The following is a 140,189-nucleotide window of genomic DNA, read 5'->3' as shown; positions in this document are numbered from 1 at the left end:
GTAAATGGATTAAATTTATATCACCAAACACGGCACTCCATCATCTAGCAACTTAACACTGCTATTCTGTTTATCATTTTCTTTATTATAATTTGAAAACGAGATTTAGTTCTTACAATTACTTAATAGAAGTTAACTATGATATGTATATACAGTATCATTAATTGCAGAATCTGTGACATCTCTGTCATTAAAAGAACAAATTAGTCTTTTTAATTTGGAGCAAAAAGAAAATATTAGTTTATATGTTACATAACAACGTTAAGTTTTAAAAGCCACCGAATTGCATATTCGCAGAGTAATTGCCATATCGCATATTAGCATCATCGGCGATGATTCATCGCATCACGTAAATGCAACCAATGTTTGTACTTTGTATGATGAAAATGCAGCTGGTTTTTCATTCTTGTTTCTTATGTTTATTTTGAATGTATCACGTCCAAACAAAAGGCAAATACAATCTATAACCATTCGTTATAAAACTGGTACAAATTGTTAGAATCTTAACCTATATCTACTTTTTAAAATCATTAACAAGTACAATAATTATTATGATTGATCCACGAGTTCACTTGAATCCACAAATGTACCATGAAACCCGTACGGTACTCTAGACGGTAGTTTAATCGTAGCTTCAAGCTTTAAATTAACGGCGTTAATAATCTGAAGTTCGGACGTCTCTTTCTCTTCGTCGTGGACGTGAGAGAATATGTAACCGTCATCTTCATTTTCTCCTCCCTTACCGTCAACGGTGCCACCGGGCAAGAAAAACGGTTCTCCTCCGTACTTCTCGCCGCCGTAAATGTACTTTTCGATTTCACCGGTGCAAAGATCAACCTTGGCGAAACCGCAAACTTTTGGCCAAGGATCAGCGATAGCCAGAAACGCGAACCGGGTTTTTCTACCTAACCGGTTTCGGTTAACCATACCGATTTCTAAATTCACATCGTCATCCAGCAACGCGCGTCGCGTGGCTTCACGCGTCCTGAGGTTTATCCTGATCTCAGTCAAGACGCTTCTCAAGCTCTCGTCTCTCTCGTTGAAGATAGAATCCGCCGGCGACATACACGACCCGATCACCACCACTTCCTCCGTCTCCGGCGATTCCCACGCGTTCCAGAGATGGAAACAGAATGTCTCCGGCGAATTCACCCAGATTACCTCGGAAGCCTCCGTCGCGTCTTTCGGCATTATCCCCAATCGCGAAACCTTTTCGCCGTCGAAAATCACCGGAGAGTTTCCGGCGATCATCTCCCCTAGCTTAAACACGACTTGCTGATCCGGAATCACCACGAAATTCTCCGTTATAGCGAAATCGTGAACCATCGTCGGAGTCTCGAGCGGGATCTCCAGCTCCGGTGATTTAACGCCGTCCGGCGAGAATCTGAAATATTTCAGGTAAGGCTTTTTAACGACGTCGTAGCTTAGCGCGTGGAGCTCCTTTGTAACCGGGTCGAGTTTCGGGTGGGCGATCATCGATGATTTTAACTGACCGTCGAAATCGTAACGCCCAACGGTTTGGAGGTCGCCGGTTTGAGTTATTTTTAATTGGTACGGTAAATCGTCTTCTGACATTGCTAAAAGCCGGTTATTGAAGTAAACCAAACCGGCGTTCGCTACCCCGACGCCGTTTTGATTGTTGACGAGGCCGCAAAGCCCACGTGCGTAAAAAAGCATCAGACGTGCGATTCCCGAGTGGCCGTGAAGCTCGCCGATTGCTTTCGGAAAAACCGGTCGACCCAATCGTTTTTCTTGAATTAATCTCTCGGTTTTAGTAAACCGGCATGCGTAGCTTGCTGAACCGTTGGTTATTTTAACTGCGTGAACCATTCCGTCTCCGTCGAACAAATGATGCCCAGCGATTGGCTCGAACATCGGATTTGCACCGTTACGGACATAAACTCCGTTAATGCAGTCAGGGATTGTTCCTTCAACGTCGAGACACTCTCGGACGGGAAATTCCGGCACCGGGAAATAATTCCCGGCGATTTGAATACGTGGATCAGCGGTTTTGGGAAGAGGAGTATCTTGCTCACGTGAGATCAACGCTCGCTCAGCCACATCGATCGCAATCGCCGCTGCTTTCTGGAAGATGTTTAGCCGGAGAGGATTATGCCGCGGTGGCGTCGCGGTGGTTCTGGGTGTGAATGAAGGCCGTTTCAAGGGTAATTCCGTTACGTCGATATGCACCGTGCATTTAATCTTCGGCTGTCTTTTGATGGGCCCAAAGCCTAAATCAGTATGGGCCTGAGGCCATGTTTGAGCACCACTCATCGACATTGTAAGCAGAGAAACCATCATGGTATTTTGAGACACTGACTGTATCTTGTTTCTGGTCTGAAGACTGAGAGCGAGAGGGAGAGAGAATAGAGAGAGGAGATGAATAGAAAGTTCGATGATAAGAAAAACCAAGAAAGAGAAACTATATATAGAGTTGGATAAGAGATAGAGACAGAGAGTAATACTAAATACTAAATAATTTGATGTATTTACAAGTACGTTTAGAAAATGATATTTTTTTTTTTGGTAGGACGTTTAGAAAATGATATAAACCAGCCTTGTATTACATGAAAACCCATAGAAAACATATTAATACTAAATAATTTTGATGCATTATGGTTAAAAGCGGGAAGTCATTAAGACAAATTTTCTTATTAGGAAACAAATCTTTTTGATATCATATTAAGAAAAGAATATTTTTTCTTCGAAAATTCATTGCATTGTGTCAGATTTCTTTATTTATTAAATAACATCAAAAGTAAATTAAAAATATTTAAAAATTTTAAAACAGTAAATTACATATCGAATATCAAATTTTGCTCGTGAAATAAAGTGTTGTTGTCCAAAAGAAATCAAGTAAGGTATTAAGAGATTTTTTCTATAAAACTTTTGATTGCTAAACATATTGCACATCTCTTACTAAATGATTTTTGTCTTATATATTTAATAATAATAAACCTTTAGATTGATTTAAAAATTTAGTTTAAATACTCTTAGTTTCCCGATATCCTTCACATATGCCAATAAATACATTAAATCAACTTGTTGATACAGTAAAAATATGTATTATATAAGAAATTATAACTAAATAATAAGCCACTATAAAATATAAATAGAACCAAAAAACCATTAAGGCATTTTTAACAATAGTGTTGTTATACATTAGTAGTAGGCCTGGGACGGATCGGGTATCCGAGCAATTTTAAGGTATCCGGATCCAGATCCTTATCCGGCGGATCCATAATTTTACTATCCTTATCCGGATCCAGGGTTCTCGGATATCCGGGTGTCGGATATCCTCCTAAAAATTGTAATATCCGGCGGATATCCGGATCCGGATTTGGATCCTTAAAATAAATAAAAAATAATATTAATATATATATATATATATATATAAAATATTAACAATAATTTAAAAATATATATATATAATGTCTTTAATTATTTCTATGTATAATATTACAAAATTTACATAAAATTTATATATATTATTATAAAAATGAAAATATATTAAATAAAATTAATTTTTATATATAGATATTACTATTTTTGAAATATTTATTAATAAAACTTACCGATCCGGATATCCGGACTTAAAAATTAAGATATCCGGATCCGGCTTTGACGGATCCAACATTTTACTATCCGGATCCGGATTCGGCCCCTCCGGATATCCGGATTTTCGGATCGAATCCGGATCTCGGATAAAAGTCTCAGACCTAATTAGTAGTAGTAATGAAAAAATAAATTTTGTTCATTAACGATTTTGGCGTCATTCAAAAACTTTAATACATCGATAAAATATAATTCAATCTGAATTTGAATTGATTTGATTTTTAATAAATTTTAGCTATTTTAGGTGAGTTTGAGAATTTGGTTTCTGTTAAACCATTTTAAAATCTTATCTTAAATTACGAGGTTTTAATTTTTATTTTAATAATCAAGAAAATTCCTTTTAAACACTACAAATGCTTAAAACCTCTAAAATCTAAAGTTTAAATTTTATTCAATAATAGTACATTTTATAATTTTTATTAAATAACAAAGTCAATAACATTAAATTTAAAAATATTTTTTAAACTCACGTTTGAATAATAATGAATTTATCATTTTAATGTAAATCACATCAAAATCCTAGTTGAATAGTTTCTTCCGATTTAACATATGTAACCAAATAATTTTCAAAACATCGAAGGAATTTAGTAGTTTCTGCTTGTATTGACGATTAAACAAATTTCAGTTTCGCACAATCCGATAATATGGTGCATGTACTAGTTTTTTTTTTCATATCCAGCCACCAAATCCCTTTTCAAAAAACCTATAATAATACTCACCCCTCTAGAAGAGGTTCCCATTCTACTCTCATCATTCTTTTGATCTTTTCTTATTCATGTAGATCAATTTTCTCACTAAGAAAAATGTATTTTTTTCAAAAAAAAAAAAAAATTTTGAAAAATACAGGGCATTTGCATTTCGGAAAAAATATTATTTTAGAATATGAGAAGATATAGTTTCAACAAACATTTCTTTTTTTTTTTGTCACGAGTTTCAACAAACATTTCAAGAATACGAAAAATTTGTTATAAATAAAACTGACTTATTTTTAATGAAACATAAATTAAATCTCTCGAGGAGTGAACTAGAAGAAAGTCCACTTATGCATGGAGTCATGGACGAAGATACCACGTGATTTATCACTAAAGCCACACGTGTAGTCATCAAAATAATTAAAACAGGTTATTTGATTTGGTTACATAAGGAGTAATAAACATAATTAAAAGTTTTGCATCGGACGTGTTTATTTATTGTTAGTTGGTTTCCAGTTAAAATTACATGAGCATCTATATTAATGTAATTATTATTTAGATATTTAATATTATTTGTATTCATCGTGTAAAAATAACTCATTTACCCCTTATTTAAAAGGTTATCTATTTTATACAAAATACAAAATTCGTATCATCCCATCCAAACCAGCAAAATATGTTACTATAAAACAGAGCAAGTTATAATTGATGTTTGGCACATTGATCCACCAAAATTCGGTAAAAGTATATACACAGATTATAAAACGGCTTACCCTGCTCTTTTGTTCTCTAGATAAAGCTTCTAAATTTTCTAGAAATTAAGTATATTAATAACAGTGTTCTAAAAATCGGAATAGGCCGCGCCTAGGCGCTCGCCTAGTTGGTAAATCAGGTATGAACGAAACGATCTTTTTTCAAACCAATTTATTAAAAAATGGTCTAAACATTCAAAAAAGTCTGCCTACGCACCCGCTGAAACGACAATTCTTTGTAAAGGGCCTAGCCACCGCCTAGCAATTTTTAGAACATTGATTAATAATGTCATCTGATTACAATCTTACAAGCGTATCTGCGAAAAAAGAGGTCAAGATTTGATGTTATAGTGTGTTCACATTCCATGCACACGAAGATGATGAGACTTACGGATTGTAGTTGTACCATCAAACCAGACGAGATGAAAACCCAATTTGGTAATTGATTTATGTGTAACCTAGGACCAAAACTTAGCATTAATTATATACCAGACACTGTAGGGGTTGATTGGCAATAGCTCTGGATACGTGGACAACCATTTTTATTTATAAAGCTAATTTATAAAGCAATCATACTTTAACTTTAAAAATAAATCTAGATCAGAAAAATTAGAAAAGGAAATATGGTAACTCTAGTTTTTATTTAGAGCTTTCAATGTTTTTTTTGAAAATATTTATACAACAAAACAAATTAAAGCCACATCTAAAATGATCACATACCAACCAATCACACTCGTAGTAGTACTGACACATCTTGATTTTATTTGAGTTAATGTCACTTTTCACTAGGCTGTTATATGTTTCAAAATTTAGGACTAGTTCTTTATATGTTTTGAATTTCATATCATATTATTTGGTTTTCTATCAAACTTTTATATATTTTCAGACATTTATTTATTTTATTAATTATTATTTTTCTACATTTATTTAGGTAGGTGGTATATTAGCTTATTAGAGATGCTAATTTGCAAAAGTTTGTCAAAACACACATTATAGCAAAAATATAAATAAATCTATTTTTTCTTGCAGTACTTAATCAATATATAGCGTGATATCATCTAAAACAAAAAGATGTTTCATCAACTAATATAACATGCTATTTAAACGAAAAAATACAGAACAGTTAATGGTCAAACTTATTTACGAATGCTGTTTTTGCAAATGACTAGCCAACATATATATATAGGAATTTTTAGCAAAAAATAAAACATATATATAGGACTTTCTAGTATATCATTACCATCAAACCAAAAATCTTATAAAAATATCGGTTTTCAAAAACATTTCACGATTTGAAAAAATATAGAAGCTCATCGTCGTTGTTATTTTTAATCAACATTGTCGTTTATTATTTCTCAAAAAAAAAAACTTTTCATTTATGCTAAATCAAACTTGCTCACTTTTATAGGTTAAAACTGATAAAACTGTATGTATAAAGTGATTTTCTAGACCTAAAAAAATTAAGAGTGATAGTCATTTTGAAATTATGCCTAAATCGGTTATTCTTGCGAGTTCTCATTTTTATGGTAATTTTAAAATTTATTTTTCTAACGTTTACTCTGATATTTTTCATCTGATGAGACGATCATGCATTCATATTTTTTTTTTTTTATATAAAAGGCTTTCACATTCATATTTGTTAATATACTATGTTCCTTTTCTTAAATAATTGAAAATATAGAACTAATCTACATTCATGAATGTCGTCTCTAAGTCTTAGTGAAAACCTTGCATTATGTCATAAAACTCTAGAGCATCATCAGATTTTGACTAGATAAATGCAACAAAAGTGAGTCAAAGTAGGCAGAAACAAGATAATTGCTAGCTAGTCGTACAAAGTTTATGAATGCTGCTAGCTAGATCCAATGTTGTTAATACGTGTCGTGAATCTTAAATAAACAAGTATTTTAAAAACGTTGAGGTGGTAAGTTATATAAATTAAATAATGAATTTGGTTAGGCCAAGAGAAAATAAGGTTTTTTTAACCTGTCAATTTTTAGACTTTATTATCTACCTATTGAGATAAAGATGAGTAGAAAGCATTTTGATTGGTAAGATCAAAAACAAATTGGAGAGTGGTTAATAATAGAATTAAGGCAGGTAAGATATAAGCAAATCCCATAATAAATACATGCTTGTTATGGTTTGACTATCCTAGGCTCCTAGCCATTATCAACCTTTGATCATGACCATGCTGTTACATCACTGGCAAACTCATTCACACTGGCGCAAATTCAAAGACCATTGCCCTAGAAAGTAAGTCCTTTTGATTGCTAATTATAAGTTTTCGATCTAGAAGATCAATATTGAAATATATAATTTCAGTGTGGACTAACAAATGACAATCGTTGAAATATATTTCCTCCGATTCAGTATCGTTTTAGCTTTTAAAATTTGTTTTTCGTTTTACATTTTCAAAACAAATATAAATATTTTTCCAGTTTTTATTTTTACTTTAAATTTACAAAATCATACAAAATAATGTAAACAGGGGTAATTTGTTTTTAGTCATATTTTTAATTTGTGTGAAAAAATTTTAAACGGCACTTATAATAAAAAAGAGAGAGTATAAGTTCGTTGATTAACAAGAGATAACCATTACAACCATTGAAATGGATAATACAATTTTAAAAAATATAACTTCTGATTATCTTTCCAACGTTTTGAACCAACGACTTTTGGTCACAGAAAATAAATTTGTTAGCCAACTTATTTTTTGAAAAATTAGTTTTAGTATTTTCTTAAGAAAACAGCATTGCATAATTTGCTTTTTTAGCATTGCATCGCATGATTTCTTTTTGCTTCTAAAATAGGAGTTTGTAAAATTTCACCTTAAGGGCCAATAATTTTTTCTATCCAAAGATAAAACTGTCTACCCTTTCAAATTCCACAAATGAAATACACTCTTTAGACGATTAAGAGTATAACATATATGTACAAAAACAAAACATCACATATATACAGTAGAATTTCTATAAATTAATATTCGATAAATTAATATATACTAAAAATTTCTATAAAATAATATAATTTTATAGTCCCAAATTGAATTTTTGGTTCAATTAGTATATCGTTAAATTAATATATCTATAAATTAATAAAAAAATTATAGTTTTGGTGTAATCCTAACATTATTAATTTATAGAGGTTTCACTGTATGTGTTAAAAAAAAAAAAAAAAAAGAAGGTTTCACTGTATTTAACAAAGACGAAAGGTACTTGAGAATTGATGATGGCTTGAAATATCCACCGACCTAGTCAAAAAAGAAAACTTTTCCATACTTGTAGGGGCCCTGAAAAATATAGTATAACTAAAGGATGACAACTGGGGATCCATATTCTTGATTTAGTTAGGTTGCATTTAGTCATTATAGTCATTTGTCATATTAAATTCATTAGTCTTTTTTTTTTTTTGTCACAAAAAATTCATTATTCTATCGCTTAAAATATACGCAGAGTTATCCCTACTCAAAATGACAATGTGAATTCCATTACTAACTTTTAAATGCTACAGTTGTTATTACACCAGATAAATGATTCAATTCTATATTTCTGTGGGTACACGTGCATCAGATTTATTTGTTTCTCTTATATTTAAGTGATTGATCCAATCATCAGGGATATGGATCCACGACGGACAATTCATTTTCAAACACATTTGCAAGTGAAGATCTTACGAACCATCTGCAAAAGATCACATCCTTTTTGATCAAATTGTTATTTGCAATTTTTAGTTTTGAACATTGCTTTTTCCAGTTATCATTATGTCAAATTGTCGTAAGAATAGTGGAGATCTTGTTGACTAAAGAACCGACTTGTGTGGTTGAAACACTACAAAAAAAAATAATATGTTAAAATAACTAAATCTGTAATAAAGTTTTAGGGAGAAAAGTTATTATTACAATTCCATGACAAAATGTCGTATGGTTGTAATAATATAGTAAGACACATTATACACGCATGCACGCATATATCTACACATTGGTAGGTATATCTGCATTTATATATGCGCACAAATATAAGATAATAATTAACGAATACCATGATACGACTGTCAAAACTAAGAACATCATTAACGTGTAGCTCTTTGAGAATTTTTTACCAATTTAATATTGACTTATATTTATTAGTTAACGTAATATTCATAAATAAAAGTAAATTAACTAAAAATTGTTTGTCAAAAAAAAAAATTAACTAAAAATTGACATATGTTGATTTAGTCTCTCAGAAAATAGGAGATTTTTTTCAAATCCGTTCTTAAATTCTCTCTTCTTTTTCCATATCTCTTTTTTATTTTATAATTTTTAATATTTTTAATTTTAAAATACTATGCCAGAAATTTGCACTGCAGAGTGTAGACGCTCTAACTGCCTATATATGGGGAGAAAGTGTCCGTGTGTTCCTAAATGAAAAATATATGGTACTTAAACATTCTTTTGTTCAAACAACTATGAAATTAAGCTATAACTAGATTTCGATCCGCGCAACCGCGCGGATTTTTGTTTTCATTTATTTTTATATAAATATTTTGTTTTCAATTCTAAATTGGTATTTATTATAATATATATGTGTCTATAAATTTTTAAAACATAATAAGTTTACTGTATATTTTTTCATTGAATAGATTGTTTCAAACTTTCACATGTATTTGTATCTTCTTCTATATATATATTTTCGGTTATTATTTCATTATTACAATCATAACTATATATATAAAGATTAATAAAATATTTTTTTATTGTCATATTCAAAGATATTGTAACATTTCACAAATTTAGAAAGTTTTAAAAAAATTAAACTTTTCGCTTCATAGATTTATATTATCGAGTAAATAATTAAATATTTAGTTTTTGTTTAATTTTTAAAATAAACTATATAATTTAAAATTTGTTTTCATTGGTTTAAGGTACTAAAGATTAATCATTGTTAGATAATATGATTTTTGTTATTTAAATTTTTTTTTCTATAATTTTAAAAGTTAACATCGACAAATATTTAAATATTTAGCATATAGAGGTATAGTATTACAACATTAAATATCTCCAAGATATTGACTTATATTTATTAGTTAACGTAATATTCATAAATAAAAGTAAATTAACTAAAAATTGTTTGTCAAAAAAAAAAATTAACTAAAAATTGACATATGTTGATTTAGTCTCTCAAAAAATAGGAGATTTTTTTCAAATCCGTTCTTAAATTCTCTCTTCTTTTTCCATATCTCTTTTTTATTTTATAATTTTTAATATTTTTAATTTTAAAATACTCTGCCAGAAATTTGCACTGCAGAGTGCAGACGCTCTAACTGCCTATATATGGGGAGAAAGTGTCCGTGTGTTCCTAAATGAAAAATATATGGTACTTAAACATTCTTTTGTTCAAACAACTATGAAATTAAGTTATAATTTATAAATGGCGTTTAAATAAAATATTTTTGTGGCAAAATAGATGATGTTCTCGTTGTCCTAGATAAAATTTAACGTATTTTAAACTTGTGACTAACTACAAAATAATACTCTTTCCGTTTCAGTTTAATTATCATTGTAGAGTAAATTTTTCGTTTCAAAATAAGTGTCGTTTTAAAATTTCAATGCAAAATTTATTAACAATATAGTTTATTTTTTTATTGGTTAAAGAATAGTTAGGTGTATTGAGCAGAAAATGGAGGAGGAAAGAGGCCCTGGCGAACCGTCATAATTAGTGAACAAGTGTAAGCTTCGCGGTAATGATGTTTTTATTTTGAAAATATGCAGAATTAAATTTTTTTTCTTAGTTTGTGTGCATAAATCTAAAATGACAATTAAAATGAAACAGAAAATTTTTTTTTTGATTGAACTGGTTTTTCAATGATAGTTTTATGTAACCAAAACAAATTGTATAAAGTTTTATATTATCTAATCATTGCGCAAAAACCTTAAGCGCCACTTATATTAAAAAGATGAAATATATAATAGCAAAGTTTGTCTAAACATATGTAAAAAACAAATTAAAGCACAAATGAGACAACCAATTTACGTAACGAAACTGAATACAATAAATCCAAAGAGATAAATCAATACTTCCTCCGTATTATTTTAAATGGTGTTCAAAGAAATATTTTTTTTTATAAAATAATTGATGTTCTCACTATTCTAGATATAATTTAATATCATTTAAATTTTGTGACCAGTTACAAAATAATATTTTTTATTGGTTGAACTAATTTCATTTAATGATATTTTTATGTAACCAATATAAATTGTATAAAAATTTGTATTTTCTTAATCTATGTGCAAAAACCTTAAATATCACTTGTATCGAAACAAAGAGGGTAGTATAGTGTATTTTGTGTGTGCATATAGTATACTGCATACATATGAACTTTAATTAATACCTTAAACTCAATGGATCCGCAAATCCAAGTTCAAATGAAGACTCTACGCTACTGCGCAAGTGTGATTTGTCGAGATATATCAAAAAGAACAAAAAAAGATATATATAATTCATATTGGCAACTGTATATTTTAGATTTTGACTAAATTGAAAACTTCTAAAATTTGACGCACTACTTTAATTCCAGACTATTCCAAACTTCAGTCGTAAACAAGTACGTAAATCCGAGATCCCCTGTTAATTGAGACACGTTACAATTTTTTTTTGTAGACACACGTCATCACTACAATGATTATTAGAATCTTCTGAAAATAGGTTGATCCATCTAATTATATAATAAATTTTTTATTAAACTAACTATAAATTAATTAGTAATTTTTTTATTATTTCTTTAAATAAAAAATAAAGAATTGCTTAATGTGGCTAAAATATATATGACAATTAATAATTTTGAATAATAAAAATTTGATAAAATTAGTATATCTTCTATCATATTTATTTAATTTTAAACTATTAAAATAAATTAAATAACCAGATTAACTATATAATAAAATTTTATATTTTTCTGTATATGCTATATTTTGAATTTTTAAAATGACTATAAATTACTAAAAGTGTTAAAATTCTCACATTCAAACTTTGTGATCCATAGTTTAAAATTTTTTTTAATGACAAGATACAAATGATTACAAAATTATATAAATAAAAAAGTCTAATTTAATTAATATTAAGATTAAAAGATATATATATATATATATATATATATATATATATATATATATATATTTTTAAATTAAACTATAAATCATATAAAATACATAAATATTTTAATTTTGAAATTTACTTTGAACAATTTATTTTGATAAAAACTTTGAACAAACATTGACAAACTTCATTTTAAAAAAAATATAAATTACTAAAACTATTAATTCCACAATAAAAATTTTGTTATCAGTAATTTAATTTTTTTGCTATAAAAGATACAAATGATAAAAAAACCATATGGGTAGAAATCATCATTTAATAGACATTAATATTTAAAATATAATATATATGTTAATATCATTTAAATTAATTATATATCCTATCAAATAGAAAAAATATTATTTGGATTAATAAAATTTATTTATATGTTCGCACCAATTCGATTATATATGTAATAGTTACTGAATTTTTAATTTATTCAATTTATATTTATTATTTCATAATATATAAAAAAATATAAAACCTAAAATAATTTATATATATAATGTTCATCCCGCGCAAGGCGCAGATCTTAACCTAGTAATTTTCTAAAGTAGTATCTATTGAGAAATTTCCTAAGATAGTCATTTTTAAGTTTTTGTCACAAAAATAGCCCTCAATGAAGAAAATGATCATAATAAGTTTTATTAAATGGTAAAAATATATTTTTACCTTAGGGTTAACTAATATAGACTTATGGTTTAGAGTTAAGGGGTGGGGTTTTGGGGATATGGTTTCAAATTTTTAAAAATAAAAAATAATTATTAAAATTTTCAAAATAAAAATGGACTATTTTGATCATTTTCTTTCTTGAGTACTATTTTTATGACAAAAACTTAAATATAGCTATCTGAAAGAATTGCCCATAAATAAATAATAGGCTCTTTTTTGGTATTTCTGAAAAATGGATGAGTTAGACTTTGTCGGAATGAAAGTCAAATGAAAATAACTTTTTTTTTTTATGAAAAAAATATAGAAAAAAAATATTGCACATACTCCTTTAATATTTTATAACTATATGGACCTATGCTCAGTCAAACACTAGTTTGTATATGTATAGAATTTGAAGAAAACATATAATTTGAAAAAGCATATATATAATTTGTATGCATGCATGTATATATTTTATGTTTTCCAATTTTTTCTCTTTAATTAAAATGTGATATCTAAATATTTATAAATGTTACGTTAAATATATTCGACATATATAATTTAAATAACATATACATCTAACAAATGAAAGTATACTAACTAATATTTTAAACGCACGTTGTTCTACGGTATTTAACTCGTCATATCGTTCTCATATTCTTTATTTTCTGATTTCAGTGAAAGCAAGGAAAGCCTATTTATGAAAAGAACAGGTACAATGAATTTGATAGGTTTTTGTGGTACATCTATAGAGTTTGAATATCTAAGTCGTGTTTCTTTCGTATCAACTAAATGCTTACTGAAAGAAGTTTCGCCAATGAATGAAAAATAATCAGATTATCTCTATTTTAAGTATGAAAATTAAAGTATGGTCGTCTTATAAGTGAATTATGACAATAAACATTCTATCTTAGAACTCAAAAGTTTGGCTAAAAACCACCATCATTGACTTAAAAACTAAAGTTCCAAATCGAGTATTAGATCATGGGATTTTGTGTGTGCCTTCACGCAAATAAATTAAGCTTTGTAGTTTGAGAGGTCTTACATTTTGAATTTATGTTATTAGATATACTTTTCTATGAGTGATTTGTTTAGTTTTTCAAAAAATAGATGTAATTTTTTTTTTTTTGAACTTTTGATATGTAGATTAATTTTTATTGCAATAAGTTAAAAAATGAATCACTGGCGATTTGTTAGTTATAAATTTATATTGCAAGAATTTTTTGGACGACATCTATTTGCAAGAATTTAATATCGCCAATGATTGTATTTTCATAGTCTTTTTAATGAATAGAAAACTATATAAAATGTTTCTATTACCATTCTTGTGCATTATTATATTATTACTCATCAGAAATTGAAATTTGAATTCAGTGAAAATTTAGGCTACGCAATTAACTCTTATGGAGTAGTGCAGTCTTACTTTTTATACCCTAGAACATATATTCACGTAAATTATGACACGAAGAGCATAAACCACTATAACACGAATTCCGGTTTTGTGAAGTATTTTTTTTTTTAAGTTGTGAATTTTGTAGTTATCAAAGGAAAAACTGGGAATTGAATAGGCCCATATTAGACCCATTAGAGTGTGCTACGTTTATTTATTTTCGACGGTTCATAAATTTCATCAGCGAGGCCTCTTTATATGACTAAACCAACCCAAAAAACGAAATGTAAACCGAACATACTTCGGCCAGTCCAATCAAGAACAACAAAATAAAAGAAAAAAAAAATGGCGGGAGAACAGAAGATCAGACTCTCAAAAAAAATTTAATCTTCTTCTTTTTGAGGATTGTGGAAGAAAATTTCCCATTGTGTAATTCGTTTAAATATATATACAGAGTAAATGTTAGAAAAAGTGGGTGAAGAATGCTTAGAAAGCAAGAAAATTGTATTACATATCTGAGTATTACTCTTGTCTCCGTACAGATAATCTCGATCGATCAAACTTTCTGTTTTCTTTTTTCAAATCAGCCGGTTTTATTGGGAATTTCAGCTGCAAGCAGGGGTGGACACACGTACAACACGTAGTTGTGGCAAGGTGTGTGCAGTGCAGGTAAATTGGACCAATCAGCTATTAACTTTCTCTCTCTCTCGGGCAAAGAAACAAACGTGTTTTGAGTTTTCCCCGGCGTCTAGCGGCGCATGCACGCGTGTCGACGCAGGAGGTTCTCGTCTCGGGTTAAGCTTCCTCATTTTGCTGCCTTCCGTCCGTCATGCTCCCCTTCGATATATGCGCAAGGATTTGGGCTAGGGTTTGGCTCTAGTGAGTGCTCGCTGCATAGGAGATGCGACTCCGGCGGTTTTTCAGCTTTCTCTGGGACTTTGGGGAGGCCGTGGAGGGCAATTGCAGTCGGCGTTTTGGGTTAAGGATTATATGTCTCATACAAAATGTATTTCTATATCCGTCCCGGGCTGCAAGAATCATAAAACAAAACCAAGATCATGCAAAGATTATGAAGTGAGAATATGGTGGATATGTGAAGTGAGCATAAAAAAGAAGCTACCTGTTGGAAGAGCTTAGTGATTAAACGAGTATGGCTTAAGACTTGAGCTCTGGTTATAGTCCATACTGATTCTGTCAAAAAAACGAAACTTCGATACCATGTGTATAAGATTCATAAAAGCCCAATAAATGTGCACGGTTCAGTCCGAAAGTGATAAACCCATAACTTTTTGGTATTTGGTGGGAGACCGGGAGGTGTGAAATTTATCTGTGGTACTTTTGCCTACTTTTATATTTTGTAAGATTTTTTGAAAGATTACTTAAAATACACTAAACCGGATATAATTTTTAAAAATACATTTAAACAAAAATATCTGAATTTAGGATTTAGTGATTATTGTTTAAGTTTTAGAATTCTGGAGATGAGATTGAATTTATAAACTTCTATTAATAATTTTTAAACATTTATAAATAATTTAAAATAATATTTTTTATCAAATAATTTAAAATAGTTTACAATTACAAAAATAGTATATAAAGTTAGAATTCTCCCAGACTTATTTGTGTTAGGTTGGAGGCAGGGCCGTGCCTCAGATATATTGGCCCTGAAGCAGAAATATTTTTTTTGCCCATTTCTTCTAAATAAACTGTAAAAATTCTATAAAAAAAAGTTATGGAACGTCGAACCCAGATACGTATAAATATTTTCACTGGTTCTCAAGCATATGCTTTATCAGCTTTTATTCAGGCACAGCCCTGGTGCTGGAGGTGTTAAGTTTGTATGTGGTACTTTTGCCTACTTTTATGTCATGGATTCGAATTTCAACCTATTGATGTGTATGCCTAAGCTGCAATTGTAGGCTACAAAAAAAAAACAAATAGCTTATTACTAATATATAGTAGTCGAAACTAATTGTTAATAAGTAGATTGACACATATTTATAAGATTTCGTATTATTTTTGAATTTTGATGTGGGATTCTTATCATGTTTTCTCCAAATGATTATTTTTTCTTTTTCATCTCAAACTATTCACTTTAAAATTGACAATAATCGAAATCAGATTATTAACCAGAAGTCAGAACTAACTAAATAAACTATAATAACATTAAATTTTGTAGGTTGACCAAAAAACATTAAATATTATAGATTTTTACTTAAAATCAAGAGTGAATTGGCTTAAAATCCAAAAAAATGGTGAAATTAACAAATTATCTATAATGTGACAAAGTTTGTGTCTATCAACGAAGACACCATGGTGTGGAATTTAGAGTATTGATTTAATTAGGGCAAAAGTTGTGTATATAGGATGCAATTTTTCTAAAATCAACTGCTTATAAATAGATTAATTAATTTATTAAGCCTAATCGCATTTTGAATATGAGATCTCAAATAAAAACTAATATATTATTAGAAAATATAATCTATTGATAATAAACAGTCAAGTTCTATAACATTATAGTATAGTACTTTGTGATAGTATCGTTGTTTTTTTTTTGAAAATTACGATAGTATCACTATTGTGTGTCACTATCCGGATGTAAGAACCGACATAAGTGTATGTTATTAACGCAAAACATAACTAGTGACATAGTTTTTTTAGAATGTTTAATTAGGAATTTAACAAGTTATCTTTTACCAAATTCTTTTTATAATGCAGAAACAAAATAATAACGCATGTCCCTGTTTTTTCTAGTAACTGGATATCAACGGACGAAGTCCAACCGATTAATTTTCTGGGAGCATGTTCTTCGGTACCAGGTAGTCGCAGTAGGAATTAAATGTTCATATTGAATGGCCAAACAAACAAATATATCAGAAATGGTAAGTTTCAAATCCAGTACGCTTAGTTCCAAATCCATAGTACACTCGATCACACTTGTGTGGAACCACATATATGTCCCTGTTACAAAAAAAAATAAAAGGAACACATGTTTTTTACCTGAAATGTGCAATGCTCTTAACACAAAAATACATCTTTTGTTAATCTGAAACAAATCCTTAATAATTCAGTTTCAAAAAAAAAAAAAAATCCTTAATAATAAGTTCAAACAGCATGACATAATAATGTTGCCGTTAATTTTCCGGTAATTGTTTGACTCTATGCGAGAACTATATTTTCGGTTTTATCATCTATGATTCGTTTTTTTCGTCCTGTAACTTGTTTTTAAAGGATCATTTTCTCTACATACTTTCTTTAAGAGAAATAAAAACTTTTTCTCTACATATACGTCTACTTGCTTGTGTTTTCCCTATGGCGGCAGAAAAAATGTACTTCTTTTATGTTTTTGGCGGAAAGAAAAATATTTCCTTTTTTTATGGATCTCCTTTTGTGATTCTTGATACGAATCGTAATATATATTATATGCGTATGCAAAAACGTGAATCCACACACACACCCTTACAATTCCCCTTTTACTTGTCATGCCATGTGCCAAAAAAGCGACTGATATGTTTTCTTTTAAAGAAATACTAAAATATCCCTTGGATGACAATAAAGATAAAGATGGTTCTAAGAAGTGACTAAGGAAACATAGACACAATCACAACCCTACATATACGAAGGCCAAACACGTATATAGGCTTTATGAAATTAAATTACAATGTACGGGAACGGAGATCAGTCTCGAATCTCGGCAGTCGGTACACTATTTTGGTAATCCTCATCGAGTTCTTCTCACCGAAAGGTCGAACCATCTTCTGTAGAAATATTTATTTTGCAATACCTCAACTATATAAACAAACAAACAATGCGTATTGTAAATAAGAGAGACAATAACAAGGGATATTTAAGAAGGAAAAAAAAACTATACATGACAAGACAAGACTATATTTCTTGTATGTTTCTTTGTCGGAATCTCGTTCTGTGTGCTCTCCGACGTTTTTCCGGCAACCTATTGCATTTTTCGATCCGAATTTGGGTAGATTTTAATATAATTAAGTTTAATTAGAAAAAGACAATTGGTACGGTCGAGATACGAGAGTTTGGAGTGAGTTTTGGGTTCCAAACTGAGTGGCTCGACCACCTAGACCTACCGACCACATTGTTTACAGACTACCCCAATTTTTTGTTCAGTCTTTTATTAGGAATGATACCAAAGAGTGGGATATACATCTTTTATGGGAATTCTTTCACCCAGATGATATCTCTTTGATACTTGGGCTAAAGCCTTGTCGCTCTCTTGTTCGAGATGAATATGTTTGGAACCACACAAAATCAGGAGTGTATTCAGTTAAAACCGGTTATGACCTACTTCGATCGACCAAGTTGAGTCTTACACAGGAAAGGATTCTAGAACTGAGTATCACGAGCCTACAGAGCCATGTGTGGAAGATAAAGGCCCCGAGTAAGATGAAACATTTCTTGTGGCAGGCTATCTCGGGTTGTGTGGCGACGGCAGAGAGGCTCACTTATAGACACCTGGGCACCGATAGGAGTTGTCCTAGATGTGTTGGCCCAGTGGAGTCGATTAATCATCTTCTTATTGAATGCCCCCCAGCCCTGTAGGTTTGGGCTTTATCGGACTATATGTCCCTTCCGGGTTACTTCCCGAGTACATCTATATACCAAAACATGAGCTTTCTGTTTTGGAAGAGAAAAGAGGTGGCTCCACTGAAACCACAATTCGATACATTCTCATGGATCTGTTGGTGCATTTGGAAGGCAAAGAACGACAAACTCTTTAATGGGAAAGTCGTATCCCCGATTGACACTCTCCAACACGCGTCTCTTGAGGCAGAATGTTGGAGGAAGGCTAACGAAAAGGAGGAAGCAAACGAGGATCATAACGACCCTTCTACTATAGAGGTCGAGACAGTGCCCCCTTGGATACCCTGAATCCCTACCTACCAAATTGATGCGTCATGGATCGATAATGGCAATGTTAGTGGCTTAGGGTGGATAATGACTTAGGGTGGAGTCTTAAGGACCAAATGAGTTCTGAATATTTCAGATTACGACCATGTAACAGGAGCCTCTCAGCTTTCCATGCTGAGATGGAAGGTTTACTTTGGGCAGCCTCATGTATGAGAGACATGTGAATAACATCGATACGATTCGAAACGGACTGCTCGGACCTAGTGAACATGACTACAAACCCGGTGGATTGGCTAACATTCGCGACAGAGATCGAGGTGTTCCAGAGATTACAGGAGGATTTCGAGGATGTGAGCCTGTCTCATATTCTTCGGAGCAGGAATGATCGGACAGACGCATTAGCAAAAGAAGCTAAGAGCAGAGGCTATATTTTTTTCCATAGAGATCAGATCCGGCCAGACGGAGGTACTCGTCGGAGAATCGGTTCGTCTGACCATCACTTGATCTAACGTGGATGGACAGTTGACAAAAAAAAAAATTAGAAAAAAGACAAGAGTACATTTGATGTTGAGTTAACACTTGAGCACCAATTTTTATTAAAGGAATAACAAACGTGTAATATGTCACGACGTAAGACAAGACAACTACATTTGAATTTCATAACTTTCCACTGTCTGACGTGTCTTATCCATTAATGTCGCTCCCAAGTGACATACTTTTTTTTTTGGACAACAGACATACTTTCTTATAAATGCTTAGAAATTCTCATTTTCTTTGTTATACCAGAAAAAGGTAGCGGAAAAGGAGAAACATACACATAGATTAAGGCCCTTTTTACGTATGCGCGTCATAAATGAAAAAAACACTTTCAATAGTATAATAAAAGTTAATTTATAATAGTAAAAAGAAAAAGGCACACGTAAAAGCTTTTAGCCATGCATGCACGATGTTCACTGGTTATCGAGAAAGCAGTTTCGGCGAAGGATAAGATCTTTACTTTCTCTCTTGCATTATACAGTTTTTTTTTTTTTTTGCATTACAAAGTTTTCTTTTCTTATGCATATATTTTGTCTCTTAATCCTTATCCATTATCCAAAAAAATTCAATTTTGTAGGCAACTTTATAGAAAAGGAAATTTCGTAATGCTTACACCATTTTGACTCGATTTTATTTGTTATAGGTTTTAAGTAAATGGCCCACAATATCTGTTTTATAATACGTCAAACTGATCTGATTTGTCTAACGTGTGAAGCCACTACAGAATGTAAATATTATGGCAATACACATGTTATAAATTATATAAAAGTTCATATATATGACGTCAAAAAAGAATGCGTGGACATATTAATTACAGACTCATATAATATTAGTCTCATTTTGTCAAAGACCGAATGTGAAATTTGGGAGCTTGAAATATTTTCTAAGAATTTTAATAATTTTTTTTTCACAATTTAGATATCTCTATCCCTTCTTTTTTTTTTGATCAAAGATATCTCTATCCCTATATATAAAAACTTCCAAAAATTTTAGGGGGCAAATCTACTATAGTTTCATTGGATTGTGTCCAAACCCGACCCTGCACTTTGTGCTTATGCATATATACACGTTTTTTTTGAACGAGAGTCGGGTTACACATCGTAACTGAAATATTAAAAATATGTCGGTCCAGTCTAACCTTGACCGGCCAGGCAGGTTTTGTGCTGGTGGTTTGGTCTGATCCGTTTCAAAAAAAAAAAAAAAACTGGTGACTTAGTTCGACTTTTTAACCATTGCTTGCCTATCAAGCACATAGTCCAAATTGCTAGTCATAAACGCGTACGAAAAAACATCACACCGCTGCTCCAGTCGTTCTTGACTATTTGTTAATTATAAACATATTCGTCTGTTCTCCAAATGTCAATTCAAAGAAAACAAAAATATATAAACTAACGTCTGTTATCATTAAATTTTATACTGTCGCAAAAAAAAAGTACATAATTTAACACAATATGTGTAGGCCTGTTGCGTCATTCAATCTATGGAATTGCCACAAAACGACGCGTAGTCCATCGGCCATCCTCAAGCGCAAAACTTAACTTTTAAACGTCGGAATAAAGGTTTAACCAACTGTAAACAGGCCAATCGGTATAGTTGACTAGTTTGACTCCTTTTCACAAACATCCAACGAGAAGGATTTTTTTTTTTTTTGACTAAGCGAGAAGGATTTTCTAAACCACACAAAAATCAATCGAGGTTGAGTAAATAATTGATGAACAAAATATTTATTGATGATCTTATTAATAATATGTTACGATACAATTATAAAGACTCAAAAAGTATTATCAGAGCTCTTCCAGGTGCTCTCAGTAAATAAGAGAATACATAAATATTTAGACTACAATTTTGATATGAAGAAATTTGAGTCTCTTTTGATAATAGAAAAAGTGCTTCTTTCTTATGTTTTTCTTTTTTTTTTAACGCTGATTTATTAAGATATTACAATTATTAAAAAGATTACGTAAACGATTCGACAACCGACAATACTACCTGCTTTATGAAAATCTACGCCTAACTGCATCACTTGAGTCGTCCTATGAAAATCCACGTCTGACAAAATTTATTTGCACCATGTTGAAGATTTCTCGTAAATCATTATTCAGTTGTTTGTATAATTGTTTAATAAATCGCTTTCTCCGAAAAAATTTGTTAAACCACAAAAAAATAAAATTGGGGGTGCTCTGGTAATACTTTTGAGTCTTTATAATTCTATCATAACATATTATTAGTAAGATAATCAATAAATATTTTGTTCATCAATTATTTACTCAACCTCGATTGATTGCTCTCAGTAAATAAGAGAATACATAAATATTTAGAGTACAATTTTGATATGAAGAAAGTTGGGTCTCTTTTGATAAAAGAAAAAGTGTGTCTTTCTTATGTTTTTTTTTAACGTTGATTTATTAAGATATTACAATTATTAGAAAGATTACGTAGACGATTCGACAACCGACAATACTACCTGCCTTATAAAGATCTACGCTTAAATGTGTCACATGAGTCGTTCTATGAAGATTCACGCATGACCGAGTTTATTTGCACCATGTTGAAAATCTCTTGTAAGTCATTTTTCGTAATCTGCATAATTGTTTAATAAATCGTTTTCTGCGAGAATTGAAACTTCGACATGTTGGTGTAGAAGCATTAATAAACTATCGGTGAAAAACACTTGACTCAAAGGGTTTCCACAGAAAAAAAAACAATCTTTCTTCTGTTTCACATTGGTCTTTTTTTGTAAATGATGAAGAGCAGATTATAATGGCAATGTGATCTTTAACCGTATTAAGTGTTCTTAAAATTATATTTAATGCTTTGATTTCTTCTCAGTTCTAGTTTGACTTCATCAGTTCGATGTTGACTATCTTTCTAATTTTGGATGATCTTTCAAATTTTTCGTAAATATATTCTTTCTGTCAGAGTATTATAACACTTGAATATCAGATTCTTACACTGAGTTTGAAGTGGATGAAACCCGCCTCTAAAAGTTCACACCTCCACCAACATATTAGTTACTACGTTGGTCGTATATGATTAATTTCGATATCAATCCAGAATTTGTTTATTGCCTTTGATATATGAATGGTGTTTAATCCTGATTTTTGTTTGGTTTTAGATTTTTTTTTTTGTTTTTCTAAGTTTGTAAGTATGCACATCCAAAGTCAAATTAAAACTTATAAATAATTTGGCTTGGATTAGATTTTGATTTAAATTTAATATAAAAACTACTTTCAGTTTTCATAAGAACTTAAATTTTAGATGATTTGTTTTTGGATCGCCTATATAATAAATGGTTTAGTTTTTATATATGTTATTTTGATTGGGCTCCCTTGAATCTATTTGGTTTGATTATTCTGAATTATATTTAATTATTTTTCAGATTTGAATTTTAACTTTGTAAGCAAATTTAAAATTAATAACCTTTCTAAAAAACATAAAATAAACTTCAAAGGAGAAACATTTCAGGTTCTTGGGATGTCAGGTTTTTGACCGGGAGCTCGTGGTCAAGTGATAAGGGGAAGGGTTTGGGATGTCACCACATTTTAGGTTCAATCCACCTGTCATGCGAAACTAAATCACATTTTCCTGGTCACCTACATGAATATGAGCTACTATTTTTCGGCTCATTTGAATACACAGGAAAGAGTTTATCCGTGGGCTGCACTTTCCACTCCGGAGATTAGGTCTGTGTCTTTAATAGACTCGGATTTAACCATTTTCAGTTATATAAAAAAAAACTTCAAAGGAGAAACAGGGGAGGAGGCTTCCTTCACTATAATTTATACCGTTGAATCGTTTGACACGTCAAGTCACATCGGATCTCTAATCAGCTTTTGTCTCAAGAGATTTTTTTAGCTCTAAGACCACACGCAACGCGGGATGTTAGCTATTTCTTAGCGTTAATCCTTAGGCAAATCAAGAAAAAATACTATTATTAAATTAGCTTAAGTTAAGAAAGAATCCTTAATTAAAGATTTTTCGGCTTTGGTCCTAGACGAGCTGGCAACATCTGATTCGTGCGGAGAAGTGTTGTGTTTCGTATGGGGAAAGTGAAACTTTCATTTACGCGTCTCGAGCTGAAAAAAAAAACTTCTCCATCTCTAAAAGCGAAAGCAAAGGCGATTCGGCGATCCGCTTCGTTGAAGGTAAATCCAGCCGTTTAAACTCATTATTTTTTCTTATGAAGTTGATGCATGTTGATTTCATCAGTTTTTAGGGATTCGATTGTGGGGTTTGAATAGATTTCAGGTTTAAAATCGAATTGGGGATTTAATTCGAATTTGGGTTTCCGTTTGGGTTTGATATTCTCTTCTTTTCGACAAGCTTCTTTGTTGTTTCGTCGCGATTAAGGGTTCGGGATTGAGTTGTAAATCGATTTAGGGTTTTCTAAATCGATTTAGGGTTTTCTAATTTGGGGTTTTTGATTCGATTATATTTTTTTGTTCTTGTAGGTTCTAAATGGAGGAAGAACTGCGAGATCTAAAGCACACAAAGCATACTATAACATGCTTCATTTCGTTTCAGATGCCCAACAGGGAATTCCCAAGCTGTGCCCCTGTGGATCTATCACGAAGGAGTTCGTCGACGAAGAGGATACATATGACTACCTCTCTGGGAAAAGATACTTCATCTGCAAAGACTACCAGGTTCGAAATGTTCTGTCTCTTTATACTCCATATTGATTTGTTGTTTGATAAATCATTTTATGTTTTGGCAGAATGACGGGCTGCATTTCAGGCAACCATGGGTTATGGGTGTGCAACAAGAGATTTAGAGGCTCAAACAACGGTTTCATGAGCAGGAGAAGCTTCTGCGAGAGTGCGAGGCGCTTAAGGTTAACGTTGATTGCTGTTTGTACAATCTTTCTAGCATATTGTTTGTTTTCTCTAATGTCTCTTCAGGCCCAGGTTAAGATGATGCTTCAGCGTGTGTCTGAACTTGAGAGAGTCCGCTGAGGTTAGTGTTTTGAACTCTTTAAATCTCTAGTTCAAAGGTCGAGCTCCAAGGGTAACGTATATGGTCAACGAACACCAGTATGATTTGGCGTACTACCTCACAGACGGTATATATCCAAAATGGTCAACATTTCTCCAATCTATCACACTCCCTCAAGGTTCTAGAGCAGAGTTATTTGCTAAAGTTCAAGAAGTAACCCGAAAAGATGTGGAGCGTGATTTTGGTGTATTGCAAGCTCGATTTGCGATAGTGAAAAACCCGGCTCTATCATTGGACAAGAAAAAAATAGGGAAGATTATGAGAGCATGTATCATACTGCACAATATGATAGTCGAAAATGAACGAGGTGGATACACTCTGTACGATACATCTGAATTTGAAGAAGGAGACTCGACCAGAAGTTCACATGTAGAGCATATTAACAACATGCCTTCACATTTCGGTAATAAGCTTGGCCTACGGAATCAGGTTCGAGATAGGCGTACACACGAAGAATTGAAAAATGATTTAATAAAAAATATTTGGAACAAGTTTGGTAATGATAAAGATGTATAATTATTGTATGTTTGCTTTTAATCATTGAATACATAAAAATTTTAAATTTAAATGTTTTACAAATTTAATATTTTTTAATTCTTAAAGACTCCATATTGGATAACATCGTTAGACATACATTTTAGAGTAAAGTCCTTAACTATTCAAAAAATATATATATATATATTATATTGTTAAGGACTCCAAAGGTGATATTGGACTAACACCATTGGAGTTGCTCTAAAGCATTTCTCACGCCCGCAAATCCTCCATCGTATTATAGTGCTCCATTCAACGCAATTAGTAATAAGAATCAGTTCAAAAATTTAAAATAATAAAATATAACACATTTCTGGCAGTATTTTTTTGGGGAAAAAGCAGGAACTGCTAATGGATGAGAATATAATTCATGTTTGAAATAGTCTAGAAAAGTTATATTTATATTTATATTTATTTTTTAAATAAGTAAATAAAATTTATTTAATGATATTTGTATTTTGTACTAATATTTTATAAACACTTTTTCAAAAATATTAGACTATATATCTAATAGATTTTTCCTTGAGTATATGTGCTCATGGGTTCATTATTATTAGCATTTAGCAGTGCTTTGATTGGTAGAAAAATACTACCGTAGAATTGGACAATGATATTTTTTAATAAGGAAAAAATATTTAATCATTTTCAAACAACAAAATTGGAAAAAACTTGGATTTTAATTTTTGTTTTAAAATAGACAATTACTTGAAAAAATAATTTTATATATTTTAAGAAATCTATTTATCAAAAAGTTTAATTGGATGAAAATTATTTTTTGGGAAGACAAAGACAAAAACTATTCCAAAACCGAGAAACAATCAACCTAAATCCAGAAAATTATATTTGTAGACGTGTATAATATATAAGACGATTTTACAAGACACATATGACTGGTTAAATTTTTTAGAGTTTACTTTAGTGGGAGTTGTAAGGGCAACCACAACCGTGTACCCCATAACAATCCTTAAAAAAAATGTGTTCTATTTTTTTAATTTTTTTTTTCCAGATTAAAAAAAAAAAAAACTAACCAATTGCGGACCGCCACGTATCAGTCGGACCGCCACGTATCAGTGGTACTCGCAAATAGTTAACAGACTCCACCATATGGAATCCTTACGGAAGAAATTTAACAGCTTGAACCTGCGCAAAAACCTAAAAAACGTGGACCTCATATGATTTTATAATAATTTTTTTTTAAAGATTCCAGCTACGTACCGTCATTGCATGTGTTCTAAGAGTAAAAAAACATCTATAATGATATTAAAAGTTAGCATGTTTAGATCAGTTTTGTTATTGTTTTGTGATATACTTAATTTTTAGCTTTTTCTCCCGGATTATCGTGGAATATACTTTTAGTATATATATAGAGAGAGCAAACGTTTGTTTTATTTCAGAATTCAGACTAACCAACTTAATTGAAAACTTTGCCATTTTCTATTACGTCCACTTACGTGTATTCCATTATTGTTCTCCTTTTTTCTTGATAATTTTAATAACACTGCTCACTTTTTAAACCAAAGCTGCAAACAATAGCACAACTTGTAGAATGCATGTAAACAATACACCCACATATGTGTTTCCATGCATGTGCAATTTTATCGTAGTTAAGTCTGCATAAATTTAAAAACAACATATTTTTCATAAAATATAAATATTTGAAACCTATAATATATAAAACTTTTAGTAAGAATCCCTCGTTCTGGTTTGAAGAAAGCCCTCGATTGATAAAAAGGCATAAATGAGAAAAACAATATAGGGAAGGCAAAGCTAAACAGCTGCAAAATTTAAAAACATAAACTTCAAAACTAAACCATATTTCCTCTTACGAAATAAAAAACGTGGAAAAAAAACAAACAAGCAAAGAAAAGTATTCTTCAACTTGGCTGGCTTCATGTGTAGTGTATTTATATTCCCTTAAACCCTTTCTTAAAACCCAAAAGCTTAACAATCTCTCTCTCCTCTCTTTCTTTCTCAACATGACATCAAGAACAGTCGCGAGACTTCCTAATCTCATTAATGTTTTTCTCCTGCTTTCTCTCGTTTTCTCAGGTGATTTGATTGTTTCATCGTTAAGTATACTTTCATATAGAGATATTTTATAATTCTCAAGTTATGCGGTATGTTGCCGCGTCAAAAATAGCAACGTCTAAGATTTTCAACGAAGTTATTCTTTTTATCAACCATTATTTTGTCATATTTAGTCTAAAAAAGGTTTTGCATGGCATAATTTTCTAAAAATTCTGATTCTTTGATTTGGAAATAAATGCAGGAAATATACTACAAAAAGCAACGTCTCTTGGTATCAATTACGGACAAGTTGGGAACAATTTGCCTTCACCGGATAAAGTTATTAACCTCTTGAGATCTCTAAGGATCACCAAAACAAGAATTTACGACACTAATCCTCAAATTCTTACTTCCTTCGCAAATTCAAACATAGAGATCATCGTCACCATCGAAAATCAAGTTTTAACGTTGTTACAAGATCCTCAACAAGCTCTCCAATGGGTGGATTCTCACATCAAACCCTATATTCCGGCCACAAGGATCACCGGAATCATGGTCGGAAACGAGCTTTTCACCGACGAAGACTCTAGTTTAATCGGGTATCTAATCTCGAATCAAATTTATTAATTTAATTAATAAGATCTTTACGTTGGTCATTTCACATATAATAAAGTTTGGTCAATCATAACAATATCATTCGAAAAAAATGTTTATCAAAACTCCACTGCGATTTTAATAATGTTCTAGGAACGTCTTAAAGGTAAGATTATACGATTTTCGGCCGCATCCAATATATATAAAAGCTAATTATCAAAAATAACTTAAAAAAAAAAACTTATATTCACACATTATCTTCACACTGTTTACAAAACAACTTAGATTCACACTTGAGTTTATATAATACAACAGGAGTTACTATTTATATGTTTTTAGAGAAGCAACAAAAATTGTATACTTACAAAACTATCTATATTGTTAGTTCAAAAAGACTATCTATATTGTTGATCTATTCAAGTAGGTGAAATAGTTTTAGTCCAATAATGCTAACTTTGCTTCTTCTCTTTTTCTTTTCTTTTTTTCCTTTTTGAAATAGATACATGATGCCGGCGATAATTAACATCCACAAAGCCTTGGTCCAACTAGGTTTAGATAGATACATTGAAGTCTCGTCTCCAAGCTCTCTTGCCGTCCTAGCCGAATCTTATCCTCCATCAGCCGGAAGTTTCAAGCCAGAGGTTTCCTCCGTGATGCAACAACTTCTACAGTTCCTGGAAGCCACGAGATCTCCCTTTTGGGTAAATGCTTACCCTTACTTTGCCTACAAAGACAACCCAAACAAAATCCCCATCGACTATGTTCTATTCAACCGAAACATCGGTATGACCGATCCCAACACAAGACTACATTACGACAACATGATGTATGCTCAAGTCGATGCGGTTGCTTTCGCTGCTGCGAAACTAGGGTACCGTAACATAGAAGTTAGGGTTGCGGAAACAGGGTGGCCTTCAAAAGGAGATGCTGGAGAGGTTGGAGCGTCTCCTACGAATGCTGCCACTTATAATAGGAATCTTATGATGAGACAATTCGCCGGAGAAGGTACTCCGGCGAGACGGAATTCAAGGTTAGATGTTTATATATTCGCCTTGTTCAATGAGGATATGAAACCGGGTCCTACTTCTGAGAAAAATTATGGAATATTTCGACCCGATGGATCATTGGCTTACAACTTGGGATTTTCTACGATGTCGACGACCACTGCGAATTCAGAATCTGTCACATATTCATCTTATGCCACTAAGGTACAATCACTATTCTATGGCTTTGAGGGAATTAAATTTGTAACTAGATTCTGACCCGTCCTTTTTAGGTCTAATGACATAAAACATAATAAATAATATTTTAAATAATGATAAAGATAAAAGAAATAGTTCTTGGATCCAACTTTTATCAATGGGTCAAAACAGATGTTTTAATAGAATAGATAATAATAAAAATATGTAATAATATGTTTTGTTATTCCTACAGGGAAAGATGACCTTGGAGTATTGGACAATTTTGATGTTGGCGATGATTCAAGTTGTAGTGTCGAGACTAATTTAGAGGGAAAGTTATCGAGACTATATAATGACGTGATTGGTTAGGATATTTTTCTAAACAATTTAATTATTGAAGTTCGATAAATACAAATTTCATATTCAATTCGATATTCCAATCAACTCGGTGGATAATTAAATTATATGTTTATCGTCGTCCTTATCATGTACATTGGACTTATGGATATCTCATATCGATAAACTAATATGTAAATAAATAAAAACAGTTTATTGTTCAAGAAAAAACTTATATTGGGGACAAAAGCTTTGTGTTACTTTGACCCTTAGCCACAGAATAGACAAACACTAGCGGTTTAGAATCAACCATATATTGTTCTTTAATTCAAGATATGTGACATAGCTAGTTAATTCATTTATATAGAATACAATCACAATTAAAAAGAAAATCAAAATAGAAGAAATAAGAAAACTATAAGTTTCTTAGTTCTATGCCTTTTGCATATTCGCATATGATCATTACTAAATCAAATATTAACACACTACATTTTGCATAGAAAACAACAGATACATCAGGTTTAGCTATAATACGTAGTACAGAGGAAACGCCCAACTGTTTTAATTATTCGTTTGATCCTTATTTATGCATCAAGCTTGTAGTATTCATACAATACAATAATAATACTTTTAGTTTTCTTTTCCAGTCTTATTTATAGATGTGTTAAAGAGGTAACACGAAATGCTTAACGGTGTTGGCTCCTTTCTCTACGACCTGGAGAAGCTGCACCATTTCCACCCCCTGAGCCACCACCTTCATTTGCTTGTCCGGTCCCACTACCATGGCCAGAGCCACCGCCTGTGGCTCCTCCTCCTCCTGAGACAAACCCAACCCCAGCTCCTGAACCAGAACCAAACCCAAACCCGGTCCCTTTTCCTCCATCAGGTGTTGAACCTGAACCTGAACCTGAACCATAGCCATAACCACCTTCTGGTGTTGATCCCCATCCCCAATCATATTCCCAATTAGGTCCATGAGCCGAACCACTTGCACCGCTAGACCCTCCGGTCGGACTATTCTGGCTGACCGCCGAATAAGCAGGGGTTCCAGACTCTCCTCCTCCATGAACAAATGAGATAGCCAATAGTAAAGATATAAGAGCCAATGTGAGAAAATCACCTTTCATTTTCCTCAAGATATATTTGTTTTAACTCTTTCTCTATGTTCTCACTCAGATTAAGACTTTATATAAGCACCCACTCACATAACACACTCACACGACACACGCATTAGACACGTATCACTATTACAACGTGATGAGAATCTAAAAATGAGATAAAATTATGTTTCCGTGACAAGAGTCTCTCTTTGGACATGTGAGAATCCAATTCTAGGGTGAGAACTAAGATGTCGGTAACTCGTGATATCTTTTCTAAGGCTTCTACAGTAAAGAGTCGCACTACTCATGATATGTGCGCTATTTTGATTATCATCCCACTAACTTGTTGGACATCGCTTTCTTTCGTTACTCGTTTTCGCATAATCCAAAAAATGTAACAAACTTCTATAACATTTAGCTTGTGTGATGTAGTGTAAGTCATGTGTAAAATGGTTCCGTGAGTTATGACTTATAATGCGTCTATTAATATACATGAAGTATTCGATTTATAGGAAGGAAACTGTATCAGTGTATGTCTCTTACTCTTACAAACGTATTTTGAAGTTTAAAAAAAAAATCAGAACGTATTATTTTGGCAACTATATATTTCTTAAGAGAAAACACTTGCCGTGAGTTGTTGAAATGGTAGCTCACACTCTAAAATATATGTTGCTCTCTCTAGACTCCAGAGATATATTTCCACTCACAGTCACAGAACCATAACTCAATAATGTTTGTTGGCAGTTGATATAATTCCTACCTCCCAAGACTTTTTCATGTATATCTTTGGAGTTTTCGTAATGATATCAATCTTTATACATGAATATTAGGGCACTATAACCGAGAGCTCTTGGTCTAGTGGTAATAGAACTCCATCTAGAGTGTCCGTCTTGGGTTCGAGTCGGCAACCGTCCCGTCTATAACCGTGTGTGCCCAGATGGAAAGTCTCGTGGGAATTAATCTGGGTTTACCGTCTAGAATTCTCCACGGATATCAAAAAAACAAAATATATTAGGGAACTATAGTCAGTCATTTTCTACATATTTTTTTCTCCTACAATAGAATTTTTCAAAGGACCTAGAGAACTAGAAGACATGCATTATCAGATTTAAATTAGGGTAGCCAGTAACATATATAACCAAACCTTTTTATTTCCTTGTCTCAAATTTAGTTTTTTTCTTCTTCTATAAATAGATATATATATAACAAATATATTACTAAGTGACATAAAACTGCTAATTTCAACAGTGTTTTATTTATGTGTGTTTACGATTCATTTGTGAGTTTTAACTGATTATATATAAATAAAAAAAATTAAAAATCTAATACATATGTTTTAGTATTTGTAAATATGTCAATTTTTATTGGCTTTAAATAATTAGTTTTCAATAATTGGATAAAATTTGACGATGTGGAGTGGGTTTTATCAGTGGCCAGAGAGAGTATTATGTCCGAAAGGAACCTCTCTCTTCATTTAATTAATATTCTCTTTGGGATTTAGGGTCTGACTGGTTTAAACGCAGCGGTTGCGATTGCGATTGCGGAAGTTTGCGGATACGGGTGGTTGCGGTTTCTAGCGGTTAGAAATTGGTGCGTTTGCGGAATGCTTATGACTGGTTCACTATCAAATGCAACAACGGTTAAATAATAAATTAACAATATTTACATTTTATATAATTATAAAAATATTAAAAATCATAATATTATAATAAATATAAAAACTATATTTAGAAAGTTATAGTTTTAAATTTTAAAAATTATAAAAAATATTTTTATTTTAAAATTTTATAATATTAATTAAAGTATAATAGATATATTTTAGTATGTTTATAATTTCAATTTAAAATGTTATTGAATAGTTTTATTTTTGTATTTATATTGTTTAAAAAAAAAGAAAAAAAATATTATCATTCCGCAACCGCAAACGCTAGCTAGAATCAGCTTTTGAATTTATGAGGTTTAAAACGGTTTGAAGCGGTTTGAGCGATTGTTACCAAACGCCGACAACCGCAAAAGCTGCGTTTGCGGGTGGTAGCGGGAAAACCAATCATACCCATGACATTTTCACAGAGAATTGCAGTTTGCAACAGAAAAAAAAAAAAAAAAAAAGGTGGTTCGAGCAAGCGAGCACACCCAATCACTGACACCGGGCCCCACACCTTCAGCCAATCGTAATTGTTCGTTACTTCCTTCTTCATCTTCGTCTTTCTTTCTCCAAGCCAAGAGAATGCGATGGGATCTATACCGTTGAGTCGGAGCTCATACCGATTCCAACATCCGAATCCGTTTCGATCTCTCGAATCGCTGCCTCTCCTCTCCGTCACTCGTCTTCGCGTCCGCCAATCTGGATCTCCCTCTTCCTTCAAGGTAGCCATACATTCATGATGATTGATTCGTTTGGTTTGTAAGAAGCTGGATTAAGTAGATTCAATCTCCGTAAGATCTGTTACTAATAGTTCGGATTCGATGCAGTTCAATGTAGCAAGGCATGGATGCAGCAGCAGCAGCAGCAGCAGCAGCATCATGGGGCATAATAGCTCTTTCTCAGTCAAGGCCTTTGATGACGTAATTTTTCTAAAAATGATTTAGCATTCTTCTGGTTTTTGTTGACTACAAATATCAAAAAAGTTACAACCTTTTCGTGTTCTGATCCTCCTCAGGATTCATTTGATTATGATTCCGGCGACATATTTGCTGCTGCTTATTCGATTTCTTCTAGTGAAGGCGAAGAGAGCGATGGTGAGTATGGCCTCAATGTGGTTACTGAAACTACCGCACAAAGGCTCGGCAAGTTCCCTAGGGGCCGCAAAAAACACAGGCACGTTTACCTTCTTCCTTTCACTTACTAGACATTGCCACTGATCCATTTGGAGTGGGGATTATAGATTCATTCCGCTATAACGTGTTTGTCCACCCCCCCCCCCCTAGAGATTCTTTGCAGCTATGAACCAAATATGTTCTCTTGTGAACTTTTATTTGTTTCACAGCTTTTCTTGTTTTCCACTTATACATTCGGAGTGAGGAACTAGAATGTGTGTGCGTCTTTGTAGGTGAAGTCTTACTATAAAGTGCTATCTTTCCTTGGGCTTCATAGCAGGTTGTTCTCTCTTGAAATTTCTTTTCTTTTGCAGGATCAGATACGGGATTAATTTGGGGCTTCTTGCCTTTTTGACGCTCCTGCTTTTATTTATGGACTCTTTTGCTTGGAAGATTGTTAGACTCCCTCTCCCTCCATATTTCTTGACCCTTCCCTTCTTCACGTCGGCGATTTTAGTCACCTTAGCAGGTTATGTTTGCGTTCCCATGCTAGACAGAATGAAAGTGCATGAGCCAATCAGGAGACTAGGGCTTGTTACTCATAGCCGTAGACAAACAATCCCCACAATGGGTGGTTTGTTCTTTGTTCCTATTGGTGTTGTTGTTGCAATAGCCATGACTAGATTCTCCTCCATCGAAGTCGCTGGAGCAGCGGCTGTTACTGTATTGTTTGCAGCGATTGGTCTAGTTGATGACTCTTTAAGCCTTGGCAGTGATAATAACAACGGGTTATCTGCAAAGATACAACTCCTTTTGGAGGTATTTTAACTGATTCTTATCTTCTTCTTTTTTTGCTTATAAACGTTTTCATCCTCTTGACTTGTTCCACCGGCGTGTAATCACAGGGAGCGGTCGGGACATGCTTTGCGTTTTGGTTGGAGAGGGCAAGCATATCATCTCCTTATGGCATGTATAGCATCTTATAACTAATCTGATCAACGCATATATGAGGGTAACTCGCGTATCCACTTTCATATGAACGTACAATGAGAATAAACAAACAATCCATATGATTTATATTTGGATTATACCAAAATTAGCATTTCATCGCTCTCAAAGACCGATAGATTGTGTTGTACGGTGCAACTTGTACCTATTGTTGATTATATAACCATCTTGATTATAACTTTTTTTCAGGAAAATGTTGGTCCCTTTGCCTTCACCATTACGTCTCATTTGCTTGGGAAAGCTTTACCTATTGTTGACATCGTTATACTTCGTTTCCATGGGGAACTTAGTCAAAGCAACCGACGGTCTCGATGGATTGGCTGGAGGTATTGCTGCCTTGGCTTTCGTTGCTATGGCAATTGTAGTTCTTCCTATTTGCTCCGGTTAGTCGCTAGTGTTTATTTACTTTCAAAAATGTTAAAAGACATTTCATTATAAGTGAAGATAGTGTGTGTTTGTTGCTCACTACTTTTAATCATTTGCGACCAGATCTTTCTATATTCGGAGCTTCGATGGCTGGAGCTTGCTTTGGGTTTCTACTTCACAATCGGTACAGAGCATCTGTGTCTATGGGAGGTACTGGATCATTGGCTATCGGTGGAGCTTTGGCTGCAATGGCTGCTTGCTCCGGAATGTTCTTGCCATTGTTCATATCCTCTGGTGTTTCTATCTTGGAAGCTGCTTCTGTCATTATTCAGGTAAGTAGTAGAATCAACCCATTATTAACGGCTGATGCTGCAAATATATATATGTGTGTTGTGTGGCAAGCAGGTAGCGTTTTACTCGGCGACTAAGCGTTTAAAGGGAAAAGGGCGTCGGGTTTTCAAAACAGTGCCGTTTCATCATCACCTAAGGCTAAGTGGCTTGAAGGAGCCAATGATAGTTACAATGGCATATGTTATATCGTCTTTGCTCTCTCTTTCAGCAGCTTACATAGGTCTTATCTCTGTATAACTCTCTCTTTTCTTGCCCTTCGGATCTCTTCACAGTTTTTGTTTTCTTAAATTCTTTAAGAGAGAAAAGGAGAAACGATAAAAGTTGATATAAAATGGACTGCCTACCAAAAAGTTTATTAGGTGCAAACATATATATATATATAGTCTGGTTAGTGTTTCATGCATTTGCAATCATTTCGAAGAACTTGAAGTCACCGCGAGACTCGAACGATAATGTGAATTAACTAAAAGTAGGTTTGCCTTTTGTTATCTCCGCAATTCTGATCTGACTGAGATTATTACCACTTTGAAATCTGCCAAATTCTAACTAACTTACAGCTTTTGGAACAGTCGGTCGACAGACGAAAACATGAAAATGAAACGAAAAAGATAATTTCCATTCATATGCTTATGTTTATATATAATTTATTCTGTTAAAAATGGATTTATATGATGTTCTGAGATCAATAATAGTGAAGACGTATGACAAAACTCTCAAAAGTGCTAATTTATTTCTTTCTTAAAATACATATACACTCTCCGTTCTGAAGTGCTAATTAATTAATGACGTTGCTCCACTTTTTGAAATATTATTCTGAAAAATGGAATTTAAACTTCAGTAGTGTGAACATTACATAGATAGATTAATGAACACTCTTATCCTACACATGAAAAAAGAACTCTCTCATTCTAATACGATTTGTGATAACTTACATACCAATAAATTTTGCAAAACAGCTTACAAATCTATGAGCATAATTTACATCATTGGAGCCAAGAAGAAGTGGATTATTTGGTTGCTTATGGGACCAAATTGAAAAGCTAAAACCATTATTGTATTCTCTTTGGTAACACATAAAGATAAAGTCCAAAATCTCACATGTAAGTGACTGAGTGCTGTGCGCGAGTCTATATTGGCATATATGTGTGTGTGCGCGCGCATATACTAAGTTATCAAGAAGAAAAGGGGATGTGATCATGATTCAATTACATGAAGATATGCAAATTGAAATCACCAAGCGATTACATATTACTTTCTTACTTCTTTTTATTTTATCTCTTTTGACTTGTTATATAATGACAATGATTATGTTGGATGGTATCTTGGATTTGGTGACTGAATTTATGAAATCAAAGAAAATTATTATTATGAATTTGGCCCATCCCCTCCATGAACAAATTGAATACCATTTCTTTAACTAGCTAAGCCTTCAAATCATTCCATTAAAGCTTCTTTTGCACCAGCAATCACATGCATATTATTCTTTATTTTTCTCTCTCCCTCATCATCACATATACACCGTTTCCTCAGTGGTACGCATTTGTATATATATCACGGGTCTTTCTTAAATTCTCAAGGAACTGACTTAGAGGGAGAGAGTTCAGGAGAGTTTTAGAGAGTGGATTTTGTTTTCTCAGTGTGGTGAGCTAGTAGTGTAATTAAGATCAGAATGAAAATCTCCACATCTCTAGGGACTGTTTTGGTTTCTGTTATCTTCTATCTATCCTCTGCGTCACCATTTGTCATCTGTTCATCTCTTGACGTCACCATTGATAACCATTCACCAAGGCATCTCAAGAACAACGGATCCCTGGTACAAGACAGTCTTTTTAAATATAACTTAACTGGTTCTTGTTTCCTCATTTATTCAAGCTTATATCTTATATGATTCTCAGTACATTTGGATATATATTTGTTAGCTAATAATATTTTTGAATGGATTTACTAGTAGTATTAACCGTTAACTGAACTATCATCTTTAATTTTGAATGACAGTTGAGTAATCAAATGATAACCAGCATAAAGCTTCATGGCATTCTCTTATGGGCTTCAATGGGATTTCTTATGCCAATGGGGATTCTCTTCATTAGAATGGCCAATAAAGCTAATGAAAATGGAAGAAATGTTAAAGTGTTCTTCTACCTTCATGTCATTTTCCAGGTAATTTAATTAGTATCCATCCCCTCATAAATATTTCTAATGATGGAAAGTGTATATTATTGTTAAGAGATTGTATCATTCTCCAATATAAGATATGTAAAAATATTTCAAATCTTTAGTTTGAACTCATGATGACATCTCACTTTAATCATTTTCTCCACTATAAATATAATATTAAATATACTATTTAAAGGGTAAAACTTTTAAATAAGGGAAATACTGTTTTTAAATTGAAGATCAATAAGCACTCATATTATTCTTACATTTACTCAATTTCAACAGCTAGATATATATGCACTGAAATTAATTTTAGATAGGTAGCTTAAGAAAGAAATGCATCTTGAAATTTCTATAGCTGATCATGATTTCTTGAATATTAAGGGAAATGAGCTAAGGACACACTATGATTACACTCTATGTTTCTTACACACATGATCAAATCCATCATCAATATATACATATATGCATACACACAAAATACAAGGATTTTACTTAAATGAGATTGCATAATTTGTTTTTCTCCTAAATTATTATGAGCAGATACTAGCAGTGGTTTTGGCAACAATAGGAGCTATAATGTCTTTAAGAACATTGGAGAACTCCTTTAACAACAACCATCAAAGATTTGGCCTGGCTCTTTATGTTGCCATGTGGCTCCAATTCTTGACCGGTATCTTCAGGCCCTCTAGGTACAGATACGTACCATAAGTATTCTCTTTTATATCGGTCTATATATCCATGCCTCCGAACTCACATTTCTCGCTAATTTATCGGCTGCATTGTAGAGGGAGCAAAAGGAGATTGAAATGGTTCTTATTGCATTGGATTCTTGGAACAACAGTGTCAATAATTGGGATAATAAACATATACACAGGCATAAGAGCTTACCATAAGAAGACATCATCAAGTAGAGACTCAAGTATTTGGACAATCTTGTTCACAGCTCAACTCTCTTGTCTTGTCCTCTTCTATCTAATTCAAGACAAATGGGAGCATTTTCAAAAGCAAAGAGTGGTTATTGATGAATTGGATCATCATCAAAATACTAACACGAGTGGAAGAAGTAATGACCAAACCATTCAAGTGGTAACAGGAAATGATCAAGAACAAAAGGTCATGGTTCCTCAGCCTTGTCGCAAGAGTAATGCACTTGTGAATCTGTTTAAACTGATTTGATTATAAGGATTTGATTTTTTTTTTTGGATCTGATACTCTGTATCATATTTTATTTTTTATATATTTTTATGATATATACTATTGGATTTGCTTCCATTTGTTTTTGTGTGTTTTGTAAGTATAGTCTTTGTTTTGTTTTGTTTTTAAGTATATACTTTTATTTGAATAGTTTTATCTATTTATAACATGATAAAAGAAAGAAATGAGGAAAAGTAGTTTAAAGTGAAAAATAAAAATATGGGATATATATATTCTCTTTCTTATAGAGGGGTCCAGATTTGGTGAATTGTTGAAAGATTTAGCACTAAGTTAATAAACTTAATAAAGAAAAAAAAAATTTACACAACTTTTTCTTGGGAGGTGACGTCAACATGCTCCACTTGGGAGTGGTCATGAGTCATGACGCGGTGTTAGATTTGGGCCTAAACAAGCGAAGATAGGCCCACTAGTGAACTAAAGGCCCAACGTCATTAACATAATTATAATTAGTTTACCGTCAAGCTCTGTATTGCACAGATTCATAGAGCGAAGAAGAAGATGGGAGGCGAAGAGGAGACGAAGAAGAGAGTGGTAGTTGAATCGCTGGGATGGATAACGGAATCTTCAATCATGCCGAAGAAGCATCGCGCCATCGAAGGCGTGGGTCCTTCCTCAATCATGGAGCTCAAGGCTCAGCTCTATAAGTCTCAGGAAGAAGCTAAGCTGACGAAGGATTTCACCGGATCCGATGCTCAGTACCACCGCGCGAAAGAAAGGATCGCCGCTAAAGACTCTTTCGCCGCGAAGAACTCCGGCGTCGAGGGTCGAGCTTTCAAGTAAGTCTCTGAATCTTCCTTTCTTCGATATCAATTCGGTGGAACGAGATGGTTTTTGGGTTAGGGTTTATTGATTTTGAGATTAGGGTTTGTTAATTGATTAAGATTGGACGTGGATTAAGCAAAAAAGTATGAAACTTGGACAGTTTGGAGAAGAATCTCTGATTTGGGAATTAGGGTTTGTTATGCAAATCGAATGAGATTGGACGAGAATCGAGCTTCCAAGCTTAATTAGATTTTATATGAAATGGAACGTAGATTAAGCAGAAAAGTATGAAACTTTCGCCTGACTTGGTTTTTGGATTCAATAGTTTGCTTTTGAATGTGGGAAGTGCAGGGACAAGCTGGAGCTTAAAGCGGTTAAAGACGGAGCAGTTAGCTACGCTGCGTTGGAGAAGAAGGCTCAGTTATATGAAAAGCTTGCAAGGGGAGAGCTTTCGGACGAAGAAGCCGAGGAGAAGTACTGTGTGGATTTCTTCAGGAAGGGGGTACAACGTGGAGATGATTTAGAGCCACCAAGGACTAGCAACAGTTCCGTTTCGGCACCACCTGAGGATTTAAAAGCAGATGGTGAGGATGATGGTTCGCTGTTTAGCACCAAGTTTGCTGGACTCGGACGTGCGGTTGAGACAGCTGATATAAGTCAACACGTGCGTATGGTCAGGTAAATTCCGTTGTTGTCTCTCCTTGTTCTCCATGCCTGAGAAGTAGTACAAAGAGAGAGAAGGAAGTGATAAGTCCTCTGCTTTTATAAAGCGAATCAATATATATCTCTCTCTCTCTCTGATCTGTAATGCGAAACTTGTTTGTGCAGAGAGGTTCATCAAGAAGTGAATCAAGCGAGAGAAAAGGCAACAGAGTTGAAGCAAAGGAGACAAGAGCAGGCAACAAATCGTCGGGAGAAACTCAAACAAGCCTATCTTCGAAAGCAGCTCGAGAAACTTAAAGCTCAACAACAACAACAACAACAACCACAGCAACAAGATTAGGGAAAAACTTGATTCTGTTGATGTTGTTTTTACTTCGCCAAGCTTTTATTGACTTTGAGGGAATATACCCAAGAAACTGCAGAATTTTTTGAATGACTTCAGTTTTAAGTTTGATTAGATGGATAGCGTTATATTGTATTTGTACGAGTATGTTATTTTGTAAAGAGAGTAAATTTTTTGTTTTCCAGTCATTGGTACAGAAGGATATGCCAGTCTCTGGTACAGAAGGATATGCTTATAAACATATGATAGAACCATTGTCTACAACATCCGTTCTAAAAGAAGTTCATACAATTCTTTTGCGATGAAGCTATGATAGATGCTATCAAATATGTACTACAACAGGTTGTTTAGTTATAAAATGCCAGCTACTGTTTGTAAGTGCATACTACGACCTCCAAGTCTGATTGTTCTGCTCGAAATATGATTTCATAGCTTTATAAAATTAATCACATTTCATTTAACAACGACAGTTTGGCCGAGTTAAGGCGCGGCTCTGGTCCGAAAGGGCGTGGGTTCAACCCACAGCTATCATAATTTTGTTCAATTTTTCGCCTTTTTTGTTTATTTTAAAGGATATTTTCAGTTATTTAACTGACCAGTTTCGGAATCTACATATTTTCAGTTATTTAACTGCCCAGTTTTGGAGTTAAATATTTTAGTTCCATTCGAGTATTTATAAATATTGGTTTCGGATTCGGTTACTCCGTTTATTTTTTCTAATTTAAAACTCATTATATACTTTAAATTTTTTAAAAGATAAAAATAATATAATATATTGCATATAAATTTGAATAATAAATTTTAAAATACTTAAATGTAACATATAAATTGGTTTGACTTGAATATTTGGATAGAGAGTCAATAGATATTTCAAATATTTTGTTCTTTTGGTATTATTTAGCTATTTTACACATTTACTTTTGACTATTTGTATATATCTTAAGTATTTTAGACAACTTTAAAATATCTTATATATTTATATATATATATATATATATATTAAATTTACCAGTAATTAATATATTTAGGTATAAAAATCTATTTTAGATACGTATCCTAAATACTTTGGTTTGAATTAAGTTCTATTCTGGTTCTCTAACTACCTAAATTTTGGACTCGTTCGGATACTTAAACAATTTTAGTTCGGGTTTAATACTAATTTTTCAAATCGGATTCGGTTCGGTTCTTCGGATTCGGGTTATTTGCCCTGTCCTAGTGGAGAATATGGCAGACTTGTCAGCAAGTTGATCTTTCAACACAAACGGCTGAATCCTCGACGGGACGTGGACAGCGGCTTATGCAGAGGTGTGTAAGTGGATGGTTGAAACTTGAAAGTTCATCAGACTTCTACTATACGGTAGACAATATCTCTCGGCGACAGAGTTATAATGTCCTAGAAGCGACCACCATTAGGTATGGTAAAATGTAACTGTCATGCAAGCTATAAACTAATATTGGCATAGCATTAGGTGGTTGGGGTCATACGAGATCTTTCAGGTGGCATCTCTCAATGGGGAGCAACTAGACTCAGGTTGATGGATTCAGCTCTGGAGGTAGAAGCAAAGACAATTTTACTAATCATCCAAAATATACTCTTTCAAAGATGCTCAGAGATTGTTTTTGAAGGAGATTGCAAAGTCTTGATTGATAATCTGCAAAAATATCAATTGGTGGGGCCTTGAAGTTCATAATCAGTCAAATGAGGTGACTTATGCTTTAGCCAAAAAAAGCTTGATTGATAATCTGCAAAAATGTCAATTGGTGGGGCCTTGAAGTTCATAATCAGTCAAATGAGGTGACTTATGCTTTAGCCAAAAAAAGCCTTGACAATTCCTAGTTTTTTTATTCAAAACTGGCTGCATCCACAAGATGGTTAAATCCCCTGTTACCTACCACAAGTCCTAACAATAATACATCTTTGCCCGAAAAAAAAAACGAGTGGCTGAGTTAATTGTTCAGGAGATAGACATACACAGGCTCCTGAAGACTTACTTCCTCCCTTTTTACCAACCAAAAGGAAGAAGCAAAAGATAACATAACAAATAAAACATAGTTTCTTGTTAGTAAATTCTTTAAACTCATGGCAAAGAGGTTGCTACTGATTGTCCTCCTTGCTTCACACTTGTTCGTGTCCAGTACGTTTTGTTTTATCGATTGACGATTATCTTTTTCTAATTTTTTGATACATTTAACTTCTTTTTTTTTCCTTTCCTAATGATAACTCTTAAGCCTGTTCCCAGGAGTGTTGTCGGGGAGTATCCTTACCATAGAGAACAACTGTAATCAGACAGTTTGGCCAGTTATCTTCTCATATGATTCAAACCTCTCCACCACTGGTTTCCTTCTCAGAAGCGGCGAGGCGCGTATCCTACAGGCGCCGTCTTCATGGTTTGGTCTTATCTCGGCTAGGACGCTCTGCTCAACCAACTCGAGTGGTTACTTCTCGTGCGCTACCGGAGACTGCGAATCCGGCATCATAGAGTTAACAGCTACACAATCAATGTTGAGCGCGGTTACAACCTTCCCTTATTGGTGGTCCCGTCACAGCCTAGCCAGACATGCATCACCGCCGGTTGTTTGGTTGACTTGAACAAGACTTGTCCAGAGGATCTTGGTTTATTCACCGGTGGGAAACAAATCGGCTGCAGTAGCGCGTGCCAAAAGTATGACACTAAAGAAATTTGCTGTACCCATGACTTCAGGTCAAAGCAAAGATGCAAGACGACGATGTACACGCATAACTTCGAGCAAGCTTGCCCACTCGCATTTAGCTATGCCTTCGACGATAATAACAGCACCATCACATGCCCTAAGTCAACTGACTTCGTCCTCACGTTTTGTCCCTCGTCCATTCCCAATAACACCAGGTCAGCCTCTTTTTTTTTTGCTACATTGTAGGCCTATATATAGGCACACACACATTAGGTTCACAACCTTGGAACTTAAAGTAAGTTTTAGAAATCTTCTTCCTCTCATAGTCTCCGCTCTCACTAGTATAACAGCTTGAGTGAGTCTCCGCCATTGATGAAGTACTGATTTGAACATCAGTTCACTATTAAACTGAATATTTAAGATAACTTTACTCTTAACCCTACTCCCTTTTGGTATTTTAAGGTTAATTCTTGGAAACAACTATTATAAAACATCAGAAACTTATAAACAGAGATACAATCTCTATAATATTATTTGAAAACTCAATTTTCTATGTATAGCATTCATGTTAATTTTCACAGTGGTCAAATATACAAATACAAAAGATATCCTTAATGAATTAATTAAAGTTATTATGTGACTGTTATAATCAATATTCCTATTTTAGTTTTTCATTAATATTTTATCTTATCTTAATATTAACTAAAAAAGAAAATTTATATTGACATCTAGTTGAGATTTTTCTTGGAATCATGTTTAACATATTTCTCCCAAAGTTAGTTTTGAAATATCTACATAATCAGTTGTACATAAACGATTGTATGATTCTTTTTAAAATTTTATTATATTGGTTATGATATTTATAATTATTTATTTCCTTGGACTTTACAGTATTATTGGTTATATTTTCTAATACAATTCTAGTTTGATTCACACTTAATTTTTTGTTTTCTGCTTCTTTCAAAAATAACATATATCAAACTATAAAAATGTTATAAACTATATTTACAAATTAAGCGATGAATCAAACTAAGTACAACTAAATATAATCTGGTTTCAATATGCTCAAAACTAAAATAAATTGTGGTTTAACTGAAAAAAAATACAACTCAATACACAGAAAAATACAACAAAACCGTTTATACTTGAAATCATATATCTATATTATTAAAACTGAAATACATTTTGGTACTGTTTGGAAACATGAATAGTAGTAGAAAAAAGAAGTATAATTTCTTTTATTAATTTCATGAATATAATTACATTAAATGTCTTTCCATATTTCACTCAGTTTAACAATTTTATTAATTATATTACTTTAACAATACATAACATCATTAATTATAGTACCATAATAATAATGAAGATTTTTATTTATTAGTTAATCAATATTAACTTTGTGCCAATTTTAAAATAAAAAATGTAAAATAGCTTGGTTTTTCATATGGTTAAACGTTTAGTTTAGTTTGTTTTACTAAAACATTTTTATATATTTTAGTTTCAATCGGTGGAAAATTACGTAGCCAAAAACATAATTCAAAACATGTTTTAGTGAATAAAATAATAACTTAAATCAAAATAGTAAAATGTATCACATTTATCGTCACTTAATTTTTCACTCCATATAATTATTTTACTAAATAAAAAACTCTTTCTATTTCACTTAATTTAACAAAACACATAAAAGAGTATTTTTTATTTAGTTTATAAAATCAGTTAGACATGAACATTGGTTATCCATTTAGGTACGGGTTGTTTTTTCGGGTATTGTTAATTTTTTTTTTTAATCAAGTTCCGCTTGAATATTGCAAATTTATGTGTGGATTTTGATGAGTTCGGTTCTGATGTATAAGAATCTAAAAATATTTAAATAACAAATGTATCTGAAACGGGTTCAGATATTTGTACCAAAATAACCATATTACCCGATTTGGGCTAGGTATTTTGAGTACAATTAGTTATATTACGACTTATCTCAAATATATAACACTAATTATAAAAAAACAAATATCAATGTATAAAAATATAAGAACCAATACTCACACGGGTGCGCGGATCAATCTCTAGTATTTAATTAAAATAACAGTATGATTTAATACAACACATTTTTCAGTTTTTTCATACATATAAATTGTAATACAATTTAAAATTATCATAAAAGTTAACATGATATATTAAGTATTAACTAATTATAATTTGATTTTTTTTATAAGTATTTATATAAATGCATGAGCAAAGGATAATCACCTAGTTTAATGATAAAAGGAGAAACATTTAAACATATTATATAAAAAGAAATGAAAAATGATAGCCAGCTACCTAAAGTATCGTCACCACATGGCTGACCATGCAAAGTAAAGAAATGCACACTCAATTACATGAAGTATATGTTATGCATACTAACATCTCTGAACTTTATGTTGTTATGTAGCCAACATCATTACCTTAATTTTATTAGCCAGAAATTGCCACGTGGACGTCAGAGATGGTAACACCGTATGATTAGCTGTTTGGTTTGTTTTAAACTGACTTACATGACCCAAATTAAAATAAAAACTGACCCAGTCGTTTGTTCTCTTCGTCTCCATTACTACAACCTGGTTTCCCCACCTTCTGCTGCCCCAATTCCATACGAAAAAAATTGACAATGACAAGCAGTTCACTTATCTTTTTCTCTTGGGTTTCATCTCGTACTTCAAGCAAAGCCCTCTTTGGCCAACCATTGACTTCTTCTTCATCAAGCCACTCGCAATAAGAAAAATGCTTATTCTGTTCTTCCTGATGACACAATAAAACATGCTACAACCCATCCCATTACTAGTAAAGCATCCCAAAAATCATTTGTTCGATTTACATTTGTATAATTCACACCCAAAAAACCTTCAGCCTAAATTCTTGTCTGTCCAGGCCGTGAAAACATTTTCTGGCAACCGACAAGCACACAATTTGCGACCACCAGAACCTTTGTTTCTACTGTTTCTTGATGACCCCGATTTTCTATCTATCTATCAAACAACCGGTCAATTACTCATATCTCATCTCACAATCGAGCAAAAACTAAACATCTCTCTAATGGGTTCAGCGAATCTACCTGTTTAGCTCTGTAGAATGATGTCCCTTCAATTTGATTTGTTTTGATTTTGGATCTCTGATTTTCTTCGACGTTGAGGATGAAGAAGAATGAAGCAACCGGTTCAGATCATTATTTGATTGGGTTGTGTCGGATTTTTTTTTTTAAATTTGGGTCGATGTCGGGTTTTAATTGTGAGCCACTAACACTCTTCTCTTAAAAATGGGTTGGGTTTTATTTTAGTTTGGGTTATGTTGGTCGGTTTTAAACTAACCGAACAGGTAACCACACGGCGTTACCATCTCCGACGTCCATGTGATGATTTCCTACTAATTAAATTAAGCTAATGATGTTGGCTACATAACAACATAAAATTCAGGGATGTTAGCATGCATACCATATACTTTGTGTAGTGGAGTGTATATTTCTTTACTTTGCATGGTCAGCCATGTGGTGGCTAATATTTCAATTAGCTTGCTATTTTTTCCAAAAAGAAACATCAAAACCATATGTAAAAGGGATAATCTCATTTTCATAATCAGCTATAAACATTTCTAACCATAGTCATATAGTCATGTGCCATTATATCTTTTTGGACTCGGAGCTTTTCCTTGAGCTCAAACTCATGTTATGCTTGTGACAACTTCTATGTATCTTTCTGCATGTTCTACTATTAGTCCTCTCGTTTTATAATTTTAGCAATTCATGCATTTATCCAAGATGATTTCTAGGTACTGAAAAGAAACTGCACATCATACCACAAAAGTTAATCTCCTTTGTTGAGATATAATCTACTTGAACGAAACCTTAAGAAACATTTTAGGGCTTCTTTATGGCACTATATATATCTTCCTGCAATGCTAACTTCTCCTCACAAAGATTTTTTAGCACCACCTTGATCGGTCTGCTCACGAACTTCCTTGCACGCAGCATCAAAAAGTGTTGGAGAAAAATTGTCACCTCCAAACACTGCGTGTTGTTTGGTGTTGTATCTTGGAAGCACTCCTAGAATCAATTTAAACTTATCATCCATAGTTTGAATGATCTTTTGGTTCATCGCCTCCATCATATAGTCTAGTTTCTATAGAAACATTGTCATGTAGTCACCGTCTCCCATTGAATCTTTAGATCTTTGATAACAAGTTGATATAACCCTTGTCTCTCTTACAGATTAAGGTTAATTCTTATAAGGTATCGACTATTATTAATCATATACTACAACTTAATGACAAAAGGAAAACGATCAAAACATAATATAAGAAGAAAAACATCAAAACCAATGATAAAAGGAAAAGTCTACAAAACCCGTAATTTGAATATCGTAATCAACCCTAAACATTTCTAACTATAGTCAGGTATCATGACCTTTATAGAAAATCCCATAGAAGAGAAGTAGCTCTGCATTCATGCATACAACATTATATTGGTTCGACTAGTGGGTTTCTACTTTGATAAACTGATATATGTAATTATGATATTTGCTCGGGAAACAACAACAGAAGCTCCATGTCTCCATTTGCCGGACCCAAAAGTAAATTTTCTCTACTCATTCTGTAAAAATGAATATATATGCAATGTTTTCTTTTGGTTTTATTAATCATATTTTTTTCATTTGATAAATTTGCAGATAATTCTCAAGGGAAGTTAAAACCCATACTCGGTACCACCTTCATTGCAACCACAACTCTGTTGCTCATTCTAGTACATTACACCTAAGATTTGCTTGTTGTTCTTGTAGGAGGCTCATCCGCCTTAGCCGCGATGATCATTGTTGTTGTGGTTGTGGTAATGGTTAGAGCAAAGAATGCGAGAAGAAAACGTGATTCAAATTACGAGAACATTGAAGCGGTTGTAATGTTGAAACGATATAGTTATGCAAACGTCAAGAAGATGACAAACTCATTTGCTCATGTTCTTGGAAAAGGAGGATATGGAACTGTCTATAAAGGAAAATTACCCGATTCGAGCAGGCAAGATATTGCACTTAAGATCTTAAAAGACCCAAAAGAGAATGGAGAAGACTTCATCAATGAACTAGCTAGCATGAGCATAGCATCTCATGTCAACATCGTCTCTCTGTTTGGATTCTGTTATGAAAGAAGCAAGAGAGCTATCATCTACGAGTTCATGCCTAATGGATCCCTTGACAAGTTCATTTCCGAAGATATTTCAACGAAGATGGACTGCGAAACATTATACAACATTGCGTTAGGCGTTGCTCGTGGGTTAGATTACTTGCACAATAGTTGTGTATCAAAGATTGTGCACTTCGATATAAAGCCACAGAATATACTCCTAGATGAAGATTTGTGTCCGAAGATTTCGGATTTTGGTCTTGCTAAGCTTTGCAAGAAAAACGACAGCATCATATCCATGTTAGACGCCAGAGGGACCGTTGGTTATATTGCTCCTGAAGTGTTTTCCAAGAGCTATGGAGCAGTTTCACATAAGTCAGATGTGTATAGTTATGGAATGGTGGTTCTTGAGCTGATTGGTGTGACGAGCAGAGACAAAGCTGAAACTTCTAGGTCTAATATGAGTTCAATGTACTTTCCAGATTGGATATATGAGGATCTGGAGAGGAATGAAAATATGAGACTGTTAGGAGATCATATAATGGAAGAAGAAGAGGAAGTAGTGAAGAAAATGACGTTGGTGGGTTTGTGGTGTATTCAGACCAATCCTTGTGATCGTCCACCGATGAAAAAGGTTGTTGAAATGTTAGAGGGAGGTGTAGAAGCTCTAGTGGTTCCACCTAAGCCTCTCTTGACTCCAGCCATAATGGCTTGGGAAACCGTTGAAGAGAGTGAAGAGACTACTAGTCTTTTGTCACTAAGCCAGTTAGAAAGATTTTGACACTAGCTCACTAAGTTTTATTAATGTGTTATAATCTATAGAAAATCAAATGTTCATGAAACCTACGGAGCATAAATCTTGGGAACGTGATTGGAACTCCATAGTGTTTTTTTATATTATGAACAAGTAGAGAAAGATTATATACAACTAAATAAATATGCGTCTGTTACTAGAAAGAATCTCTACAAGGGGGCATGTGCAAAATCACGTGCGGTTAGGAGAAGCTTCTAAGTTGTGGACACTGAACCCGTGTAGAGCTTTTCGTATTGTGTAGCTGATGATGGCATGATGCCCAACTGAAATCTGTGCTCATAACTTTCTTCATCAGTCTCATCGTTCTTGTATTTATTAAAAGCTCGCTCCAATGCGTGATTCAAACCCTGTTTAACGTGTCTTTTTCTTCAGCTACATAAACCAAACCGAAGTAAAAGAGAGAATTTTTCATTTACATACAAGTGGTTACATGTTCGTCCGGTTTGAAATGTAAACCCATTTTGAAACTGACTTGGTATTGTATAGTATCATCATCGACGATGTCAAAGACACTGAAAAAGTGATCAAAGAGAGAAATAAATGATCTTTTGAAAGTTTGATACCAATGTATCTGAAGAGAGAGCAATCTCATTAGCAAGTTTTTCAAATAGGAGTTCTTGATTAATTAATATTATTATTTTAACATTAATCTAATTATCTAACTAAAATTAATTATTTTTGATAAACTGAATCAATTAAATATAGGCATGTGTTAATTTTCTAAATTTTATTGTTAAATATCCATTGGATATACCATAAGATGAATGGAGATGCTTTTAGAGCATGATTAATCTGGAGTTTTTAGCGGAAATTAAAAAACAGTTTCATAATTTATGCTAAAAACTTCACAAGAACCCAGGGGTAATCATGGTCTTATGTTTTGGATATCTCGACAAAACCGGACAAAATTCCCTTTAGTTCGGTTAACATACAAAATGCCAATTTGGTAGTATGTACAAAAAGTACAAGATAAGTCACGTGCTTACGCCACGTGTAATCTAAGCAGTAAAAACACGGCGACCACCACTGAAAAATTCAACACCAATCCTTCTCGATCCCGTTTTAGAGATGTCAAATGGACGGGCTATAAATGGATGGCCCGTATCCAAATCGATATGGTCCAAAATAGACAGATCCAGATTAAACCATAATTAAAATTTGTCCAGATGGGTGAACCCAATTATATCCATGGGCAATATTGGACTTAACCACTTGGACAATGGGCGGTCCAATAAACTTAAATGTGTAGGGTTTGGGAAATTGAGAGAAAACACAAATCACTTCTTTTTTCTTCCCGTCTCACTCTTGCGATTTTTCTTTGTGTTTGATTCTTCTTCTCCGAATCCTCGTCTTCGATTCTTCCTCTTCGTGTTCGATTCTTCTTCCTCGTTTTCGTTCTTCTTCGATTCTCTTTCGGTTCTTCTTCACCGACTTATGATTTCATCATCTTTTAAGGTTTGGTTTCGTGATTTGTGTTATGGGTTTTCACTATTAGCTATTGGTTCGTATCATCTACTAATATTGTGTTATGGGTTATGTATTAGACGGATCGGTGATTTGTGTTCATAACGAAGCTGGTGGCGAGTTTGGCGACTGTTTCTGTTTCCGCAAGTCAGACGAAATCATGGATCTTTTGAACTTATCTTGTGTTTTTTATAACTTTGAAACATGAAGTTTAAAACATAAAGTTTAAGTATATGGCATCTTTAAAATTGAAAACTTAAGAATCTTTAAATCTTTAAAACTTAAATTATGTTGTTTACATTAAGTGGGCGCATGAGCCGCCCATGGATAGCCCAACAAATCATGGTCTTATTTGGTTATGGTCTCATTTGGATATGGTTTTATTTGGGCTTCGATCAAAACTGTCCAGCAAAAAATGAAGCTCATTCGGACACACCTAAACCCGCCCAGCCCGTCCATTTGACGTCTCTATCCCGTCTCCTTCGTAGATCTTCTGTTTCGGATGTAAGATAATTGATCTCTTTTTTTGCAATTATATATCCTCTCTAGCTTCAGATCTGGAATCATTTTCGCCTTTGTAAGTTTTATTACTGAAAATTAGATTATTTATCCTCAATTGTGAAGCCAATATCCAAAAGTATAAACTGTGTGCAGTCTATTTTTGTAATTTGAAGTCGCATATGATGTGATTTAAAGCTTAAACACAGATCTAATGTTTGAATTTCATTTCTCATCATTTTTGTTCAAATTGTAGTTTGGAAGGAGAAGAGAGCTGCCACACGATGATGGAGAAACAACACCATTGCTGCATTTACTCGAAGATGTGACTTCTGTTTGGACTACTATTGTTGCTATTGTCCACGCTCTGTGGCTAATGATCCGGATCAGACCCCAAGTGGTATCCTCTTTTATCTGAATGCTCTCAGATTTTTTTTTACTTCAAAAAAAAAAAAAAAACATTTGAAACAGGTTTATTTGGTTCATGTTTTTCAGATTCTTTGCAATGGTCCTGGGACCTGTATTCCTCTCTGTGTGATCGCTTTCCTGTTCAAGGTTCAGAACCTCGAATGCAGAGTTTCTCTATTATATGTATAGCATTTCATCAAGGTGCTTGTTTCTTCTTTGGGTTACAGGTGCTGGGAATTAGATGGTCATCCATCTTTTATGTTGAGAGTGTAGCAAGAGTTAAGAAGCTCTTTTTAAGTGGATTGCTTCTGTATAACTTAAGGATGGCTGATCAGTTCTTTGTTCAATGGCCACAACTCCAAAAGAACTACCCTCGTGCTCACTATGTTGGCTGCCTCATGTAAAGCTGATTTTCGGAACACATATATTTTCTACAAATAACTTTGAATAGCTACAAAGCGCCTACACTCTCTCTCTCTCTCTCTCTCTTTATATACAAGAGTCATTTTCGACAATCATTTTTCAACAAACTTTTCTGAAAACCACAGTCTCGAGTTTCATACATAATTTGATTTAAAGCATAGCAGAGTCAAAATCATACAAGACAAAATAATTAGATAATAAAAATAAAAGAAGCTCGGGTTCAGTGGTGAAATTTGGCTTAAATTTTGGAATAAGCCTTGTCGGCCTGAATTTTGGAATAAGCCTTGTCGAAGTCAAAGGGCCTGCAATATCAATAGAAAACGTTACTTTGTTATCAAGAAAAAAAAAAGATGCATAACCAAGAGCAAATTCAAGGGGGAGGGGGGGAGATTACTTGCGAGCTCTGAGCTTGCGCTTGCCTGGCCCACGACAAAGGTCACACCCAGCAAAGTTAACAAACCCGTAGTATTCATCACTATCAGTAGCCATCTTCACCTCAAGCTTTCTTCCTCCCATGTAACTTCCATTTAGTTTTAACGCCTCATTTTCGCCATTTGAGTAGTCAATGAAAGCAAATCTGTTATTAAGAAACGACACAATCTTTAGTTTATATGATACGAGTAAGACAAAAATAATAAAAAAAAAAAAAAGAGACAAACCCCAAGGGAACACAGGTAACACATTTGCATGGGAACAAAAACCCTTACGACTTTTCCACAAGAAGCAAAAAAGTTGCTCAATTCATTCTTGATTTCATCCCTGGGGCGCAAATGTTGAAATCCCTTAACGAAAATGGTTTCAAGACTATTTCCGGTCGCTCCTTCACATCCATAACAGCAAGAATCTTCCTTCTCTCTCTTAATAGACAAAAACAAACAACAAGGACAAGTAAAAATCTAACCTTTGCAGTTTTTTTTTTTTTAACAAACTATGCAAGGGTTTCACAGAAATGTAACCTCGGTTTCCTTCTGCTTCTTCTGCTTCTTGCTCTTAATAGAGCAAAACAAACAAGAATCTTCGTTGTGTGTCTTCTGCCTCTTCAGATGAAGAGTTATTTTGCTACTGGAACATGGTTGCAACACGGTCTCACCTAAGAGAAAGAATGAAAAAAAAAGAAGCTCAAAATCAACACAAAGCTTTCAATCTAAACTTTTTTTTTTTTACCTGTAGTAGTAACTGGTTTTGCAATAGGCATCGAGTCCTCCACTTGTTCGTCAGCTGAATGACCAACAATAGGGCTAAATCAGAATCGATTGACTAAAACAGAACATGATGCAATTTGATAACATAACAGAAACTTCAAAAAGACAAAACAACAAGTGATTTAAGAATCGAATCAACTCAGCACGTGATTCAACAGGATAATCAATTCGAAACGAAAATAGGGATAAAGCCTAAAACAGCACATCATTCAACAGGATAATATTGATAACATAACAGAAACTTCAAAAAGACAAAACAATACAGCTATTCGACCAGATAAGACTTCTTACCCAAGGAGTTCATTGTGAGGATATTGATTTTTCTTTTCTGCAGTAGCCGCACAAGTAGAGAGGTCTGTGTTTGAGTTTTATGGCTTTTATACCTAACGGTGCCGTTTCTGTTTTTTTTTGCACGCAACGCTACATAACACTTTTGTTCCATCTTCTTTGGTTTTATTAAAAGCCCCCAACCAAAACAAAGAATACAAATGAGCCCAACATGTTCCCAGATTCTGACTCGCACAATGAATTATTTATGATTTATGTTTTTAAACTACAGATTTTATAATCCATAATATTTTATAAATTTCGGTTCTCATCCAGATTGTATTCACTGGTTTTTGTTTTTGTTCCGATTCAGTTGTGAATTTTGGTTTTTAGTTCATGAAGTATATTAATAGTTAGGTTATTAATGAATTGGGATGTGGTTTGAGTTTTGTTATTTTGGGCTGGTTTAAATAGTAATGTTAAAAATTCAATAAAATTTCTAGTTTAACTTGGTTTAGTTTAAATAACAATGTTAGAAATCCGATAAAATTATGAGTTTAATTCAAACTCATGGATCATGATAAGGATATGAAATTCTTGATTTTGATTTTGATTTAGATAGTTATATTTCTGGTTATATTTTCTGGTCGTGCCTGATTAAATTTCATTTTGATGGTTTATATTATGGGTTATATACTATTTCAATAAAGTATGAATTGGTTTGCTTAAACATATCTACTGTACATTGTGTTATTTTTTTTGTTTCTCAAAATTATTATTTTTGTTAATTAATTTTTTTCTATTTATTACAATTTATTTTTGCTGGCCATGCGTGGAAATCTGTAAATTTTAAATCTAAAAGTAAGTTGCTACCATGCCACAATGATTTCTAGATGGATTAAAAAATGGCTTTTAAAAGGTTTTTTTTGGCACACGAAAACAATATCTGAAATCTAACGGTGGGAAACTTTTTTCGTATTTTTCTATACTATTATTTGCGAAGTAAATTTTCACAACAGAGCTCTCACGTTAAAAATTAGAACGGTTAAAGTCAATGATACCCTTGATATTTTTATATATAATTTAAAACAAATTGATATTAATCATATTAATTTTTCAAAAGATAAGATAATTATTATAAACTGTGTTGTTATCTTAAAATAATTATTTTTATTATAAAAGTTAAAAAGTAAGATATAACACAATCTATCTATATACATACCATTATTACGAATTTATTGTATAATTAAAAACAAATTGATAATTAAAAACGAATTTATATTTATAATATTTATTTTTAAATAAAATAATTCTTATATATTGTGTTGTTATCTTAAATAATTATTTCTATTATAAAAGTAAAAAAAATTAAGTTTTAAAACAATTTATAGTTAATATTAATTAAACAAGAACATTTGTATAAAATTTTTCTAAAATATTTATAATATGTAACTATTTCCAAAATTTAATACAATAATAAACATATATATTTTAATGATAATTTTGTCATATATAATAATTTAATTGATTTAAACTTTTGAAAATATAAATAATAAATTGTAAGGATGGTTTTTGAATTAATAAATATTTGTAAGAAAATTATGCCCGCATATGCGGACAACACATCTAATTTTTCATTAAAAGCCAAACTTGGCCATGAACTTATAATTGGATTTGAAGCCTAAATTCTAAATAAAATACATTAAAAGCCAAACTTGGCCATGAACTTATAATTGGCATCTCATGTCAACATCGTCTCTCTATTTGAATTCTGCTATGAAGGGAGCAAGAGAGCTATCATTTACGAGTTCATGCCGAATGGATCCCTTGACAAGTTTATTTCCGAAGATGTGTCAACGAAGATGGACTGCGAAACGTTATACAACATTGCGTTAGGTGTTGCTCGTGGGTTAGACTACTTGCACAATAGTTGTGTATCAAAGATTGTGCACTTCGATATAAAGCCACAGAATATACTCCTAGATGAAGATTTGTGCCCGAAGATTTCGGATTTTGGTCTTGCTAAGCTTTGCAAGAAAAACGATATATAGCATTATATCCATGTTGGACGCGAGAGAGACCGTTGGTTACATTGCTCCTGAAGCGTTTTCCAAGAGCTATGGAGCAGTTTCGCATAAGTCTGATGTGTATAGTTATGGAATGGTGGTGCTTGAGCTGATCGGTGTGACCAGCAGAGAGAGAGCTGAAACTTCTAGGTCTAATATGAGTAAAATGTACTTTCCGGATTGGATATATGAGGATCTGGAACCAGCGGGGTTAGCCTAGTGGTACTTGAGGGAGCTTCGGCCCCAATACGGTCACGGGTTCGATTCCCGTTGGCCACCGAGGTTTTCACATGGATTCCTCGGCCCGAGGAGAACAACACGTGGTCTGAGGTAACTCTTCGCCAAAGGCTCTAAGCCTACCCCGTGGCTAGTCTAGACCACATAAGTGGGGCCAGGACACTACTCGTAAATCTCAAAAAAAGGATCTAAAGAGGAATGAAAATATGAGAGTAGGAGATGATCATGTTATTGAAGAGGAAGAGGAGATAGTGAAGAAAATGACATTAATGGGTTTGTGGTGTATTCAGACCAATCCATGTGATCGTCCACCGATGAAAAAGGTTGTTGACATGTTAGAGGGAGGTGTAGAAGCTCTAGTGGTTCCACCAAAGCCTCTCCTTACTCCAGCCATAATGGCTTGGGAAACCGTTGAAGAGAGCGAAGAGACTTCTAGTCTTTTGACACTAAGCCAGTTAGACAGGTTTTGAAATCTATAGAAAAACATTCTTCATGAAACATAGGAAGTATAAATCTTTTGAATGTGTTTTATACTCCCGGCTGGTTTTTCTATTATGAACAAGTAAAGAAAATATATATAACTAAATAAATATGAGTGCGTTACAATAGGCCTGAGCACGGATCGGATATCTGGATTTTTGAAGGTATTTGTGATTTGCTTCCTATGCCACAGATATCTAATTTTTCGATTTGCTTTGCTTCGGAAAAATACGGATATTCGGAAAAACGGATATCCGGAAAATAAATAGATATTTGCGGATATTTACAAATATTTACGGATTTCATATGTTTTGATTAATGCAAATAATCTTAAAAATTTGATACAAATTTGTTTTGTAAAATATTTTTTTGCATGATATATAAGATAGAGATTAAAAGAAATAGTGAATCTACATATTTTATAAAAAATTTAAACTTAGTTAACAATTATAATAAGACAAAACTTAAAAACAAATTATAATTGTCATAAATTTATTCATTTCATTTTATGTAATATTTTTATATAAGTAATAATGTGAATAGAATTTGTCAAATCATATGTTAGAATAAAAATTATATAATTATATACATTTAAAACTTTAAATATAATCAAAATATACATGTATTTATATATTACCGGATCGGATCGGATATCCGCTTCCCTAATATTTGTGATTTGCTTCGATTTTAACGGATATTGATTTTTAGTATTTGCTATGCTTCGAAGATTTACGGATATCCGGAATTTTCGAATCGAATCGAAACAAATAACGAATCGAATTAAATTTAACGGATAAAATGTGCAGCCATAAGTTACGATAAGAAATCATCTCTATGAGGAAACTCACGTGCGGTTAGGAGAAGCTCTTGATCTCGTGTAGAGAGAGAGAGCTCTTCGTATTGTATAGTGTAGCTGATGAAACCCAACTGAAATAAATGCTCATCACTTTCTCTAATTCCTTCCTCTCCAATGCTTAATTCAAACTCTGTTTTAAAATTTAATTTTCTTCAGCTACACAAATTAAAACTAAGTGAATCAAATCAACAGAAAATCATTCAGTTACATTGGTTCGTCAGCGGTTTGAAATGTTAACCCATAAGGATGAAAACCAATGTCCTCAAGAGATGCTAATGTTTTGGATATCTTGACTAAACCGGACAATAATATTTCTCTTAAATTCGGTTTATATATTAAAAAAAAAAAAAAAAGCCAATGGTAAATACATAAAGTAGAAGATAAGTCACTTGCTAACGCCACGTGTATTCTTAGAAAAATCAACCCCAATCCTCCTCTCGATTCCGTCACCGCCCCCGTCGCCGGTGAGCTTCTTTTCTTAAATTCATTATCCCTTATGATCGTCGTCGTAGATCTTCAGTTTCGGCTGTAAGAAAATAAATCATTTTGCAATTATATCCTATCTAATTTCAGATCTGGGCCTTTGGAAGTTTTATTACTGAAAATTAAGATTATTTTTTTTTGAAGCAAATATCCGCAAAAGTGTGCAGTCAAAAGTCACATTTGATGTGAATTAAAAGCTTAAACATAGATCTCATGTTTGAATTTCATTTCTCATATACATGTGTAATTTTGTTCAAATTGTAGTTTGGAAGGAGAAGAGAGAGAGAGGAACAACACCATTGCTGCATTTACTCGAAGATGCTCTCCAAATGCACCTTCCCTTCACTCCTAATCGTCTTGTCAATCTTTCTAATGGTTCGCGTGCTGTATGTTTTGTACCGATGTGGCAAACCTTTTCCCAAAGGAGCTTCACCCTCTTTTACTACTCTCATTGTTCTTGGTTCCGGTAAGAAGAGTTTGATTAATACTCAATGTGAATGTGCATATTATTTGATTATTATGAAATGTTTTTAGGAGGGCACACGGCAGAGATGTTGAGTCTCCTCTCTGTTTTGCGTATGGATAGATATACACCCAGGTTCTACATTGCTGCTGCTACTGATAACATGAGTCTCCAGAAAGCTCGTTCCTTTGAACATTCTCTACCTGACAAGCTCCTTGCTGTAGAGGAAGACTCCTTACGGTTCACACAAATTTACCGGAGTAGAGAAGTTGGTCAGTCTTATGTGACTTCTGTTTGGACTACTATTGTTGCTATTGTCCACGCTCTGTGGCTAATGATCCGGATCAGACCCCAAGTGGTATCCTCTTTATCTTAATGCTCTCATATTTTTTTTTTACTTCAAAACAAAAAAAAAAAACATTTGAAACAGGTTTATTTGGTTCATGTTTTTCAGATTCTTTGCAATGGTCCTGGGACCTGTATTCCTCTCTGTGTGATCGCTTTCCTGTTCAAGGTTCAGAACCTCGAATGCAGAGTTTCTCTATTATATGTATAGCATTTCATCAAGGTGCTTGTTTCTTCTTTGGGTTACAGGTGCTGGGAATTAGATGGTCATCCATCTTTTATGTTGAGAGTGTAGCAAGAGTTAAGAAGCTCTCTTTAAGTGGATTGCTTCTGTATAACTTAAGGATGGCTGATCAGTTCTTTGTTCAATGGCCACAACTCCAAAAGAACTACCCTCGTGCTCACTATGTTGGCTGCCTCATGTAAAGCTGATTTTCGGAACCATATCCTCCCACATAATACATTTTCTACAAATAACTTAGAATACCTACAAACCTACTACACTCTCTGGTTCACATTTTGGTAATACTATCGTCTTTGGTTGCTATGAACTCAAAGTCTACACTCTCTCTTTACATGAACTCAAACTGTACGTAGAAACATGTATTCCACTCGCATGGACCATTACAAAATCACACAAAAGAGCTTTATATAGAATACATGCATGAATGTGCGCACAACTTTGTATACTTGTTTGTTTAACCCATTCATATAGCAACGTTTCACCAAGTTTGTGCACCATCATCCTCGACAGGGTCTGTGTTGCAAGTCTTCAACTTCTTCTCATCAAGGTAGTGCTGATAGACAAACGAAAGGAAGCCCCATATAGCTAAAACGATGGAGAAGATCTTCGACGCTTCCATCTTATCATGGAAAACTATCACAGCTATGACCGGTACTATAGGCAACCCCACGGCGGTTATGGAGTTGGAGAACACAGAAGACGACTCAAAGATCAAACCCACAAGACCAACAGTGTAGACTTGCCAAGAGATAGCTGCAGAGACCAACGTCACAACATAAGACACTTGCCCAAGTTTGTAGTTTCTCATCTCACTAGGCAAAGTTCTCCACTCTCCGCTCACGAAAAGTCCAATGAGAACAACGCAGCTTGCAACTAGAGACTGGTAGATAGTCAAGTCCATGACTACTGACGATGTATGCTCCTTGAAAACCTTCCTGAAGAGGAGTTGTATCAGAGATAGCAGCAGTCCTATCCCAGCTGAAGCACCGATGGTGCATATAAACCCGATCACATACTGTAGTCTAGAGACATTTGTTGTGTCTTGTGACTCGGTGTCAACCACGAGGAGGGCAGAGGAGACGGTAAGGAGAAACAGAGAGTTGACTATGAAGGGAGTGAACTTTTGCGAGTTAAGGAAGTAAGAGAAGAAGGCAGTGAAGGCTAGCTGTGAGGCCAAGATGAGGGAGAAGGTGGAAACAGGTAGGTAGAGTAAACCAATTGCATAGAGATAAGCGTAAGCAGAGAGTATAAGTCCGGTGCACATGTAAACTAATAAAAGGGTTGTGAAGGAAGGGGACTGGTTGACATTTGTATCTGTTGATTTTGGTTGTTGTCTGAGTTGTGAAAAGAAGTTGAAGAGGATCAAAACAGGGAAGCCAATGAGTGGGAGAAGCGTTACCACGTATGTGCTCTCTCCACCGTTTTCGTAGTACAGTCTACCGAGAATTGTGGCAAGTGGTTGGAAGAAGAGGACGAAGAAGACATAGATGGAGAGACGGATCCATCTTTTATAGTTCTTGGTTTGAGGTACTGATGATGATGGTTCAGTTGCATCTATCAGGTTTGCTTCTAAGTTCTGGTCACCTGAAAATTTAACACTCATGATTATCAGAATTCATGAAAAAGAGTCAAACCGTGTACACTACAAGCTGCTGCTTCCTTACCATCTGCATAGAGCTCTTGAGATCTGTCCATGATAAATGAAAAGGTGAGAAGAAAAGTTTTCTTGATTGTTATTTGTTTGAGACCTCTCTTTATACACAACTTGATAGATAAATACCCCACACACAAGTTGAATTATCAAACTTGACAGACTTTTTTTTTTTTTTTTTTGTCAAACATCAAACTTGACAGACTTTTTAAGTATTTTCTCTAAGCAGATGATGGAGGTGACAGGCGACAGCAATATCATAAACTAGTATGCTCTTGTTGACTTTTTGACTTTTGAATTTTCTGCTTCCATTCCACTTGACTTGGAAACTTTATGGCGGCTCTTACAAAACATTTTTTTGTCGGTATCTATTGATGTTGAGTCAGAAGTCAACAACGATACAAGAAGAAAACATTTTTTTGTAAGATGATTAAAGAAAGCAAAAAAAAAAACACGATAAAACAGAACAAGATATATCATTTATTCTAGGAGGCTTAGGTCTTTGGATCTTTGTCTAAGCCTGAATGTTTTTACTGTTATCATGCATAGTGTTTAAACTACTTACCTTTACCTCCATTGACGTGAATATAATGGGGGAAAAACGTGTACCAAGAGGACAAACAAAAGCATAAAAGTAATTAAACTACAACAAAAGGTTGATGAAATGATGAAAATTAGTTAGTGACATGGAGGTGGGCTTTGAGTCCCAATGTAATTAGCTCTAACGTATCTACAAGAAGAAGAGACAGCTTCACTTCCTCCGTTGCTGCTCTGTTGTTTCCCACTTCCTCCACCGGAAGAAGCTAGATAAAGATGAACATTCTCTAAATACACTTTCTTACATGGCATTCCTTCGCTACAATGCAGCTGCACCGCTACCTTTGATGATGATGTTCCTCTTATGTTCTTGAAGTATATCTCGCTCAGCTTCACCTTAGATGGTACCTACAACAAATAAATGAATCAGAACTGCTTCACCTTTATAATATTTATAAACTAGAGAAAGTAGCTAGAGACTTGAGTGTTAAGTAATACTCACACTGGAAGTGCATGAAGAGAAAGGACAATAGGACTGATCAATGATGATTGGATTAGTCACATTGCTCATAATAATGTTCTGAAAAGTCATGTTAGTAGCTGCACTTAGACCAGGAGAATCAGCCCAAGTTTTGATCCTTATCCCATTAGTCGTACCACTCATCTTGCAATCCCTCACCACTAGTCCCTTCACGTCTTTCTCATTTGGATATCTCCCTAAACTCCCAACGCTTTAATAAAAACCATTTCAGTAACAAAAATTAACCAAAAAAAAGAAGAAGTTATGTTACATTAATGGTTTTACCTGATACCATGTCCAGGTCCACATTTGATACTTGTGATTGTGATCTGAGAGTTTCCTTGTCCTATAGAGACACAATCATCTCCTGTTGCGATATGAGAGCGGGAGAAGTAGACATTTGAGCTGCGTTCTATGTGGATTCCATCAGTGTTTGGACTATCAGAAGGAGCAGTAATGTTGAGTCTTGTCCCTTTGAAGTCTCTGCATTGTACTAATGCTATGTGAAAGAACTTGCTGTTCACTGAGCTTATCCTTCTTACTACTGTTCTGTTCATCCCCACAAACTTCAAGCTCTGTAAAAAATCAACAGCGAGAAGAATCAATTATCCTTTTTAAAGTAAAGACAACGTTACAATCTCAAACTGGTTTATTGAGTTTGTCTCACTGTTGGGAGGAGTTTGCAGTGAGAATCAGTAGTACAGTTATTAAACGGCCAAGCTAAGGCGCCTTGACCGTCAAATGTTCCACCTCCGGTGAGAGTTAAACCGTTGATCCATCCAAACTCAATCCAACCACCTCCTGATCTGTACTTTGACAGATCAGTTGATGCCTTGAGATGACCCTAGTTTAGTTTACGTGTGCAGCAAGAAAACATTAACAACAAAAGACAGATTCAGTGAGGTTGAGTGGGAGAGAGATGAAAACTACCTTTACTCGGACAGTGAGATGTGTTACGTTAGTGCAAGGACCAGAGAATCTGAGCGGACCAACATGAAACTCTCCTCTTGGAGTGATAAGATCTACAGAGCTTGAAGATGAAGTACACGCCTTGTCCCAGGCTGCTACAAAGGCCTTTCAAAACATATCAACTAGATAAGCTGATTTCTATTAAATATTAATATAAAAATGATGAATATATCAGAATAGTAACCTTCGTGTTATCTCTGTGGTCATTAGCTCGAGCACCAAAGCTACGGACATCAACAGTAAGGACAGAGCTTTTGTCTCCAGGAACAACAAAACTGTAAGAAGATGATGCAATGAAGAAGAAGAGAACTCTGAGGTAATGAATAATTGTAAACTCCATCTCTCCACTATGCTCATAAAAGTGAAGAAACTGCTTTTGCAGCTGTAGTTAAAGACGATATGTAGAAGAAGTGAATGAAACCGCTGTGAACTCCTTTCCCACTACTGAGAATTTACCGCGTCTGACCAGAGAAGATAAATGGGCTCCATTTGTGTTTTTATATCTTAGGCCCATTGATAAGCTATTATGGTGATAGGACTAATCTGCCGATCTTCGAATCAAAACAATTGGTTGGGAACTAATAGACGTTGCATGGGCTTGGTATGGACTTGTGGCTGTAGAATTTTATTCTAGATTCTAATTGGGTAATATATGACAATTTAAAGTCTTGGCAGCTTTTATAGTTAACGAGATGTATATCCTCGTATACAAAGAGATTTTGTTGTGTATATATGTTGATTATATTAAATTTGATCTGTACAAATGGATTATAGACTATAGAGAATATAAAATAGAGAACAAAACAAAAATAGCACTAAATCAAGTTTTTGTTCCCAAACTAGCAGTCAATGTCAAAAGTCACAAAAATATCACTTAATGTTTTATCAAAAGTCACAAACTTATGGTTTAGAGTTAAAGGGTGGGGTTTAGGATTTAGGGTTTAGGGTTTAGGGTTTAGAGTTTAGGGTTTAGGGTTTAAATTTTAGGGTTTAGAGTTTAGGGTTTAGGGTTTAGAGTTTAGGGTTTATGGTTTAGAGTTTAGGGTTTAGGGTTTAGGGTTTAGGGTTTAGAGTTTAGGGTTTAGGGTTTAGAGTTTAGGGTTTAGGGTTTAGAATTGAGAAATGAGGTTTTGGAGATAAGATTTTAAATTTTGAAAAATAAAAAAATTAAAATTTTCAAAGGATAAACTTAAAAATGTGCTATTTTGGTCATTTTAGTTTTGGAGTGCTATTTTTGTGATATAAACTTAGAAAGGTGCTATTTTGGAGATTTGCCCTATAAAATATTGAATTTTCATATGCATTTGCAAACCATAATATATTAAAATCCCTCTCTGGTAAAATCACATACTATAAATAAATAGTAATCTCTTCATTTCATAATAGAAGATGTTTTAGAAGATTTTTTTGTTTCAAAATAGATGATGTTTTGATATTTTTATGTTATTTTTAACTTTATTGAAGACTGTGTAACCAATTAGATGTTGTAGTCATTTATGTAATTAGTTGGATGATTTTTAAATTATATTTTTTAAACTACTTTTTACACAAAAAAAAATTTCTTAATCTTTGTGCAGTAAGGAATAACATTTGTATTGTGAAACGGAGGGAGTAATTTTTTTTTTCCGGAAAGGGCTTAATAAATAGAAATGTTTCACTACATATGTGGCTGCGCCTTATTATATGTAGTAACTGATAAGTCCTTTCCATGCTAAATCTGGTGCATAGTCGTATCAACCACGTTAGGTTGGTTCCTTGATTCATACATATGATACGAAATTTAAATCATGATGTGCCTAAAACTTGGATAATTATATCTATCATTTAAATAAGAAGAGACGTATCAAAGATGTCTAAGAAGGATAACATATATACATTTACGTGTAAACCCCAATTATTGATTAAGAAGAGAGGTAATTTGATCCATACATACCTTTTCTCGACACTATTTTTAATACGTTAGTCAAAAAGAATTCGGTAAAAAGTAAAACTATACCAACGCTATTTTTAAAAGCATACTAGATTTTGATCCGCGATTTCAAAGAGCGGGTATTTTCTGTTGATAAATTTGTAAAATTAAAAATATATGATGTGTTTTGTATGTATTTGTAGCTGTTGTATTCATATTTTAGGTGATTGTTATGTATATGTAAAGGTCATATAGAGTAGATGATATTTATGTTGTCTATGTATATTTATTTTAAAAATGTAATTAATTTTTTTGACCATTAATAATATTTTAATGATAATAACAATTTTAAAAGATGTTTTTTAAAATAAATATTTATTTCCATTTTTAATTTAAAAATAAAATATCTTATCTATTTAGCACATAAATTATAACTTATTTCATATATGATTTTTGTTTTTTTAATTTAGACCATTTAGAAGTTATAATTTTAAATACTTTTACCATGTAATAGAATTAATTTACACATCCCTTCATAAATGAAACATTTAATTTTTATTCATATCGTATATATAAGATTTTAGTGTACTGTTATTGACGTTTGTGCATTCTCCTGAGTTAGCAAACAACTCAGTTTATTATTTAAACAACTATACTAAATTGGTTTAATTAATCACTATATACCAAATTCTCTATTATCTATTGAGTTAAAATACATTTTTATTTTTTTAATAAATTCACTAATTGATAACTTGTTTATATGCCGTAATACCTTTGGTGTAAATCGATATTCAAATTGGTGGCTTCATTAAAGTGGTAGTACAATGTAAATACTATATTTTGTCAAATTCATAAACGAAAATTTCAAGTTTTATGGTATTAGGATATAGGGTTTGTTCTGAGTTTTAACCCACAAACCTTAAATTTTAGGGTGTTGAGTTTTGAGTTTGATTATTAACAAAGAATCAATTGGGTAAATTTTAGGTGGGTTTATGTTACATCCATATGGGCTTAATCAGATTGGGTTTATATAAAATAAATGGGTCTAATCACTTTGTGTTTAAATGTTGATATATTCCGATTGGATTAAACAGTAACTGATTCTGATTGGTCAAATTAAATGGACGATTTTTGTTTTAACTAAAAGAAGAAAAAGGCAGTGGCAAAAGCTTCTAAATATATTAAAAAGCAAGGGCAGAATTCCAAGACATATTCTGCTTTAATAATATAGATTTATTTATAATAGGAGAAATTTATCAAATCACCTATATTTGTAAACTCAAATTTACCTATATTTATTGATATATGGAGTTTATATTTTAAAGATTTATAATAACTTGGAAATACATAACTGTACGGTCAATTTTCTAAGATTTGATACATTACATTTAAGTGTGACAAATTTACATTGTTAGACAAAAGAAAAATAATAGAAATGTCCTAAAATTAAATTTTAGTAGTGGATTGGAAGTTGATTAGCCAATGTTTCCACCATAAAATCTTGATGAACAGAGTCCCAACTGTTAATTATAGTCCACTCAAACATGTTTTGTACATTTTAAATGGATTTAACATATCTTTCACGATTTTTTTTCTAAAAAATGCAGTCACATAGATTTACAGAGATCAAAACGAAAAAGGTTATTTATAATAACACTTTCAACCAATTCGTTTACCAAAAGACTCTTTTCCTCAGTGAATTTTATGTCTCACTGAGCCACATCCCCAATTTGCAATATTGTAGTATATTTTTTTTTGTAAAAGGATATTATTGTAGTATGGTTTTTATTAGAACATGGTTACCATGTTTGGATTTGAATTTAGTGATGAATATTAGCGGTTTAGTTATGTTTTCACGTGGTATCATTTCATGGTTCAATTCATGTCTAAAGCAAATAAGAATCGAAATCCAAATTGTTTTATGTTTATGATAATACAACCAATCGGTTGTTACTTATGACATCTTGGACAATTTAAACATTCCAATTGTTAGAAACTATATCTGCACCTCTATAATGGGTTTGATGTCTATAAAATGTCTTGTATTGGTCCATCCAAAATAAATATTTGAAACATGTTATTCAACTATTGTAGATTAACAAAAATTAAAATTTCCAATGAATTGGAAAATCATATTAATTATTTATTTTCAGATTAAAAGTTTGTTATTATTTTATTGGCTGTATTGAAATTTTGTTTTTAGGTTTGAATGGAGCTTTCTATATGTATATATATATATTTTATCTTCGCTTTTTTTGAAACACATATATATTTTATCTATATATGCTTCATGTCACTATAATTGTCTAGGGACTAGGGGCTTAGGCAATTACTTGATTCTCTGGGAAGATCTTTTTGCTTCTCTTTCTCATATTCTGGATTCTTTTTGTTTTTGTTAGGTATACTTGATGATGACCCCCGAAAACGAATAAAGATATCATTATCACGGGATTTGTTTGTATATATAACAAATATACTAAATAAATAAATGTTTCAGCTAATGTAGATATGTGTCAAATGGTATTTTCATATGATCGATATATGATTAGACTTGATGTCATCTATAAATTTAATGTAATAGGCCAACTCATTCTCAGACAAAACCTCTACAAAATTGGTCAAAATGTAGAATATATAAATGATCTATTTGTATGTTTGTTTATGTTAAAATCGTAAATATTTTTGGGAACATACTTTATGTTTGGAAGAATTATATTTTTTTATGTATCCGTTAATAAGAAAACTCCAAATCAATTTGTTTTAACAAATTTAAAAAAAAACTCTAACCAAATTTAACAAGTGGTGTATCTCAAATTTAGAAAAGTCATCCAAAGCAACTGTATTTGAATTGATTTGAATAATTGATCATCATGAACATACTAGGACTGGACATATCAGTTGAATTTTAAAATTGAAATAAATTTCCAAATAGAAAATGAAGTTACATCAGAGGGCGCATGTTAGAATTCAGAAGCCACGTGGTGCTCTCCTGAATCTTATAATTGAGCTATCAATGTATTTTCCATGCATTCAGTGACTTTGATATGACATAAATACCCTCGAAAATTAAACTATAGCGAGAATACCAAGACTGGACTCGGCTTCCATTTCCAAAGGCAACTTTAGGCCACCATTAACCGGGGTGCTCCGGTACTTAACCATTTAAAAAAAAAAAAAAAAAATTAAGCAGCAGCGCTTAAACAAGCGCAGTAAGCGTCAGTTGTTCCCACTGTTTGCGGGTCCCACTAACACGTGGCGACCCGTGATTGGTTCATTTTTAATTATTTTTTTAATCATACAAAAACCAAAAAAAAAAAAAAAATTTAAGCACCCCAAATGGAGTGCTAGCGATGCAGATACTCTTACTAGTGGTTATGAATCAATTTATTCACATATATAGGGCTGATCTTGTGATTGGATCGAAAAAAAAAGATGAATTTTCAAAATTTTTGAAAATATTTTTTTTGTATGTAGAATCCATTAGTTCTCTGAGAATTGTAGAATCCATTAGTTCTCGAGCATTTTAGAATCTCCTCTCTTGATTTCTTTAAGAATTCTGCTCTGTATTTCCATATTTAGGAATATGCTACCATTTGGTGAAAAGTTGGATTACAAAACTAATACTATTACATCAACAATCAAATTAGATCGTGATAAATAAGTTTGTTCAACATCACTGACTAGTAGTCTAATACACTGTAGTGGGTCTAATACACTGTAGTGTTAGTTACTTGTTAGTTAAAAAATATCTAGTTTTTTTTTTGTCAACTATTTCTTTTATTTAATTAAATTTAAACCATTGAATTTTTAACATTCATACATTCAAGGCTAGCCTTTGCCAGAGAAACAGTCTGAACATTATCAAAACAAGGAATGAAACCAAAAGATAGGGGATTGAAGAGAGTAGCAAGACTTCTAACGTCATGGAGAACACTTGCGATCTCATTCAAAACAGACCCTAAACGTAGGGTAAATGTGAAGACTTGAGAGTCTGAGAATATATGAAAACTAAGGAGGATTAATTCCTTAGCCTTGAGGAGAGCTGAGCGTAGCTTCAAAGCTTCAACCATGAGTGCAGAATCCACCAACGCTTGAGAAACTTCCTTTGCATCTTGACAGCTCCAGACAATTTCACAAGGGAAAAACATTAAAGTCTCAAGGGCCATCATGGTTAGAAGGTCAGCAACATCAAAGATTGCTGAAAGGGAAGCAATTGAAGACATAGTTTCTACATCTGAAAGAACCATCTTCGACACATTATCCCTTGTACCAACACCATTCAAGGCATGTGGAAGTTTTGGAAAGAGACCACCCAAAACAGCTACAGACTTAGAGTCCTGCTTTATGAAGGCTGACAGCTGTGAAGAGGACCACTGCCAAATGAGTAAACCTAAAATAATTGAAACCAAAACCACAAAGGCAAAGGTCCAAATATCCTCATACTGAGGTAAGAAAATGGCACACCACCGTGTAATATCCTCATACTGAAGTAAATAGAGTTTCTTAATGAAACTCACAGAGCATGTAACATCCTCAAACTGAGGTAAAAAGAGCTTTAAAGAGAGCACAACATCCTCATTCCAGAGTAAAATGAGACTCCTATTGAGATAATTAAAACCTAACAAAAGGCAAGGTTCCAAAATAAGTGATTTACTCCAATAGACTGAGAAACCCAAACCTTGTGAACGCTTGATGCAAGGAGCGAAAGGTCCAGCAAAAGGTAACCATGGGTTCTCCCCGAGAATAGGACTGCATAAAGTAGTAGATAGTTGCATTCCAGAAGACACAAGAACTGAACCGTCAAAGCTAGAACGAGATCTTCGAGAGGAGGCTGAAACTTCAAGGATGTAAGGTCGACATAGAGGAAGGAACGAATCTGAAGGGTCTGGAGGGTCTGGAGGTTCTGGAGGTGGAGCCACAACAAGTAAATCTAAGCGTAAGGTGAATGGCGGATCTGGATCTGGAATCGGACTCGTCGAGGCTGAAAACCGAGCAAGCACCACTGTAACCATGGCAGAAAGAAAGAGGAGGAAGGAAGAAGAAGATTCTCATCGGTGGACGTGAGGTCTCACCGACGGCGAAGAAAGTAACGACGAAGCCCAGTAATCAGCACCTTTAAAAAACAACAATTAAAAAAATATATAGCTTTCTTAAATAATGTTTTGGCGATTTATTATTATTATTATTTTTTTGATAATCTAGGGGTTCCCCACTTACGTGGATCATTCCCCTGGGCCCGGTTAGGCAGCGGTCCACTTCACCCGGGAGGGCTTTTCCTGGACTGGGGACAAGGCCCAACCCCCAGTACCGCATTTGGTGATAGAATGGGCAGTTCGCCTCCGCCTGGCGTCGAACCCGTGAGCATGACAATTGGTCCAGAGGGTCCTTACCAAGTGAGCTACCTCATCCCCTCAAAACGTTTAATGAAGAATCTTCTAGCTCTGAATGAAAAGCTAAAAGACTCCACTGATAGTTCGAACGTAGACCGTCTCTTTAAATTACGCAAACTTAATCAAGACTCAACCAAAGCACATCAAATTTCGATGATCTATATGTTCACATTTCAGTCTATCTCACGCAGATCGTAGAAAGAGGGCCGTTCACCCGTGGAAGGGCAAACAAACATTTATCAACTAAGCTAACATTCAGTTTGGGTATATGGTACACAATCGGACAGTTAACGAAAAATATCCTGAAATAATTCTCATTTCACGCTTATAAACAATATATAATTCATGAATATTCATGTATTTTAGGAGTTAACGTAGAATGATAGAATATTTAAGCGCCCGGTACTCTTAAGAATTTTTAATTGAGATTTTATATATTTCCGAAATAGTTTTTTTTCTCTTATTATTTTACTTGTTTCTGTAATAATTATTGCTTTTTCAGTTTTATGGTAGGGGAAATACTACTGGTCCACAGTCTAAGTTTCCATGTGTGTGGATAAGATAGAAAGCAAAATCAGTCAAATCTTTCATTGGGTCCATTCTCTCTTAGGACACAAGGAAGAACTCAACTTGTTTTTGTTTTTTTTTACTCAATTGTTCACACCCATAGATATTCGTCGTCCACAACTCAACAATTATATATCTAAAGCCCTTAATTTTATGATTTTCGTTTTTAAATTATTATTCTCTTGTGAGTTGTGCGCTTCCTAAAATCTAAATTAAGTTACCCAAAAAGGATTTGAATATAACCTATATATGGTAGATCCATCCTTGCTAGAATTATGTCTTTTCGTTTCTGCATATGATAGTACACATAACACACCACAATAACAGCATGTCATAAAATCACCCAAAGCAAAAACTACAGTTTTACAACCAAAAATAATACTGTAATAAAGAGAAATATATATCTAATGTTAACCCATTAAACATCATCAATTATATTACAAGCCCAATTTATGTCTCATTCTCTCATGAAAACTATGTACATGCAAACAAGAGAGACAAAATAGATCTTAAGTTACATATATATTGGAACAATGGAACTTCTCTCTCTCGATTTATATATATATGTAAGTAGTATATAAGTGTATATATATATAGTTATAGCTATTATCGATCAATGCTCTTGCTTGAAGAAAATGGAAGGAAGAATTTCCTTCAAAAGCTCATATTCACCTCCTTGGTGATAGTTTTGATGAGAAGAATTAGGGTTTGCATTCACACTACCATAACCACTCTGTCCGTATCCATAATCCAAAGCCCCCTCCACGGAGCCACCGCTAGTATAAGCAGCCGTCCGAAACATATCATGTGTAAAGCTTCTCGGAGTCATGAAGTCAGAGTACATAGCAGCCGCCGCGGAACTTCCCCGAAGATTAGTCGGAATGGGATGGTTGTGTTGACCCTCGTACGTTGTAATCACAACCGTTGGATCTTGGAACGATCTCTCCACTCGTTTCTTCACGTTACATTTTTGTGTCGTGCATCTATAGTAACTCCTGTTTTCGTTTGCATTTGCAATTATTAGTTTCTAAAATATTTTTTGTTTTATCTTAAAGTAAAAATGCAAATGCATAAAATTAAAATGAAATGAACTTACCTTGGGTAAGGGCTGTTTTTGACGGCCTTTTGGCCGTATTTTCTCCATCTATAACCATCTTCTAGATGATCAACTTCGCTTTTAGTCATAAACGAGACTCGTGGCTCTCTTTGTTTCTTCTCTTCGTTCTTTTTCGTTTTCCCTCTGAAATTATAACATTATAAAATTACCATACTAGACTATATTGCTAATGAGGGGATCATTTGATATTTCATAATATAAATGACTTACACTTTTTTGGAGTTTTGATTTTCTTCACCTCCATCTTCAGCTAACTCTCTTTTCCTGATCTGACTTTTACCGGAATCTTCACCAGGATGATCAGCCTCGCTAGAAGAAGAAGGTGCAGAAACCCTAGTTGGAGTCTCGCCGGTAACGTCATTAGTTACATCTCGTTTTGATTCTTGGTCGATCGAGGAGTTGAAAACCTCTGAAGAAGAGGGAGAAAGACCAAAAGTTTTCTGAAGTAGAGAGTCGTACGCTCCTGGAGAGCTCTGGAGGCAATCAGTGAAGGAGTAGGAAGATGGATCGAAACCGTTGTTTCCATAAGAGGACGGAGCTGAAGTAGGGAGATTCATCATTTCGTACAAAGAGAAGGATGAAGGGAATTGGTAGTTGTAGAAATCTTTGGTTTCATTAGACATGGCGAAGAACAATGAAGAGAGAAAACCAAAAAAAAAAAAAGTGAAAAGAAGATAAAGAAGAAGAGAGAAGAAAAGATTTTTAGGTTTGGGGATTGGATATTTTTTCTATGGGGTCGAGATTGGTGTTTGGACTTTAATTGGGTCTTCGACTCTCTTTCTCGTATTTATGCATTTTGAAACTCAAAAAAAAAAGATGAGAGAGAAAGAGAGTGACTAATAATAATGTTTTTGGCTTGATTTGATTTGTAAAGGAGTTAATTAAGTAAAGCTTTAAGGATATAATTCAATGGTACGTGTGTGAATGAATCCATAATCGTGTTAATACTTTTATCTTTCTCTTTTAATTTAGTAGTAGTATTTAACTTTTCTCAAAAGTAAATTGTACTCCTATTTCTTATTTTTAATATATATATATATATATATATATATATCAGCAAGTAAGATATAAATCGTTTTAGAATTGTGCACGTAGATTAAAAAATTATTAATTTTTTATATTTTCTAAACAAAAACATCATTATTTATTTATCTAACCATAAATCAACCAATATTTATCATAGGTCATATAACATTAAATATTAATAAATGTTATATAATAAAAAAACAGAGGGAGTACTAGATGTGAATATATATTGAGTAAATTTTGATATCATTTTGTGCCTTTTGAATGAATTATTAGTTTTTGGCAATAAGCACTTTATATATATGTATAAAGCTAAGTTGATAAAAATAGGAGCTAGTTACAAAAATGGCTTCTAGTGAGGAAACATAGTCTATGGAGTTTTAAAATTGGTATCTCCACTGAAATTTCCCAATCTCTTTGTATTGCTTTTGCCACATTCGATAAACATAAACATGTAGCATAATTATGGGTTCGTTTGGTGTGCTGCCTTTTTAATGGGGCTACAAAGTAAGATATGAAAAGTTCACACCTCCGATTTGATCCCCACTGTACATGTGGACCAGCGAACGGACGTGGGAACACCGGCTACGACCAAGCGCGTGGAGGAAGGCGACGTAATTGAAGGAGTCTCAGTCAGACTCAGCCAAGACTATGGCTACCGGAAACCGGAACAGTCAGTCACGGTTCGCTTAGTGCGTGAAGAACCAAAGAACAACAGGCCGCAGTCAAAGATCAGAATTAATTAAGGGAAGATTTTAAAAAATATATATTTGGGAGTATCAGACAGCCACGTGTAAATACTGGCACCGGCATTTGACCGTCGCCGACACATGTCTGGGCACGTGATAGACTGTCCTCTCTTCTTCTTCCCTTACTGCTTCACGAACCTTAATAATTGTTCATAGCCGTGAATTCAAAACTCATTCCTAGTCAAGAGGCAATAATATACAGACCCTACATATATATTGGTTATAATAATCTCTTGATACTACAACTTTTCTAACATTATAGTGTAATAATTTGACCGCCATATACTGCAAACTTGTGACATTTCAAGGCAAATTGGTTTAATATGTGACACTTTTGAGTGGAGTAGATCGTTATGCTGACTGATAAATGAGGTCATCATTACGTTACGGCGATTTCTTTTCACATTAGAACTTTCTTTTGCCTCTTGCCAATTAAAGGAGCATTGAAATGTATAAACTAAAGTATATCAAGGGAGAGATGGTCAAACCAATATTATTGTAAGCAATAACGCTTTTTATACAGGCAGAAATTTCTTCTATAAATAAATAGTAGTATTGTTTTATTTGCGCTAATCGTGGGGAAGTTGTTATGAACCTTGTGCTATAATTTTTTCTAGTAATCGTTTTCATCAAGAAAATTGATAGAAACATGATGAGGCAAGAAAAGAGACATATAGTGCCTAACCGACATGACAAATGAGAAGGAGACATACATCAACTTTAGTGTGGTCAAAGTAAAATGCTATTTATTACGATTCAAAAACTGAATTTAAATAAATATTTTTAGAAAAAAGGTTATTAAAGTTTTCTACTACATATTTTTTATTAATTGAAAATAATAAATTGTAATTTAAAAATCTGAGTTTATTAAGTTAATAAATCATTAATTAGTCAAAAGATAATGTATTAACAAGTAAATTTTAATTTATTTTTAATATTTGTGAAATACTGACAATATCCACTAATTTGAATAAAGGGAATATTAACTTTAAAATTAACTAAGAATATGACAAGATAAAAACAAAATATATTTATTTTGTTTACAAACAAATTTGACATTTCATGGTCTAGTGGTTTAGCTCAGGATCCGTTTATTTGTTATGTGAATGTTCCAACTCATTCTCTTCATGTTCCTACACAAAAATCATTATTTTCTTGTGTCACACCTAAGTTTCTGGATTATGAATTACAATGGATTTTTTATAAAAAAAAACTACAATTGATTACGCCTGATAATCTTTGTCTTGTATGACAATCTCTACATGAGAACTAGAATGGTATGGAAGCTCCAACATAGCATACTCAAATATCTTAGTCACTATATGATATACACCTAATTTTTTCTATATGATATACACCTAATTTTTTACAATGTGAAAACCCATAACGTAACTCCGGCCATGTTTTTAGCTCATTTTTGGTCAAAACGAAGTATGATGAAAAACGTTTTCGAGAGAAGCAATAATTACCAATCTAGTAATCTTTTGTCGAAATTAAAAAAGAGTGAATAACTCTAAATAAAACGTAGGGGACACTAACTATTCTAATTTGCCTAATTGCAGCTTTAGGTTCAGGCATGCTTATATCTCATTACCATATTTCTTTTGAAAATGAATTCACATTTTGACCCAAAAAAAACTATTCTCATTTGACCAAAAACATCAAATCGAATTGTTCTTTAACAAGGAAAATAAACTTCAACTATTATCGAATTACACATCTAACGTATAATGAGTAGTATCTAACATAAATAATTCTAATAACATAAATAATTCTAATCTTCTATTGCATATAATGGTAGTAGCTCGTATCTGCTTCTCGTACCTATCCATAATAATGCATATATATATAGTTTAGATAACATAACAGTTCCATTGGAGTGCCTATATTATACACATTTATCGCTTAGTTAAGGCACGCCGTAATTGGTGCCTAAACGTTTGCGCTGTCATATCCATAAAGCTTCATTTGAAGCTAGCCCTGCATTTCACTAAAGTTATATGTTAGCTAATGTGATTTTATTGTTTATTTGATAATTACCCTAGTGGAACCGTGGACCTCTGTATTTATAACTTGTAAGAGCAAAAAAGCATGAGCTATATATACACATACAAACACACATATAACTGTATCTGTCTGCAGTTGAAATGTCTGACCTACTTTGGGATACGTGCCTAACTTATAAAGATATAATAAAAATACTGTAGTCAAAATACATAATTAACTTCTATGTTTAAATACTAGTAAGAAAATAAAAGAAAAGAGATTGAAATTTGACCCAAAAAGGAGAATGAAAATGTTGACTTTTAACCTTTAGAACAAATAATTGGGGCAGGTTTGTTGTTAGGTGTATGGCAATATTATTATTATTTTGCTAGTATATATATGAATAAAAAGGAATCTCTTGTATTTTCTGTTCTTTCACACACATCCTCTTCTTTCGAAATGTTGAGTTGTTAGAGCTGATAAATTTAATTTTATAGGGTGTTTGTTGTAAGTGGCTGGTTGGTATTGATCATGGGTCATCGGCTAGCGATCGAGCACACACATCCCCTAATGAAAAGAAGACAAAGGAAACAAAAGCAATAAGATTTAGTCAAAAGAAAAACAAAAAATAATAAGAATAATCATGTTTGAATGGAATATAATTATCAATATAGGGAAAATAATGTTCATTAATTTATATATCAAGTCTACATGATTAAAACCACATTTTTATGGTTAACATACTGTCCATACGAATAAATTTTTTTACTAATAATTTGAGAGTAATACCCTTAAAAACTGCTGCAGAAGAAAAACTATTTTGTTTGATATGATTGGCCCTGTTTGGTGAAAGAAAATCATTCGAAATTTCAGGAATTTTCTCTTCCGGAAAAAAGTTACAAGTGTTTTTTTTTTTTTTTGGATCAAAAAAGTTACAAGTGTTATGTATTTTATACCATACCGAACAAAGACAGATCAGACCGTTAAGCATCCAAATCTATGTACAGTGCATTGAACCATATAACTCTTGATCCTATACGTTCCTAACAGGGGTCATTAACATCTCTGAACCTCTGGTTTAGACGAGAAACATATCTGACCATCCTACCTAAGCAAACCGATGAAATAACCATTTGGCACAACATCAAACAGGTAAGAAAAAGCCCACAGAATTCCTCCTCGTCAACTTGGCGCCTTGGCGGGTAAACGGAGATGGTCTATTAGGGATGTGAATCAGTGAATCCTGCTTATCCACATTATGCAAGACAAGATTAAAGACATGAGATCGTTCTAAACCTGTTTTAAGTAAACCAGGGACTGGACTCTTGATCATCATCAATAGCATCATCAGCATGGTTGATCAGTTTGTAAATCACATACTCTGCTTTACTACACACACACACAAAAAAAAACCAAAAGATATGTGGCTAATAGGCGAAAAGATATTGTATTCGGTTTATAAAACATAATATATGTCAAAATCGAAAATCAGGTTTTGAAACTTATAAATACGGCTTAATTATTTGTAATTTATTATTCACATTATAATAAAGAAAACATAATGCATGAAAAATTTCTCTCTAGTTTCTTGCATTCTCTAAGTCTAACTTATTGGCTATTCACAACATATTCCTATCACGAAAACTCAGGAAGAAACTAGCAAATTTGTTGTTATGTCATCAGGACACCTTTTGTGTTCGGGATGTTGTCATGTATTTAGCAAATTTGTTACGTCATCAGGGACATCTTTTGAGTTCTGGATGTTGTCATGTTTTCATGTCTTTTTACAAATTTTTTTCAAACGAACGTTTTTTTCTCAAAATTACTTTTTTTTAACACAAATTTACTTTCATTAAAACTCAATCTTGTTCAATACAATAACAAGAGCCGAGAGGGAATAATCCATTCTCTTTGGCAATCTATATAATAATAGATGAGTTTTTATTCTCTTCTAAAGGTGTCCACGTGGCAACGTGTGGGCTCCACTCTGTTTAATTTTTTTTTTTAAACGAGTGTTGCTTTCATTTGGTTTTAAAAAGTGTGTTGGGTTTCGAAGAGTGCGTGTTGGGCTGATTTCGTATTTGGCCCATAGCAAAAGGTTAGGGCATTAGGGGAGGCGCCGATTGATAAAAAAAAAAAAAAAAAAACTTGTCGTCGCCTTCTTCCAAATCTTTCGTCTGGGGCGATTCCTCTTACGGCTTCACATCTCTATAACTCGCTCTTAATGGCTCTTCTACGCACCTCCTCTGACGAAGAAACGCTTCCTCATACTGTAACGGCTCCAGAATCCTCCTATATATAGAGTTCCTCAAAGTAAGCTATCATTTGCCTCAAACGTTTCTTCTCCACTTTCAACGTTCGTTTAAGTCTCTAAACTCTATTACGAAAATGGCTTCATCTGCAGCTCCAGTAGATAACGCCGCCGCCGCCGTCGCCGTCGCCTACTCCACGTTCGAATCTCTTCGCCTCGGAAAAACAGCTCAGGCAGTTGTTGGTCGCCTCATCCGGTTTTGGGATTCCCGGAACATCAACAAAAATGGCGAGTTCATGGGCATAACCATTCTCCTCCTGGATGAATTGGTGAGGATTATTTCAAACCTATTTCTTTTGTTTTTTTATCTTAAACTATAACAGAGCTTCTCCTTTGTTCAGATATGAAAACGTTTCATCATGTTTTTTTTGTTTTGTCTATGAGTTTTATTTATGAGCTACTAATGATCATCTTTTATTTTCTTACAGGACTCGGTGATTCACGGTTTCATTCCAGCTAATCGGGCCAGCCAGTACCGGCCATCTTAGAAAACGGTTCTATTGTGAGATTGGACCGTTTTGAAGTTACACGGGTCGCTCACATGTACAAGATCACAGAGCATCAGTGATCCGTTTCATCCCTTCAACGCGTATTGTTGAGGTCCAAACGGACGCTCCTGTGATCAAGTTCGACAAGTTCATGGTGCGGCGTTACGACCACCTTCAAGTGCTTGCGAACACCAACCTAGAGCTTCCTGGTGCGTTTTCTTTCTCTTCGCAATTTAAATTTTATCATTGTACTCCATCGCTAAGGTAGTTTCAATTTAAGGTTCCTTGTCGAGCTTGCTGTTGATGATGGAAAAGATAGCGCCACCTTTGTTGTCTTCGATAAGGAGATGACCAAACTTACCAAACAGGAAGCTGCTGTTCTTGCCTTGGATGAGGTACTCTCTTTCCTCCCATAAACATTTACATTTGTGTTGGCATTTCATAAAGGTTACTATAACTTCCGATTACTGCTGGCTTGCTGCAGAATTCAAACGGTGGAGAGGACTATCTCCCAAGTTGTCTTGAAGGGCTAACGGGGAAGGAGTTTGTGTTTCAGATCCGTGTCATGCCTTTCAACTTCACTCCCAACCACCGTACCTTCACTGTCTCCACCATTACCGAAGACAACACAATGGCGAACCATAGCAAGATTGTCTAATTTACATGTCAATATCTTTACTGAAAGCACTATTTTTAAAACAGCACGTACATGTACTTCAGGAACACTGTGAAAACCTTCTTCCAAACCGTGGAGGTGACTTGGAATTGGCAGCTTCGTCTTCGGGCCCGTCTGTTTTGGGAGCAAGATTGGAGAGAAATGTTTCCTCTTTTATTGACTTTTCTATACATCTCACCGAATTTTCTTCGCTCTCCTTCTATGTTTCAACGTTATTCTTTTATTCCTCAAATCAAAACCAACTTTATACCATTCTTAGATTTTAAAACTCTGAACAAACATGACAACTCACAGCAGATAGTATCCCGAACATTGAATGGGAGTTTTACAAAAAAAAAAAAAAAACATTGAATGGGAGGCTACAACATGATTAGCACACTTTTACACTAAGAAATTGCACTACAAATTTGATTCATCTTCACAACTAATACATTAGGGTGTAAGTAGTACTATAGGCATGTAAAGTAAACACTACCATCTGTTTAAAAAAGGCCTACACAACATTTCCAAACTATAGAAAGTCGAATGCTTGCTTGACGGACACGTTCCCTGATATTATAATTTTTTCATTCAAATAACTATCAAACACTCGAATATCATATTGTCAAACTTAAAAACCTTGAGTCCAGCGTAATTTTTATTTTCACTCATATACCTTCGAATAAAATTATCGTTCTCCGGACACAAGGACTAAAACTCTAACCAAGCAAGGAATCACATGCAACTGTGGATAAAAAAAACAACCTAGAATCAGACCAAAATTAAACCCAAGGCCCACCGCAATTCAATCCCAAACATTTTAAAACCCACACTTATATATTCAATTTTTTTCTTTTTTTGTCAGCCAATTATATATTCATTATATTGAAAAGCTACACCAGTTCAAATTTTATGTTAAACCATTTAAATATTTAAGAAACCGACGAAATATTTTCCACGAATCCAGTAAACTCATAAAATAGATAGTTATATAACTATATAATATATATAAATTTTAAGAAATAAGAGAGTTTTTATTTCCTTTTCACAGTCTGCCAGAAAAGTAATTTATGAGTCAATCTCATATACTATTAATAAAGAAGGTTATCATATTCTGACCTCCAATATCATTTACGTACTACTTAAAATTTCAATAAAAAATAAACATAAAAACATTTTTTTTCCTCACGATTTCATATTTACCCCTAACCAATTCCCTAGACACTAAATTTCATATAAATTTCAATTACAACAATATATATACAACATACTTTCAGAACGAAAATTAAACAGATTAACACATATCCTTTTTGGGTCATGTATCCGAAAAAAATTCCACTATAAATTGCATAATTCGTAATACCAAATTTTATATTATTTCCCATACACCATACACCAGTTCAAATTTTATGTTAAACCATTTAAATATATAAGAAACCAACAAAATATTTTTCACGAATCCAGTAAACTCATAAAATAGATAGTTATATAACTATATAATATATATAAATTTTAAGAAATATGAGAATTTTTATTTTCTTTTCACAGTCTATCAGGAAACTAATTTATGAGTCAATCTCATATACTTTTAATAAAGACGGTTATCATGTTTTGACCTCCAGTATCATTTACGTACTACTTAAAATTTCAATAAAAACTAAACATAAAAACATTTTTCCTCACGATTACATATTTACCCCTAACCAATTCCCTAGCCCCTAAATATCATATAAATTTTAATTACAACAATATGTATACAACATACTTTCAAACAAAAATTAAACAGATTAACACATATCTTTTTTCGGTCATGTATAAAAATTCCACTATAAATTGCATAATTCTTAATACCAAATTTTATATTATTTCCCATACACCATACACCAGTTCAAATTTTATGTTAAACCATTTAAATATTTAAGAAACCAACAAAATATTTTCCATGAATCCAGTAAACTCATAAAATAGATAGTTATATAACTATATAATATATATAAATTTTAAGAAATATGAGAATTTTTATATTCTTTTCACAGTCTGTCAGGAAAGTAATTTATAAGTCAATCTCATATACTATTAATAAAAAAAGTTATCATGTTTTGACCTCCAGTATCATTTACGTACTACTTAAAATTTCAATAAAAACTAAACATAAAAACATTTTTTTCCTCACGATTACATATTTACCCCTAACCAATTCCCTAACCCCTAAATCTCATATAAATTTCAATTACAACAATATATATACAACATACTTTCAGAACAAAAATTAAACAGATTAACACATATCCTTTTTGGGTCATGTATTCGGAAAAAAATCCACTATAAATTGCATAATTCTTAATACCAAATTTTATATTATTTCCCTTACACCATTTAACAAAAATATACTAACAACTCACTCATTTCAACCTAACCAACCCTATGGCACCATCTTTTGAACATGAATATGCTAATAATACTAATCATATATAAAATATCAACACATATGATTTCACCACTCGTTCTTATATCGATCTAGTGAAGTTGTACAACATCTAATGTCCCGTTCATCACCCTAAGTTCAGCCGAAAATACAAATGTTTAAAAAACAAAGAACAACATCCCCTACACCAAACTACACAACGCATTAACCATTTACCCACCCGAAAATATCCCGTACACCAAACTAGTTAAGACAATAACAATGTACCCGACCCCGCGCTTGCGCGGAGGCTATGCCCCTAGTAAACATAAAACGAACGTTTATCTTGTCTATTTGATTGTAGTTCTGGTAACATGACACTGCAATGACATATGACAAAACTGCAGTAGTATAATATTAATATCAATGAAACACGTAGAATGGAGTTACAATATCAAACTATTTTATAATAAAAACAAAAACCTAGTTGGAATGGGTAACATGATAATAGTTAGGCATTAGAATCAGAACCGGGACAACAATTGCTCCGTAGATAAGGGCCATACAAGTACGCAGTTATTGATAAACATTAGTAACTAGAAAACTTGGGAATGTTTACATGTATCGCAATATTCTTTCTAAAATACTCCAAAGACTGTAATTATGTCTTCGGTTTTGCCTTTTCCGCATCAGATCAGCCGGTCACGAGTTGGTAGTCTATCTTCGAATAGCTAACAGAGGATGAAAGAGAAGCGTGGAAGTGTTATGTGCACCGAACCAAGACCATTAAGCACTCAAATTTATACACATTGGATGAGTGATTGACTCGCAAGGCAAGACCAATTAAAATCGGTTCAAGCTCTTTTTAAGTAAACTAGAGACCTGACTACTTATCAATTATCATTAATCATTCAGCATCGTTGATTAGGTTTGTAATTTAACAACTACTGTAAACTAAGCTAAAACCAAAAAAAAAGTTGCAAGAGGATCAATCGCCACTGCTACTATCCAAGAGATCTCCAAGAGTAATCTTTCCATTGCTGCATCGGTCGAGTTTGTCAAACTGTTTTGAGATTGGAGTTATGTCTTTATCCGTTATTTTCTCCATCTCCTTCAGTTTGTAAATCACATACTCTGCTTTACTACAAACACACACACAAAAAAACAAGAATATATATCACATTAGAGCTACCAAACAAAGCATATATAACATGTCTTGTATCCATAAAATGCAATTAAAGATTCATTTTGAAACCTAACAGAGTGTGTCAAAGCATATAAAATACCTCACACAGCCATTGTTATCGATATCAGCAGCGAAGAACTGAGAGACAGACATCGCCTCACACAGCACTTTCTTCGCCCGTTCTCTATTCCTCTTATCCACTCTCGCCTCAGCCAAATACAAAAACGCTCGAGCCACGGCTAACGTAGACACAAGCAGCCACACCGCGGCGAAAAGCCTACCGGGCAGCGTCTTAAACGCTCTGTCTCCATACCCAACAGTAGTAACCGACATAACCGAGAGATAAAACGAATCCAACCAATCGATTCCTTCGATAAAATGCATTATCCCAACACCAAGAGCAATGCACAAGACCACAACACCTAACGCTAAACCAACTTTCAACCTAATCCTCATCCTCCCTTTCTTCACATCGATTATATACGACCTCGTTTTATGATCAGGCTCGTCTCTCCGCTTAGCGGAGTCTAGCATATAGCTTTCTTGAAGGTCAAGAACGTAAGAAACCATCCCGCTAAGTAAAATATCTATGAAACCAAACCCGACAAGAACAAACATGATCGAGAACAGCTTGGTGACGACACTGTTCGGAGTTATGTCTCCGTAACCGATCGTGCACATTGTCACGATGCAAAAGTACAACCCATCGACGACGGGATGGGTCTGATTCACCACGTAGTGATCGCGGTTCAGCCAGTAGATGAGCACGCCTAAGGAGAGGTACACGACGAGGAGAGCGAAGGCTTGCCTCACGACGGAGCGCGACGAGTCGAGGTCCTTCTGCTGAGGCGTCGGGTGGTGGTGGTGGTCGTTGATCACGGCCATCGCCGGTGCGGTTTTGGAGCGGTGGAGCGCGTGGCCGTGAGACCATGGCTCAGGCTGCGGCGGGAGGAGAGGGTCGGCGGTCGAGGCGTCGGAGAATGCTTCTCCGGCGGCAGCGGTGGAAGAAGAGGGGGAGTGTTTCTGGGAGAGGGATTCGAAGTACTGAGAGGAGGAGTCACGCGGGGAGCGGGAGAAGGGTCCGAAGATTAAACGGTCTTTGAACTCCTTTGGTGTCATGGGCATGGGGATCGCGACTTCGCCTTCTTCGGGTACGGGGAAGAGGATCGGAGGAGGTTCTCTCATTCTGGGGATGGTCATGTATTGGAGTAGTGGGTCTAAGGTGTTATTACCGCTGTTTCTGTCTTCTGCCATTTTTTTTTTGTTTTGGTCGGGAGAAAGGTGAAATCGGTGGGGGGTTTGAGCTAACGAGTTGGTCGGAAAATGAGGTTGGTGTTATACTATCGGCGATTAGATGGTAAGGAATGGTTAGTGGTGGGACGAAAAGAGTGGAGAAACCGAGAGAAAAGGAAGAGAGTTTATCAGGAAGGATCGAAGAAGAAGCAGATATGGCGCTTTCTCTGTTTTTTCTTTTTTGTGTGGCTATTACATTTTCATATAGATATATCAAAATTTTATTATTTATTATGTGTAAAAACTAAAAAGGAACTACCTAAAAATCATGGACTCTAAACAAATGATAAAAACTTAAATTACTTCACAAACGTAATAAATCATCAAGTTATTTAGATTTACTCTGTTTTTCTTAACCCATTTTAATTTACTCGGTTAAATCTCTAACTAGTTGTGTGGTTAAATTGATCAAAAAAAAAAAGAAAAAAAAAGTTGTGTGGCTAAATTATTTAATGGGAATTATATAAACAATGTCGTTTTTATACAAATGAATTTATCTGTCTAAATCTACTTTAAAACCTAAACCAAATTAATATTTCCTAACTCAGATTCTCCAATTCTCTCTTTCTCTTTTGTTTTGTCAAATACATTTTACCCTTAAATTGATTTCTCCTTTAAAATTGTTTATATCATGGAATAAATATAGTAGGAATGACCTTTTTTAACAGCATAGGGAACTCAACTTCACTTACCTTTAAAATCGGTTGAATTTGTCTATATCTATGTAACGCCAAAACTAATTAGACTCCGTTAATCAAGTCAATATAAGAGGGTGATTGGTTATACTCTCGAACTAATTTACAACTCTTATTGTTATCTATAGCCGTTAAATTTTCAAATCATGTTTTGTTGTTTTTTAAAGCTACCTCAAAAACAAAAAATTAGCTGCGCGAACTTGATTTAGTAGAGTTTTATTTTTTAGGCTTTATAATCTCTATTATTAAAAGAGAAGTACTCATTAAAAAATACTCTTAAGTTTTCTAATTTATTTATACTTCCATGCCACTGAAAATTAAATTAAACTATTTATTTTAATACTTGTTTTTTTCAGTTAAATTAATGAGTTTTCTTTAATCAAATTTAAACTTAATGTCATTAAATAAACCTACTTATTTTAATGCTTGTCTTTTCCAGTTAAATTAATGAGTTTTCTTTAATCAAATTTTAAACTTAATGTCATTAAATGAACCTAAAAATACATCATATTTAACGTAGTTTATTACGTACGTGTACGGCCCAATAATGAACTTGAATTTTATTTTTACGAAAACGTGAATCACTTGACTTATGTAATATTTAAAATATATTAACTACAATATAACAAATGCCTATAACCTACCTATACTTTAGTTTGAAATGATCATGTTCAAGTTTTATATAGTCAACTTACATCATGCATCGATCGATGTACAATATTCAAACCACCTATAGTTTTCGTTTTCTTTATAGGATGTATCAACCAACCAATCATCCCATTGACTTTCTAAGTTTTAAAAAAAAACAAATCAATAAATACAAACTCAAAATCCAATATCTTCTATTAATCAAAACAAAATATATTCAATGTCGTATCTTTAATGTACCTATTAAATACCATAATTACACTAATTATAAGAACATATTTGATTCCAACCAATTGATCTATTACTTCGGTAATTGATTTGTTTGCAGAAAAGGAAACAATAAATTTAAAATTTATAAGAATATAAAGATATAGAGATTCCAACCAATTGCCTATATTTGTGTATGATTTCCGCATAATAAGCTTCAAATTGAATGAAAAAAATAGAGAGATTTTTTTTAATCTTTTACCGACACAAACTTAAACAAAACGAAGAGTTAAATGTAATTTTTTTTTTGTTACACTTCCCGGAAAAAACGGTTACAACATGGGCTTTCATAATATGGCCTTTAACATATTAATGTTATGGACATTTAATAATTATCTTGACGAAAAACAAAGACTATAAATAATTTATTATTAATAGAATTATGAAATTATTTACAATTTGATGACTAATTCATCGCCCTTTTTTATATGTTAAATTTTTCATAGAAGTTTAAAAATCATTTTATTTTCTTTAAACATGTATAACTAATTTTTATTCTTTTATGCCATACTAAGTCATAATATAATATTTCTTCATATTTTACATTAATAACCATTGTTTTTATATATCGTCTACAATTCTCTAATTACGTCTATTTGTTCAATTTTTTATATGATATCGAATATTCATCGTAAATAGATGGTTTAAGATGCCAAAAAAATTATTTACTTGGTGAATATAATATATTATTTAGTTAAATAAATAACCAAAAACCGAAAATTCAAATCCGCGCTGGCGCGCGAATCAAGGTCTAGTTATATTTATAAGTACAGCCCAACCTAATATGTACTAACTTGGTGATTTATGTTTATTGAAGTAAGTAAGTCTGTCTGATCGAAAAAGAAGTAATCAAGACTTTTTGGCTATTTGTGTAAAATTTAGATTTATAAGTAGTTTTCCCATTTATATAATGATCATACCTATTATATATGATGATATGATCATGTTAGCAAAATAAAAACAGAAATATTAATGTTCTATTATGCCTAATTATTGCAAAAAAATGAGGAATCTTCTTCAGCAATCAATCAATAAAATTATGGCTATCTCTTTTATTTTAGATGAAATACAAATTAATATTCTTTTGACTATTTGAAAAAAAAAAATATACTCTTTTATCTATCTGGAAAACTGGCCTTTACTGAATCTATTAGAGTTTGACTCCATGTATTGTTGTAACAACTAAGACAATATAACATATGTGTCTCTTTGTTTGTTGTGTATACTGTATCTGTATAGCCTTCAAACTGGGCGAGGAAGTTTAAATTTAAAATGGAGGGGTCAAATTGTTAATTTTAAAATTTATTAAACGCTCCTCGACCTAAATGACGGTCAGTACTATGTACATATCCATTTCCTCCAAAATAGTGATGTCAATAGAGCATCTCCATCACCTCCATTTAGGAGTTTAAATTTAAAATGGAGGGGTCCCACATGATTAGCTGATGTCTTTATCGCTAAGAAACGTTGAAATGGCAAGATGTGTCGCCTAGTAAAAATCTCACATGACGTGATTTCCCGGATTAGATAAGTACAACTATATATTAGGCTATCCAATTAAACGTGTGTAGACTAGTGCCAAACATAAACAACACACATGATTAGCTGATGTCTTTATCGCTAGCTAAGCCTCGTGTTATTAAGACACAACTTATCTAATTGTAAAACTACTGCATCATCATTTAATCAATCTGATATGTTCTGTTTTTATTTTAGTAATCTTATTTTTATATTTCCATGCTTTTAAACTATGACTTGTATGCTTAAATTCAGTCTCAATTAACCAGCAGTTAACATGGAGAGCCAAGATTTAGCTAAGACAAAGATATTTGGAATAAGACCGGTCTTGACAATATTATCTTTAAAGTGAAGTTTGGTCTAATAATGTCAAGACTGAAATGTCAAGACCACCAGCTTCAATTTGCTCAATATACCTAATTGAAGCTGAAATTAGCAATCTACCCACGTTGAAGTGAAAACCTGATTCACTATAGCTTTTTGTGTCAATGTTGACCATTAAACCCCTACCCACTGCCACGATGGTCATACACACTACAAGGAAGGATCTCTAATCTAGATATGGTCAAAGATTTAATAGGGGTATGTTCAGTTGTAGGACTGCATAGTAGGTACCTTCCTAACCACACGTTTTTTCATGGCCATTATTTTACTCAATGCTTTAATATTCATCATATACGTGTGTATAGGTGTAACCTTGTCTACACATAAAAATGTAAATGTATGAGATATATGTTTAAAACACTATTTTCATAATATTTACACTAATCGTTGCTATATAATTGGTTAATAACACAACTACTAACTTTCATGTTAGCGGGATATGTCCAATGGTAATAGTTATTAATAATGTTAATGGTGATTTGAGAACGAACGAAGAATTAAATTATAACTATTCTCTATAAGAGAGCATTGATATAATGGTTGATAAAAATAAGATAATGGTTAACAAATATGTTATCTAATGTGTCTTAGCATGTAAATATAAACTTAATGGCCACCCTAGCTGGTTAACATAACACAACGAGTAATTTTCATGTTAACGGGATATGTCCAATGGTAACGGTTATTAATAATGTTAATGGTGATTTAACTGTAATTTGGAAAACGAATAATTAAATCACTACTCTCTATAAGAAATCATTACTCTAATGGTCGATAAAAAATAAATTAGTGGTTAACAAACATATTATCTAATTTATCTTAGCATGTAAATATAAACTTAGCTAGTAACCCTAAAGTTAACATATATTTTTAGTTGATATATTGATAAAATACAGTAACCGAAATCTATGTAATGTTCTAAATATTATGATGAAAATCTGAAATTAACGTATGCCTAGGCTGTGTATACATACACTTAACGACCACCCTCAATTATTAACACACACACACATATATAAAACATATACATGTAGACGGAAAAAATTATATAGTTAGAAATTAAGTTACATGTTAACGAGATACATTTATAGGTAACGGCCTTCTGGTTAAGTTATCTGAAAATCTGAGAATTGGGCGATCTTGAAGCACTACGCTCGACCAGAAAAATTGATCTAATGTACGCTAGTAGTTAATAAGCAAGGGTTTTTTCGTCTCTGACTTTCCTGCTGCTTCCGTCTGAGTCTCACCTTCTTCCTCAGATCTCTCAAGTTGTGAAAAGAATCTGGTGAAGGAAGTAACCTCTTCGGGTTTGAGACTATAAAAAGACATCTGATCAACTATTTGGCAAAATAGAATGAGCTACAGACAAATCATCATTTCAAACTTTATCTTCCAGCAAGTTTTCATTTCCAAAAAAATATCGACATGATGACATACCTAGAACATCATCAGTTGTTAACCTTTGTGAAGGGTTAACACATAAAGCATCATGATGATCAAATCCTACGAAGTTATATTCTCCCATGACTATGCATAAAACTTCAAATCTGCAAACATCCTCTCTGGTAGCAGTGAATCATCCATCTGACACAATTATGTTATAGGAAAGAATGGATCGGAACATAAAAAACAAAATAAAACCAATGAGAAAGCGAAAAACAAGGTGATGTACCTTCATGAACATTAAAAACTTCACTTCAGTGATATTACTTAATGAAGAAGAACAGAATATCGCTCAAATCTTATTGGAAAAAAAAGAGGGGACGCACCGATAAAGAAAAAATAATAGGTTGGAGTGAGTAGTGGACGCTCCAGATGCATAACTCTGCTTTAGAATATGTATAGTATTGAGAATAGAAAGCTTCAAGAACATAAAACTGTATTCTCATTAACTTAGGTGTAAAATGTACATGTGGAGGAGTATTTATACTCCCGTATATAGAGCCTATACTAGTAACTATGTACACGTGTACTACCGAGTATATACATCTCTAATATATAGCTGTATCGTTTCATGTATGGATTTTCACACAATCGATGAAATTAATTGTTTAAATAATCAGATAAAAATTGCATCTCTGACAAAAATCTTAGATCACTGTTTGCACCCACACCTACTCACGTAGGGGTATGTTCGGTATTATTCTAGTTACAAGATGCAAGGGGCATTTACCTAATTAGTGTCTTATGTGGGTATATAAACCCTAATTTCTCTAGTTAAAAAGAGTAAAGTGGTAAAGAAAAACAGATTTTTAATAATACAAAAAGGTTGGTTATAAGCATATCTAGTCGATTTGTTGTTGGTGGTGATGGAGATGCTCTATTGACATTGCAGTTTGTGAATGATCAGTACTATGTACATATCCATTTCCTCCTAAATGATGATGTTGTTGTTGAGATGGATGTTGCTGCTGAAGTAGTGCATGACAGAAACTAGAGGCTGCAAACTCTGATGACCTTGATTAAATGTACTTTAATATTTTATTTGTAGTATATACAAAAATAAAATTTTCTAATTTTTTTAAAATTATAGGCCTCACAAAATGTGGGTCCCATTCAAGGTTATGTATTATATTAAGGTTATGCAAAAATCTATCTTACTTATAAAGATACTAATACAGACTATTAAGTGTCAAATAATGTACTTTCAGAACTAATTCCAAATGTAGTGGCCTTTGCTAATATGATCAAGAAACCATTTAAAAAGAAAGAGTCATATCAGAAGAAGGTATCATAGTCATATCAGAAGAAGGTATCAAAAATATTACGAATATGTTTTCTCGGCGAGTTAGCCACTCTTTTTTTTTTTTTTTTTTTTTTGAATGTTAGCCACTCTTGTCCGGACCATATCATAAATCATATTTTAATACATTTAAAGATGTACTAATTTTGTGGAATAAATGATGTTATGTAAATGTAATTATATATGATTTGATATTGTATTTTAATATAATTCAACAAAATTTTAGTAAAAACAAAAACAAATCAGTAAAAACTTAACATGATAAAATTTGTGACATATTTTATAGTTTTTTCATAATTTTGTTATTATTACATAAGAGGTTTGCGACAATAACATTTGTTATTCTCTGGAATCCAAAGGGAAGCTATTTCTCCTATTGACTTGCAATGGTCAATACAAGCTTGTTGATTGGTAAGAGGTTCATTGGTAATGCATACACACCTCACATTGTATTGACACACTGGCACGTCATTTCCACATATCTTCTTACAATCAGAGTCATTCTTGCACAATTCTTTTTGTGCCAAGATCTGGGCATCTGTGAGAGTTAATATGTTATTAATCATCATAGTATATAATACCAAGGATTAATATGTTAGCGATGAATGTAACAAAACATGAGATTTAATTTCTTACATGTTGAGAACAGTAGAAGACCGATGAACACCAAAGTTGCTTTCTCCATTTTTTTAATGTGTTTGTATGTTTATTTTATGATATGGAATCTTTTGTGTGACTGAAGTGGAGGATTTCGAAGATATTTATATTGATAATGATAATTTGTTTTTCTTACGAGTCAGATTTGTTTCTTTTCAAACTTTTACTATTGCATGTTTGTATTAATTTTCAGTGATATTATACCTCTTGTGTCTTTCTCACAAACTTATAATTTGTTTAGGATGTATACAAATAGAATTATATCCAAAAATATGATATTATCTTTATGATTTTTATATTTAAATCTTTGTATTTTGGAAAGTATAAAATTATACCTAATTTGAATTTCGAGTTAGATCCAAAATAATTTTATTATTCAAGAGTTTTTACTTTTAGAAAAAGAATTTAGGAAGAGTTTAAGCTTTGAACCATAATCAATCTCTAGGATCAGAACTAGTTTGCGTTAATACCTAATAGATGATGTAAATTATTTTTTCCACTAAATTTTAAACTAAGACCACAATAACACCAACACTTATGCTTCAAATATTAGCCAACCACTACAAAAAACTTAGGTATATCGACGATCATTTTCTTCGTTAATTAGTCGTTAAAACTAATTTACGACGAACAAGCGACGAATCATTTTTTAACCTTGTGTCGTTATTTCATCGTTATTTTTCAAGGCCCATGTTTTTTGTTAATATATTTGTTGTAAATTAAACGTAAAATTTATGAGGAAACTTTCGTTATAAATTCGACGCACAAATTTTGAATTTTAATCTTGAAAGTTTCATTGTTTGTTGTCGATGATGTTTTGTTGTTAAATTAATAATGGATTAACAACGATAATTGAAGTTAATTTGTTGTTAAATTAATAACGTGTTAACAATTATGGAAACAAATTGTTGATTTATTGTTAATTTAACAACGTTTTATTTTCAAAATGTTTAATTTTATTTTATTTTAAATAAAACAAATAAATTAATAAATTATTTCAAATAAGACATAAAATGTATTTCATAAAATCTAAACTAAAAATATTCAAAATTATAAAAACATATTTAAATAATAATAGAAATAAAAAATAATTCAAATCGAGATCATTGAAAAACTTAACATTATTTTGTCGAATCGCTTTTTATGTTCTTTGTTCAAGGTCAGCTTGCTCCTCTCGGGTGGGTTGGGTGTTGATACTGAGAGCATGATGTGTAATCTCTAAAGCACGAGCATCAACCATGTTTCCCACCACGAGTACATCAAAGAAACTTTCCATTGTATGCAACTGTTGGCGCATCATTTGATGCTCTATTTCGTTGATGCAATCTTGTTATGTATGGCTATCACCCGTTCGGAACAAACAAGATCCTACGTCTACGGGCATAAGAAGAGATGGCCCTTTGAATATCGTTGATTGATCCCAATTCTGTTATATGTTCTTTTTGGGAATGACCTATAAAAAGTAAAGAAAATTGTTAGTAAAAATATTAAATAAATTTTAAAAGAGAAATTTAAGTGAATGTATACCTTTTCAAAAATTTTGTCTAACTCCAATGTAGACAACGAGATGGAAGTACCATCTTGAGACTTATGAGAAAGATGAGTCTGACGCTCTTGGATCCAGGTCATGACGTTATTGCATATCATTTCGATCTAGCATCAACAAAATCTTCACTTCGATTTTTGTGAGCTGCCTCAAATAATCTGGAAACAAAATGTAATGAAGTTTATACCTGTCTCTGCCGCATATATAAACTTCATTTATACCTGCCTCTGCCGCATTGAAGTTGTTATTTCTTCTCTCAATGTAAGGCTTTTCCTCTCTTTTGCTCTCTCTTCGTGTTTGACATGCTATTTTCCTTGGGTTGCTTGAGTTTCATATGTGGATTTGGGATTGGCGGTTGCTGTGGTTTGTGCGGTTTTGACGCTTTTGGTGGTCCCTGGTTTTGCATCTCGGGTCGCACTCCTTGCATGTGTTCAGGGGTTGGTCTCCTTGGGACTATGTTCATACAGTCTGAGCCGATATGTTCTGCGTTGTCTGGCATCTGGTCTGTTCTTGCTAGTTCTGTGGATTTGAACCTAACGCTGCTGTCCTTGGGTATATTTTTGTGGTCCGAACTATCTTCTTGGGGATGGTTCTCTTGTTTCCTGTTTCAGCCTTGGCCTCTGTATCCTTTAAATCTTTTCACGTTCAAGTTGTAGTTTGTGGTATGTTTAAGGTTATATTGTTCTTCTCGCTCTGTTTAGACTTTTGTGTGTTAGCTTATTTTTTGCAAATCCTTTTTTTTGTGTAATTATGTAGCTTTTGTAAAAAATTAGAAATCTGGTATAAATTTTAATATTTTACAAAAAAAAACAAAAATTATCCTTCCTTTTTGACATGTTAACCAAATTAACAAAAGAAATAGGGGAAATAATAAATATAAATATGTAAATATCACTCTTAAATATTTTGGAAGCACAATAAAATAGAATAGTTTTTTACCACAAAAATCTGGAATAATTTGGAAGCATAGGCTATTTTTTATTTTCTTATTTAATATTTTTCATACACAATATAATCCTCAAAAATAATATATTGATCGTTTTTCTTGTTAAAATTTAAAACATATTTATCTACAAGCTCATTTACAATAGTATGTTGGTAACAAAATATATATATAACCAAAAAAGATGGCTAAGCTTAAGTTATACCGAGATTAACGTTTCAAGACTATTGAAACTTGGCCGAAGGAGTCCATTAAGTAGAATTATTTTAATGTATCTAGACTAATACAAACACTATCCATTTCATGGAATAAATTTTTTATTGTTGCATCAAATCTTCTGACTAACATTGAACTTGGTATGTATTTTGGGGAGACTTGTACCTTACGAGAGTCTACTCACTGTTACTATTAATCTTCATAGTAAGTCACTGATATGTGAGCCATACTCACTGATAGGTCTGGGCATAAAATCCGGAACCCGAAATTCGAACCGAACTCGAACCGAAAAACCCGATCCGTTATCCGATCCGAAACGTAAAAATACCCGAACGGGTTTTGTAGGGTGGTACAAAAAATATCCGAACCCGAAGTGTTATTAACCGAACCCGAACGGGTAACCCGAAAAATCCGAAATTAATAGTCAATATAAATATTTTGAAATATATATAAGTATTTCAATTATTAAATTCAATATTTGTGGTAATATTATATATAATAATAAATATTAAAATTATAATAAATTCTTTAAGCACACAATTAGTTATAAACAAGTATTTTATAATTTGTTCATTGAAATAAAAAGTCTACTCTCTATAAGGCAATACATATTGTTTACAAATGATGTTTGTTTTCATGCTTGATTTAACATTTTATTATTATTTTATCAATTTTATATGTGACAGATTAATTTTTATTTAATTTAGATGTTTTTCTTTATGTTTTACTTCAAAAATTTTGTTTTTTACTTTGGTTATATCCGAACCGAACCGATATAACCCGAATCCGTACGATATATGATTACTTTATGGGTTTTATGATGCAATACAATTTTGAACCGAACCTGAAGTGTTATTATCCGAACCCGACCCGTACTAATAAAATTTTAGTATGGGACCTAGAAGCGTAAATCCGAAAATCCGAAAACCCGAAAAACCCGACCCGAATGACAACGGGTACCCGAACGCCCAGACCTACTCACTAATGTCAATGAGCATTATGCTTCCTACAAATGAGATAGATAGAAGTTTGGAACATCTTGCTGGCCTACTTGCAGTTGCAGAAGATTACTCAAAAGTATCGTATTAATCTGGTGTTGTCTAAGCGAATAGTAAGCCACTTCCAATCTCGTCCATAGGATTTAAACTTTTACATATTTCCTAAAAGGCCGAAAAGTTTCTACTGGGCCACCAAATAAAGGCCCAATTTATCAGAAACCCTAGTAAACCCTTTAAAAGGCATTATAGGTTTCAGCTGCTGCTGCTTACGGAGTAGTCGCATTGAGATCGATCCTACGAAGCAGCAAAAATGGCCGTCCCTTTACTTACGAAGAAGGTGGTGAAGAAGAGGTCCGCCAAGTTCATCAGACCCCAGAGCGACCGCAGAATCACCGTCAAGGTAACCACTTTTAGGGTTTTAGAAGATCAATCTCTAGGTTGCTTGTAGCTGAATCTTTAAAGTTTGCATTTTCAGCTGAGTCTTTAAACTATACGATAGCAAGATTGTAGCTGAGTCTTAAAGTTTGCATCTTTACGATTCACTCAAGTAATTTTATCATATTACAGAATCGTTTGAGCTTGACATTGTGTCTTGACATGTTTTGTCTTGATTTTTGGTTTCGTTCTTGCTCATTTACACGATTGTGATTCGTTCCTGTTTCTCAGGAAAGCTGGAGGAGGCCAAAGGGTATTGACTCCAGGGTCCGAAGGAAGTTCAAGGGAGTGACATTGATGCCCAATGTTGGTTACGGATCTGACAAGAAGACACGTCACTACCTCCCCAATGGGTTCAAGAAGTTTGTTGTGCACAACACGAGTGACCTCGAGTTGTTGATGATGCACAACAGGACTTACTGCGCAGAGATCGCCCACAACGTCTCCACCAAGAAGAGGAAGGCTATTGTCGAGAGAGCTTCTCAGCTGGATATTGTGGTTACCAACAGGCTTGCTAGGCTCCGCAGCCAAGAAGACGAGTGAAGATAACAAGAAGTTGCTTGTTTGTTGCATTTCCCTTTTGTTATAAGACGATTTTGGCTTCTTCTTTTGTGTTTGCTGTCAAACAAACTAGAGTTTTGGTTTAAGACAGAGTATGTTAAGACCGTTCCTAAACTATTTCAGATTCACTGTTTCTCAAAGATTGAGCCTTTCTTGGTCTGATATTTATTTGAATTTATTGGAGAAGAGGTGCTTAAGCTATGAATACTAGTAGGTGAATTCAATTGTTTCTCTTTATAAACATACACAAAAGCTTCCATCTTTGAGCTAGTTGTAACATTTGCTCACGTTGAAAACGAAATACTAGAGGAGGCTGGATGATCAGTTGATCACTTAGTACACTATGAAGAACAGCTTGGTGGAAGCACTCAACCTCTTCAACTACATCTCAGCTATATGGTAGTATTGATCTAGTAGATTTGGATTCTCAGTTTTTATTTAAAACTTTTATTTTATAATATAAAATACTTCTAAAAATATCCTGTTATGTACTATTTTGATCTAGTATTTCTTTTAACAAGGAATTATCGATAATTGGTAGATAATAAATTGTTTTGAACAACTTTCCTATAAAAGTGAGAGGTGGGTAGAGACACACTTGGGGTGTAAACTGCAAAGATGAGTGGCATCCACGTGATCATCTCAAAAGTGATCCATCCATACCTCCCACGCATGCTTAATCTGAAAGACATCATCGATACATAATAAGACCAATTCCAAAGTGATTATTGTAAACCACTTTAACTTTTTTTTTGTATAATGGTCACTAAAGATGGCAGCTTTATGTCACACTTGTTTTACATACAAAAGATATACTCCCTCCGATTCAATGATGTTTTAGAAGGATTATTTTGTTTCAATTTACATGAAGTTTTGAGATTTTAAGGTTAATTTTAATTTTATTGGAAACTGTTCAACCAATTAGATTTTACCATCTTTTTTATAATTGGTTAACAGATTTTAAAATTATATCTTTAAAATAATTGTTTTTAAAAAATATAGTTTTCTTAATTTTTGTGCACTAAGGCAAAACATAAACTATTATGAAACAGAGGGAATATTAAAAAGAGGACTTTTTCTACGAATATATAAAAGAGAAAAAAATATGGAGTTTGGTGAATTCAGGAAGGCTTTGTGACCTAGAGAACCCATGACTATTACTCGCACCAACTCAACTGTAAGTATTGAGTTTTTCTTTTTTGTTTGCTACTAAATTTGTCTCTGTGGGGGTTTTTGTTGTTGTTCATGATGATGAAACATTTGTCTCTGTCTCAGCTGCCCTATATGGACGCAAGCCTGGAACGTTTAGGCGACTTATATCCTTCTCTAAGCTCGTTTGGTTTTATAGGGATTTGTCTCATGAGTAGTGAGTAATTGGTTCCTTAATTAGAATGTTTACAGTTTTAGGGTTGGGAGCAAATGTAGTTACTCTTCTTCTGATCTTCATACTCACGGCAACGAGAAGGAGTGCTACATGTAACAGAAGGGTAAGTAGGCTTTTGGTAGTTTTTGAAAATGATCAATTCTACTCTTCTGATCTTCTTCTTTTTTTTAGAAAAGCTACATTGAGAAGAGTGTGTTGTATGTAATACCTGCACTTGGAGCATGTTTGTCTTGCGTGGACCTTGTGGTGCTTCTAAGGACATATCCTAGAAGAGATTTCATTCCTTGCTTTGTCCCTCTGTCTCGTTTCGCAATGTGGGTAAGCCTCTGTTTGCATCTCTTCTTGTTCTTATCAACCATGTTTCCTCCTTCCTCTTTACTCTTATCAGTTTCTACTCTGCAGCTTGCAGTCATGCTCTCATCGAAGCTATCATGTGCTTGCTGCGTTTTCACTAGCCGGATCCTATGTTTCTGGTGGATCTTTAGATTCCTAATGGAAGCATTTCATCTCAATGCGATCTTTACTTTACAGGTAATTCAAACTCTTTGTCTGTCACTGGTCACTACCATTTGAGTCACATATTCCATATAAATACTTGGTGGGCATATATGAAATTCACAGACGTTGGAGATTTGGATGATCATGTTGGACATTGCTTTTGGTATCTCTATCAACGTCCTTAGGATAAAGAAGACACCTCCCAAGAATAGGTATGTATGCTTTCTATACCATTATCTTCTTCAGTTTTCTTACTCCAGTTTTTCATTAATCTCCTTGTAGCTCTTTGGAAGATCCACTCATTGAGGAAGGTCATGATCAAAGGGTCATTGTATGTGACTTCCCTTCCCGGTGTCTTTTCTTTCTAACTAACTAGTACTTGTTTACAGAGAGGTTAAACCAAAAGATTTACTCTTTTGTTTTTGAAGGAGAGAACTAGCAGCTGTTGGGATCTATTCACTTTTGGATACATTGGTTTAGTAATCAAACACGGCTCGTTGAAACAGCTAGAATTCGAAGATCTACTTCCACTTCCTCTTGATATGGATCCTTCTACATGCTGTGAGAATCTATTGAGAAGCTGGCAGCTTCAAGAGTCCAACAATAGCTCAAACCCATCACTATTCTGGTCAATCTCTGGTGTTTATGGATGGCCATACTTTCGACTTGGACTCTTGAAGGTACACATTTGCTTCATTAATTTTCTGATTATTTTTGTCAATATTGCTACTGTAAATACATAATTTTTGCAGGTGTTCAATGATTGCATAGGCTTTGCAGGCCCCTTATTACTCAACAGACTTATCAAATATCTTGAAAAAGGTATAAATATTTGGTGTATATAATGATCACTGATGAAGTATCTGACTCTTAGTTTAATTGAACAGGTTCAGGAAGTTCCATTGGCTATACCCTGGCTATTTCATTGGGCCTCACATCTATCTTTAAGTAAATATACAATGCTGATTGTGTTTGAAAGTGTAACAAGAGATCAATAGGAACTTCTGATGTATGCTTCATGTTTTGTAGGTCATTTCTTGATACACAATACACATTTAGACTTTCAAAGCTCAAACTGAAACTCAGGTCTAGTATAATGAGTGTCATCTACAGAAAGGTAATACATGTGAAAAATGAACTAGTTATGTAATATAATATTGCTCTTAAGTGTATCAAACATGTTGGTTCTCTGGTATGCAGTGTTTGTGGGTGAACACAGCAAGCCGGTCAGGATTTTCTGAGGGAGAGATTCAAACATTTATGTCGGTAGATGCTGACCGGATTGTCAATTTGTGCAACAGTTTGCATGATATGTGGAGGTAACAGCCATCTTTTTGTAAACAATGAAAGTGTTACTTTCCTTATATTTTGAGTATAAATAAAATGGTCACTATTTCAATGTCTCAGCCTGCCTTTGCAAATTGGGATAGCTTTGTATCTTTTGTATACTCAAGTCAAGTTTGCTTTTCTCTCTGGACTTGCAATTACCATCTTACTGATACCAGGTACTAGCTTACATTACAATATGTAATATCTGGAGTGTTCTCTTTTCTTATATACTCTTTCTCAGTGAATAAATGGATATCTGTGTTGATTGCGTCTGCAACTGAGAAGATGATGAAGCTAAAAGATGAGAGGTAATGATGTCTTGATGTTTAGTTCTGTTCACCGGTAAGTTCCTTTAAGTGTAATCCATCCTGTGATGGTTTTGATATGTATCAGGATAAGAAAGACAGGAGAGCTTCTAACAAACATCAGGACACTGAAAATGTATGGATGGGATAACTGGTTTGCTGATTGGTTGAAGGAGACAAGAGCCACCGAAGTTACTCACTTAGCGGTTTGGTTTTCAAATCAACAGAAGTTTTCTCTTGCTCCAAGATTTTAGTTTTGTATTAGAAGTTAAGTCTGTGTTTGTTTTTTTACAGACGAGGAAGTATTTGGATGCTTGGTGTGTTTTCTTTTGGGCGACGACACCAACTCTGTTTTCTCTTTGCACGTTTGGTCTCTTTGCACTGATGGGTCATCAACTTGATGCAGCAACGGTAGTGTTTGAATATATAAGTAGATAGACTTGACTTGGTAATCTGATACTTGAATTGCTTTTTTTTTTTCTTCAGGTTTTTACTTGTCTTGCTCTGTTTAATAGCTTAATCTCTCCATTAAACTCGTTTCCATGGGTCATCAATGGCCTGATTGACGTAAGCTCATCTTTCAACCTTGTCTGATCCTAATAGTTGCATTTTTTTATCTACCATTTTTAATTAAAATCTTGTTTTGGTTACCTTGCCACAAGGCCTTTATATCAACCAGGCGTGTGGGCAAGTTTATGCGTTGTTTGGAGCATAATAAAGATTCATCTACAGATTCTAGTCTGATCTCTGAAGAATTAGCTGTGTTTGTAGAAGATGCATCTTGTACTTGGTCAAGTAACGTTGAAGAGGAACATAGCTTGACAATAAAACATATTAACCTAATAATTCCAAAGGGATCATTTGTTGCAATCATCGGTGAGGTATGGAAACTGTCCCCACTTTCCTTATTTTATTTATCTCTTTCTATATATTATTCATTCATCTTATGTGTGCTTTCTTTCATTTTTCAGGTTGGTTCAGGTAAAACATCATTGTTGAATTCACTATTAGGAGAGATGCAGTGTGTTCATGGATCAATACTACTAAATGGGTCTGTTGCATACGTTCCACAGGTTTGTAATCTGATCAAACACTTTGTATGATTCCTTTTCTTTTTGGTTTTAATTTTGAGAAGTCTTGACGTTGATCTCACTAAACTTCAAGGTCCCATGGATATTATCTGGAACTGTACGCGAAAACATTTTATTTGGGAAGCCTTTTGACTCCAAAAGGTTAAGTCATTTAGCTTCATCAACACATCTATGCTCTTTCTGCTCTTAGATTTGGACACACTGAGTTTTAACCTTCTTGTAACTTGGTTAAGCTAGGTATCTGGACACACTAAGTGCTTGTGCACTAGATGTGGATATTTCACTTATGGTCGGAGGTGACATGGCATTTATAGGCGATAAAGGAGTAAACTTATCCGGTGGACAGAGAGCTCGTCTTGCTTTGGCCAGGTTTTGCTCTCTCTCATTTCCTCTTTCACTATCAACAGATTGAGTGTTGTGTTTCTAATTATTCTTTTTGCATAATCAACAGGGCTGTTTATCATGGTACAGACATGTATCTGCTTGATGATGTACTAAGTGCAGTTGATTCACAAGTAGGCTCTTGTATCTTGCAAAGAGCACTTTTGGGTCCTCTGTTGAACAAAAAGACTCGCATTATGTGCACTCACAGCGTTCAGGTAAACTTTCAACTCTCTCTCTCACAATGAAAATGTATCAAGATTCCTTGTATGTTGCCGTGTTATAACTTACAACTCCCTTTCTATTACTACAGGCGATATCTTGTGCAGATATGGTTGTTGTAATGGACAAAGGAGAAGTGAAATGGTTTGGAACCGTTACCGACATGCCTAAATCCATCTTTCCATCACTGTCATCATCCAATGAGTTTGATATGTCATCCTCAAAGCACTTGACCAACAAAAGAAAAGAATCTCTTTCTATCAAGAAAGATGATGTAGACGAAGTTAGTGAAGCTGCAGATATTGTCAAAGTGGAAGAGAGAAAAGAAGGCCGAGTTGAAGTAGCGGTTTATCGGTAAACACTTTGTATTTAGCTATATCCATTTTTATTGCTTGTATATCAAGTAAGTAAGACTGTTTATCTGTTCTTGCAGGAACTATGCTGTGTTCTCTGGTTGGTTCATTACGATTGTAATATTGGTTTCAGCTGTTCTGATGCAAGCTTCCCGTAATGGAAATGATTTGTGGTTATCTTATTGGGTTGATAAGACTGGAAGAGGAGCCACACAATACTCAACCTCGTTTTATCTGGTATTTGTCAAGAAAAAAATGAACTTAATTCTGTTTATCTTCGTTTATTGAGTTTAAAGTTACTACTAATCTTGCAGATGGTTCTGTGTATCTTTTGCATTTTAAACTCAATACTAACCCTGGTGAGAGCATTCTCGTTTGCATATGGAGGACTAAAAGCAGCAGTACGTGTTCATAATGCATTAATCTGTAAGCTTATAAATGCACCTATACAGTTCTTTGATCAGACACCAAGTGGAAGGATACTCAACAGGTTATAGACAAGAGAAAACTATTTGATTGTGTGTATATTGTTCTTTAAGTTAACTTTGTTTTTTTTCTTGGTTCATCTCTTCAGATTCTCCTCGGATCTATATACAATCGATGACTCTCTACCGTTCATCCTCAACATTCTTCTAGCAAATTTTGTTGGCTTGTTAGGGATTGTTCTAGTATTGTCTTATGTTCAGGTTTATTTCACAAACTCAAAGTGATATTCTTCTGTTTTTTTTCTTTTGTTGGAAAGGAGTTGTTAACATTATGTATACAGGTTCTGTTCCTGCTTCTGCTTCTGCCATTTTGGTATATATACAGCAAGCTTCAGGTACTTTTGCTTCATATTTGTTTTTTTTTTTTTAAAAGAGAATTGTTTATAGTTTTTTTTTACTAAATGTAAAATTGTTCCAGTTCTTCTACAGGTCAACATCAAGGGAGCTACGAAGGTTGGACAGTGTTTCAAGATCACCAATCTATGCATCTTTCAGTGAGACACTTGATGGATCATCAACTATAAGGGCTTTTAACTCAGAGGTAGTTTTGGTACTACTTCTAGAGGAGTTGTTGCTCTTATGATTGAGTCGTTTCCTATGTGTAACAGGAGCATTTCGTAGCTAGATTTATTGAGCACTTGACATTATACCAGAGGACTTCTTACTCTGAGATTATTGCAAGCTTGTGGCTCTCCTTGCGTCTTCAGGTACACTAACACATCTGCTTCTATAGATTTCTTTTGCAGATTAATATCATTGTGTTCATGTTTTTAAAATGGTGCAGCTCTTAGGAGCAATGATTGTGTTATTTGTGGCTGTAATGGCTGTTATCGGCTCCCAAGGAAACTTTCCAATTAGTTTTGGCACACCTGGACTGGTGAGGAACTTCAGTTCTTATAAAAAATTTGGCAAAGTGAAAGCATATAACATATAAGATCACAGGTGGGATTGGCGCTCTCATATGCAGCTCCATTGGTTTCTTTGTTAGGAAGTTTCTTAACAAGTTTTACTGAAACAGAAAAGGAAATGGTTTCTGTTGAAAGGGTTCTCCAGGTAATGATTCTGGTTAGTTTTCATTATATTAGTGTTACCAATACATGAACCATGTTCCCTTTGTGTATGAATAGTACATGGATGTGCCACAAGAAGAAGTCTCTGGTAGCCAGTCTCTCAGCGGTAAGTGGCCAGTTCAAGGACTGGTTGAGTTTCATAATGTGACAATGAGGTACATCTCAACTATGCCTCCTGCACTCAACCACATTTCTTTTACAATCCAAGGAGGCATGCAGGTACGTTAAATGTCTATTGTGGAGACAGACTTGAGTTTTGTTGTGTAATGTAAGAACAAGGTTATTATCAGGTGGGAGTTATAGGAAGAACTGGTGCTGGAAAATCTTCCATATTGAATGCACTACTCAGGCTTAACCCTGTTTGTAATGGGGAGATACTTGTGGATGGAGTTAACATTAACCATCTTCCAGTAAGAGAGCTTCGTACTCACCTCGCTGTTGTCCCTCAAAGCCCTTTTCTGTTTCAAGGATCATTGAGGTGAGAGCTTTACTAACAGGATCTTGGTTGCAGTTTACTAACAGAAGTTGCTATTTCTTGTAGGGAGAACCTTGATCCTCTTGGGATGAGTGAGGACTGGAGAATCTGGGAGGTTCTAGAGAAGTGTAAAGTTAAGGCAGAGGTTGAGAGTGCAGGAGGGTTAGATTCAAATGTAAAGGACTCTTTCTCTGTTGGGCAGAGACAGCTTCTTTGCCTTGCACGTGCTCTGCTCAAGTCATCTAAGATTCTATGCCTTGATGAATGCACCGCCAATATTGATGTTCACACAGCTTCCTTACTTCACAACGCGATCTCGAGCGAGTGCAAAGGTGTAACTGTTATTACCATTGCTCACCGCATTTCTACTGTTCTTGATTTGGACAGCATCCTAGTTCTTGATCGTGGAAGCCTTGTTGAACAAGGAAACCCACAACTTCTCCTGCAAGATGATGACTCAGCTTTCTCTAGCTTTGTTAGAGCTTCAAAGTGAAGTGAATTGTTAGTTAGAATCTGATTAGTTGTAATTTCTCATCTTGGCTGTAAAACTCCTTGTGCTCAGGTTTTAATGACACCAGTAGAAAGACAATGATTCAGAACTTGTTATAACTAGAGATTGTTTTAGACTTGTCTGAGTAGCTAGACTCAATGATTTCATCTAGCCCTGGGATTTATAACCGAACCAAACCAGAATTTTTAGTTTTCGGTTCTGAACCGGTTAAGAGTTCGGTTCAGTTTGGTATGGTTTTGAAAACAATTAGGTTCGGTTTCTAGATATATTCGGTTTTCAAATATTTAAAGAGTATTTTTAAAACAAATGGAACAAAAAAATAACCGACCTAACCAAAAAAGTCAAACTGAACTAACCGAAAACTGAACTGAACCAAATTTTTTGGTTTATTTTGGTGAGTTTGCGGCCGAACCGAACTACCCGAACTGAATAAACCGAAACCACAGACACCTGTTTAGAACTTAGGTAGACTATATTAGACCTGTTCGAGTAGGTTTTTCTTGGACTTTGTCCATCCAACCCAAACATTACACAAAGATTTCGAACACAAAAATCATATATAGAATTCAACTTTTCACTCTATTATTAATCTTCCAAGAAGTGAGTTCAGAAGGTAATAGTTCTTCCTTACAACATAAAACAGCTTTAGCAATAAGTTTCCCAAGCCAACCATGATAGAGCAGTCCCCTTGATCCAAGCCCTCCAAACACCCAGAACTTGCAAGGTCCACCTTCCGCCGCACCTACGAGCTGGTCTACACACCCCAAGAGCGGTAGCGACCCGTGGCTTGTAACAGGTGGCATTGCTCTCAAACCCGCCCTCGCGCCTGCAAACTCCCATTTGTCTATCTCTGGATAAACTGCACTCGCCTTTGGAAGAAGCTCGGCGAGAGCTTTTGAAGCTTCCTCAGCTGAGACATCAGGTGAATGGTTTCTTGATTGCCATTCCCATGTGGATCCCATGTGTATGTCACGTGGTCCCTGAACCGCGAGCCATGCATCTGACAAGATCGAAGGTCCACCTTCCGGGTAACTTCCCCTGACACTCTCGTGTAACTGCAGGTGAGTAATGACGCCACGGCATGTCCTTAAAGGGAGCTTTCCAGTGAGACCAGGAAGAAAGTTAACCTTGGATCCAAGACATATTACAACAGCATCATATTCTCCTACAGATACAACATAAAAGCTGTTTATACTAAGTCTCTAACTATGTTGGCAAGGACTAGAAACATAGATACTCTACTAGGATGTTTACATACAAGAAACTAGTTTCAAATAGTAAGAGCATAGGAACCTTAAGAAAAATCAATCACCTTCAAGTTCAAGCACATTATCTATAGATTGCTTCACTAAAGTTATGTTTGTCCTTCCAAGTGATTCACTTGCTGAGTTTAGGCATGCTTGAAAGAGTGCCTACAAAAAAGGAGTTAAAAAAACTCAGTAAAGATAAAAGAGATAAACTCAAGAAAGTGTATTTGTTATGTCTATCCAAACCTGGAGATAGCGCTGCGGATTGACATTCATAGCTCCTGGGAGATAAAAGGCGGAGTTCAAAGGCAAGCATAGATTGGGGACAAGGCTTTGGGCAGCATCTTTGTCTATAGTCTCTACTTCACAACCGGCAAGGCAGTTTCGAGCATTCTAATTGCATCAGTAAGAGAAAAGAAAAAGTAAAACTAATGGGTTAAGTTAAATACCAATGTGTGTAACTGAGTGAAAGAGAGCTTACATCAGTCATTAAACTCAAAGTTTTGGCATTTGTTGCTGGTCTCAAGATTCCCCTGCAGCAAGAAAAGGTTGGTCAATTTAAAGAGTTAAAAAGAGAAAGAAAGTTAATCTATTGAGAGTGTACCTTCTTCGAACCATAAAATCTCCAAAACTCTGGTTACAGTCTCCCTTCTCCGCAGCAGAAGAAGAAGCTGCTGCTGTCTCTGCAACATTTAAGAGCTCTAAACACTCTCTCCAACACTCACCACCATGCCAAAGAAGCTTCCCTAAAAAAAATCAAAAAAAGTTAAAAGGAGTCTATGAAACTGAGGAGAATATCACCAAACTCTATAGATAAACCATAAAAAGAGCAATTTTTTAAATCAACCTTTAGGAGAATAAGGGTGGAGGAGGCCTCCCGAGACTCCAGAAGCACCACCTCCTATGCCAACTTCATCATATACATCAACACTTAAGCTCAGCTCCTTTGGACAGTCCTGCAACAAAAAAAGGGAGAACATTTGTTTATTAGTTATTATCCAAAAAAAAGATGTTAACTTTGGACTAAAGACTAGAGAGATTAAGTACCTTGAGAAGGTGCCACGCAACGGAGATTCCAGCAAAACCAGCACCAAGCACGGCGTACCTTTGATGCGAACCTTTTAAAAATTCTCAATCTTCAGAACTAATAAGAGTTGAAGGGAGCTAACCTGAGAGGAGGACGGTTGGGAAGAGAGATAGACGCCGAAGAAGAGACCAAACAACGAGGAAACACCGAGGTCATGTCTCTACCAAAATGTCTTTTAGGATTGGTCAGCGCAAAGTATTTAGTTTGATCATTTTATCTTAACCGGTCAACGTACTAATCCAATTGAACTGGTTAAAGTACCAATTATATCGAACCGGTTGTTGTTTTCTGGTTCTTTTTAGTAGGGGTGGGCGCAGGGGCGGGTACTTGCTTTTTTACGTATACTTGATACTTGGCTTACCTTGAACGAGTAATGAATTTTTCGATTTATACTTGACTTGTCAGAAACGAATACTTGTTATTTCGAGTACTTGTCCAAAAATATGTTACTTGCAAATTACTTGTTTTGTTCGATTATTTGCTACTTACAAGTATTTATTAATTACTTGGATATATTTCCAAGTTTCTAAAAATTATTTGATAAATAATATTTTACGAGAGAAGGTTATGAAAGTTTGTTTTATTTACTCGACTTGGTAAAAACAAGAGAGTTATTTTAAATAAAATATTTGCACCTAATATAAAAAAGGAAGATGGAATTCGATAAGAAAATATTGTTTACTTCTTACAACAAAGAAATATTTGTTTAGGGCTTTGGTTTTTATGGTTTAGTTATCATTTTTTAGTCGTAAAACAAGTAACGAGTAATATCAAGGCGATTCGTAAATTTTTTTGCGATACTTGTTACTTGCGTTGTACTTGTAAGTAGCAAAACTCAACGACTTGATACTTGACTTGGAAAGGACGAGTACTTGAAAAACAACCCTACTCTTTAGTGGTTTATGCGGTATGCCCAATAAGAGATATCATAACTTCCTGGATGGATGCAAAGAACAAAGGCTCTCTTGATTATTTACGGTAGAGAATGTGATTGCGTGAAAGAGGGGGAAACTAGAACGAGGTGAAGAAGTTAAGTTTCTTGCAGATGAGATTTCTAGGGGTGAGGGTGCAGATTCTGTCTGCAAACCAGAAGATGGTGACACTTTGATGCGAGTTGAGAAGAAGGTGAAATTTCCAAGGGTCTTGATGAAATGTTATCTGATAAAGAGCTGAATCTAGCAGAGATGAAAGCAATGGTTTCCAGATTGGTTTCTAAGGATTATGATCCGTTTCACTTTGCTCATAAGAGTATGAATATGGAAATCTCTGCCCCAGGTAGAGGCAGAATAATTCTGAATCTTTAGTGTTCTTGGACGATTTGTGTTTTTTTCGGTATTGCTTTATAGAAATTAACAGTAACTTTTTACACACTTCTTATGAAACCCTTATTGTTAAATATATTGTTAGCTCATTCTCTAGAGAAATACTAATAATCATACATAAATTGGCCAACAACTGTCTCAAAGTCTCAGAACCTGAGAGAACAAAAACAACAACAGACAAGGAATCGAACAGAGCGAAAGGGAAGAGATCCACTTATATAAAGAGCAGAAACTACAGACAAGCCTGCCTTAAGACTATTCATCAAGTTACTGAATTTTCACAGGTAACCTGATATAGAAAACCGAGAATCCTTAGCTGTGATAACACTTCTGAGCTCACGAAGGAAACACTGTTTCTGCGATTGAAACAAGAGTGTCAAGAAACCCATCAACAAGTCGAATGTGTTGTGTAACTAATGATTATTCTGTTTTCACGCACAGCTCAAAGTGATGTTCCATAAGATACACAATTGTTCAATGATGAAGGTTCTTTTATTATCCATGAACTAAGAATCATATGTAGACTGATGAAGTTCGTTTAAGAACAGATAGACTATGCATCAAACAGTAAGGAGGGAGGAATAGAAATTTAAAGAAAGTTTGGGAGTTACCTGAGTTTATCTACTGGATCCTGTGACCACATCAAACAAGCCACAACAACTTAACCATGAGGTTCTTTGCGCAACTCCATGCATTGGTAGCACGGAAGCCTGAGAGAGTATCGAGTATAGTCTTATTTGCTATGGTAACATAAGCAACACAATAAAATGTGAACCAAATCAAAATAGATTAACAACTAGGATCACCTCTTCTTCATGAGAGCTGGTAGCTCCAGACTCCTTGCTGCCTTCAGGAACAAGAGTCGAAGTTTTTCCCTCAGTTTCTTTTTTAGCAGTGGTGGTTGCACTTGAAGATGCCTGCTTAACCTCATCAGATGCAAGAGAACTCTCGTCTGAGGTAAGTGTATCACTAGGAGGAGTAGTTGAGTCCATCAAACCGATACTCTCGACAATCACATTAGCAGTAGACCCCATGAAAGGAGCATCTCCAGCTATTGGAATAGGTTGGTTTGGCATAGAACTCACAGTAACAGCTTCAGAAACAGATTCACCACTCTCCTTCTTCTTAACTTCACCGGATTCATCATCCGAGCTACTGCTGCTGCTGCTACTACTGCTACTGCTAGAGTTCTTGTCACGATCACGGCTTGAATCAGTGATCTCTATACGCTCATCAGTATCCTTGTCGGTTCTGACAGCATCTTCTTCCCTCGAATCTAAAACACCGGTTTAACAAATCACATTAGTTTCAAAACAGAGGAACAATAATAATATTACACAACAGAGAATGACTTAGAGACTGTTCCAAGTCAAATCTACAACCTTAAAAGATCAAACTGGAAGAGCTATTAATCAAATCAAAAATCATCAGAGATCCACATAAATCAGCAAAAGATATAAACTTTCAATCAAAATCATGAATCTGGCACAACAAAACTATATGAAAGTGAATAAAAATAGATACCCATTTGGTTGGATCAGTGAGCACAGCAATAAAAATCCAAACTTTGAAGGATCTATATATATATAGAGAAAAGATTCTTACTCAAACAAACAAGAAAGGTGGCCTAAACGTGTGTGAGATTGAATGATTGAGATACAGATAGACAATTAGAAAAGAAAAGCAAAAGAAAGACAAGGGTAGGTAGTGGGATAAGTTCACCATGGTTGGTGGTGGGTATGAGATTGGCTTGAGGAGAAGATGCTTCTTGTTGTTGCTGCTTTTTCTTCGCAGCTTTCCTTTTCTTAGCACCTGGAGGCATGATCAGGGTTCCTTTTGGAGTGTGGGGATCTGTACAGCTATGCCCGGATCCTGGCTTGTCTCTTCCCTTTTCTCTCTCTCGGTAAATTTACAAGAGGATAATAAGTTTTTTTTTTCTGTGAGCAAGCAGTAAAGTTTCAAAACTCAAAATGGTAGAAGTGGGAAAGTTCTGATTTATACATGTGAAGGGGGTTTAGTTGAAATTTAATTGACAAATCACACTCATTAATCTTTTTGTATTTGTTTCCGCGTTTGTTTCATTTGTTTACCCGTGTTTGTTCCGTTTTTCAGATTTTTAGTCATTTCAATTGATGTAACCAAGGAAACACAATGGTTAGAGATTTTTGTAGACATTTTTTTTTCAAAAACATCTGTTTTAGATACCAGATTTGGTACAACTATATAACGACGAACTTACAGAAATTGAGGTAGCTGCATTACTGAAGGTTGCAGTAACATTAGTTCTGTTGCATGATTTGTTCTTTAAAAAAAAGAGAGACAACAACAACAATTTGGTGGAGCCAAAAATAATTTATTTCAAGAACATGATGTCACTGAAGTAGCAGTTGGTAATGTCGGTACATATTCAAAAGAAAACCAACGCTAATTAGAAAATAAATAAACAAATAACGTATGGTTGTCTTTTCAGATTATTATGGTATGTGGGAGTGGGGACAATAGACAAGTGGTTGTGAGTTGGCCATGTCAGATACTATTTCGTTAGCACCTACTACTATCAAATTAAATTATTTATGCGAAGGGGTTTATTAGATAATTAATTAATGATTTGGCCTAATCATCATCACTCGTGAACAATCATTTTAACCGGACTAAACCAGCTCGTTCGGTTCAACTTCAGATGTTAAATTCAATGTTAGTTAACCATTCTCGCGGACCTTTTTTATCCGACTCGACTCGACCCGACCCGACCGGGCTCTCTGTGGATTTCTCCGTGGATTAGAGAACAGTGACGAAGAAGAACATACATTTCTACCATCTCTGAATCAGATCTGATCTGTTTTGTCAGTTTCCAAACTGGTCCGATCGAAGTGAGACTTCATACACACACTCTCTCTCAAAACCCTACTCTTTCGTGTTTTCTCAGGAGAAGTGAGGATGGATGCGTTTAGAAGACAAGCGAGTAAGCTCAGAGATCAAGTCGCCAAGCAACAACTGGTAATAACATTTACTGATTCACCGAATCTCGAGTTTAATGATGTCGTAATCTCCTAATTTGGAGGATAAATCTGCTTAGGTGTTTGATCTTGCAAAGCTATATATACCAATTTCGTGTTCGTCGTCTCGAATTTTCAAGCATTTTGATTTGTATATTAGTGTTATAGAAAGTTGTTTTGGTTACACAACATTGGTGATGTTTGTGTGGTAATGGGGGAATGTAGGCTGTGATCAAGCAGTTCAGTGGGACTGGCTATGAAAGCTCTGACGTAATGGTGATTGATGAGCTTGAAATGCAAAGGCATCATCAGCTCGAGAAGCTTTACCGTTCTACTCGTTCCGCTAAGGTTGTTAAACACTCAAATTGACTTTTGTCTTACTTCAAATGTTAAGACTTCTTTGACTTTTGTCTTACTTCAAAGGTTAGACTTCTTGATCCTGATCCTCAAGAACGTATCTTATTGGTACTTACAGGAGTTCCAGAGAGAGCTTATTAAAGCAGCTGAAACATTTACTACCATCGGGCTCAGACACATTGAAGCAGGTACTTTCAGGAGTGTTTGTTGTTGGCCTAGCTTTGTTTATGACTACATTTGTGGGGTGTTTTTTTTTAATGTAATCTGTAACATGTCAGGAACCAAGTTGGCTGAAGACTGCTGTAAATATGGAACCGAAAACAGTCAGAACATCGATGAGAATATTCTAGCCAAGGCTGCAGCTATATACGGTGATGCTCGTAAACATGTTGAGAAAGAACAAGAAGACTTTAACAAGCTTCTGTCTTCTCAGGTTTGCCTTCAAATTTATCTGTTTTTATCTTAAAAAAAATTACATTAGAACTAGAAACATTTTCTGTGTTAAGGTTTTGGATCCCCTGAGAGCTATGGTTGCCGGTTCTCCTCTTGAAGATGCTCGTCATTTAGCTCAACGTTACAGCCGCATGAGACAAGAAGCAGAGACTCATGTAATCTTCTTTAAAACCTCAGTTCTATGATGATGATCTTTGGCTATATTGTTGTAATGTGAGTCTAAAACTCAAAAAGCAAAACAGGCAGCGGAAGTATCTAGAAGGCAAGTGCGTGTAAAAGAAGCTCCCATTCCAGAAAACGTGGCAAAGCTTCAACTAGCGGAAGCAAAGATGCAAGAGCTTAAAGCTAACATGGCGGTACTCGGTAAAGAAGCCACTGCTGCATTGGCTGCTGTTGAATCACAGCAACATAGACTTACTTTCCAGAGGCTTGTCGCTATGGTATGTTTTACACACACATGCACTTGTGTTTTCATGTTCTAGCTGATTACTGTTTTAGCAATGTGACGCTTGTTCTGCTTAAGGTCGAAGGGGAAAAGAATTATCATCTAAGAATAGCAGCCGTCCTCAGTGACATTGAAGCCGAGGTTAGTCATGGATTAATCTTTTTTCATATCTGGTTCTCATCGTAAAGCTCAAACTTCTTGGCCTTGACACGTCTCTTTAGATGGTAACGGAGAAACAACACAAAGAATCTGCTCCTCCTGCGATTCCAACAGAGAACAGCTCAGAGAAAACATCATACTTCCTAGCTGAAGTAAGTTTCGTTTTTGCAATATATGAAAAAACATCATCGCATGTGTAAGAGAAACAACATATATATGTTTTCTTGACAGGTGGTTCATCCATTTTCCGCTGCTTCAGAGAAAGAACTAGACTTGTACAAAGGAGACTACGTCGTTGTCCGAAAGGTTCATATGATTACTACTAAGATCAGGGAACTATAATCTATAGTGGTAATTAGAGCATGAAACTCAAGTCTTTGTGTTGGTCTTTGATTATTCTCACAGGTTAGCGAAAGTGGTTGGGCAGAAGGAGAATGCAAAGGCAAAGCTGGTTGGTTCCCTATGGCGTACATTGAAAAGCGACAGAGACTTCCCACTAGCAACTTCGCTGCTGAAGTTTACTGAGTCTCTTTCATTTGTCTCTAAATATACTGTTTTGTGTTCATTTCACTACTCTTTGATCAAACATATCATTTGTCTCTGTGTGGTGCTTATTGAAGATTGTTTTTATTGCAGTCTATCCCGTAAGTATCACATATTTCCTAATTTTAACCAATTTATAAGTTTCTATATTTGGAGCCCACTCTGTTAAAATTCCAACCCACTTAATTGAAGTAGTGTTCGTTTACTAGCTACGGGCGAATGATGCCTGCAACTGAATATTGCATTTTGCAGCATCAATAGCAAGTCGGAGAAAAATTAAAATTTTGAATCGTTTTTTTTTTCTTACAACAAAAAACTATTCTATTACTAAAAATTGAATCGTTAAATTATCGACTTGTTACAATTTACAAGATCAGTAGTGCGACAAAGAACAAAACTACAACTTGCAATTACATATGCATGTTACGGTCCGCTACGATTTTCAAACGGACATGACATAAATGTGGTACGAGGCTGATATATCTGTTTATCTCAAACTTATGAGTTATTAAACAGAAGGAAGAAAAATAACGAATAATATCCAAAAATCATCTCAAGTTAAAAACAAAAAGGCTATTTAATTTGAAGTCATGTGGAGAGTAACAAGGGAAGCATAAGCACCACCTGAAATCTTCATCAGCGTCTCATGCCTTCCCTTCTCCGCAATAACACCATTCTTCACTACCGCGATCACGTCTGCGTTCTTAATCGTCGTCAGCCTATGCGCCACAACTACAGTCGTTCTGTTCACCATAACACGGTCAAGCGCATCTTGAACCACACGCTCAGACTCCGCGTCCAACGCGCTCGTCGCTTCATCGAGCAGCAGAATCTTGGGATCTTTCAAGATTGCACGCGCGATCGCTATCCTCTGCTTCTGACCACCAGATAGCTGAACGCCGCGTTCTCCAACCGACGTTTCGTAGCCTTGAGGCAACGAGCTGATGAAGTTATGCGCGTTTGCGGCTTGTGCGGCTGAGATTATCTCTTCCTCTGTAGCTCCACCGGTTTTACCATAAGCTATGTTTGATCTGATCGTCTCGTTGAACAGAACCGGTTCTTGACTAACCAAACCCATCTGTTGCCTTAACCAGCTCAGTTTGAATGTCTGAATCTCCACCTGATCGATCAAAATCATGCCTGAGTCTGGATTGTAAAACCTCTCGATCATGCTTATTACCGTTGATTTCCCGCTTCCACTCTCCCCAACAAGCGCAACCGTCTGAAAATAACAAAACCAATATTAAACCGCTGAACCGGAGTAAACCGGTTAAGACAAAAAGAAGTCTCTGGTTTAACTTACCTTGCCGGAAGGTATATTCAGACACAAGTCCCGGAAAATCTGAACGTCCGGTCGCATCGGGTACCGGAAACTAACATGTCGGAATTCAATATCACCATTAACGTTTTGTAACGTTGTACCTTCATCAGAGCTGGAATCAATCTTCGGTTTACTATCAAGAATATCGAAAATAGACGCTGCAGAGTCCTTAGCTTTGTTTGAATCAGGTGCCATAGCACTCGTTTGAGAAACTCCAATGGCTGTGATCGTCAATGCAAAGAAAACCTGTGGCAAATTACAAACTTAAAGATCAGTAAACCAAACCGGATATTAGTTAAACCGGGAATTTTGTTTTGGTTTTCTCCTTATATACCTTGAAGACTTCACCGAACGTGGCTCTACCTTGTTGAACCAACAAGGCACCGATGAAGAAACACAAAGCATTGGTGCAATAGAGAACAAAGAAAGAGGAACCGAAACCAGCGCCACTGACGAGACCTAACCGGACACCTTGCTTCTTTGGTCCGTCGCATTTCTGTTGGTATAAATCCATCACCTTGTCCTCTGCGCAGAAAGATGCAATCGTTCTTATGCTGCTCACTGCATCATTCGCCACTTGACTCGCTTCTTCATACATCATCTAAACCGGGATAAACCAGATCAATAAATTAAAACCAATCTGACTAAACCGGAACTGAACTAAAAGAGAGTAACAACTATTAATTAAACCTTAGCATCCGCGCTAAAACCGGTCAGGAACTTGGTTTGAGCATATCCTTGCATGACCATAAACGGTGAGACGGCAAGAATAACGACAGCTAGCATCCAATTCGCAGTAAACGCTATTATCAAACCGGCGGTTACAGTTGCTATGTTTTGCACAATCAACGCCAACGCATCTCCTACCAAACTCCTCACTGTTGTAGCATCCGTGGACAATCTCGCTCCAATCGCACCGCTGAAACAAAACGCAAGTAAACGTTACGAAACAAGTAACAAAAAAAAAACACTTTTAGCGATTGGACGACACAAGAGAAATATTATTACCTGGAGTTTGCAGTGTCATCGAACCAACTGATTTCTTGATGAACCACTTTATCAAACGACATGGACCGGATGCGTTTAATCAGCTTCCCTCCAGCAACACCAAACAAGTAGTTTTGAACCGGAATCACGACGAAGTTAGCTACACCGAGAGCGATGTAGATCAACGCCCAGAAACGCGAATCTTTCTTCAACTTCTCTGCTGGGTAGTAGAACATGTTGATGGAGCTCGAAAGCAGCAAACCGAAGATGGGAAACAACGTTCCGTGAGCCATTGCAGCCAACGAACCAAGAATCAGTACCGGAAGCTCCGGTTTGTTGAGGTTAGCTAGCCGTTTAAGTGACACTTTCTTGTGCCTCACGGTTCGTGTCTCTTGCTCGTTTTCGTCGGTCTCGTTAACGTTAACCGCTGCTGGTATGAAGATGTTTGAAGCTAGAGAGAAAGAGTGGCGGCTGCTCGACGAGTCTCGGCTAAAGGATCTCCTCATCGCTGATGATAGCCTGTGGCTTCCTGATCTCTCAAGGCCTGAGCTCGTCTCAGGAACCTCTGGTTCGGTAGCTTTGTCCTTTGACCCTTCTTGAAGACGAACCAGCTGTGAATAAGCTCCTTCTGGATCTTGTATCATCTCATCGTGAGTCCCTGCCAAAACAACCACAAACGGGTTACTTGGAAAACACGTCACTGTTTCAAAACAGGTTTAGGTTTAGCGACGGTTACCTTTTTCGACGATTTTACCATGGTGGACAACTGCGATTGCGTCTGCGGTTTTGATTGTTGTCAACCGGTGAGCCACCACGACGGTGGTCCGGTTCGACATTAGGTTCACGAGGGCGTCTTGGACAATGCGTTCGGACTCAGCGTCTAATGCACTTGTTGCTTCATCGAGAAGCAAGATCTTAGGGTTCTTCAAAATGGCTCTCGCGATTGCTAGCCTCTGTTTCTGTCCTCCAGACATTTGCGTCCCGTGCTCTCCCACCATCGTGTCCAAGCCCTAAAGACCAAGACAAGACAACTTAATGAAGAAAAGCAAACACGAGCAGATCACTTCACGTTTAGTTACTGTCTTAATGTTTTAACGCACCTGTGGGAGCTTGTCAATGAACTTGGCAGCGTTGGCAAGCTCGATCGCGGTTCGAATCTCCTCTTCAGTAGCGTCTTCTTTCCCGTAAGCAATGTTTTCTTTAATTGTTGTCGCAAACAGAACAGGCTCTTGACTAACCAAACCGATTTTGCTTCTAATCCACTTGAGCTGAAGGTTCTTCAAGTTAACATTGTCTATCAACACTTCTCCTGATTCTGGATCATAGAACCTCTCGATGAGACTGATAACCGTCGACTTCCCGCTTCCACTCTGTCCCACAAGAGCCATGGTCGTGCCGTTCGGTACAAAGAGCGAGAATCCAGCGAAGATTTGAACGTCAGGCCTAGCCGGATACCTAAAGTAGACATCTTTCAGCTCAATGTCTCCTTTAATATCCTCAAGAACAGAACCGCTCATGTCGTAAGCATCGATCTTCGGACTTCTGCTGATGGTCTCAAACATTTTGTAAGCAGCAGCTCGTCCTGCAGCGAAAGCATTCAGACTCGGAGATGTTTGCCCTAACGACCTGACAAAAACGAGGTAGCGTAAGGAACAAGTAAGATCGTATGCGATGAGTCAAAATAAGGGTTTGGTATTTTTAACTCACATTCCACCGGTAAGGACAGCGAAGATCACGTTGATGACTTGTCCACCATTGTAACCTTTCCCTATGATTAGCTTTGCGCCGTACCAAACCGCTAAACTGTAGCTACAGAAGATCACGGCCAGCATTGTACCGAGGCCTATACCAGAGATCAAACCTTGTGTAACCATCGTCTTGTAAGCGATCTCTAGCTTGCTTTCGTATTTCTCTGTTGCTTGCTTCTCTCCCGTAAACGCTACTACCTGATAATTAATAAATAAAAAACACGATCTCAAGCTTTGTTCTATAGTATATGATCAAGAAAACAGAGAAGACTCACTGTTCTAATGGCTCCAACGGTTTGTTCAACAACGTTTCCAGCTTCTGCATAGGCCACTTGACCACGACCAGCCATTTTAGACATGATGAGAGACATTGCACCACCAGCAATCACAATGAGAGGTATGCAACCAAGAAGAACGGCAGCTAGTTCCGGTCCTTTTATAAAGGCAATCGCGAATCCTCCCAAGAACGTCGCTACTAGTTGTAGAAACTTTCCTACCTAAGCACCAATATCATCGATTTATCAGTTATCCTGCTTCGCAAGAAATCTTTGTTTGTAGTGGTAATAATTAATAGTCACCTTCTCTCCCATTGCGTCTTGAATCAGAATTGTGTCTCCAGACATTCTTCCGATGACTTCTCCGGTGGTTGTTTCCGTATCAAAGAAGCCAATGTCTTGTCTTAGTATCGTTTTCAGGTATAGGCCACGTATTGTTGCGGATTGGCGTTCTCCAGTTACCATCCAGCATGACACCTCTGTTGAAGAATTGCGTAAGAAACTGTTATCTTGGAGTACAAGTTAGGGAAGGAGAAACGTAGAGTAGTGTGCTTACGGAGGAAGGCGACAATGCAAGAGTATACTGCAAGGTAAATGAACTGTACAGCAACCTGTAACAGTCATAAGAACAGAGGAAGTTTAATGAATTATTTACTAATCAAATTTTTTTTGCCACGCCAAACATATTTCTCCAAAAAGAAAAGTTGCTTTTAATTAAATCTTTAACTTTAAAGTAAAGGCTAAATAAACAGAGTATCTTTGTCTATATCTTCAAAACAAAGAAAACAGTAATCTCCATTAATTTATTAATTATCATATAAATTACATGTGACATATAAAGAAATAAAGTGTATAATTAGATCAATCAATGTGTTGTAAAGCCGAAATGAAAGGTGTATACTATATAAGATACATCATAATCTTTTTTTTTTTTTTTGAAAATGGTTACATCATAATCTTGTCTTATCAAAACTATAGAATATTTAAATAAAGTCAAATAAGTGATGACAAAAAACAATCGTTAATTATTATAGAACACTGGATAATCACTGAAATCAAGAACAATATGTATCAGATTGCCACAATGAAATCAAGAATGATCAAGAAAATTTGACCTGATCAGAAGATTTTGGAGATTCCTAATTTATCTCATTATTATTGTTATTAGGAAACAAGTTCAAGGCGTAATCTATGAGATTTGCTAATAGATGATAAAGATTTAGGAACCCTAACCTTCCACACTTCTTTAACCATGTGATCTGGATCGGTGGTGCCAAAGGCGTTGATGAGCTGGCCAAAGATTAGAGTCATGAGCGGCTGAGTAACACCGTTAGCCACGGCGGTGATAGTCCCGATGGCCATCAAAGCGACGTCAGTTTTGTCGGCGAACGAAAAGAGTTTGAAAAACGACACTTTCTGATTCTCTCCACCATTCTTCTCCATTTTTTCGTCTCTCTCCTCTTCTTTCTTCATGGTTTCCTCAGCAAAAAAGTCGAGGCTTTATAGGAAAAGTGGAAACGTTCACAGGATCTACAAGGAGAGAGCGAGAGAACAAAACCAAGAAAAAGAAAAGAAGAGAAGCCCTTTATATAAGGTTTTTATAGCGTAGAAGGAGAAATCGAAATTTGATGCGTGTTGCTGAAGATAAAAGAAACTGAAAAGTGTTAAAAAATATATATATATATATATATTCCAGACTGTAAAAAATATGAGAATCTTGTGGAGCTTCTAGAGGGAGACTTGAACAGAAGTGAAACAACGAAGAGAGAGGAGAAAAAAACTCTTAATATAGAGTTTGATAGTTCAATAAATTAATATTATGTTTTTTACAAAAAAAAAAACAAATAATTAATATTATGTTTGTAACGATAATCATGAAAATTAAACGATTTTTACAAATAATGTTTAAATTCTAAAACTACACGTATGTGCCACAAAATCTGAATAATATATTCAAAAGGAATATGTATATATATCTACACAAAATGTAACAATAATAAAAAAATCACTAATTTAGTTTGTAAGACTCTAGTTTTAGTTAATTCAGACCCCACTGGCGTTTTATTTATATAATAGTAATTGTTAGGGCTTTAAGAAATTACTCAATTAGACGCTATTTATAATCTTGACTAGTATGGCATATGCTTTAGCAAAGTAGTTTAATTATTTATTAGCTAAAGTGTTAATTTGAATACATTAATGACATTTTTAAAACGTGAAAACGGATATACCATATATCATATTGGACTTTATGTTATCGTCTTTGTAAAGGATAAATTTACTTTTTAGGTTTTTCTACAGTATAATCTTTTTGTTCACATCGGTTTATAATTTATTTATTTTGATAATTAACCTCGAAAAATAAGGTATGATAAGAACAATAATATGATAACATGTAATGAATACAATAAATAAAGATGTTTTCCTTGTATATTTTCTACATCTGGAAAATAGTGTTTAGAGAGTAAAAATATGGGGGTTCACTCGGATATTAAATCTTAGTTTCATTATAATTATATATAATCAGATGTAATATGGTTTTTCCATTGGGATTATGTTACATAGGTAGATAAAGCAGAAAGATTAAAAAGTTATTTTTGAGTTTTAGTATGAGTCATTATTAATTCCTAACAGATTAGCTATAGTCAGAATTTAAGAAAACATTGCCGTAAAAAAGTTAAGAAAACATTAGATTCAATTTCCTCTTTAATATAAGACTAATATATAGTCATTATTCACTAATAAATAATTGTTCCCTTTGGCTCCACCAAAATTGTGGGGATAACTAAAAATTATGTTTATACAAAAGAAAGCTAAAATTATTATTGTTATTCCCTTTTTCTTATGCACTTATTATATTCATAAGCTCACATTCAATTATTATGTTATTAAGATTGAATGATACTACACTTACCTATATAATATATTGTTTGGTTTACAATTAACGAGAATCTTATCAAACATAATTTGTTTATAAGGGGAATCCATAGTGCATGGGGAATCAAATATCTTTACATTCGTAAATTTGTGTGAAAGCATACTTTTGGAAATATGGTCTCATGGTTGCAGTTATTCATTTAATAAGTAATTAGAGTGTGTCCGCATGTACGTTTTTTTTTTCATTTTTATACATCAAATTTAAGATTGATCAAAAAAAAAGTTAAATGTTCTTACATGACGCTGAATGTTCATATCGATTTTAGATATCCAAGCAAAGTTATATGTTATATAAATTATTTGTTATCTGATAAATTTAATAAAATAATTTTCCAGTATACTTGTGTACACTAATACATATCTTTTCAAAGTATGCATGTTTCATATCAAAATAATATGCTATATTTTTCATTTTTAATGAATCATAATTTGTTTATATGTCAAATAATTTGAACACTTGCAAGTTGCAACACCTGGAAAACATAATTAACTCAAAATTCATAAGAATATTCTGATATTCAATGATAAAAATTGAAAGTGAGTTAATTAGGTATAATAAAAAATTAAAGAGTAAACAACAAAAATTGAAAATCGTTTTTTTTTTGTTTGATAAAAGAAAGATAATGAAAATTGTGTTTGTTTAAATGTAGGAATATTTCAATTTATATTCACTTAGAAACTGGATATGTTAATATGGTGAATTATTTTTTAATTTTAAATATGGTTCTATTATTATTTATAAATTAAATCTCGATTTATAGTTGTGATTATTTTTATCCATATTTAAATTATCATATCCATATTTTTAATAAAACGGAATCAAATATTAAACAAGATAAATGAAATATTTAGTTAATACAAGATAAATGAATATATAGTATTTTTATACTAAGATAATCAACAATATATTTTCCTATATTGCATATGTGCATTTGCACTAAAATAATTTAACTTTTCATATACATTATAGTATAGATATATCAAAACCAATTTATTTAAAACTAGTATATGATTGAATATATAGTCTTGTATTGAACAATATTATGAATTTATCAATACATGTGTGTTAACAATATAAATATTTAATACATCTATAATGTATCATATAATTAATAATAATAACATAACTCTATATAGTTTATATGTACATGGGATTGGAGGATATAACAAGAGATTGCCAAAACATCATTTAAAAAAAATATTTAAACTATGAAAAAAATCCTTGACTTCTGTTGTAATAAATAAGATATACATTTATCAATACATGTGTGCTAACAATATAAATATTCAATACATCTATATTGTATAACATATTTATCAATAATAACATAACTCTATATAATTTATCTGTTCATAGGATTGAAGGATATAACACGAGATTGCCAAAAATACTTTCTTAAAAATTATTTAAATAAAAATCACACATGAAAAAAAAATTAACTTATGTTTTAATAAATAAGATATAATTTAGTTGTACACATGATCAACGGATATAACATGAGATTGGCAAAATAAAACTTTTTAAAAATTATTTAAATAAAAAAATTACACATGAAAAAAATCTTCACATTTGTTTTAATAAATAAGATATTGAGTATTAGTACTTCCTTTTTCATAACAAATGTCCTTTATGATTTAATAATTGTATTTGACAAATAATGTCCCTTCATGATAAGCGTTTTCATACACATGAATACTACCTTTCACATCTTTATAATGCGCACATTAATGGACACGTTCATGAACTCAGCTCCGTCACTTCGATTGACAGATCCCGAGCGATCTAGCTTTTGCAGCAATTATGACACAAAGTAGTCCCTACACTAGCCGGTAAAAGAGATGAGTTTCTGTTTGCTTCCGCTATTTTTGATTTTTATCACAACCTCTCATATTCATTTTGCTAACTTTGTAAAGTGTGCACTTATAAAAAGATTACGAGTGTGACTGTACTGTATCACTGGAGTAAAATAAAGTAAGTGAAAATTTATTTCAGCCAATTTCTTCTGATTTTATCCAGTCAAATGTAAAACATTTCAGCTCATTTACTCTAACACAATGAAAAAAGTAGAGATAAATGTTTCTTCAATTTTTGTTAGATGAAAATACTACTCTAGATTTGACAGTTCTCTTTCCTCTCATTTTCACTTTTTCATTTCCACTATTTTACTCTACTAATTATCAGTCACAACCTACATGTATATGTTCTATCAAATATCTTTAAAAATATGTTTGAATAAAAAATGGAACCATAATTAAACCACGAATACTCCATGTGTGGAAGAAGATATAATTAATTAAGCAGGATGACATCAGCTAAGTTAGTTCTCAACTTTTTTTTTTTGGTAATCAGTTAGTTCTCAACTTCTTGCGTATTATTGAGAATTCTAATCGGATCGGAGTTATCAAAGCTCACACAAGCTAGAATGGTTTGCAACACGACCACCATATTCGTCATCTCACGTCTCAATCCTATTTTTTCCTTTGCCCAGCTGTGCTATCTTTTAAGTTTTGCATATTCTTTCACAAAAAAATATTCATCAATAATGGAGTCCAAAATTTTCAGTTCTTTGAACATGCTTTGTGAATTTGCTTTTTGCAATTAGATTGATTTTGTAAAGTAAAAAGAATTGAAAAGAGGAATTTGATTCCTAATCTTTATAGCAAAATGGAAGAAAACCATGACACATTAAGCATTATCTCATAATTCAGACTCAAAACTCATTGTTTATCAGTTATCACTTATGTAGTGAAAAGTAAATACTAGTCACGTCAAGACATTAAAAAGGAAATAACCTAAAGTTACTTCTTTTCATAATTTCGATTTATGCTGATTAGTGTGTTTCTGGTAATGTTTATAGAAGATTTTTTTTAAACGTCTGAAACAACTGATTACATCAGTCATACCTTGCTCTTGGTGGTCCTTCCTGGCTGCATGACCGTATCCGTCAAGAGAGTACATTTTAAGCTCTTCTGTCTTTCCTGTTTATAGAAGATTAATGCTTATTATATAACTTAGCGAAGATATAATTTTGGAGAACAAGATAATAAAATATTCCAAATGCGGTGAGAAGTTATGAGATTATACTCTATTAAGTGGTTGACAATTAAAACAAATTAAATTCATTAGTCCCAAACTACGGAATATATATATTCTTGATTAACACATTATCAAATACATATATTTATATAAACTATTGAAAAAGATATGTATAACATTCGAGATTCTTTGTTTAACGGCATAAAACAAGCCATGCAATTATATTTTTTTCGTGAATCAAATCATCTTATTTATTTCTTACAAAATCATGAAGAATAACATATAAATTTAAGCAAATTAAAGGGTATATAATCTATCGAACTGCTGTGAAGAATAACTTTATGACTTATATACTTATAATATGAATGATATATTCCATAGTACTTCTTCTATCAAGAATTATATTCTATTCAAGTTAGTTATCTATTTATTATAGTTACTACTAGTGATACACAATTTTTTTAAAAACCTGACAGTTATATGGAATAGAATCAGATTCACTCAGTTATACGTCACCGTCAACTAGGAAGTCAGAGAATTCATTCGACTGCAAACATTATGAAATCTAATATTTTCCGTTTTTATATTTTTCGTTTGACCGAGAAACACAATTTCAATTAATTAATTAACAGAAAATTTCTATTTCACCATAATTTTAATATTTTAATATCATTTTTTAAATTTACTTTTACAAGATAATTTTTTAATCTTTTTTTAAATTCATGATAATTTTTTTTTAACTTTCGAAAATCATTTATAAATGTTAATAACAATTTCTAAAATATTGATACAAGTTTAAAAATTCAATTATACCCCTAAATACTAAACCCTAAACAATAATCAATAAACCGTAAACTCATATATTATATATTTTTGATAGGTATTTTTGAAAATTGGTAATCAACTTAAAGTAGTTTAAGAAATTTCTCACTAATTAAGAAGTTTTTCATTTGTATGGAGCAAAAAAAAAAAGTAGACAAAAACAATTTTTTTCATTTGCCTATATATATATATGCATTCAAACACATAGTAGTTTGATTTAGAATCCGTTGGTGTATTATAAAACATACTTTAAAATGAATTAACCGAATTCCAGTAAATAAATTTATATATTAAAACATAAGTCACAACCTTAATTCATGTGTAATTTTTTAAAAAATGGATCTAATGGACTTATTCTTAGAAATTCATGTTACATTTAATATCTAATCTTATCATTTAAATTTTGGGCCTACCAGAAATTTTTATTGGACTATCAATAATTGGATTTAAAGAATATATGATCCACTGGATCTATAGATAGCATAAATTAAATAGATAAAATTTAGTGTTGTAATACTTTACCTCTATATATTAAATATTTAAATATTTATCCATGTTAACTTTTAAAGCTATAAAGATTTTTTTTTAAATAACAAAAAATCATATTATCTAACAATGATTAATCATTACTACCTTAAACCAATGAAAACAAATTTTAAACTATATAGCTTATTTTAAAAATTAAACAAAAATTAAATGTTTAATTATTTACTCGATAATATAAATCTATGAAGCGAAAAGTTTAATTTTTTAAAAACTTTCTAACTTTGTAAAATGTTACAATATCTTTGAATATGACAATAAAACAATATCTTACTAATTTTTATATATATAGTTATGATTTTAATAATGAAATAATAATCCAAAAATATATATACAGAAGAAGATACTAATACATGTAAAATTTTAAAACAATCTATTCAATGAAAAAATATACCGTAAACTTATTATATTTTAAAAATTGATAGACACATATATTATAATATATACCAATTTAGAATTGAAAACAAAATATTTATAAAAAAATAAATAAAAAAAACCCGCGCGATTGCGCTGGTTGAGATCTAGTCTATACTATTAAAATAGAAGTCATGACTTCTTTCATGTGTGATTTTTTTATTTGGACCATCCCGAGAAAATTTATTAAATTTTATATAACTTAATTATAATATCTTTATTTTTATTTGAAATACTAATAAATATTTTAAAGAAATGTCTAACAAAATCTTTCAAATATCTTTTAGAATCTTTTTAAAATATATTTTCGAAATTGGTTATTTAAAAATTAAATTATCACAAAGTATAATTAGAAACTTAATTTTAGTTTAGTTTTGATTGTAAACAAAAAATAATAATTATAAAAATACTTTTAATAATATTTTAATGATACTAATAATTTCAAATTGAATTTATTACAAATTAAATTTAAGAAATATTTTAAAAGATGTTTTTAAAAAGAAATATTCATTTGTATTTCTAATGTAAAAATAAACATATCCTATCTATTTAGCACATAAATTATGAGTTAATTCATATGTGATTTTTTTAAAAAAAAATTAGATCACTTAGAAGTCATACATTTAAATGATTTTACCAAGTAATACAATTAATTAACATTTTCCTTCACAGATGAAACATTCGATCTTTATTCATATCGTATATATAAAACTTTAGTCTACTGTTATTAACGTTTGTGTATTTCCGTGAATTAAAAACCAATTCGGTTTATTATTTAAACAACTATACTTAATTAATTTAATTAATTATTATATACCAAATTCTCTATTATGTAGGTTCAACTTAATTTAATTTTCACATATATTTCAAATTTAGAAATAAAACACAATTTATGTAAATCAGTATTATTACATAATAATATCTCAAAAATAAATTTTGTTACAAGAATATAAAATTTATAGTAGTAATATTATATGCCACACAAATATTATTATAAAATTAGATAATATATAACCCCAAATTATATTAATTTATTGATATATTTTATTGCATAATCTAAAATATTTTATATAGATAACCCGCACCAAGATCTAGTATATTATTAAACGTGGATCAAAATCTACAAAAAGCCAAAAGGTAAGAAAAACTCCTTGGGTCACACTTGATGGCCAAACTGTTATGATTAATCAAATAAACATCAAACGATATCATTACAATATTGTAGTGTTTTAGTCTTCATTGTAGTGTTAATTTCTTTTGTCAAAGAAAAGAAGTTGTAGATGGTTTTCTCTATTATTGATTATATAGATACAAAAGTCCTATATGTATTCGTATAAGACATTCTAACCTTAAACCAGGTCCATAGGATTAAGATAAACTGACCCAAAATATACGTATAAGAACATTACTTGCACGTACGTTTTTTCCAATACCTCCTAAAATTTGATTCCTAACTTGTTTTGAAATGAACGAAACTCTTTTTAACTCTCATTGTCTTGGCAAATATCTCTGCAAGTTTCTCGCCAGTGGAATGAAACATGATGATCATATCTCCAATAACGTCACGGATGAATCTCTTTACCGTAGACACCACAACAATAATCAGTTTTGGGAAAATGGGCCTCACAAGTCAAAACCCAATGTCAAAATTAAAAGGCCTGTTAAGAGTATTAATAAATAAACCGTCTTTTAAAGAAACCGACGTCGTATCTTGACTAACCCTGCAAGAGGAAAATTAAACATCGTTTGGAGAAGAAGAGAGAAAGAAACGATGGACAAAAATCTCATATGGACCAAATGGCCAAAAAATAATCTCTCACCACCAAAATTATTCTATGTGGATCAAGTATGTGTAAATGACGTTTTTGCCATTAATGATGGGTCAATATGAACCCTTTGATCAAATCATTTCTGTTTTAATGAGAGCCATTGGATCATGAGAGGAAAGAATAGATGAAATATTACAAGATTGTCATTAATGAAACTTAATCATGAGGCGTCGGATCTTTTCATCATGTTTTAATTTTGGCCATCGATTTCACTCATCTCTCCTTCACTCTCATTCTATTTCCTTATCTCAACCACGTGATCAACACACAGCCACACAATTTTCGTTATTTCATTCGCATTCGACTGGATACAACCAGTATAACTCTTACAACTAAACATGTTAAAAAAATTGAATAACTAGTATAACTAGTATATAAATGTTATAATTTATGTATTATATGTAGTTACTATAATTAACACGACTAATAAATCATGGTTTACATATGAAATAAACAAGAAATATCGTAATTGGTATCTGAAGACAAAATTTCATCTATTTTATTTGAGACTTTTCATATTTTTGTTAAATTATTATATTACACTATTAATTTTACATTATATATTTTTTACTTTTAAGGTTTGTTAACTATATTAGCTATATTATTATGATAAACAAATATCAAACATATCTTTACAGTGTTATGATGTGAAAATATTGGTAAAACCCTAAAACTAGACATATAAACAATTGATATATATCTTTATTATATATTAGTAGGGCTTTTTGCAAAAGTGACTCAAAACTTGGAGTCAAACAGAAAACTAACCTTTTCTTTTGACTCCTTTTTTTTTTGAGATTTTAACCCCACACCTGCACTTTATCTACGAAAATGCCATTAACATTTTTTTTTTTTTTTTTTCGAAAATGGCTTCTTTACTGTCTCAACCTCATCTTCTTCAAGTATTTACAATACTGCCACTGCAATGAATAGTGGCAACAACCTTGTACGAACTGTTTGGAGCTTTTAATGCCCTTTAATGCACGTAAATCTCTTTACACTCTCTCTGTTTCAATTGTTATGAACTAAAAACAACATTTCTTTCACTTTCTCTCTATATTCATCCAAAAAACTCAAGCTTTTGATTCAAAATATGGGCTATGGTTGCAGAGCCATATTTCTTTCGTTTTGACTTACGGTTGCTTTCGTTTGAGGTTCTGGGTGGTTGGAGAAGACCCTGTGTGCAAACGAAGTCATCTCACCTAGTTTAAGGTACGAATTTGAATTTTTTTTCAAGATCTGTTCGCGTAGAAGACTTACTAGTAAGTCATCTGTATGTAGAAGACTTACTGATGAGTCTTCTGGTCAAACGGACGACTTAAATTAAGTCGTCCAGCTTTGTTTGTTAAAAAAAAACACTTCAGACGACTTATATATACGTCGTCTACGAGAAACGGGCTAGTTTTGCATTTGACCGAATCGTGTCAGATCTTTGACTATTTCTGGACGACTTATAATTCAGTCGTCTCTGGGGAAGTTAAAATTTCAATATTTTATGAAAACTTGACGACTTACGTGTAAGTCGTCCTAGGTTAGTTTTGTAATTGAAAAATAAAACTTCATAATTTAACTTTAACCAGACGACTTAATATAAAGTCGTCCCTCCAGAAGACTTAATTTAAAGTCGTCCGGGGAAAGCAAAGTCGTCCAGAATTTTTCCCAATTTTCTGGTCAAACCTTGCTTATCCCGGACGACCTTAAATTAAGTCGTTTAGCTGGACGACTTTCATCTAAGTCGTCTGGAGAAAGTTAAATTTCAAGTTTTATTTTTCAATTACAAAACTAACCTAGGACGACTTACGTGTAAGTCGTCAAGTTTTCATAAAATATTGAAATTTTAACTTTCCCAGAGACGACTGAATTATAAGTCGTCCAGAAATAGTCAAAGATCTGACACGATTCGGTCAAATGCAAAACTAGCCCGTTTCTCGTAGACGACTTATATATAAGTCGTCTGAAGTTTTTTTTTTAACAAACAAAGCTTGACGACTTTAGACGACTTTTTCAATTGCAAAAGTGACCTCTTTAGACGACTTACCTTTAAGTCTTCGGGACGACTTAATGCTAAGTCGTCTGCGGCAATGTTTATTGAACTTCTTCATTTCCCTTTTCTCTATGTTTACTAATGTGTTTTATTTTGAAATTTGCAGATGATTTTTCAGTTACATGCAGTGTATGGAGAATGGTTGTTGAGAGATTTCCGTTGGGATTTTGTGGTTGATGATCTCAAAGGAGGAAGATTGTTTTTATTGAATGAAGATTCAACACATGCTGAACTTGTTGCAATGGCTCAAGAAGATTATAACCTGGACATGAGAACAGTGAGTGTGGAGATTAGCTACTCATTACCAGCAGAAATGATGATGGCTCCAGGCAGTCTTCCCATTCATGTTACAAGTGATAGACAAGTTCGAAACTTGCTGGAGATACTCAAAACCCATAGAGTATGTCTTTGTGTATCAAGCCGCAGCAAGGTCGAAACGGTTTCAGAGAAAAGGGATATTGATGAAGCTGGTGAATGGGAAAAAGATGTTGGTGATAATGATGAAGCTGGTGAATGGGAAGAAGATGTTGGTGATAATGATGAAGCTGGTGAATGGGAAGAAGATGGGGAGGAGGAAAATGGGGAGGAGGATGCTGATAATTCTATTGTTGGTGAAACGGATCAGAATGGTGGGGATTACAGTCTTTATGGAAAGGTTCCAGATGAGGACGAGGAAGATGATGATAATATTTGTTTTGAAGAAATCCAAAAGACATATGCTAAGACAAATGCTATTGAAGGAGGAAAATCGAATGGTACCAGTATCTATGTCAACCAGAGTTTTGTTAGCAAGGGTGCTCTGCTTTCAGAGCTGCGGTTGGCAGCAGTGAGGGGTAAGTTTTCTTTCAAATTATACAAATCAACGAAAACTCTCGTTGTGGCAACATGTCCGGTTAGCTATTGTGGATGGAAGGTCAGAGCGAGTGTCAAACATGGGACAAACACGTTTTGGGTAACAAAGTATGTGGAAAAACATTTATGCTCAGCGGGAGACCGAATCGCTCAGCGGAGACACTGTACTCCGAAGTATGTAGGTAGTCTTTTCATTGATCGTGTTGGAATCATTGATGGGATAACTCCGCAGCATATCACTGATGCAATGAGGAACATGTTTGGCATGGCGCTTGATTACACCACTTCATACAGAGCACTGTTATATGCACAAAGATTGGTGAGAGGATCAGCAGAAGAAGGGTATTCGCGTCTGGCATCATATCTCGAGCAAATCTCCATTGCAAATCCTGATTCTATCACGGCGATAGAACTTGATTCTATGAAAAGATTTAAGTATCTATTTCTCTCTTTTGGAGCTTCTATCAAAGGTTTTAAGTATCAGAGAAGGGTCATTGTGGTGGATGGAACTCACCTAAGTGGAAAGTATGGAGGAACTATGTTAGTTGCAGCCGCACAAGATGGCAATTTTCAGATATTCCCATTGGCTTTTGGGATCGTGGATGAGGAAGATATACCTTCTTGGGAATGGTTTTTCACAAAATTGGCTAGTTGTATATCTCATGACAAGCCTCTGGTGATAGTCTCCGACCGGCACAAGGCCATTAAAAGTGCGTGTGATAAGGTGTTTCCTTGGGCAACCCGAGGAATATGTTATTATCACCTTCAAGATAACATTGTCAAAAAGTTTAAAGGGAAACATCTCATGTACTTGGTGAAAGGGGCTGCTTATGCTCACACGGTTTACGATTTTGACCGGTACATGGCTGAGATACGGAGTGCAAACCCGGAACTTGCAACGTATTTGGAGAAAGCCGACGTCAGGCTATGGTCAAGGGTTTATTGTAAGGGGAACAGGTTCAACATAAAAACAAGCAACATTGCTGAATCTATTAATTCCGCACTGAAGCGAGCAAGAGGATTTCCGATTACGTTCCTGCTGGAGTTCATAAGGCAGAAGTTAGGAAAATGGTATTGGAAAAGGAGACAAGATGCTTTGAGTCTCACAACTGAACATAGCGGGGGTGTTGAATACTTGCTTGCTGTTCGAGAAGAGATAGCGGGTACGATGACGGTCGAACCAATTGATGGATGGCATTTCTTTGTCAAAGGTGGCAAAATGGACTGTGTGGTTGATTTGGAACATGCAAAGTGTGATTGTGGTGTCTATGGAGTGGAGAAAATACCTTGCTCTCATGCTATAGCTGCTGGAATACATGCTGGTTTGCATATCTCCACACTTGTATGTCCACTGTACTCAAAGAATTATCTGTATGCAGGATACTCAGAGAATATATATCCTATCGTGTCACAACATATTGAGGAACGAGAATGCTTTCCTCCAGAACTAAAGCGTGGTCGGGGGAGACCGAAGAAATCAAGATGGCAATCTTGGTTGGAGCTATCTAGGATGAGAGGACACAAACCCAGGAAGAAACACAGGGCACGGAGATGCTCAAACTGCAAGGAAACTGGCCATACGAAACCACAATGTACACAAAATTTTTAAGTCGTCCCGTCTTGATTACCCGTCCAGACGACTAAATTTTTAGTCGTCCAGTGTATTTTATTTTTAGACGACCTTCTACTAAGTCGTCCAGTGTATTTTATTTTTAGACGACCTTCTACTAAGTCGTCCAGTGTATTTTATTTTTAGACGACCTTCTACTAAGTCGTCCAGTGTATTTTATTTTTAGACGACCTTCTACTATCCCTTCAAGTGTATTTTATTTTTAGACTACCTTCTACTATCCCTTCAAGTCGTCCAAACCTTCTAGACGACTTATTTGTAAGTCGTCCAGTTGGAAAACCTTCCAGACGACTTATAATAAGTCGTCCAAACCTTCTAGACGACTTATTTGTAAGTCGTCCAGTTGGAAAACCTTCCAGACGACTTATTTCTTCCAGACAACTTATATATTTACAAGTTCAAATACAAACACTAATCTTCCAGACAACTTATATATTTACAACTTATATATTTACAAGTTCAACTTATATATTCAAATACAAAGACAAGTTCAAATACAAACACTAATCTAATCATACAAGCCCACGAACCTATCACCATCCACATTTCTTTTAGATGCTGATCAACAAGCTCCTTCCATATATCCACCGCCATATTATCCCTCATTTTCTTTGCGTTGCACCTAGCAAAGTCTTTAGGGTCAAAGGAGACACCGAGAGCATGACATTCAATGTACTTTACAGTGTACACGCCACAATCACCATTGTTGGCCGTGGGTACACCTTTCAGCGGTCTCTCATATGTGTATGGCTCCAACCCGTATTTGACCCGTATTTCGTCGGTGGCTGCGCACTCAACAAGCAGATAAGGGACCATCTGGAGAAAAGGCTCCATTATCGCATCCCATGCGTCTGGTACACTAGATGAAGGTATGCTGTCCCAGACGACTATGTGCCTCTTAGGGATCGATATCCAAATAGCAACCCAATGCTTGTCGTCCAAGTTCACTGGCGCATAGATATCATCAATGTCCTCCCCCCACTTCTTGTTTGATTGGCAAAATGAAGGTATTGATCCGTCATAAAAATACGACGCCCCACCAGGTAGAACTCTTCCTAAACCTTTGTGATCAGGTTCCGATGTTTTGAAGAGGTGATACTGCTCTCTCCAAGACTGGGAAAAGTTGTGATCCAGGAAGCACATTCGCTCGCTCCTGAAAGCTTGTGGGTTCTCCTGATACCTCTGCCTTAGCACATTAATCCAAGCATCTATATGCTGCATATTAAATATAACAAGTTAGAAGTTACCAGACGACTTAAATATAAGTCGTCTACGTGGTCGTCCAAGTAGACGACTTTCCAGACGACTTATAATAAGTCGTCTGGAAAGTAGTCTACTTGGACGACTTTGTAGACGACTTAAATCGTGTGCAGAAGACTTACGCAGTCTTCCAGCCATCCTCTGGCTGTCCGGAGGAAGTGGTACCACCTTGTTGGTGATGTACGTGGTTTGTCCTCGGTCTTAGTTAAATAATGACTGCAAACAAAAAAAGCAATCAGTTTTGGACGACTAAATCAAGCTATTATGGGTAAAGCAATCACTTACGGATCAGTTTTCAACCAATCAGCGAGTTCCTTCAACCGATCTTTGTTTACTGGCGGAAATGGATTATAGGCTCCCACTTTATCTTTTTTTTTCTCTGCCGTATAAGGAGATCTCACAGTGGGAGCAGGTTTCTTCGCTCTTTTACTCTTTGCACGCTTGTCCAATACAACCAGGCTCGGTTCTGAAACTGGATCGCTTGGCTCGGTGGAAGCGAGGCTCGGTTGTTGATCGGTGGAAGCGAGGCTCGGTTGGTGATCGGTGGAAGTGACAGCAACAATCTCTTTGGAGGTCTTATTTACCGAGAATGCCTCGGTTGCTGTATCCTCCGGCAACCATCTCTGCAATAAAAGTTGCACACAAGTTAACTCTGGACGACTTAAACAAAAGTTGTCTGGACGACTAGTTGGACCTGGACGACTTAAAATTAAGTCTTCCGTGGTCAACTAGTCGTCCAGACAACTTACGTTTAAGTCGTCCAGGGTCAACTAGTCGTCCAGACAACTTTTACAGTCGTCTGGACAACTAGTTAACCCTGGATTTGATACTAACCTCTTTGATTTGAGGAGGCTGTTTCTTTTGAGGAGGAGGCTGTTTCTTTTGAGGAGGAGGCTGTTTCTTTTGAGGAGGAGGCTGTTTCTTTTGAGGAGGAGGAGGCTGCTGTTTGGTTTGATGAGGAGGAGGCTGGTTACTAACCACGGTTTCTTTGGCATGAGGGGTAGGTTGTTTATCTTGAGGGGTAGCCTGTTTGTTTCTACCCCCGGTTTCTTTGGCAAGAGGGGTAGGCTGTTTATCTTGAGGGGTAGCCTGATTGGTGACACCAACCTTCTTCTCCACAGCTTCCAATCTATCGGACAACTTCCTAAACTCCCTCATGCACTTATTAAACCCTTTTTTCATGCAGTCAGCTACGCCCTTGAACATAATTTCCAACTCCTCTCTGGTCACCCCTCTAGCCTCTTCTCTAGCCTCTTCACTAGCCACTTTAGGAGCCTCTTTACGAGCTTTCTTCCGAGGTCTTGGATTGTCTTCCTCCTCCTCCTCCTCCTCCTCCAACACAACCATCTCTTTGGCCTTCTTTGATGGAGTCACAACCTTAGGTTTTGTATTGACCTTAGTACCAGTGACTTCCCAGCAATCCATGGTCCACTTCCACGGTCTCCGCTCATACATGACTTTAATGATGTTCTCCGCGGGCAGGTCCTCAACCTCAGAGTCCCATTTTGGCCACATTTCACTAATGTCCTTCTCAACAAAGTTGATCACGCGGGTCTGCAGTAAATAGAAGAATCGAGTTAGATATTTGAAAAAAAATACTAAATAGACGACTTAATTATAAGTCGTCTACTATGTCGTCCAGCTGGAAGACCTTCCAGACGACTTATAATAAGTCGTCTAATAAGTCGTCCAGATGGAAGACTTTCCAGACGACTTATAATAAGTCGTCTAATAAGTCGTCCAGATGGAAGACTTTCCAGACGACTTAATTAAGTCGTCCGATAAGTCGTCCAGCTGGACGACCTTCCAGACGACTTATAATAAGTCGTCTGCGCAGTCTTTTGGATTGAAGTAAATACCTGACTCAAGATAGCAGCTTTCATTGATCTGCGGCCTCTGCTGCCCTCGTAAGCCAGTATCGGTGGAGACGGACTGTCTGCTCTGGGACCACCAATACTAGCACCCAATTCCGGCATAGCTGTGTACGTCCAGACCTGAAGAACTTGTATAAACCCATCCACGGTGTAACAGCCAGCAATTTCTTTGTTCCACAAAGAGTCCATCAGCACCTTAAATGCGACTCTCCCCCATGGATAATTCTCAAACCGTTCTAAATCCATCACTAGCCTTGCCAGAGTAGATCGTGTAGCGGTTGAAAACTTTCTCCCTTCAATGAATCCAGTGAAGATGGAGAGGTACGCGAGCCGCTTGCGATCTTCCCTGGACCAATCCCCGCATCTCTGCAGTGCTGCTATTATCTGATCAGTAGTTGGCCCAGCTTCCAGATGAACTCCCAGCATCCCCCAGAAAGAAACCATCTCTGGGGTAACGTCACATTTTGGTGTCTCAAGGTCCTCGATGTACTCGCAGTTTAGACCAGTGAGGTTTTCAAACTCTAACAGTGAAAACCTCAAAGGTTCTGGACCAACGAGAGACCACATCTCATACTTCTTCTTAATGTCCAGCTTGAAACTGAGCATGTAGTGAACCAGCCTTGAAGCCCAACCAAATCCCTGCTCCTTGAACTTGATGAAAACTCCCAAACTCGACTCCTTGAGCTCTTCAAATTCGTCATCAGTAAGAGCTTTCCTAAGAGCAGTATGCAACTTGCTGTTATCCGTATGATACGAAATGCTATTGTGGGCTTCTGGTTCTTCCCCTGATGTGTATAACCTACGGGGGAGTTCTGGAATATCCATCCTTTTTGTCTGCAAAATAATCAAAGACAACAATATAAGTCCAGACGACTTAGTAGACGACTTATAATTAAGTCGTCTGGAAAGTCTTCCAAATGGACGACTTATATTTAAGTCATCTACTAAGTCGTCCAGTTGGAAGACTTTCCAGACGACTTAAATTACTTACAAGTCTTCCAGTCGCAGAAGGAGTTGGAGTACTCGTCATTGCGGTTATAGATCTGAAAAAATAAACGTGAAACGGTGAGAATGAGTAAATTGATAGAGACAACGTTTTATGTTCATCTTTTCCTCGAGATTGATGACTTAGCGGCGTTAGGGTTTACAGAGAAACGGCGCTAAGGTTTACAGAGAAGAAGCGGCGGCGCTAGGGTTTAGAAGAAGCGGCGGCGCTAGTGTTTAGAACGTTGGTGACCACGGTGGCGAGGGCGACGGTTTGTTCGGAAATAGTGGAAGCGGCGGCGCTAGGGTTTAGAGGAATCGGCGGCGCTAGGGTTTAGAGGAATCGGCGGCGCTAGGGTTAGAAGAAGCTGCGGCGACAACGGTGAGAATGAAGTGAGATAGATAGCCGATGTTGAGAACGATGGTTTGTTCGGAAATCGTGGGAATTCGAAATCGCCTTTGAGAGAGAACTGTTAGGGTTTCTGAATATCGCGAAAAATGAAACAAAAAAAAAAATCACCTTATATATTGGGTAAATAATCCGGTTAGCTTTAAAATTACATTGGTAAACTTTAAGGTTTGGTCCGGTTTAGACGACTTATTCTGGCTGATAATGTACAACAGACGACTTAATATTTAGTCGTCTGTTTTCAGACGACAAAATATTAAGTCGTCCTAGACCCTAAAATGAACCCCTAAACTAAAATGACTAGATTAACTAACTAACCACGTTATAAAATCAAATTATACTTAAATAGTGTTTACTATACACAGAAATGAACACGCATAAGTAATTTTAAAAATTTTCAAAAACGGTTTTAATGCTTTCCAAAATCTAACCCTAAGAACACATACAATACTACAACATATGTTGATGAAACATAAACTTAAGAATATCATGACTCACTACTTTCACTCATCTATGCTGAAAACAATTGAAATTTGTTATATCTTAATTTATACCTCCTAAGACATATGTTAATTACATAATTCCCATTTTTCACTTATCAAAATATTTTTTACAAAATTTTTAAATTATGTTTAAGACTAACTGTCCAGACGACTTTAAGTTAAGTCGTCTGGACGACTTATTTTCAAGTCGTCTAAACAGACGACTTGCGAGGGGTAGAAACGTAAAAAGAATTCCGTTTTTTTGTTTGGTCACAAGGGGATAGTTGTAATTTCAATAGCCTTTTAGGTTACTTTTGCCTTTGACCCAAGTTGGGGTATTGTTTTGGGTTTTACTCCAAGTTTTGAGTCACACTTGGCAATTCTCCCATATTAGTAACTAGACATATGCACAAACGGGTATAACTGAAAAACTAGTACAACTATGTTATAGCCGGTATAACTAACAAACTGGTACAACTACTTGGTATTTTATTTAGTATTGTTTTAAATGTGCATCACGTTTTAAATGTGCATCATGTTTTAAGCATTGTGGTTTTACACTAGTGTCGAGTATTGACTAAAATACCTGTAAATTTAAACTAAAAAAATTCATAAGAAAGAGGATCTTCGGGTTAATTTGGTGATTTATAGAGCTCATTACCGGGCTGAGATGGTGCATCCGTTGACGGTTTCGGGAAAAGACCACCTTGAGAGTCCGGTTGAGATGCTATTTCTCTTTCGCAATTCCAAGCTCGCTTGGTTGGATTTGACAAGGACACACCCTTCTTCTTCTTTTTTTGTTCGTCGCCGGTGAGTCGTTCTTATTCGTAGTCAGCGCTCTCACCTTCTTCTTTCCGGTGAATTGCATTATAGAGCCATAGTTGAAGAATTTTCTGGCTCTGCATCTAGTTTTGTGGTCTCGAGAGAAAAAGATGAAGATGATTTTTCCCGAAAAATAGTACAACTAGTATAACTAATACAACTTGTAAACGTATCAATATCCAAATCAAATATTATTAAAAATATACTGTTCATATATTTGACACATGCAGCCGGAGGAGATTAGACCAATATGTCTTATTGGTTCTACATCATCTTCTTTTATAGCATTTTCATATGCTGAAAACAATAAATAAAAGAAATTATAATGCCATTTCATAATTTCTCAAAGCCGTGTCATCTTTTTTTTTGGTGATAATGAACATAGTGATGACGCATAAGAAAATCACTTCTCAAATAACGTCTAGGTTATACTTAATATATTTATACTAGTTATACTCGTTTTAGTTGTACTAGTTGTACTAGTTGGAGTTGTACTAGTTGTACTAGTAATACTCTGCGTTCTTCTTTATCTTGAATCTCGTATGTAAAAGATGAAATTTTATTTTGGATAATATATAATTGACTAAATCTTTCTATGGATTGATCGATTTGAGATAAGAAAGTGAAAATTAGTGGATCGTTGAAGAAATTTTTTGATTTTGTTTTATGGTGAAAGAACTAATAATGGAGAAGAAAAGGGGAAGAATAAGAAACTTTAGGTTAAAGTTGGGTTGAATTTCGGGTCTGAAACCGGGTCGGATTCTGGGTAGAATAGTAATGACATAGGTTAGTAAATATGTTTAAGTCCTTAGACTTTTTAGTTATTTTAGTTAGATTTCTATTTAAATTTAAATGTAAAAAAAAAAAAAAGGGATGGGTCTAATTCAGATTTTTTGGAACCCAAGTGGTCCATATTAGCATTTGTTGGCGGTTGAAGAAGAAGACACTCCCAAGCCTGTTGTTGTTGTTGTTCCTACTGAAGAATCCAACGCTAAATCTGCAGAGCAACCTATCGATCGATACCATGAGGAAGGCGATGACAACGAGGAAGGAGAGATCGCCGGCGGAGAGGTAGACGAATCCTCTGCGGTTCCTGAATCGCATCCGTTGGAGCATTCGTGGACCTTCTGGTTCGATAATCCTTCCGTTAAATCGAAGCAGACGACCTGGGGAAGCTCCTTGCGATCCGTCTTCACCTTCTCCTCTGTCGAGGACGGAGGAGTTCTGGAGGTTATTATAGTCTTTTACATTAATCTTGCCACGTGTTCTTTTTTTTAGTTGTTATTGTTGTGAATAAGAAGAGGGTTTGGTTGCAGTTTGTACAATAACATGAGGGGTCCGTGCAAGTTAACCCACGGAGCTGACTTCTACTGCTTCAAGCACAACATCGAGCCTAAGTGGGAGGATCCTATCACTACAAGAAAACAGCGGTATTCTGACGGACATTCCGACGGAAAATGAAATCGTCGGAATATACCGAGGAATTTCCGAGGAAATTCCGAGGAAACACAAAATTGGGGTTCCTCGGAATTTCCTCGGAATATACCGACGGAATTCCGAGGAAACCTCAGCCCGTCGGAATATTCCGAGGAAATTCCGAGGAAAAATGTGTTCCTCGGAAAAAACCGATGAATTCCGAGGAAATATTATAGCCGTTGGAGAGCCGTTGGGGGATTTTACAAAATTCCGAGGAAATTCCGACGAACTAGCCTTTTCCGTCGGAATTCCGTCGGAATTTCCTCGGTATGTCGGCAGGATTTAATCTATATAAACAAGCACTCCTCTTCCTCTTCATTCACTCCATATCTTCATCCTCCCTCTTACTCTATTTACACACGAATTTGATTCATAAAAAATATGTCTTCTTCAAATTATTTCCGTTCTTGGATCGATCGACCTCATTTGGATCCGAACACGAGATTGCTTACGGAAGAATACCAACGAGGTATAACCGAATTCATGGGGTTAGTTCACCGACAACCGGAAGCAAAAACAGGTAAGTTAAGATGTCCTTGCTCTAATTGTAAAAATAGAAAGGTTATTAAAGAGTGGGATGTTTGGACTCATCTATATTTGAGTGGGTTTACACGAAGTTACAAAATTTGGTATCATCATGGGGAAACTGATTATGAACATGGTAGTACTAGCGAACCTCAGCCAGCGGTTAGATTAGAAGAACCAATTAGAACGGATGTAGATTATGGTGTAGGTACTGAGCAGATGGTAAATGATCATTTTAGAGGGGAAGATTTACCCAATGCAGAAGCTAGGAGATTTTATGATATGTTGGATGCTGGAAAGCAACCATTGTACGAAGGTTGCAGAGATGGTCATTCAGCTTTATCATCTGCTACAAGATTGATGGGCATTAAAACAGATTATAATTTGGCTGAAGACTGTGTGGATGCGATTGCTGATTTTGTAAAAGGTATTCTACCCGAGGATAATGTAGCTCCTGGTTCAGACTTATCCCACTTCTTTGGCCTTTGCTTCTCCAGATGAGACGAACCCTCTTCTTGTGTGTTCTTCTTTGCTGACATTTTTGTGCGCTTCATTCTCTACAAAATAGAATCATTGCTCTCAACATGGTTATAATCAATTAAGAACTCAAAGCAACATGAAAATGAAAAGCGAAATCGAGTTGTGATAAAAAAAAACCAAATTCAAAAAAATTGTCAATCCGTAAATCATCTCAAATCCTGTTACAAACTCGTTGATCACAGAAAATTGTGTTCTATTCCATGTTTAAACATCTGTTTCATGCATATTTGATCAAGGAATCAACACGGAAATAAGAAATACACAAAACCCAAAAAATTGCTCAAGAACACGATTTCAGAATGTGGAGATTCGCGGAGTATACCTGTCTTAGGGTGAAAACGAGTGTAGGAACCAGGTAGAGCTCGAAAAATCAAGGGGAATAGAGCCCAAAATTGTTCAAATCGGATGATTATAGAGAGAGAAAAAGGGGGGGGGTGGGGGCGAATTATAGGGGAAATCGGAGGGGATGAGAGTTCTGAGGTTTAGATCCAAAAAGGTCGGGTTTTGCCTTATAATTCTGTTCGCACACCCATCGATCGATGCGTTTTTTCACATAAACGCATCGATCGATGCGTTTATAAAAAAACATACAAGATTTTCCGAGGATATTCCGAGGAAGGCTTCAGATTTTGTTCCATCGATCTATTGTTCAATCCAATCGATCGATCACATTCTTACGGCTTTCGTCCATCTGGTGATCGATCGATGCGTTTTTCTAAACAAACGCATCGATCGATGCGTTTATAACAAAACATACAAGATTTTCCGAGGATATTCCGAGGAAGGCTTCAGATTTTGTTCCATCGATCGATTATTCAATCCAATCGATCGATCACATTCTTACGGCTTTCGTCCATCTGCTGATCGATCGATGCGTTTTTCTAAACAAACGCATCGATCGATGCGTTTATAAAAAAACATACAAGATTTTCCGATGATATTCCGAGGAACGCTTCTGATTTTGTTCCATCGATCGATTATTCAATCCAATCGATCGATCACATTCTTACGGCTTTCGTCCATCTGCTGATCGATCGATGCGTTTTTCTAAACAAACGCATCGATCGATGCGTTTATAAAAAAACATACAAGATTTTCCGAGGATATTCCGAGGAAGGCTTCAGATTTTGTTCCATCGATCGATTATTCAATCCAATCGATCGATCACATTCTTACGGCTTTCGTCCATCTGCTGATCGATCGATGCGTTTTTCTAAACAAACGCATCGATCGATTCGTTTATAAAAAAACGTAAAAGATTGAAACCCCAAACACTAGTTCCTCGGAATTTCCTCGGAATATTCCGACGGAATTACGAGGAAGACAAGGGTTTCCTCGGAATAGTCTGAGGAAATTCCGAGGAAATAGGGGTTGTAAACCGAAAAAAACGTTTTGCGGTTTGAATAACACCTACATAACCCTTATTAAGTGTCTTACGTTACTTATGAAGTCTAAAATTTGTTCCTTACCCCTTAATTAACACTTTTCCGATTGTATGAACGAAATCCCACAACATAAGAGAAACACTTATACGTTTTAATGAATGGTATAGGGAATACTTTCAATTAGTTTTGAAATTTGTTATTTCATGGTTTATGCTAATCTATACAAAGAATCCTCAATGGTATACATTACAATTGTATAACAAATGAAAAACCCCAAAAAAATTGATGTTTTGAAACCCCAAACACTTGTTCCTCGGTATTTCCTCGGAATATTCCGAGGAAATTCCGACGGATACTTTACTATCCGTCGGAATTTCCTCGGCATATATTTTCATTTTACCGGGCAAATATTTCGCGAAAATTGAAATTAAAATTCCGACGGAATTCCGACGGAAAATGTCCGTCGGACCCTAGGTTTTATAACCACGAGCCACTTCTTCTTCCCCATTTCTCTCTTCTTCCTCTGCGCGATTACTCTCTTTTTTTCCGGCGATTTCCCCCTGAAATCCGACGATATCTCCGGCGATCTCCCCCTTTTCTTACACAAATCATGTAAGCACCCTATCCCACTCTCTTAGATTCTATTTGTTAGGTTTTTGTGGAGTTTTGATAGATTTTTGTTAAGGTGATTGGATAGGATTGTGATTTTTGGTTGTATAATAGGTTTAGAATTGTGATTTGGTTGAATAATTTATTTTGTTGAATTGATTTATAATTTTTTTATAATTTTTTTATTTTTTTGTATTTAGAAAATCGATTTTAGTATATAAAATCGATTTTTGTATTTTACAAAACGATTTTTCTA

At 34.3% G+C, this 140,189-nt stretch overlaps 18 protein-coding genes, 1 long non-coding RNA gene, 1 other non-coding gene and 1 pseudogene across 30 annotated transcripts; 11 read left to right on the top strand and 10 right to left on the bottom strand.

The window, feature by feature from the left end:
- Nucleotides 1–418: 418 nt before the first annotated feature.
- LOC106409692 (9-cis-epoxycarotenoid dioxygenase NCED2, chloroplastic) lies at nt 419–3,131 on the bottom strand. The gene has a single exon (XM_048762944.1). It carries the CDS (start codon nt 2,299–2,301, stop codon nt 550–552), a length of 1,752 nt encoding a protein of 583 aa, XP_048618901.1. The 5' UTR covers nt 2,302–3,131; the 3' UTR covers nt 419–549.
- Nucleotides 3,132–26,938: 23,807 nt separating this feature from the next.
- LOC106409145 (glucan endo-1,3-beta-glucosidase 14) lies at nt 26,939–29,522 on the top strand. The gene is made up of 4 exons (XM_048762943.1): nt 26,939–27,205; nt 27,426–27,762; nt 28,257–28,965; nt 29,192–29,522. Exons 1-4 carry the CDS (start codon nt 27,133–27,135, stop codon nt 29,264–29,266), a joined length of 1,194 nt encoding a protein of 397 aa, XP_048618900.1. The 5' UTR covers nt 26,939–27,132; the 3' UTR covers nt 29,267–29,522.
- A 227-nt stretch (nt 29,523–29,749) lies between these two features.
- Nucleotides 29,750–30,430, bottom strand: LOC106409392 (glycine-rich cell wall structural protein 2-like). The gene has a single exon (XM_013850039.3). The coding sequence runs from the start codon at nt 30,399–30,401 to the stop codon at nt 29,961–29,963; it is 441 nt and encodes a 146-aa protein (XP_013705493.2). The 5' UTR covers nt 30,402–30,430; the 3' UTR covers nt 29,750–29,960.
- Nucleotides 30,431–32,494: 2,064 nt separating this feature from the next.
- On the top strand, nt 32,495–35,206 carry LOC106406913 (phospho-N-acetylmuramoyl-pentapeptide-transferase homolog). The gene is made up of 8 exons (XM_013847660.3): nt 32,495–32,741; nt 32,847–32,939; nt 33,035–33,192; nt 33,506–33,950; nt 34,037–34,101; nt 34,329–34,522; nt 34,629–34,837; nt 34,911–35,206. Exons 1-8 carry the CDS (start codon nt 32,607–32,609, stop codon nt 35,091–35,093), a joined length of 1,482 nt encoding a protein of 493 aa, XP_013703114.2. The 5' UTR covers nt 32,495–32,606; the 3' UTR covers nt 35,094–35,206.
- A 1,122-nt stretch (nt 35,207–36,328) lies between these two features.
- Nucleotides 36,329–38,360, top strand: LOC106411499 (cytochrome b561 domain-containing protein At4g18260-like). Its single transcript, XM_022707155.2, has 4 exons — nt 36,329–36,669; nt 36,852–37,016; nt 37,557–37,705; nt 37,802–38,360. The coding sequence occupies exons 1-4, from the start codon at nt 36,526–36,528 to the stop codon at nt 38,190–38,192; spliced, it is 849 nt and encodes a 282-aa protein (XP_022562876.2). The 5' UTR covers nt 36,329–36,525; the 3' UTR covers nt 38,193–38,360.
- Nucleotides 38,361–38,685: 325 nt separating this feature from the next.
- On the top strand, nt 38,686–40,183 carry LOC111208233 (uncharacterized protein At4g18257). Its single transcript, XM_022707157.2, has 3 exons — nt 38,686–39,007; nt 39,345–39,671; nt 39,822–40,183. Exons 1-3 carry the CDS (start codon nt 38,730–38,732, stop codon nt 39,994–39,996), a joined length of 780 nt encoding a protein of 259 aa, XP_022562878.2. The 5' UTR covers nt 38,686–38,729; the 3' UTR covers nt 39,997–40,183.
- Nucleotides 40,184–41,904: 1,721 nt separating this feature from the next.
- LOC106409606 lies at nt 41,905–48,691 on the top strand (annotated as a pseudogene).
- A 1,034-nt stretch (nt 48,692–49,725) lies between these two features.
- LOC106410887 (UDP-N-acetylglucosamine transferase subunit ALG14 homolog) lies at nt 49,726–58,353 on the top strand. Of its 7 annotated transcripts, none has more exons than XM_048762938.1 (5): nt 56,847–56,975; nt 57,259–57,460; nt 57,581–57,815; nt 57,888–57,971; nt 58,052–58,353. In XM_048762938.1, the coding sequence occupies exons 2-5, from the start codon at nt 57,324–57,326 to the stop codon at nt 58,226–58,228; spliced, it is 633 nt and encodes a 210-aa protein (XP_048618895.1). In that variant the 5' UTR covers nt 56,847–56,975; nt 57,259–57,323; the 3' UTR covers nt 58,229–58,353. The 7 variants fall into 7 exon arrangements, with proteins under 7 accessions (XP_048618898.1, XP_048618895.1, XP_048618893.1 ...); XM_048762936.1 differs by having other exon boundaries at nt 57,529–57,815; XM_048762940.1 differs by having other exon boundaries at nt 56,848–56,975; nt 57,912–57,971.
- LOC106409618 lies at nt 51,499–52,809 on the bottom strand. Its single transcript, XM_048762942.1, has 5 exons — nt 52,568–52,809; nt 52,360–52,493; nt 52,063–52,260; nt 51,798–51,980; nt 51,499–51,705 (listed from the first exon to the last, which is right to left on the bottom strand). Exons 1-4 carry the CDS (start codon nt 52,596–52,598, stop codon nt 51,966–51,968), a joined length of 378 nt encoding a protein of 125 aa, XP_048618899.1. The 5' UTR covers nt 52,599–52,809; the 3' UTR covers nt 51,499–51,705; nt 51,798–51,965.
- Nucleotides 58,354–58,390: 37 nt separating the features above from the next.
- LOC106410886 (probable purine permease 22) lies at nt 58,391–59,855 on the bottom strand. Its single transcript, XM_013851513.3, has 2 exons — nt 59,711–59,855; nt 58,391–59,630 (listed from the first exon to the last, which is right to left on the bottom strand). Exons 1-2 carry the CDS (start codon nt 59,739–59,741, stop codon nt 58,525–58,527), a joined length of 1,137 nt encoding a protein of 378 aa, XP_013706967.2. The 5' UTR covers nt 59,742–59,855; the 3' UTR covers nt 58,391–58,524.
- An 89-nt stretch (nt 59,856–59,944) lies between these two features.
- LOC106408360 (exopolygalacturonase-like) lies at nt 59,945–62,625 on the bottom strand. Its single transcript, XM_048762935.1, has 6 exons — nt 61,908–62,625; nt 61,685–61,828; nt 61,422–61,598; nt 61,040–61,329; nt 60,737–60,965; nt 59,945–60,642 (listed from the first exon to the last, which is right to left on the bottom strand). Exons 1-6 carry the CDS (start codon nt 62,061–62,063, stop codon nt 60,376–60,378), a joined length of 1,263 nt encoding a protein of 420 aa, XP_048618892.1. The 5' UTR covers nt 62,064–62,625; the 3' UTR covers nt 59,945–60,375.
- Nucleotides 62,626–69,965: 7,340 nt separating this feature from the next.
- Nucleotides 69,966–71,484, bottom strand: LOC106407432 (WRKY transcription factor 28). Its single transcript, XM_013848288.3, has 3 exons — nt 70,917–71,484; nt 70,686–70,829; nt 69,966–70,584 (listed from the first exon to the last, which is right to left on the bottom strand). Exons 1-3 carry the CDS (start codon nt 71,327–71,329, stop codon nt 70,203–70,205), a joined length of 939 nt encoding a protein of 312 aa, XP_013703742.2. The 5' UTR covers nt 71,330–71,484; the 3' UTR covers nt 69,966–70,202.
- A 5,072-nt stretch (nt 71,485–76,556) lies between these two features.
- Nucleotides 76,557–78,196, top strand: LOC125590037. Its single transcript, XR_007326268.1, has 5 exons — nt 76,557–76,780; nt 76,872–77,047; nt 77,207–77,475; nt 77,547–77,661; nt 77,751–78,196. It is a non-coding gene; the product is annotated as an uncharacterized LOC125590037 (long non-coding RNA).
- A 3,008-nt stretch (nt 78,197–81,204) lies between these two features.
- LOC106411295 (two-pore potassium channel 3) lies at nt 81,205–83,005 on the bottom strand. The gene is made up of 2 exons (XM_013852037.3): nt 81,612–83,005; nt 81,205–81,467 (listed from the first exon to the last, which is right to left on the bottom strand). The coding sequence occupies exons 1-2, from the start codon at nt 82,763–82,765 to the stop codon at nt 81,314–81,316; spliced, it is 1,308 nt and encodes a 435-aa protein (XP_013707491.2). The 5' UTR covers nt 82,766–83,005; the 3' UTR covers nt 81,205–81,313.
- Nucleotides 83,006–89,641: 6,636 nt separating this feature from the next.
- On the top strand, nt 89,642–89,738 carry LOC125591001. Its single transcript, XR_007326992.1, has one exon. It is a non-coding gene; the product is annotated as a small nucleolar RNA R20 (small nucleolar RNA).
- A 3,924-nt stretch (nt 89,739–93,662) lies between these two features.
- On the top strand, nt 93,663–94,555 carry LOC106440193 (60S ribosomal protein L32-1). Its single transcript, XM_013881795.3, has 2 exons — nt 93,663–93,819; nt 94,086–94,555. The coding sequence occupies exons 1-2, from the start codon at nt 93,730–93,732 to the stop codon at nt 94,395–94,397; spliced, it is 402 nt and encodes a 133-aa protein (XP_013737249.1). The 5' UTR covers nt 93,663–93,729; the 3' UTR covers nt 94,398–94,555.
- Nucleotides 94,556–95,500: 945 nt separating this feature from the next.
- Nucleotides 95,501–102,636, top strand: LOC106411541 (ABC transporter C family member 13). Of its 2 annotated transcripts, XM_013852326.3 has the most exons (34): nt 95,501–95,592; nt 95,691–95,731; nt 95,815–95,902; nt 95,971–96,117; nt 96,202–96,330; nt 96,421–96,509; nt 96,580–96,628; nt 96,726–96,977; nt 97,050–97,119; nt 97,185–97,245; nt 97,327–97,414; nt 97,498–97,616; nt 97,705–97,802; nt 97,868–97,934; nt 98,020–98,137; nt 98,226–98,342; nt 98,418–98,498; nt 98,594–98,812; nt 98,903–99,004; nt 99,096–99,163; nt 99,260–99,391; nt 99,474–99,621; nt 99,717–99,979; nt 100,059–100,215; nt 100,293–100,468; nt 100,553–100,664; nt 100,745–100,798; nt 100,882–101,004; nt 101,072–101,170; nt 101,248–101,340; nt 101,406–101,516; nt 101,591–101,752; nt 101,824–102,011; nt 102,075–102,636. In XM_013852326.3, exons 1-34 carry the CDS (start codon nt 95,566–95,568, stop codon nt 102,499–102,501), a joined length of 4,275 nt encoding a protein of 1,424 aa, XP_013707780.2. In that variant the 5' UTR covers nt 95,501–95,565; the 3' UTR covers nt 102,502–102,636. The 2 variants fall into 2 exon arrangements, with proteins under 2 accessions (XP_013707780.2, XP_048618890.1); XM_048762933.1 differs by lacking the exons at nt 95,501–95,592; nt 95,691–95,731; nt 95,815–95,902 and having other exon boundaries at nt 95,994–96,113.
- Nucleotides 102,637–103,077: 441 nt separating this feature from the next.
- Nucleotides 103,078–105,063, bottom strand: LOC106407267 (putative thiamine biosynthesis oxidoreductase ThiO). The gene is made up of 8 exons (XM_013848107.3): nt 104,936–105,063; nt 104,814–104,871; nt 104,614–104,722; nt 104,371–104,512; nt 104,248–104,299; nt 104,013–104,159; nt 103,832–103,931; nt 103,078–103,684 (listed from the first exon to the last, which is right to left on the bottom strand). The coding sequence occupies exons 1-8, from the start codon at nt 105,007–105,009 to the stop codon at nt 103,086–103,088; spliced, it is 1,281 nt and encodes a 426-aa protein (XP_013703561.1). The 5' UTR covers nt 105,010–105,063; the 3' UTR covers nt 103,078–103,085.
- Nucleotides 105,064–106,269: 1,206 nt separating this feature from the next.
- On the bottom strand, nt 106,270–108,202 carry LOC106411425 (suppressor protein SRP40). Of its 2 annotated transcripts, none has more exons than XM_013852185.3 (4): nt 107,898–108,202; nt 106,982–107,451; nt 106,787–106,885; nt 106,270–106,531 (listed from the first exon to the last, which is right to left on the bottom strand). In XM_013852185.3, exons 1-3 carry the CDS (start codon nt 107,995–107,997, stop codon nt 106,793–106,795), a joined length of 663 nt encoding a protein of 220 aa, XP_013707639.2. In that variant the 5' UTR covers nt 107,998–108,202; the 3' UTR covers nt 106,270–106,531; nt 106,787–106,792. The 2 variants fall into 2 exon arrangements, with proteins under 2 accessions (XP_013707639.2, XP_013707640.2); XM_013852186.3 differs by having other exon boundaries at nt 107,700–107,916.
- A 676-nt stretch (nt 108,203–108,878) lies between these two features.
- On the top strand, nt 108,879–111,277 carry LOC106406947 (SH3 domain-containing protein 3). 3 transcript variants are annotated; one of them, XM_013881803.3, is made up of 11 exons: nt 108,879–109,018; nt 109,102–109,172; nt 109,397–109,519; nt 109,647–109,716; nt 109,807–109,961; nt 110,035–110,136; nt 110,224–110,421; nt 110,505–110,567; nt 110,648–110,737; nt 110,817–110,891; nt 110,991–111,277. In XM_013881803.3, the coding sequence occupies exons 2-11, from the start codon at nt 109,113–109,115 to the stop codon at nt 111,108–111,110; spliced, it is 1,056 nt and encodes a 351-aa protein (XP_013737257.2). In that variant the 5' UTR covers nt 108,879–109,018; nt 109,102–109,112; the 3' UTR covers nt 111,111–111,277. The 3 variants fall into 3 exon arrangements, with proteins under 3 accessions (XP_013737257.2, XP_013703156.2, XP_013703157.2); XM_013847703.3 differs by having other exon boundaries at nt 108,991–109,045; XM_013847702.3 differs by having other exon boundaries at nt 108,886–109,172.
- A 173-nt stretch (nt 111,278–111,450) lies between these two features.
- LOC106407038 (ABC transporter B family member 9) lies at nt 111,451–117,115 on the bottom strand. Its single transcript, XM_013847813.3, has 12 exons — nt 116,693–117,115; nt 116,016–116,070; nt 115,763–115,938; nt 115,460–115,681; nt 115,144–115,382; nt 114,537–115,062; nt 114,173–114,446; nt 113,458–114,094; nt 113,140–113,368; nt 112,784–113,050; nt 112,432–112,695; nt 111,451–112,350 (listed from the first exon to the last, which is right to left on the bottom strand). Exons 1-12 carry the CDS (start codon nt 116,930–116,932, stop codon nt 111,706–111,708), a joined length of 3,774 nt encoding a protein of 1,257 aa, XP_013703267.2. The 5' UTR covers nt 116,933–117,115; the 3' UTR covers nt 111,451–111,705.
- Between the last annotated feature and the right edge of the window lie 23,074 nt (nt 117,116–140,189).

Source organism: Brassica napus, chromosome C7, assembly GCF_020379485.1.
Source record: "Brassica napus cultivar Da-Ae chromosome C7, Da-Ae, whole genome shotgun sequence".
NCBI lineage: Eukaryota > Viridiplantae > Streptophyta > Magnoliopsida > Brassicales > Brassicaceae > Brassica > Brassica napus.
The sequence above is the reverse complement of the archived record's forward strand: the minus strand, read 5'-3'. Positions and strand labels throughout refer to the sequence as shown.

Bases quoted from the DNA above. Each gene is read 5' to 3' on its own strand.
- LOC106406913 (XM_013847660.3), top strand. From the start codon at position 32,607: ATGGGATCTATACCGTTGAGTCGGAGCTCATACCGATTCCAACATCCG. The intron at 32,742-32,846 runs GTAGCCATACAT...GATTCGATGCAG, and splicing joins GATCTCCCTCTTCCTTCAAG to TTCAATGTAGCAAGGCATGG. The intron at 34,102-34,328 runs GTATAGCATCTT...ACTTTTTTTCAG, and splicing joins ATATCATCTCCTTATGGCAT to GAAAATGTTGGTCCCTTTGC.
- LOC106410886 (XM_013851513.3), bottom strand. From the start codon at position 59,741: ATGGACAGATCTCAAGAGCTCTATGCAGATG. The intron at 59,631-59,710 runs GTAAGGAAGCAG...TTAAATTTTCAG, and splicing joins TCAAGAGCTCTATGCAGATG to GTGACCAGAACTTAGAAGCA.
- LOC106409145 (XM_048762943.1), top strand. From the start codon at position 27,133: ATGACATCAAGAACAGTCGCGAGACTTCCTAATCTCATTAATGTTTTT. The intron at 27,206-27,425 runs GTGATTTGATTG...AAATAAATGCAG, and splicing joins GCTTTCTCTCGTTTTCTCAG to GAAATATACTACAAAAAGCA. The intron at 27,763-28,256 runs GTATCTAATCTC...TTTTTGAAATAG, and splicing joins GAAGACTCTAGTTTAATCGG to ATACATGATGCCGGCGATAA.
- LOC106409392 (XM_013850039.3), bottom strand. From the start codon at position 30,401: ATGAAAGGTGATTTTCTCACATTGGCTCTTATATCTTTACTATTGGCT.
- LOC106440193 (XM_013881795.3), top strand. From the start codon at position 93,730: ATGGCCGTCCCTTTACTTACGAAGAAGGTGGTGAAGAAGAGGTCCGCC. The intron at 93,820-94,085 runs GTAACCACTTTT...CCTGTTTCTCAG, and splicing joins ACCGCAGAATCACCGTCAAG to GAAAGCTGGAGGAGGCCAAA.
- LOC106410887 (XM_048762936.1), top strand. From the start codon at position 57,313: ATGCTCTCCAAATGCACCTTCCCTTCACTCCTAATCGTCTTGTCAATC. The intron at 57,461-57,528 runs GTAAGAAGAGTT...AAATGTTTTTAG, and splicing joins TCTCATTGTTCTTGGTTCCG to GAGGGCACACGGCAGAGATG. The intron at 57,816-57,887 runs GTATCCTCTTTA...CATTTGAAACAG, and splicing joins TCCGGATCAGACCCCAAGTG to GTTTATTTGGTTCATGTTTT.
- LOC106411425 (XM_013852185.3), bottom strand. From the start codon at position 107,997: ATGCCTCCAGGTGCTAAGAAAAGGAAAGCTGCGAAGAAAAAGCAGCAA. The intron at 107,452-107,897 runs GTGAACTTATCC...CCGGTGTTTTAG, and splicing joins CATACCCACCACCAACCATG to ATTCGAGGGAAGAAGATGCT. The intron at 106,886-106,981 runs GTGATCCTAGTT...ATACTCTCTCAG, and splicing joins CCAGCTCTCATGAAGAAGAG to GCTTCCGTGCTACCAATGCA.
- LOC106411295 (XM_013852037.3), bottom strand. From the start codon at position 82,765: ATGGCAGAAGACAGAAACAGCGGTAATAACACCTTAGACCCACTACTC. The intron at 81,468-81,611 runs GTATTTTATATG...GTGTGTTTGTAG, and splicing joins GATAACAATGGCTGTGTGAG to TAAAGCAGAGTATGTGATTT.
- LOC106406947 (XM_013881803.3), top strand. From the start codon at position 109,113: ATGGATGCGTTTAGAAGACAAGCGAGTAAGCTCAGAGATCAAGTCGCC. The intron at 109,520-109,646 runs GTTGTTAAACAC...TGGTACTTACAG, and splicing joins GTTCTACTCGTTCCGCTAAG to GAGTTCCAGAGAGAGCTTAT. The intron at 110,738-110,816 runs GTAAGTTTCGTT...TTTTCTTGACAG, and splicing joins CATCATACTTCCTAGCTGAA to GTGGTTCATCCATTTTCCGC.
- LOC106408360 (XM_048762935.1), bottom strand. From the start codon at position 62,063: ATGGAGTTTACAATTATTCATTACCTCAGAGTTCTCTTCTTCTTCATT. The intron at 61,829-61,907 runs GTTACTATTCTG...ATGTTTTGAAAG, and splicing joins ACCACAGAGATAACACGAAG to GCCTTTGTAGCAGCCTGGGA. The intron at 60,966-61,039 runs GTAAAACCATTA...TTTTTATTAAAG, and splicing joins GGACCTGGACATGGTATCAG to CGTTGGGAGTTTAGGGAGAT.
- LOC106411541 (XM_013852326.3), top strand. From the start codon at position 95,566: ATGACTATTACTCGCACCAACTCAACT. The intron at 96,978-97,049 runs GTACACATTTGC...TAATTTTTGCAG, and splicing joins TTCGACTTGGACTCTTGAAG to GTGTTCAATGATTGCATAGG. The intron at 99,164-99,259 runs GTTAAGTCATTT...TGGTTAAGCTAG, and splicing joins AAGCCTTTTGACTCCAAAAG to GTATCTGGACACACTAAGTG.
- LOC106409618 (XM_048762942.1), bottom strand. From the start codon at position 52,598: ATGCCTATTGCAAAACCAGTTACTACTACAG. The intron at 52,494-52,567 runs GTAAAAAAAAAA...TCTTTCTCTTAG, and splicing joins AAAACCAGTTACTACTACAG to GTGAGACCGTGTTGCAACCA. The intron at 52,261-52,359 runs GTTACATTTCTG...TTGTCTATTAAG, and splicing joins AGAAGCAGAAGGAAACCGAG to AGAGAGAAGGAAGATTCTTG.
- LOC111208233 (XM_022707157.2), top strand. From the start codon at position 38,730: ATGGGAGGCGAAGAGGAGACGAAGAAGAGAGTGGTAGTTGAATCGCTG. The intron at 39,008-39,344 runs GTAAGTCTCTGA...TGGGAAGTGCAG, and splicing joins GTCGAGGGTCGAGCTTTCAA to GGACAAGCTGGAGCTTAAAG. The intron at 39,672-39,821 runs GTAAATTCCGTT...TTGTTTGTGCAG, and splicing joins CAACACGTGCGTATGGTCAG to AGAGGTTCATCAAGAAGTGA.
- LOC106409692 (XM_048762944.1), bottom strand. From the start codon at position 2,301: ATGATGGTTTCTCTGCTTACAATGTCGATGAGTGGTGCTCAAACATGG.
- LOC106411499 (XM_022707155.2), top strand. From the start codon at position 36,526: ATGAAAATCTCCACATCTCTAGGGACTGTTTTGGTTTCTGTTATCTTC. The intron at 37,017-37,556 runs GTAATTTAATTA...TATTATGAGCAG, and splicing joins ACCTTCATGTCATTTTCCAG to ATACTAGCAGTGGTTTTGGC. The intron at 37,706-37,801 runs GTACAGATACGT...GCTGCATTGTAG, and splicing joins GGTATCTTCAGGCCCTCTAG to AGGGAGCAAAAGGAGATTGA.
- LOC106407267 (XM_013848107.3), bottom strand. From the start codon at position 105,009: ATGACCTCGGTGTTTCCTCGTTGTTTGGTCTCTTCTTCGGCGTCTATC. The intron at 104,872-104,935 runs GTTAGCTCCCTT...TTCGCATCAAAG, and splicing joins CCCAACCGTCCTCCTCTCAG to GTACGCCGTGCTTGGTGCTG. The intron at 104,300-104,370 runs GTACACTCTCAA...TTCTTGCTGCAG, and splicing joins GATTTTATGGTTCGAAGAAG to GGGAATCTTGAGACCAGCAA.
- LOC106407432 (XM_013848288.3), bottom strand. From the start codon at position 71,329: ATGTCTAATGAAACCAAAGATTTCTACAACTACCAATTCCCTTCATCC. The intron at 70,830-70,916 runs GTAAGTCATTTA...TTATAATTTCAG, and splicing joins AATCAAAACTCCAAAAAAGT to AGGGAAAACGAAAAAGAACG. The intron at 70,585-70,685 runs GTAAGTTCATTT...AAACGAAAACAG, and splicing joins AAAAACAGCCCTTACCCAAG to GAGTTACTATAGATGCACGA.
- LOC106407038 (XM_013847813.3), bottom strand. From the start codon at position 116,932: ATGAAGAAAGAAGAGGAGAGAGACGAAAAAATGGAGAAGAATGGTGGA. The intron at 113,051-113,139 runs GTTTAATTAATA...ATCCCGGTTTAG, and splicing joins GTTTTAGCGCGGATGCTAAG to ATGATGTATGAAGAAGCGAG. The intron at 112,696-112,783 runs GTATATAAGGAG...AATTTGCCACAG, and splicing joins CGTTCGGTGAAGTCTTCAAG to GTTTTCTTTGCATTGACGAT.